Source organism: Arvicanthis niloticus, chromosome 2 (assembly GCF_011762505.2).
Source record: "Arvicanthis niloticus isolate mArvNil1 chromosome 2, mArvNil1.pat.X, whole genome shotgun sequence".
Taxonomy (NCBI): domain Eukaryota; kingdom Metazoa; phylum Chordata; class Mammalia; order Rodentia; family Muridae; genus Arvicanthis; species Arvicanthis niloticus.
The window spans coordinates 11,827,319-11,933,418 of NC_047659.1; the positions used below are offsets into that span (position 1 = coordinate 11,827,319).

Genomic DNA, 106,100 nt, shown 5'->3' on the forward strand with positions numbered 1-106,100 from the left:
CCACAGATGTCGTGGCCTCCTAAGAACTGCTGGTACCCATGCGCCATCTGAGGCAGGGACATCACTGACTGGAGTGTGGCGGTTTGAATAGATGTCTCCCATCAACATATTCTTGGGCATTTGGCTACATGGTCCCCAGCTGGTGGCATTGTTTGCATAGGATTGGGGATGAGCCTTGCTGAAGGAAGTATGTCAAGGGGTGGGGGGTGGGGAGTGGGGGGTGGGGGTGGGATTCCCAGTTTGTGCTCTCTGCTTCTTGCTTGTAGTTTATGAGGTGAGCTCTCAGCTGCTGCTCCAGCTGACCCACCCCATGGTGAGGGACTCTTATCCTTCTAGGACTGGAAGCCCAAATAAACCCTTCCTTCTGTAGGTTGCTTTGGCGGTGGTGTTTTATCATAGCAAGAGAAATGACCAAGACACAGAGGTTTCTAGAAGAAAGTTTTATATCACTCTGCCAAGCAAGGTCTCAGTACCAGCTGGGAGTTCAGGGAGGAAGAATACAGTGTAGGAAAGGACAGGAGGACATGGCACCACTACTCACTGCCAGCTGCCCCAGGAACCAGGGAAGCAACTAGGTTTCCTGCCTTCACCCTTCCTTCCTGGCGTCACCCTCACCCACTCTCTTACCCTTTAAGGTCAGATGGGGACTGGAGAGATGGCTCAGTGGTTCAGAGCTCCAGCTGCTCTTCCAGAGGACTCAGGTTCAATTTCCAGCTCCCACAAGGCAGCTCACAACTGACTGTGACTCCAGTTCCAGGGGACCTGGCATTCTCTTCTGGCCTCTCAGGGCACCAGGCACTCAGTGCACTTTCATTCACACAGTGGAGCTTTCAGACACCAAGCCCAGGTACCATCCCACAGCTCCAGCCTTAGCTCCCACCCACAGACTCCTGCTTCAGGCTGTTATAGAATCCTCACAGGGCACAAAGGAAGTTTGAGTCCCAGCACTGCACTGGGGCATCTGCCTGGATGTAGAGGCAGGAAGGTCCAACAGCACATGGGGAGTTTGGGCTAGCCTGGGCTAGACTCTGAGTCAAGTAAATACAGTGATAGCCTGTCCCAAAAGACAAACAAACTATATTAATTTAAATATATGCATATATGCATAAATATATATATACATATATTACAATTACATATATACAAATATACACAAATAACAAAAACATGCTCACTTTTATTAATCAAGCAAGGGAGGAGTGTGAAGCCATGGTGGTAACCAAGATAACCACAAAGCAAACCCATTTCAGTGCCAGAGCTGACCAACCCAAGCCTGAATGATGTTACAGAAGGGTATGCATTTTCAGACATCGGCACTGGCCACTTCAGTGGACAGCTGGCCACTGTCCGGCTCAAGAAGAGGGCTTGTGTAGCCTTCAACTGAGAATTAGAGGCACAGGCGTGAGCTGAAGTCACAGGAAAAGTTGTGCTCGAGTTACAATTCTGATGACTGGTAGGAATTCAGAAACTGTGGGAGTCAGAATGTTGCAGATCCAGAGCGAGTTATCTTGGGCTGTCTTGAGAACTCCAGCCTCCATTGTCCACCTCTGTGAAAGACTCATATCCTTGTGACTGCCAGGAAAATCTTTCTGGAATATGCTAAGAGACTACTGGCTTCTGACAATTCAAAAGCCAAGCATGTCGTGAGGTAACGCGACACCTGTGATAGAGATATCCCTGCTTGTAGGGACACTTTCACTTGATGTTTCTGGCCAACTATCGGAAGAGTGTCTAGATTCAAGCTTCTCCTTATTCTATTACTATAAACTATTATGTTGGAGTGTGACTTGGGGCGGCCTGAATCTGTGCTCCCGGGCCATGGTCACTCATTTGGCTGCAGAGTAAATTGTCTTTTATTCCCTTTAAGGGAGGGATCTGTGTTTTTGCATCAACATAAAGACATAGGGAAGAAGAAGCTACTGTCGAGTGAGAACGACTCAGTGGTTAAGATCACTGGCTGCTCTTACAGAGGACCAGGGTTCGGTTCCCAGCGCCCATGTGGCAGCCTCAGCCTTTCCTGGTTTCTGTGGCCACCAGGTATGAATGTGATGAGCGCACGTCCTGACAAAGCATTCATACACATGAATAAAATAGAAAAGACTACACCAGGTTGAGATCATCCTGTACGAGATATGGAGTTTGGGGCAGGCTAGGCTCTAGGACACCATGTCTCAAAAATAAAGCACACAAAAATTATAACATAATATATTTTTAAATATTTATTTATTTATTTATTTATTTATGAGACAGGGTTTGTCTATGTCATCCTGGCTGACCTGGAACTCCCTATGTAGACCAGGCTGGCCCTGAATTGGTAGAGATCCACCTGGGTGTGCCTCTTGAGTGTTGAGGTTATAGGTGTGCACCACCATGCCTGGCTGAAGAAAAAAAAGTACAAGCTAGGTATGTTGACTCATACCCATAATCCTAGCACTAGGGAAGCTGAGGCAGGAGGATTGCCATGAGTTTGAGGCCAATCTGAGCTACCATAGAAAATGGGCTGGATGGAGCCATCATGTCCCATCCACACACAGTTAGGCCCAGGTGTCAACACTGGAGAACCCTGTCTGTAAGCTCTGCCAGGCACAGTCAGCTTTGTATAATACAGTCTTCGTGGTGTGGTAGCTTTTCTTTAGGGGAGAGGGTTGTTTTGGTTTTGTTGTTTGGTTGTTGTGTGTTGTTTGTTTGTTTGTTTGTTTGAGTCAGAGTCTCACCGTGTAGCCTTAACTGGCTTGGAGCTCACAATATAGCCTCAGCTAGCCTCAAATTCACCCTCTTCCTCCCAAGTGCTGAGATCAAAGCCTGCGGCACCATGCCCAGCCTTGTCTTGTGTTTTAAGTACATGGATGTATTTTGGAAGGTGTGTTGAGAGACTCACCCTAATGCCTGCACATGGCTTTATGGGTTGACATCATCAAAGTAAGATGAACCCAATTTGATTGGAGCTTATGGACAGGGGACAAACAGGGAAGATGACCCTTGTGATACACAGTCGGAGACAGGAGTGGTACGAGCCAAGGGTCCCAGAGTGACAGACAGATCCACCAGGACCTAAGAAGAGTAGAGGAAGGGTGACCACGTTGGCAGCTTCATTTGCACCTCGGCCCCCACAGCTGTGAAAGGACATTGCTGTATTAAGTCATCCATAATTTTGGTTTAGGACCTGCACTGGTCACCTCTTACCACAGCCTCCCTGCCCAGCGTGATCCTATCCTGCCCTGTGGAAGTGGGCAGCTTCTAGCCTTTCACCTGGGGTCCAATCTCAGGACACCAGAGGTCAGAAATGTCTCTACCCACTCTTTCTCTAAGCTACACATACCTATTGTGACAACTACCAAGCTTCTGGATGCCCCCAAACCTTTGCAGACTTTGAAAATGCTCTCAGAGGCTGGGGAGATGGCTCAGTGCTTAAGAGCACTGGCTGCTCTTCTAGAGGTCTTGAGTTCAAATCCCAGCACCCACATGGTGGCTCACAACCATCTATAAAGGGATTTGATGTCCTCTTGTGGCATGCAGGTGTAATGCAACAGAGCACCCAAATACAATAAAGAAATAAAATAAACAAACAAACAAAAAAACAAGTTAAAAATCTAAAAATACCTTTAAAATAATAATAAATAAAAATGCTCTCAGGCTCAAAGTGGTTCCTGTGAGCTGGAGGGCCAGGAGAGCCATGATGAAGGCTGGGCCTGCGTCTCCCTCATGCTAAGCTACCCCACTCCAGGATGTCCTGGCCACAGGTTCCTTCAAAGCTTGTGTGCCCTGAGTCTGATGGGGGTGGCACTCTTGGTCACAGGATCACTTCAGTGGAACCCCAAAAGATAGAGGAACTCCCAAATGTGTAGTCAAACATTCCTAGAGCCCAGCAATGCCCTGGTTCGATCTGCCTTTGCCCGGTTCCCTCACGTTCGCACAGGCTCCTCCATCAAAGAGGCCAACAAGGAACGTTCTAGAAGGCCAAGCAGTCAGAGAGCAGATAGAGCAGGAAATGAAGAGGCCGAGCTCCCTCATTGAAGTAGGGGTCCTGTGTGCCTGTGTCACAGGCACATGGGAGCCTGTGTCCCTGGACTTGTTGCAAGGAGGCTCTCCCGATCTGAAAGACCCAGCCCATGAAGCTCACTTCTGCAAGCACCCTTCTGGGTCCAGTCACCAGTAACCACAAGGATCCTAGTCTCTGCTCCTCCAATGGGAAGGATGGCTCCAGCCAGGCCCTCGGCGGTGGCTTGTGAACAACTTCCAGGTAGAGAGGAAGGATTAAATGGAAGAGCAATACGATGAAACAATTAGAACCTCTGCCTCATTATCATGGTAATCTTATCAGCCGGATAATGAGGTATTAATGGAGACTTAATGTGCATCTCATAACAGAATCCCTTGGAGAAAACACACAGGGAAATCGCTGCAAACCCACTTAATGATGGAGAAGTCCCCAAACACCATATTCCAAAGGATGAAAAATGCAGGATGTAAATGAGAAGGAACCAAGGTCAATAATGCCGTGGGGACGGCCCTAATGGCAGATTTGGAGATATATGTAATAAAAATTGCATGTTGCTTTTAGATCTCACCCTCTGTTGTTTTCAAATGTGCATCCCTGGTAATGAGACACACAACACACAAGCGCAGACAGAGTGATTTGTATGTTTTAGAAGCCATGGGGGGGATGGCAACATGTCTAGAAACCCATCAGGACCCCACAGGGAGCCCTGGGAAATGGGGTGTTTAACAGAGAGGCCTCGAAGATGGGGGGGGGTCCCCCTGGTCGGGGGTAGAGAGGGAAAGTAGGTCCAAGGTCAGGGTCATTTGGGAGACAAGAGCGGGGCAGAGGAAGGGAGACAGGAACCTTACCACTCAGCTGAGAAGGCAACAGTAGAGGCTTGAACCTGGGCACAAGCTCTCATTGAGAGACACCAGCTAGGATGCAGGCTCTGTAGCAATATCCAATCAGGATGATCTGGCTGGATTCCACCCCAGAAATGGGAGCATACCTCCAGATGCCTACCGTGGTGCACACCTGAATCCCAGCATCTGGGAGACAGAGACAGGAGGAACAGGAGTTCAAAGCTAGCCTTGGCTAGGTAGCACATTCAGGGCCAAACAGGGCAATGTAGTGAATTCAAGGCTATCCTGGGCTACAGAAGGAGACCCTTCCTCATAAAAACAAAGGGGTAAAAAAAGAGGCAGGACTGGACTCTAGTGTCTTCTCCTCATCTGAGAACTTGACACCACTTACAGTCACTTGAAAAGAAAGTCTCAATTGAAGACCTGTCCAGACCAGACTGGGCCTGTGGGCATGTCCATGGGTGATTGTCTTAATTACTAATTGACTAGAGGGGCCCAGACCACTGTGGGTGGACCCTGGCAGACGGTCCTGAGCTATGACAAAAAGTTTGCTAAGCCAGGAGGCAATGTTCCCCCATGGTTTCTGTCTCAAGTCTCTGCTTGAGTCCCTTCCCTGGCTTCTCTCCGTAATAGACTGTGACCAGGAGAGTAAAACAAACCATTTCCTAGAGTACCTTATCACAGCAACAGAATGAAATTTGAATACAGGGATATAACTCAGATATAATAGAGGGTCAGCCTCACATGAGAATGGAGCCCATCACTAGAACCACATAGTCCAGGTATGGTGGCTCGTGCCTATAATCCCAGCACTTGGAAGGCAGAGGTAGGAAGATCAGAAGTTCAAGGCCATCGTCTACTTTGTGACAAACTTGAGGTTAGCCTGGGCTACCTGAGACCTGTGGTGGTAATGCTATGATAACAACAACACTAATAATGGGCTGGAGAGATGGCTCTGTGGAGACGGGGGTAAAGGGCTTGTGGCCAAAGCTGAAGGCGTGGATTCCATCTCTGGGACCTACATGGTGGAAACGGGGGAACTGGCTCCCTCAAGTTATCCTGTGACCGACACACATGCTCCCCCAACACTAATAATAATAATAAAATAATAGAAGAAGGTAGAGCCACAGAACACAAAGACTGCCAGCCCTCAGAATCACAGAGAACAAATGAGCAGAAGCCTGCACCCTCCTGCGGCCCTCACATGGGTAGTAGGGTTAAATTAGGGAAGTCCATGATACCCATCTGTAAACCAAGTCAGATAAATGCCTCTTTGGTGGTTATTTTAGGAGGCTTTAGGTAAGGAGAATGTCCTAGGACACAAGAACACTGAGGCCAACTACCCTGACTTGCCTGGGACAGGTCCTGAACAATGTCACATCTACAGAAACCCCCAGTCCTGGGCAAACAGGACAGTTGATCATACTGTCAGAGAGCAGACACCTGGGCTGTTCCAGGGTAGGAAGCTTCAGCTGTAGCCAGCCCTAAACAAGACCTCCATTGTGTCTGGCTTGGTGTTGAGTCTGGGAATCAGGGAGACAGACCCTGGGCCTTCTACCTCCATGAAGGCCACTCCTGTAAAAGGTCAGAGGGTGCCAGAGAAAATATCATGTCACCACACAGTAAACGGGACCACACAGGACAGACCTCCTTCCCTTCAGCCTCTTGGCACCTCATGCACCCACTTTACAGATGAGGACACTGGGATGCGGCCTGCTGAAAGGACTCACCTGATGTCACTAGGCTGAACCACAGAAGAGGAAAGACAAGGCCCCGTTTGAGGTCAGACACAACCCCTAAAGAAAGGGTCACCTGATCCTGAGAAGAGGCGGGAACAGAGCAGACAGCCCGTGCCTTACAGCTGTGTTCCGTTTAATCACAGACTGCAAATTGAATGAAGAGAAGACAGTGCTGCCTCTTTGAATTTCCCCTAGGCCCTGTTTAATGAATAAATAGGCATGATTTGCAATTAGCTTCTCCATTGTGCGAAGCTTCTAGCGCACCTGAAGTGAGTTAAGCATGCCCCCTGCAATCTCGCAGACAGTATTAACTGGTATGGCGGCAGACTTTCCTTCCTCAGTGCATGTGACCAGAATGATCAGCGCTCTCTCCTCCCTCCCTCTCTTTCCCTCCCTCTCCTCCCTCTCCCTCTCCTCCCTCTCCCTCTCCCTCCCCCTCCCCCTCCCCCTGTCCCTCCCCCCTCTCCCTTCCCCCCCCTCTCTCTCTGCTATGGACATATTGAGAAAAAGTGGGATTGGTGGCGGTGGGGTGGGGGAAGGCGTCCTCAGCAGCCGTGCCTCTCAGTGTGAAATCTGGACTCTGTGAGCCCCGTTAATTTTCCTCAACAACACAAAAAACACTACTCCATCTCTCCCTCATCCAGCCATTAGGCCCCCACGACCACTGCTGAAGGAAGGGTTCTGGTCATTCAGGCCACTTCACTGAGGGGTTCAGGCTGGGCCAGAGGGTTTTCACCCATCTGGGCCACCGTGCTTTGGAGCAAGCTGTCATCTGTTGGCTCGTTCTTGCCAAGCTTGCTGGCATCCTGTATCATTTATCCTCTAATCAAGGCTGCTGGTCTGTTGTTGCCGAGTTTCTGTGCTAACCATGTGGTAGGGCTGCAATTTCCGATCCTAATGTTTCCCTGCTCCGGGCTAGTGGGAGGGACCCTGGGCACAGGTAGCTAGCTGGCTTGATTGCTAACCAAAAGGATTCCATTCATCTTCATCATAGACTCAATCTGTGCAGGAGAGGAGGCCGCCGCCGCCCAGTGGGGCGATCCACCCAGCCACCTGGAGGCTTCCTTCGTCTCTCCCTCCCCTTCACAGAATTCTACCATCCTGCTGCTTTCCCACGCCCTCCACCTCCACCCACAGGCCCCCAGCCCCCGAGACCTACCAGGAATTCTAGTGCCAGCCAGCTGCAGCAAAGAGGAGGTGAAAGTCACCGGCTTGCTTACTTTTGCTATGTCATTGACACCGATGATGTACCTGGGCCATGAACAGGAACATGGCTCTTCCCTTCTACGGAGACTAAAATCCAGTCTGACTTGTGGACTCCTGCTAGATGCCAAACCATGGCACTGAGACACTGAGAGTGTCCATCCCTGTGCCAAGGGACTCATACAGAAGGAGATGACATCCATGGAGATCATAAGATACTGCCATTGGAACACCCTGCTACAGCTTGCATTGCTCCCCCTGCGCCCTGGCTCCCATAATCCTCCACGGTCCTGGGAGGCTGGCTTTGCAGAAAGCAGACAGGGTCAGATCTCTAGGAAGCTAAAAATACCCAGCCTATGCCTGGGAACAAAAGCGTGGGCCACCACCGACCAGCTATTGTTTGTTAAGGCAGGGTCTTACTATGTAGCCTTGGCCTAGAACTCACTACAGAGACCAGGCAGGCCTCAAACTCACAGATCCACCTGCCTCTTCCACCAGAGGGACTAAAAGTCATCTGTCACCAAGCTCAGGATCTCAGGGAGCCCAGGCTGGCTAGCCAGGAACTCACTGGGTAGCTGAACTGCCTGCTTCCACTTCCCAAGTGCTGGGGCTACAGACATGCACCACACACTCTCTCTCTCTCTCTCTCTCTCTCTCTCTCTCTCTCTCTCTCTCTCTCTCTCTCTCTCTCTCCCCCCTCACGCTCACTAGCCCTCTTTTAAAAATAGTCACCAGAGCAGGGAATGGTGGTGCACATTTTTAATCCCAGCACCTAGGAAGCAGAGGAAGGTGGATCTCTGTGAGCAGGAGGGCCATCCTGGACTACATACTCCAGGACAGCCAGGGCTACACAGAGAAACCCTGTCTCAAAAACCAACAACAAAGCCACGAGCAGGGCTGGAGAGATGGCTCAGAGGCTCAGAGCACCGGCTGCTCTGCCAGAGGATGAGTTCGATTTCCAGCGCCCGCGTGGTGGCTCACAACCATCCGTACCTCTAGCTCCAGGAGATCCAACCCCCCCTCCTTGCCTCCATGAGTCCTGCACACACATGATGCACCGACATGTATGCACTCAGGCACACATATACACGTAAATAAAAAAACCAAAAACCAAAAACTGAGTGTTTTCAAATAGTCATCAATAGGGAAATAAATTATATCCATAATATTAGGTCGTATGCAACCATTTAAAACTGAGGGTAGAACTATAGAAGAATTGTTTCATGGTGAACCATTCACTTGAGGACGCCTCCCAAACAGATTCTGTTCTGGTGAGCTACAGTCTATGCCCTGTTTTCTGTACAGCTTTGATAAGCCACCTCTCATTTCTAGTGTCCGAGGGTGTGATGGTTTTAATTGTCGACACAATGTACAGACACCTGGAGAGATCTAGGTGAGGAGTTGTCTAAATCAGGTTGGACTTGGCTCCGTTTGTGTGTGTGGCAGGGTGTTCGTAATTGGGTTATTTGCTGGAAATAACCCAATTACGTGGAAACTTTGATGGAAACACCCACCTTGAATGTGCATAGTATTATTTCAAGGGCTGAGCCCCAGACAAGAGCTAGAAAACTTGCATTAAGCGGCATGGCTCGTATTCATTCTCTCTGCTGTTTCAAGTTCTTGCCTTGAGTAGTCCCCACGATAGGCTATCATCTGGAGTTGTAAGCCACATAAAGCCCTTTCCTTTTAAACTTGCTTTTGTCAGGGTATTTTATCCCAGCAACGACAGGGAAACCAGGACCGTGAGGCCCACGGCGATGCCCATGCTGTAGGAGGGACATGCGGGCACTACTCTTGGCAGATGAAAATGGTCTCGGAGTGCGTGGTGACGCTGTGACTAAAGACACAGCAGTCTCCAGCACCATCCCCTGCAGAATGGGATGTGAAGGCTCCCCGATGTTGGGACTGTCACCTTTCACCTTGAGCGATGGACATCGATGTCGATGGCACGACAGTAACTTTGATACGGAATTGGCATACAGAAGCTTCATACGCTGGGAATGATGACCATTTCACAAGACTCGGGTGGACAAGGAGGCGCCGGCTGTATTTGCGTGTGTAACCTGGGGTCTGTCTAGTGCTGTCCTGGTACAGGGCTCCTTTAATGCTCTGAAAGCTGGGACTGCTGAGCCCAGACCCACAGAGCCGCCCCTCAGCCAATGCTTTGTACCTGTCCTTGGCCACAAGATGTCACCCAAGGAGCGGCAAAGCGGGGGAGGCGGGGGTTGGAAGAAAGCTGCCAGACAGGAATCAAGCAGGGGACAAGGGCAAGATCCCGGCAGAACCATCAGCAGATGCCACCTAACCTGACCAAGTAGGGCTACAACTGCGTTCTTCAAGGGCAGATGCATCGATGCGCTGGACACGACCGCGAACGCTCGCGCAGGAGGAGCGGGCATTCGGGATGTCCCGCGTGGGCTGCACATGATACAGAGGGAGCCGGGCATGGACAGTCTGGGTTCCACGGCTTCCCATTTGCTTTTCCAGCAGGTCCACTTTATGTGGCAGTCACTGGCTTCAGGATCCGGCACCGGAGCAGAGGAAGGGTCGGCCAGCGCATGCGCAGCCTGTAACCCCCACCCTGGAGAGTTTATATCCAGTCGCGGTTGTCCCAACCAGGCCTCCTGGGCTCGGACAAGGGATGTGGTGTGTCGCTGCAGGCCCTCTGGGTTTTACCACGTGAGTAAAACTGCCGAGATGCAAACGTACCCACAGCTCACCTGCAGACCGACTGCAGCCTACTTGTACACACCTGCACCCATCTGCAGCTCACTAGAGCCAGGAGAGGCTATGGGCATAATCTTCCCAAAAAGTGGGTACTGTGGAGCCAAAGACCACTGAGTGACAGACAAGCCTTCCCAGAATTTGGAAAGAAAAGATAGTTTCTACCATCCACTCCCAGCAGCAAGCATCTGGGGACATTTGCTTGTGACTGTACAGGCAAACAGGAGGAGCACTGGAGTGGCAAGGCCTTACTGGAGAGGAAAGGAAGGAGTCACCGGTCCTCCAAGGATACTTACAGGAGACAAAGGTAACACCTGAGAGGCTGGAGGAGCTATAGGGAAGACAGGCCTCACTTGTAAAGGTAGACAAAGCGGAACAGAAAAAGTTTCCCAGCAGCCGCAGACTTGGCTGGATTACTTTTGTTAAGACTGGCTTGGACTGAAGAGATGGCTTAGCGGTTAAGAGCACTGACTGCTCTTCCAGAGGTCCTGAGTTCAATTCCCAGCAACCACACGGTGGCTCACAACCATCTGTAATGGGGTCTGATGCCCTCTCCTGGTGGGTCTGAGAACAGTTGCAGTGTACTCATATTAAAAAAAAAAAAAAAAAAAAAAAAAGGTTAAAAACTGCTTTCTAATCCCAGCACTCTAGAGACAGAGGCAGAAGTAGTATCTTTGTGAGTTTGAGGCCAGCCTGGACTACATAGAGTTCCAGGCCAGTCAGGGATACATAGAAAAACCCGGTCTTTAAAAAAAAAAAAAATCCAGTTTCTGGAGTCCACCCCCCAAAATGATAATTGATAGTGGTAGGTTACATCATCTCCTTTGAATGGGCTAGTCAAGAGCCAACTGAGGAAACCTCTCTGTCCTAAGTCACAGAAATCTTGTCACAACTCTGAATTACAGGAGAGCTAAGGAAGCCAAAGTGAAAACTCTCTTTGGACATTCTGGTGAGTGGCATAAAATCCCATGTGTTAGCAGTACGTGGGATTCCCAGACAACAGAAATAAGATCCCTGCACTTCAAGTTTGTTGTCTATAGGCCAAAAAACTTACACTCAAATTTAAAAAAAAATTTTTTTTTTATTTTTTGGATCTTTTTGGATTGCCCAGCATGATCACGTGATAAACATTTCTAAGTTTGTCACGACCTACTCAATATTCCATCTTTAGGTGGGCAGCATGTGTACACCTGAAATTGGTTTCAGACCAGGCTCCACTCCAGGGATCTCAGTAGTGCAGGCAGACTCGAGAGGTCGGGGCAGCATGAACAGGAATACAAGAGATGCATACACTTAGCAAGAGATGATGGATTCTCTCAATTCTAGGAAAGTCAGAGTCCCGTTTTAACTGTGACCATTGTGAAGGAAAAGTGAGCTTTCAGCTGCTTCCTTCCTTCCACATCAGAAGCATGTCTTTCTGGGAAAGCACCTTCCTACCAGGTAAGCCAGCCTCTAGAGGACGTCTTCCTTGTAGATAGGGCCCGTCTCTCAACAGCTTGCCTCCACCCAGGCTAACAGGGATGTTCTGCAACATCTCTGTTGCTGGAGTGCACCAAAGAGAGCCAGCTGATGAATACCTAGTATGGCCAGGCAGGAAGTGTCCTAAGACAAGAGCTGTTCAGATCAAGGACTGCTGGATCTTTCTAGTTCCTTCTAGCACCATATAAACAAAATTTTTGTTGAGATGGTCTTGTTATATAGCCCAGGCTGGCCTCAAATTTGTAATCTTCCGTATGGATAAGTATCTATAGCTATTTCCTAAGTATAAATAAACTCATGGAGAACATTGGTAATATTCAAGTGAAGCCTGCTTTCAGCAATGCTTCTGAATACAGAATATAGAAACACAGCAGTGACACACTGTCCCTGGTAATCGGGTTCACAGACTGACACCATACAGAGAAACGGGACTGGGGGACGAAGCTCACCATCCAGGCTGACACAAGGCCAGGCTCGCTGGAGGAAAGCCAGCACAAAGCTTTTCGGGTACAGCAGACAACACAGGTGTCATCTCAGCAGAAAAGAGCCCTGCCATCCGGCCCAGAGCTCACATGGAAACCTTCCTCACCTGAACCTGCCTCTGCTTAGCTCTCCCCCACCACAGCAGACTGTACCTTCTCTTGTCTAAGTGTTCTCCCCAGTAAAAAGTTACACCCAGCCTGCTCCTGGAGCCCACCAACACCCACCTGGCAAAGCTCTCAAGCACTTTTATTATTGACTTGAGATGGGCTCTTGCTCCACAGTCCAGGCTGACAGCCCCCGCTCTCCAGGCTCCATAGGCTGGGCTCACAGGCCTGAGACACAGCTTTCAAACCCTTGGCAATCAGAGTTCCAACAGTCTACCACGGAAATGTGCTAGCTTCAAGGAAATGGTCACATACACACACACACACACACACACACACACACACACACACACACACACACACCCCAGTAGCAGCAAACACAGAATCAACTTGCTAGACCCCAAAGAACTAAGAAGAGTGCAGACTTTCCTTAAGGAAACAGACAGAGCAGCAGAGGGAAGAGGCTATCCTGCTAATGCCACACTGCGTGGATTGCTGTTTTTGTCACCTCCATCTGGCCTGTGCCTCCCTTCTCTCTTCATACCCAGTCACCAAAAGGAAGGCCACGCAGATGAAGTTCCTAGTCAGCCTTTACTTTAGCAGACAAGCCCACCATCAGCAGTGTGAGATGGCGCCCGGCTCAGCTTGCAGGTGAAAGCAGGCTTCTAGGCAAGACCACAGCCCTGCTTTAAGGTCTTTGCTCACACACTTCAGGAACATATATCCATGAAATCCAGTTCCAATAAATACATTCAAGACACACAAGAAGAGGATACCCATGTATCCTACCCACTTTCAATGCTCTGAAAGCCCAAGAGCCTTTCAACAGCAATGGTCGATTTAAAAGCTCTGAGCAGCATTTTTCACAAATGAGCACACCAAACAAAAGAAGCGACTATTATGATGGCCAAGATTTTACCTAAGGCAAGGAGGAAAAACAAACAAACAAAAATGCTTCCTAGTTTAAAAAAAGTTTAAGGGCTGTAATGGCAGTTCAGCAGGTAAGAGCCCTAGCTGCCCTTCCAAAGGGCCTGGGTTCAATTCCCAGCACCCATATGACAGTTCACAACTGTAACTCCAGTTCCAGGATCTGACTCCCTCACATAGACATATAGGCAGGAAAACACCAATGCACTGAGAAAATAAATTAAAAATAAAAAGTATATATGGAAAGATGGTCTGCAATCTATTACATCCAAAAACAGGATATTAACTGAAAATATAAATGCATTTTTCTTTTCTTTAATTCTATAGATCTTTCATGAGCTGAGCCACTGACTCCCCATTTACTATCCATTAATTTTGTAAATTCTCTGTAATTCTAGGTGTCTGAGCACTTCCCCAGGTGACTCCCCATGATTACCCCCTTTCCAGGAAAACACACAAATCAAGTTACTTCCAGTGGCATGCTACCACTGTCAGGAAGTAGATGCTTGCTAATTGAGACGCCAACCCTGCAAGAATTCCATTATGGGGCTGGAGTGACGGCACAGCAGTTCAGAACACTGGCTGCTATTCCAGGGGACCCAGGTTCAAGTCCTGGCAACCACATGGCAGTTTGCAGCCATCTGTTTTCCAGTTCCAGCGATCTAATGCCCTCTTCTGGACTCCATGTGCATACACAACTGCACAGACAGGCATATAGGTAAAATACCTATATATATAAAATAAATATGGGGGAAAAGAATCATGACCTGAATGTGAATGCAAAGCATTGGTGGCTGCTGGAGTCTGCCCCTGGCCAGTGCTGGCTTCTAGCCCACGTCAGAGGTGCCAGGCTGTACCTTACCACTTGCTGAGGTACTGAAGCCCTACACCTCACACCATGACCTTCATTCCACAGAAAAGAGCCCTGCAGCAACGTCCACATCTTCATATTTATTTCCACAGTGATAACATGGAATATATTTAGCTACCGTTACAGAGAGAGAAAGAGAAAGAGAGAGAGAGAGAGAGAGAGAGAGAGATCTCATTGATTTACAAGTTAAGTCCCATAACAATGAATTCCAACTATTCAAAATCTTCTGTGGACTTAACATTTATTGAATCAGTGCTGAAGTAGATGTTAGACTCCCTTCTAGCTGCAGAACTGTGTCAGTTTGGCTTGCAGTGTACTCAGGAAGGGATGTGACTTCTAACCCCAAGGCAAGGTGGACAACAACAGCCCATGAAGACAGAGATTTCCTGATCCAACATCTGAACGGGTATTTGTGATATTAGTTTAGTTTTGATCTCTCCCTAAAAGGCAGAAACCACACCTCACACTCCTACGTAAATTCCTGTCTTGAGATCTGGAAGGGAAGGAAGCTGTGAAAATATGACGAAAACCCAGCTTCTTTTGGCACGGTGTGGCCGAGTTCTCAGAGGGAGCAGACGCTGTTACCCGTCTGCTCATGGCTGGTTGTCACAGGTCCCTTAGAAGATGCCTGTATTGCTGTCACCATAAGGGACTTGGAAGTATGGGATTGCAGCATTTGTCAAAAAAGCTAAACAGGTTTAGGAAACATACAAGGTGAAACCCGTCAGTGATGGCCTATGTACAAGACTTGTGCTTGAAGCTCTGGTGTGCCTCCTGGGCCAGCTTCTCAGGCACCAAAGCCCATTCCTGATTAATTACTGATGTACAACGCAAACCAAACTACAGAGACACTTTTTCTTTTTTCGGAAGAGGGCAATAAAGGCACAGAAACTGCCAAAATAGATTTTTCCATAAGAACAGTGTGGTTGATCAAAATAGTTTAACACTAGTAAAACCTGGATCAGTAGAGCAGAGCATACAAATTAGTTTAAAAAAATGACATTCACTGAACTCCTGGTCTGTGCACTCAATGTGAACAGATGACAGCTGAGACTCAGTAAGGAGCCCTCCGTGGCTTCCACTATGTGCGCAGGTGCGAAGAAAGGGCGCGCGTGCACGCCTGCCACGACACGTACTGCTCATCCATGTAACGCAGGGTGGAGTCTGCCCCAGTGCGCAGGCTCAACACATGTCCACGGTGGTACACGCCTACATGACTTCCCCATCAGACTCCACACATGGAGAGTGATAAACTGTATTCCACACTAATAAATATTTCCACTTTTGCTTTTAAGCTCAGCTTAAATTTTGTCAAGGAAACCATTTCACAAGAGGGAATGTCACAGCCTACTCTCAGCAACTGTCCTTGTTTATTAGAGTCTGAAGATGCCCAGAGTACATCAAATATAAATATATATTAGATTTACATTTCCTTCTTAGCTCTTCCTTAGGAGAGTGTATGTAGGGAGGCCGCAGCGATCTCCTGAGACCCTCAGGGCAGGTGCCTCACGACTAATGCTCACATAGCGACTTGGAAGAGGCACACTGTTTTTCTAAAAATTAAAAGGACAAACAGGGAATTCATGAACAAAGATCTAGACGTTTCCTAAAAGATTCTGTTCTGGTTTAAAAATTTAAAACACCTGAAAAACATGGTCCCTTTTGCAGTACTACTCTCTATTTGGGGACAGGAAATAAAATATGCAACTCAGAAAGGCCGAAAGGAGCGAGGACCTGCATGTTAGCTTGTTAATCTGCTTAGGACGAGCCATGTGGAAACGTCTGGAAGCTGTACAGTATTAGACAAAACAATATTCAGCTTTCAAGGAAGCTGCTACACGTTCTTAGAGATCTGTTTCCTGGCTACAGTCTGCTGCCTTGGTGGTCCTGGTCTTGGTCACTTTCTGTCATCGATGGTTTTAATAAACTCCACAGCTGCTGTGAACTGCATCCACCAATAGGACTCCTCTCCAGACAGACAGTTGGCGTAGAAGCTGCTGATGTACTGCACAGTGGACAGCAGGCAGGGTGGGTTTGCCTAGACAGATGGGAAATAAGAAAGAGGCCATTACTCGGTGTTGTGCTCTGCCAGGGCCATCTTAGCATCTGTTCTTCCATGATCTGTGGGAGCTGCCATGTCAGGCCTCTGGACAACTGATGATCTGTAGACTGTTTTGGAATTAAGCAACTTCACGTCTTAGAAGAAGCTCAGGATTCAAATCCATTACCTCTGTGCCACCCTGCTCATGAGGCCACATCAACTATCAGACAATACTAAGAGACTCACTTTTATCAACACAAACACCAACACAGGAACAAAGTCATCTGCCCCGGGGACAGAGTCCTCATTGGCCAGGCTTAGGAGGTTCATGATGGTGGAGCACATTCTCAGGATACACTGTACTTTGTCCCGGGGGGTTTTGTAAGCACTTATTGTCCTGATTTCTGACTGTGCAGATGGCCACGGTGCCTCACGAAGATAAACCTAAGCAAGATGGCAGACAACATACAGATCATGAATCCACAGCAATCTGCACAGCAGCCATGGTCCCTGCCTCAGCAAGCTGACAAGGGACCATTTCCTTCCCGACCACCCAAGATAAAACCCATTTCAAAACAACAGCCTAGCCATTGGGCAGAGGTGGTGGTATACTGCAGAGCCCGGAGCTCATAGCCTCCCTGTGAGTTTCTTACAAAGCTAGGATGAGACTTTCCATTTAGCTGATTTCAACAGCACAGAGAAGCAGCAGCAAGAAGGCAATGTAGACATCACTAAGGCTCCTTGTTGCAGTGCTTCTACAAAAACAAAATCAAAGCCCAGGATGGTGGCGGAAGCTTGGGATCACAGCACTCAGGGGATCAATGCAGGAGGGTCAGGAGGTGAAGGCCAGCCTCAGCAACATACCAAGCCTGAGGTTAGCGAGGACTATGAAAGCCTCTGTCTCTACTCTTAAGATAGAGGCAGGAGGATCGCTGTGAATTCAAGGCCAGCTTGGTCTACATAGGGAGTTTCAGGACAGTAAGAGCTACAGAGAGAGACCTTGCGTGTGTGTTCCGGGCAGGGGAGGTCTATCTTAAACAAACACACAAACACCAAGCAAGAAAAAAAATCAATACCAAAGAAAATCTAAAACTCTGCAGTACTCAACGTTTCATCATAAGGAATGTTAAACAGACAGAAACCCCTAAGAGCTGCACCGTGCCATTTTAGAAAGCACTTGTCCTGAGGCCATGCAGACTGATCATTTCTTCTGGAACAGTTCTTGTCCACATCAGAACAGGATCCCTTTGCAAAGCCCAGGCTGAAGGTGGGCAGGGGCAGGCCACTGCCCAGGAAGGCAGAGCTGGGGCAGAGCTACTCTAAGGGGTATACTACTACGGGCTCTCCCCCCCTCCACTGAGGTCCTTTTCTACACAGAGGAAGTTACACTTCAGAAGCTCCCTGGGGACAGTGACAATGAAAGGAGAGATCACCTGGGGAAATGACTTGGGGCACCCGGGGCCTTGCTGAAGTGTTATCTCTCCAAGTACACCAGCACCCACGCTACACACAAGCCCACATTACCTCAGGGATCTGCAGGGCTCTGTGGTTTGCAGTCACTACTTTAGATAATCTCTGGATATGTTCATGCAGAACCCTGAAAACCACCCAAAATTCATATGTAAATGCACATTTCTGAAAGTAAAGTATACAAATAGTCACAACTGTATTTTATCAAAGCAAAGCATTTTAGACTCACTTCTAGGTATAGATTACATTATGGCTACATTATTATTGTTTTATGACTATTACTATGACTACTACATTGTGACTCTCTTAGTCATAGGTACAGTTCATGTAGAAAGGCTTATCTTAGCTCGGCATGGTAAGTTAGAGACTAGCCTAAACTACGTAAAAGCAGGAAGAACAGAGGAGGTCATGGGGAAGTCCAAGCATGGCCGAGGATGTCTGTAATTCCAGCAGAGGTTACGGAAGGGGGATCGGGATGTCAGGGCCAGCACTAGCTTGGACTATATAACAAGACCATCTCTTACACATTCACTTAGAAATGCTGCAGGGCTGGAGAGGCAGCTCAGCTGTGATGTGCTGCTGAGTTCTGCTCTCAGCACCCAGGTTAGGCAGCTCACACGGCCTCCAACTCAAGGGCACTGACCCTTACACACACATGCATACAATTACATAAAAATACACACATAAATAAAAAGAAATCTTTTTTTAAAAAAAGAAATAAACACTGCTGAGTGAGCCAAGAGGCCACAGGAGTGTGGAGGTCCGGAGCTTGAACGCACTGTGCAGTGAAAGAGAGGGCAGTGGGGAGACAAGTGACAAGCAGGACGGTCACAGGCCAGAAAGCAAAGACCACAGCTCTCAGATGAAGACAAGACTTGACTACCTGTCCAGCCCTTCCTTTGATGACCGTAATTAGGATTTTAAAAGTTAAGGCTCTACCTCAGTAGCAGGGACTAAATCCAGTCTCCTGGCTCCCGATCCTTTCTAGAGACAAGTCTGCTCTCTACACTCTGTAAAACCTGCAGAAATGGATGAAGCCGTGGGAGGGATAAACCTCTCTGTGGTACCTATAGATTTAGCATCCCAACTCCATAGCCCATGCCTCTCCTCTGGAAAGGAAATGGGGCAGCATCAGCAAGCAGCCTGAGACCAAGACCACTTAGCGGGGAGGCTGGAACAACCCAAAGGCCTACTTCACTTCACAGGAAGTGACAGAGCACACATGAAACCCTGGGTCCTACCCACAGCATGTGTACCAATGCACACACAAAATCTGTAAAAAGCAAAAAACACTAACATTAGGCCTTCCTTGAGACCCTACCACACAGACTGCTGAGGAGCCCTGGGCACCAAACTCATTGCCGTTTGCTAGAAATCATGATGACAATGTCAGTATGCTTGGGGGTAGAATCAGGACCACGTAGTAGCACTCAAGAAAACAGAAAAGAAAAACACAAAAGCCAAATTCTCTACATTCCTCTATTCTATCCCACCTCACCCCCAACAGGGTTGATTTTTTTTTTTTTTTTCGAGAAGGTTTCACCATGGACTTGGACCCTGTAAATGTCTGCCTCAGTCTTCCCAAAAGGCTAGTGCCACTTTGCCTGGCTCAGGATTCTTTTTTACTTATGGTACTGGGATCAAACCCAGGGTCCTTTGTAGCCTACCACAGAGCTATATCTCTAGCCTGTAAGATAACTTTAAAAAAACAGCTTGCTTTCTCTCTCTCTCTCTCTCTCTCTCTCTCTCTCTCTCTCTCTTGTTCTCTTTTTTCTTTCTTAAGTAAAGATTTATTTATTTTATGTATGTGAGTACACTGCTGTCTTCAGATACACCAGAAGAGGGCATCAGATCCCATTACAGATGGTTGTGAGCCACCATGTGATTACTGGGAATTGAACTCAGGACCTCAAGAACAGTCGGTGCTCTTAACTGCTGAGCCATCTCTCCAGTCCCTAAAAACAGCTTCATTGAGATAGATGTCATATACCATACAATTATAGATGCTTGCTGATATCCAGATACACAGCTATTACTTCTCAATAAATATACAGTGAGCACATTTCCGAAGCCAAGCTTTGTCCCTGATGCTCTGTCACAATGGTGGATAAAAGTGGCTTGTTTTTACAGGGAACAGGGTCTCACGTTATAGCCTGTGCAGACCTTAATTTGAGGTGAGCCTCTTGCCTAAGCTGCCCAAGTGCTGGCCTTAGTGGTATAGGATACAACACCTGGTTTAAAAGCATTATTTCCTGCTCTCATGATAGGCACAGCCCTAGGGAAGACAGACAGCATGTGACCCTGAGACAGTCATGGAGTATGGGAGGCTTGGGGAGGCGGCCTGACTTGCAAAGTGAGAAGGAAGGCCTGGGTCGGAACTCTAGCCTTTGTGCACGCCTATCCGTCCAGCGCTGCAAGGGCAGCAACAGCAGGCTCCCTGGGGCTTGGTGGACAGCTGGGTTAGCTGAATTCTCGAGCCCTACATTCAACAGACACCTTATCTTAAGAAACAGGTGAGGAGCAATTTAAGACACGTGTTGTTGCCCCCTCACCTCCCCCCCCCAAAGAGTGCTTGCCCGCCATGCCCAAGACCTTAAAGTTCAAGCCCTAATAGGGGAGAGGTGTAAAGAGGGACTGTCTAGCAGTGTCTAGAGTCAGTTGCCATGACTGGTTGGGCCATGAGTGTTGTTCAACACCCACCACACCCAGATCAGGCTCTCAGATCACATAACTACCAGGCTCCAAATTTCAGGGCCATTGGGTTAACAAGCCATGACTTGAGTCTGGAAAGGCTTAGGGTACTCAGCTATGAGTACTGGCTACCCTTAGGATACTCAGCTATGAGTACTGGCTACTCTTAGGGTACTCAGCTATGAGTACTGGCTACCCTTAGGGTACTCAGCTATGGTACTGGCTACTCTTAGAGTACTCAGCTATGAGTACTGGCTACCCTTAGGGTACTCAGCTGTAAGTACTGGCTACTCTTAGGATACTCAGCTATGAGTACTGGCTACCCTTAGGGTACTCAGCTGTGAGTACTGGCTACCCTTAGGGTACTCAGCTATGAGTACTGGCTACCCTTAGGATACTCAGCTATGAGTACTGGCTACTCTTAGGGTACTCAGCTATGAGTACTGGCTACTCTTAGGGTACTCAGCTATGAGTACTGGCTACTCTTAGGGTACTCAGCTATGAGTACTGGCTACTCTTAGGATACTCAGCTATGAGTACTGGCTACTCTTAGGGTACTCAGCTATGAGTACTGGCTACTCTTAGGGTACTCAGCTATGAGTACTGTCTACTCTTAGGGTACTCAGCTATGAGTACTGGCTACCCTTAGGATACTCAGCTATGAGTACTGGCTACCCTTAGGGTACTCAGCTATGAGTACTGGCTACCCTTAGGATACTCAGCTATGAGTACTGGCTACCCTTAGGATACTCAGCTATGAGTACTGGCTACCCTTAGGATACTCAGCTATGAGTACTGGCTACCCTTAGGATACTCAGCTATGAGTACTGGCTACTCTTAGGGTACTCAGCTATGAGTACTGGCTACCCTTAGCGTACTCAGCTATGAGTACTGGCTACCCTTAGGGTACTCAGCTATGAGTACTGGCTACCCTTAGGATACTCAGCTATGAGTACTGGCTACTCTTAGGGTACTCAGCTATGAGTACTGGCTACCCTTAGGATACTCAGCTATGAGTACTGGCTACCCTTAGGATACTCAGCTATGAGTACTGGCTACCCTTAGGGTACTCAGCTATGAGTACTGGCTACTCTTAGGGTACTCAGCTATGAGTACTGGCTACTCTTAGGGTACTCAGCTGTGAGTACTGGCTACTCTTGAAGGGAACTTCATTTGGTTCCCACAACCTACACGGCAGCTCACAACCATCTGAAACTCCAGTTCCAAAGGATCTGATGCCTTCTCTGACCTATGACTGCACCAGATATGCACATGGTGCATATGCAGGCCAAACACTAATACATATAAGATAAACAAACCTTTAAACAAAAGAAGAAATCATGACTCAAACAAATGGCAAATGACAACCATGAAACAAATGTGTAATTTAAGCTAGACAGGAAACAGGTTCCTCAGAAAGTGATGCTGGGTCAGGATCCACACAGAGCAGACAGAAGTCGGTGTGAGGCAGGCACACAGCAGAGCCTCTCAGAAAGGCTAGCCATACTAGTTAGTCTCTTCCTACTGTGCACATCCCCTCAAGCTACATATCAGCATCCATTCTGACTGCACAACTCTGATGAGTGCAAATGGTAACAGATACATTTTCTTTACTAAGACATCTCTGTAGCCCAGCACAGCCATTCACACAGAAGCACGCACTGGTCACGAAGGATGTCCCCGTCCTGGTTAGGGTAGAAAGCAAGCTTGAAGATCCGATTCATCACACTCCGCTCGATGGCCAGCTGGGCATCCTGCAGCTGCTCCTCACTGGCATTCTGCCATATGACATCCTGAGCCATCGCACCGTACAGGAACTGTAGAAAATCCTCCACTTGAGCCGTTTTATCATCAGCAGCAGTAAGTTTCTGAAAGTCTCCAAGAAAAACAGTATTCTTTAAAATATGCCACAGAAGTAACCCTAAAGGAGAAGTACAGTAGACCCTGCATCTTCAGTTTTGTTTTGTTTCCACTATTCTTATCTAAAAGTATTAAATAGAAAAGTTCTAGAAATACACATTTGTACATTTAATCTTATCTCTCTTTACATTTACTTCCTTGTCAGGGGTATGTACCTCCAGAGCATGCACGTGGAGGTCGGAGGTCAATTGCATGAGTTGGTTTTCTCTACCATATGAACCCCAGCAATCAAACTCAGGTCATCAGGCTTGGTGGCATGCCTTTATCACTGAGCCATCTTCCCAGGCTGTTCCTACTGTTTAAACTGCACACTGTTCTGCATGAAGAAGTCTAGAAACCCCCATTCTAGCCACTGCAGGACAGGACAGCCACACTGTGTGCATGGCCTACCCAGTCACCTCCCTTAGAGCTCAGTTATCCATTCAATATGCAGGGTTCAGTACTAGACACAGTTTAAGTCTCTACTATGTAGGGGTAGCCTTAGAGCATGACTCTCATGGAAAAGTAGGGGGCAGTGGAGGGGGGGTGTACAGAAATCATTCTAATTAACAAATGATACTACACCATAATCTTAAAGCCAAATATCAAAAGCAGAGAAAATTAAGAAATATGTGAACATTTAAATATAAAATACACACAATTTTTAAAAACCATATGAGTGTAACTTAGTCATGGTGAAAATGCCTAAATTCTCATCATTTGGAAGGCTGAGGTAGGAGGGTCACAAGCTGGAGGCTAGCTGGTACACACTGAAACTCTGTCTCAAAAAGCCACAAAAATCAATGCTGGGCATCACAACACACACCTTTAACACCAACACTTGGAAGTAAGAGGGAGGAAAATCTATATAATCATGGCTAGCCATGACTACATAGTGGGTTTGAGCTAGCCTGGCCTATATGAGACTCTGAATTAAAAATAATAAAAATTAAAAATAAAAAGGAGATCCAAAATTTTAACATCTCCAATCTTCTTTTAAATGCGTATGGGTTCATGTGTGCCTGATGCCTGCAGAGGCCAGAGGCTGTCTGATGTCTAACTAGAGTCAGAGAGCTGCCATGTGGGTGCTGGGAATTGATTCCAATGTTCTCTGGAAGACCAGCAAGTGTTCCTAACTGCTGAGCCATCTCTGCAGCTCCTGTTCCATTTTTAATATAGAGATGCTCAACCTCAGACAAAAATAATACAACTTAGACACTTGATATCAGTCCCTCATACTTGTAATTTTTCTTTCTACAGTACTGGGGATTGAATCTAGGGCTTCACATACAGAATACAGCTGACGCTGAACTTAGGACCTCAGTCTGCTTTAGACACCCCCATCCCCCCAATCAGGGGCTCGCTGTGTAGCTCTGGCTATTCTGGAACTGCCATTGTAGAGCAGGATGGCCTTGAACTCACAGAGATATGCCTGCCTCTGCCTCCCAAATGCAGAGATTCAAGGTGTGTGTCATTACTGATTGACATGCTTTTGCTTTTAATATTGAAACGGGGGTGTGGTGGGGGGGCTGTCTCATTAAATTGTGCAAGGTAACCTTGAATTCCTAATCCTCCCTGGTCTCAAACTCACTCAACAGCCCAGGAAGACCTTAAACTTCTGATCTTTCCTCAGCCCCCTGAGCAGCTTGGATTACAGAATTTACCACCATGTTTATGTTTTTTCCTTTGACACAAAGTCTCTTTGTGGCCAAGGCTGACATAAATTCAGCCTCCTGAATCCTAAGGTTTAAGTTGCATGTTATCATGCCCTGCTTTTAATAATCTTTAAAGTCTCACACCTATAATCTAGCATTGGGAGGCTGAGGGAGGAGGATTTTCTCAAAGGATGGCTGTTCATCCAAGTTTCTCCCTGTTTTTTTTTTCAGAGAACCAATCCCAAAGTCATTCCAAGGGCACAAAAAACTTAGGCCTGGGAGACAGCTCAGTGGTAAGGATGACCGCTGGCAAATCTAAAGACCCAAGTCAGATCCTGTGGTGGTGATTCTTAGCTGTCAATTTGACCACTAAAACCCAAGTGACTAAACACACCTGTGAGGAATTTTATTTTTATTTTTATATTTTTTATTTTTATTTTTTTAATTAATTAAATCATTTGAAGTGGAAAGACTCACTTTTAATATGGATCTTTTGAGGTGGGAAGATCCGCCTTTAATCTAGGCCCCATCATCTGCTGGCAACCCATATAAAAGACATAAAAGCAGCAAGTTTTCATTGCTTGCCTGCTTGCCCTGGTCTGACTGCTAAGTCCTTTCCTTCCCTGGCATTAGAATCTACTTCAGGATTCTGGATTCTACTGAAGACCAGTTGAGATGCCTAGCATTGTGGATGGCAGCCATTGTTGGACTACCCGGACCACAAGTCTGTAAGCCATTCCAGTAAGTTCTACATACATATTTTATCAGTTATGTTCCTCTAGAGAACCCTATCAGAGATGTGACATGCCCTAACCCTGCAAGACTATAAAGACAAGTAATGAAAAATATTTTTAAAAGAAGGTAGAAAGACAGCTTTGCAATTAGAAGCAGCTTGTACCCTTCCAGAGGATAGAAGTTTGGTTCCCAGCACCCAAGCTGGGAGGCTTACAACAGCTTGTAACTTGAGTACCAGGAGATATGATTCCTCTTCTGGCTTACACCCCCAATCCCATACATACACACAAATACTAAAAATCTTCTCTTTTATTATTGTTGTTGTGATTATTGTTACTGTGCATGGGTGTTTTACCTGTTTATGTCCATGGCTGGTGCCTGCACAGGCTAGAAGAGAGCAAATCCCCTGGGGCTGTTGCTATAGGGACTGGGACTTGAACCCTAGTCCTCAGGAAGAGAAGCCAGTACTTATAACTCCTATCTCACCAGCCTCAAAATCTTAAAGGAAGGCAGGAAGGGAGGAAGGGAGGGAGGAAGGGAGGGAGGCAGGCAGGCAGGAAGCAGGTAATTTAAGGAACTGTTGTAAGGCATGCTAGCATGTCCATAAATGTACAAAGCAGAACAATTCTCCCCATGTCACATGCTGAGGAGATGTCTGTCTGAATGCATTTAGTTACCTTGAATGAACTCCCTGATCTTCTTTTCTTTGCTCTCAAGCAGTAACCGCACACAGACAGTGGTAAAGTACCTATTGGCCACCTCTTTGTCCCGCAAAACTCTTTGCAAGAGCCTTTCCAAGTGAGCCTGTGTGGTCTGCAGTCCTTGTCGACAGCGAGTGAGATAAGCAATATACGGAGCTCTTTTTCTGAAAGAAAGAAAGAAAGAAAGAGAGAAAGAGAGAGAGAAAGAGAGAGAGAAAGAGAGAGAGAGAGGGGGGGGGAGAGGGGAGAGGGAGAGAGGGGGAGAGGGGGAGGGGGAGGGGGAGGGGGAGGGGGAGGGGGAGGGGGAGGGGGAGGGGGAGGGGGAGGGGGAGGGGGAGGGGGAGGGGGAGGGGGAGGGGAGAGGGAGAGGGAGAGGGAGAGGGAGAGGGAGAGGGAGAGGGAGAGGGAGAGGGAGAGGGAGAGGGAGAGGGAGAGGGAGAGGGAGAGGGAGAGGGAGAGGGAGAGAAGTGCTACTGAAATCAGATGTATAGCAGTGCATACTTTCTTGAGCAACTAAGAGTCTTAATTTTTTAAAACAATTGCTTCACAGACTGGTTTTTACAAGTTGGCATGAGAGGCTGTAGACAAGCGTCTTGGGAACTATCCACGCTGCCAACTCACAAGAGCAAGCCCTTGTGCATGTTTCTGTCCCACATTGTCATCATCACCTAACTTACTATATGTCTCCAAGGCCCTCTGCAGGCTCATTTTCTTTATTACAGAGCAAGGTCTCCATGCTTGGAGGACCCCACACTTACCAGGAAGTTGGCTGCTGTAACAAAATACAAATTGTATACATTAGATCATTCAATAACCACACCACATATTTACTTATAGTGTTAGTGTGACAAAAGAGCCCTTAAGGCTGGGAGCCTGCACTCTGCCTAAGAACAATACTCATACTGCCCGACACTGGCAAGGGCTTGGTGGAAAACACAGCAGCAACTCCTAAGATCATCTCTGCTTCTCTAGCCGTCTATAGTCTTTCTTAACACATGTTAAAAAAAAAAAAAAAATACAAGTCATAGCCTAGATATCCTGGCCTCACAGTGAAAGAGAACCTATTTATCTGCCTTTAAAATATTATTTACTGCCGGGTGCTAGTGCACACCTTTAATCCCAGCAGTTGGGAGGCAGAGGCAGGTGAATCTCTCTGAGTTTGAGGGCAGCCTGGTCTACAGAGAGAGTTCAAGGACAGGCAGGGCTCTGTTACATAGAGAAGCCATGTCTTGAAAACCAAAAACTATATATATATTTGTATATGTGTGATTGTGGCTGCAGTTGTGCCACAACATGCATGGAGAGGCCACAGGACAATGTTTGTAAACTCAGTTCTCTCCTTCTTCTTGTGAATTCTAGGTTTCTACCTTAGGCTGTCAGGCTTCCCACAGCATGTGTCTTTATCCAGTGACATCTTGTAGCCCCGTCTCCCTTTTTCTTTTGAGACAGGATCTCTCACTGAACTTGGAACCTGCAGTTTTAGCTAGTCAGCAAGTCCCCAGGACCCATATGTACCTACTTGTCCCAGATGGAGTTGAGATACATACCACTATGCCCACCTTTTGCCTGGGTGCCAGAGAACCACACTTGGGTCCTATGTTTGTGCTTTACTCATTGAGCCGTTTCCCAACCTAATTTACCTTTATGAAAAGCTGAAGTAAATTACACTTTTTTATTAGCAAGAACTGTCAGTTAGCATTTCTAAACTGTGTTTCTTAAAATCTCTATCCAAGTAAACACAACCCTGTACTAGATTCATCTCTTCAATAAAGACCAACCAAAACAAACAAACAAACAAAACATTGTTCTCCAGTCAGCTCTATAAAGCAGTCAGGTTGGAACAGTACCTGTAGTCTTCAGCAATGGATGCCAGCAACTTCCTACAAGTCCTGTTGTCAAAGCGGCTCACACAGCGCATTGTTTCTTGAAGTTGGGCCATTAAGCTCTTATCTTGTAAATTAATTGCCTCAGCTATTTGAACTTTTAAGAAGCATACAATTTCATTGTCTAAAAACAAACAAAAACCAAGAATTCTGTTAGGATGCTTAACCTCTCAGTAATTGGGAAGCCAATTCTTCTGTACCACAAACCATGAGAACCAAGCACTACTGCCACTCTAGTTTGTGAAATCAACAATCAGAAATCCAAGTACCAGGAGCTGAAGAGTTATGTGCTGCTTTTCTAGGGGACCTGAGCCCACCCAGCACCCACTCCAGGCAGCTCACATCTGTCTGAATTCCAGCTCTAGGAGCTCTGCAGCCCCTTTCTGGTCTCTGTGGGTACCCAAATACAAATGGCAGATACACAAAAGGTACTCTTAAATGACTTAGAAAACTATATAAAATTAGACCACAGGTGAAGGGTTGCAGCCTCTGTTGTTCAAGCCATACACATTGGAGAGTAAGGAAGCACTTGCCTTCTGGGTCTGTATGGTCTGGCAATCCATTCCTTGTTGAATGAGTTAGCACTGGGAAGGCCACAGAGTCTGCAGAGCAAAGTGCGAGCCTCAGCTTCTTTTTTACATCTCTGAGGAAAAAGTACAGGGCACATTAGTTTACTTACAGAGATAATCATAGCCTTTTGTGGTAGCTGGAGCTGGGACCCAGGACTTCCAACTAAGCACATCCTCAACCAGATATGCTCATACTTTACAAATCTATATGGGTAAGTTAACGTGTTAGCTCTGAACTCAAATGCTTCAAATGATTCTTTAAGAAAAGGGCTATACAGAGAAACCCTGTCTCGAAAAAATGAAAAACAAACAAGAAAAGATCAGTTTCAAAGGACTGGCACCTCAAGGAAAAGCACAGCCTGTAGTTACTGGTTGAGGGAGGGTTAGAATGCTCTGAGCAGGCTCGAGAGGTCCCAAACGTCAGCCACAGCCATCTTCTGATCTCCTGAAGCACCCGGAGTGCTGAGAGTAGTGAGAGGGTCTGCCACAGCGCAGATGCTGACGGCCCAATCTGAATGCTTCCTAACCAGTCTCTCTGCAAATGTTGGTCCTGCTTCAGACAAACTCGTCCCTTAACCAAACCAAACTAAACAACAAAACAAACAAACAAACCACTTGCTGTGTTCTACGGCTTGGAAGTTTTGTTGTGAGATTAGGTTCTATGACTTTCAACTGGTGACCCAGCTGCCATGTGGTAGAGCCTACAATACGATAAAAAGTTACAAATGGAGAAATGGGGGCTGGACGGATGGCTCAGTAGTTAAGAGCACTGGCTGCTCTTCCAGAAGACCCAGGTTCAGTTCCCAATACCCACATGGCAGCTTAGACTGTCTATAATTCCAGTTCCAGAGAATCCAACATCCTCACACAGACATACATATAGGTAAAACATCAATACACACAAAGTAAAAAGAAATAAATATTAAAAAATAATTTTAAAAACTGGAGACATGGAGACAGAAACTAATACACGCAAACTGGGTGGGGTGCTTTAAGGTGTTCTCCTTGTCTGAGGAAGCAGCAACTCCTCAAACAAGCACAAAATGTCAGAATCCCAAAGTCACTTTCTCAAGTCCTGTTGGGAAGAGGCTGTGGGAAAAGGAGACAATGCCAAGACTGAACTGAAGTACCAGTGAGCTGATGTAGAACTTGTCCTGACTCCCTGGGTCCCCCCTGTGCAGCACACAGGCTGGTGATTCTGCACAGACAATGGCATGGTAACTTGTTTAAGCTACTTGTGTGCTCCTGGAGGCACAATGTTTTAAATTCCTGAATTAATGCTCTGGATATCTGATATCCACAATTAGAGTCTTTTCTTAAAAAAAAAAAAAAAAAAAAAAGATTCACCTGGCTCTGCCTCCTGACCACTGGACTAAAGATGTGTGCCACCTGGTCCAAAAAGTAAGTTTCTTAGTAAATATTTATCTATTCTTCTCTTTAGTTTCTCTCTCTCTCTCTCTCTCTCTCTCTCTCTCTCTCTCTCTCTCTTTCTCTCTGTCTACATATATTTCAGGTGTGCATCTGTGGACAGACCACAGGACAACTTCAATGACATTCCCCAGGAGAGGCCATCAACCTTGTTAATTTGAGAACCTTGTTATCTAGCTTAGAGACAGACTAAGGTAGGGACCGACTGGGATTACAAGTGCACACCGTCATGCTTGGCTTTTTCAGGCAGGCACTGAGGATTGAACTTAGGACGACCTCTTACATGTGCACCAAGCACTTCAAGGTCATCACCCAGTTCTTTATACTTAACAATCAGTTGACGTCAAATGATTACAATGGTGATAAGAACATTCAAAACCAAATATGAAAGATTGGAAGGAGGAAAGGGAATGGGGAAAAAAATGTAATTGTATCTTGATTAAGAAAAAAATACTTAAAAACAAAAGAGCCAGATGATGGTAGTACAATCCTTTAATCCCAGCACTTGGGAGGCAGAGGCAGGCGGATTTCTGAGTTCAAGGCCAGCCTGGTCTACAGAGTGAGTTCCAGGACAGCCAGGACTACACAGAGAAACCCTGTCTCGAAAACCAAAACCAGGGCTGGAGAGATGGCTCAGCAGATAAGAGCACAGACTGCTCTTCCAGGGATCCTGAGTTCAATTCCCAGCAACCACATGGTGGCTCACAACCATCTGCAATGGGATCTGATACCCTCTTCTGGTGTGTCTGAAGACAGCTACAGTGTATTCACATGCATAATATAAATAATTCTTATTAAAAAAAAAAAAAAAACCAACACCAACAACAACAACAAAAAAAAACCAAAAAAAAACAAGACAGTGCAATCCACAAAGTTCCAACCCCTAGGAAAATTACCTGTAGGAGAAAGCAGAATCCTGAGGGTGGGCTGCTTGGCTGGCAGAGTCTGGGAGATCGTCAGCTGAGATGTTCTGCAGTGCTTCCTCCCGAGGAGAATCATGAGCACTTTCACCATCACCCATAACCTCTAAACAAAACCGGTCCCCAAGAAAAGGACAGCCCAATTAATGTGGAAATTTCAGGTACTAGCGAGTATCAGAGAAATTTAATCAAAAGTCAGTTTGTCTTGTAATAGGAGTTCTTGGAAAAAGAAAACAAATCTCAGACATATAACGAGGTTATTAACACCCACAGGGCAATACAGCAAGACAGCAGATATTAGAGCAGAGAGTAGCTGTGCTTCTTACCACAGCATCAAATTTGGAATAACTTAATCAAGTTCATATTCAGGTAATAAATTTCAGAATCCCTGAACCATAGAACTAAGAGCCTCAAAAGCATGTTAACACTACCTTCACTTTAAGAGACGTAGACTCCTGCCAAACGTTGGAACAGATGCTCACTCCTGTCTCCTGACCCTCCTCAACAAAGCCCTTCCACACTTAAGACTTAGCCAGGGACTAACTCGCTCACAAACACATCAAGGCCAGGTCTGTGGTTTCCACGTCTGTTATGTTTTTAATTAGTCAGTAAATACAAGACAATATATACAGATACAAAGTCAAGGAGCATGGGAATCCGTCAGCAGAGTGCTTGGGTTCCAGTCTCAGCACCAAATAACTCAGATGTGGTGATGCCTCCCTAGGAGTTGAAGTGGAGACAGGAAGATCAAGAGTTCAAGGTCAGGGCTGGAAACATGGCCCAGATGTTAAGAGCACTGGTTTCTCTTCCAAAGGACCAAGGATTGGTTCAGAGTACCCACACGGTGCCTAGTAACTGTGTGTAACACCAGTTCCAGAGATCTAACACCCTTTTCTGGCCTCCACAATCATCACACACCTGTACTTCACAGACATCACATGTAGGCAGAAAGATACATACACATAAAATAAAATTAATCTTAAAAAAAAATCAAGTAAATAACTTTTACAGTTAGTTTGATACAAGCCTGGACTACATGAGACTTTTGTCTCAAAAAAAAAAGAAAGAAAAAAAAAAAAAAAAACACTTTTAAATCAAAAGGAATAAAATGTTCCTAAATACTGTAAAGGAAATTATGACAGAATGTTGGTAATATGGCACTTGGGAGGCAGGCAGGAGGATTCTGAGTTTCAGGAGCAGCCTGCCCTCCAGGGTAGAGTCTATTTACCACCCTAACCCTGAGAAAGAAAACCAGAGGGGTAGAATCCCTCCCTGCCCTCAGTTCCTCTTCAGCTTTAGGTGCCCTCCTCAGAACAGCTCAAGTTACTGATCAATACACAGGCATAGACAGACTTAGCAAACTGCCTATGCTTTTTCATGCTTTTGCTTTCCCTAAATATATCTTGAGGACTCGTATTCTTATGACAGGTAGGCAGGATTCCACTATGGAGAGATGGAGAGAGGGGAGGGAGGGAGGAAGAGAAAGAAAGAAAGAGAGAGAGAGAGAGAGAGAGAGAGAGAGAGAGAGAAACTGTAGAAAAGAAGTATCAAGCAACAAGGGTTGCCTGAGTTAGCCACCACAGCCCTGCTAAAAGCCCACAACTACATCAAATCTTACTTCTCTAAACAATTAAAAAGTGGGGAGGGGAGGTTCCCTCTCACTAAAACCTGCATCAAGGTCCTCTGGGCTGTCACCCAAGCCCCATTACATGACCCTAAACCATCTGAACATCTGGGGTGCCCAGGTTTAGTGGGAAGCACCTGACATGCTTACAAAAGCTATGACTTTCAAATACTGTGGCTCCTTTGGATAGCCTGCTCTAAAGGCTACATTAGTTTGAGCTATCTCATCTCTAAGATAACTATCACTGTTCAGATCTATTGTGATTATCACCTGCACTCTCATCATTTGCCATTGCTCCTTCACTGGGGCTGGTCCGTTTAATGGCATTCCGGTATTTGTCCAGAATATCTTCAGCAACCTGAGCTTGAGCACTGAGCCTAGGGCTGGGCTCGTCTGCAGGGGAAAAGAGAGAGAGAATTAGTTCCTTGGGTTTATCCCAACTCTGCTGTTAGTATAACACCAGCAGCAGCATCCCAAGGCAGGTTAGGAGGTCAGACTAAAGAAGGGCGCATATCTCAGTGTTATGAGGCACCATGCAGCTGCCTACTTAACCCCGCTGCTAGGTCTAAGAGCTTCCCAAAGCAGGACACCAGGAAGAGTCACTCTACCTGAGCACTATTGGAATTCTGCATGACTGTGTCAAAGTTCAGTGCAGAAAGAATTCTAAAGTACTTGCTACTTTGCTCGAGTCAAAGTAACTATCAATTCATGTTAACACAACTTCTGCCAATGGTTTCTTTTGACAGGAGTGGGGGACAAATAGAAAAAGTCTTGCTATATAACCTAGGCTGACCTTCAATTCATTAAGTAGCCCAAGGCTTAGCTTTGAGTTTGTTGTGATTTTTTAAAATACACACAACTTAATCAGACACCTCCATGCTTAAGGAGAAAATAATTATTCAAATTAGACCCAAATCCTTTAGTTTTGATAAATAGCTTTCTCTACTCTTTCTTTGCGAATTCCTCTTTACATCATATTTGAAAGCTACAGAACACCCTATTTTATCACACCACCTCTCTCCATGACAGTGCAGCTGCCAGGACATGGTATTTTTATCCATACAATGGTCCCTGGCATTCTAGGGGTCTAGGATGGCCCATGGGCTGCACAGAAAGCAAATTGTTTCACTGATGGGACTGTTACTCTGACAACCAAATCAGTTATCAAAACTGTTGAACTAGCTTGCTATTGTGGCACATGCTTGTAATTCCAGCACCTGGGAAGTAGAAGTAAGAGAATTGTGAATTCAAGGCCAGCCTGAACAACAGTAACACTCGATCTCAAAATGTCAAGCTAGGGCTATAGCTCAGTGGTAAAGACTTGCTTAGCATTTACAAGACCCTGAGTTGGATGCTCAGCACCACACACACAAGTTAGCCCATAGTCTCAACCAGTAGCCATTCATGGACTGCTATGGATCTTCAATACAAAATTAAGTTCCATAGTGAAATGCAAACTCCTAGGCCAACAGGTAACCCAGCTGTCTACATTCTGGTAGAATTCCATTTGCAAACATTTCTAAAATAGCATCAAAATGTCTATGTGTGTATGCGGGTATATATGACAACAGCAGCTAATAGTTACTGCCTTCGTACTATGTGCCAGTGAACTTGTTGTAAGCACCTTATGTGGACACTTACTCATGAAACAACTGCACACAGAAGCGCCGGCTTCAGTCTACCATAGCAGAGTAAAGCATGGGGATGGAGACCGAGCAGCCTGCTCACAGGCCTTTCCTCTCCACAAAACAAGTATCTGCTGTTCATGTTTCTATAAAATATCTCAAGTTATATAGATGATTCACAAAATTGTACTTTGCATATTTTTATTTTTTGGAACAGGTCTCTCTGTAGCCTACACTGGCCTTGAACTTGTAGCAAACCTCCTGCCTCAGACTCATTTGGGGATTATAGTTGTGAGCACACCTGACTTCCAAATACATTTAAATGTCTGCTATAATAGTATAGTTGTGACAAGAGATTCATAATTAATGGTGGACTTTTTGAAAATATAAATGCAACCACTGTAGAATCCTTTTAAGGAGTAATACTTTTGGTTATAGCTTTTAAAATACCCACCCTCCCTCCCTCCCTCCTTCTTTCTCTCCCTCCCTCCCTCCCTCCCTCCCTCCCTTCCTTCCTTCCTTCCTTCCTTCCTTCCTTATTTAATTATTTAGTAGTTTTTGAGTATCTCATGAATGCAAATGTAGCACACGTGTTCCTGGTGCCTGAGGAGGGCAGAAGAGTCTCTGGACCTGAAGTTACGGGTAGCTGTGAACCAGCATGTCGGTGCTGAGAACTCAACCCAGGTTCTCTGTAAGGGCAACAAGTGCTCCAAACTGCTGAGTGTCCCTCCAGCCCTACTGGTTCTCTTTTGAGAGTTCACAAGGACTATGAAAAGGGACAAATATAAACTGGCTAAACTTAGTCAATTAAACCACAATACTGCTTATTACCTTTTACTTTAATAACATACTCTCAACAATGTTACCCTAGGAAAACAATGAGGGTAAAAGCTGCTGTACAAAGCTGGGGCTATAGTTAGTGCAGAGTGCCTGACTGGTGTATACAAGCCTGGCTCAATCTCATCTATACAACACAACACAACAACAACAAAAAGCAAAAAAACCTATGGGCATATTAAGTACTTTCAGAGAAAAACAATAGGAAACAACTTAAATATTTCAATAAGAAAAGAACAGTTACACTGCAGTGTAGTAGAATCAAATTACTTTACAGCTAATAAAAAGTATCCAAAAGGCAACTGGGATATGTATGAAGCCTGGTAAAGGTAAATACAAAGTTATACATATCCTATTCAATGACAGAAAAGCCACCATATACAAACCCTGAGAAAGATTGGGAGAGATCATAAAAAACAAAACAAAACAAAACAAAACAACAAAACCATTTGTTAGAGAGGCAAGATTACAGCCAGGCTAATAATATATATAATAACATTTCAAACTGATTTTACAGTAACTTCCAAGTAATCATTAGTTAGGATTGGGTAGAATTTCTCCAATAAAAAAGCTAAGCTTCTTCAATCAGACTCAAAGAAAATGAACTATTTGTGGGGTAAGGTGAGGGTGGGGTGGGGTGGGGGACATGGATGGATGGATGATTTTACTTAGCTTCCAATCTCAGCATCAAAAAATAAAATAAATAAATAAATAAATAAATAAATAAATAAATAGCAAAGAAAAAAATCATTGACTAAAACCCCTGACTACTTACAATTTCTTCAAAGTCATTAAACAATTTGCATACAAAGCTAATCCACCCAGTGTAATTCCACTTATAGGGACTGCAGGACTCTCCTCTGTCCTTTTTTAAGACAGGGCCTCACCAAGGCTGGCCTGGAACTCACTATGTAGACCAAGCTGGCCTTGAACTCCTGCATCTGCCTCCTGAGTGCTGGGATTAAAAGAAGGCGGCAGCATCCTCAATGACGTGTGTGTATTCTTCTAACAGCAGGAATGAAGCACACGGGAAAATACACAAAGACATTGCCCAAAAGACAGCATCTTTTCAACTCTTCCCAAATACACTGGAAAGTCCCAACAAGCACAGGTCATATGTAATTTGATTTGATACCCACAGTATCTACTATGGTGCCTGGCATGAGTCAGATGATCAGTAGATATTTGCTGACTGAATAGGACAGGCTGGGCTGCTCTCAGCAGAGAACTATGGCCTTTCTGCTCGTATCCTTTATTGTGTGAAGGTTACTATAGCTAATGAAGAAGAGCTATACAGTCTAAACTACGGAGGGACACCTAACACGCATCAGAATGGGATGCTGCATGGATTATGCTGGTCACTTCTGAGATCATGTTCTAAAGACTTTTTCCACTTTTACATTTAAAAGCTTATTCTAACTTAGTAGGATGGGAAGATAACACACCTTAAAATAAGGAAAAAGAAATGAGAGGTAAACTCTCCTCTAGATGGTCTATAGCATTTAAGCATCAATGCACAACTATCAGATTCAATTATAGTCACTCATGCTAACCCATGGATGCTTTTAAGGTACCAAAGAAGCTGCAGAAATGCAGGTATTGAATAAGGAAGGTCCCCAAAGCTCTGCCATGGGTCAGACAGCAGTTATAATGGTTCAAGCTGTAAAAAAAATTAGTGAAGTCTTTAACTTTTACACTACAATGGTTGGCATTTGTAATACTGTTGAACAAATACTTTAACCATTAAAAAAATAAAATGATTAGATAAAATGGCACTTCATTGTGATCCTGAATAAGCTACAGCAAAATACAGATGAAAATAAATTTAGTGTCCTACGATCAGTGTTTCAGAGACAGAGCATGCAGAGCACTGGAGGAGGACCCCACACTCCAGCAGTCAGGTGGCAAGGTCCCTGGGTGCTGAGCTGTCAGGCAGGCTTTGTCAGAAACAGGCTATGGTAATGGATGGTGATGGCGGTGGTGGTCTGTAGGAAGAGCACACTGAGACCCACTGAGGCCTCTAGGGGGAACCACAGAGCCATGAAGAACATACTCCCGACCGTACGCACACAAACACACTGTTCTAAAAAGGCAACGCTTACGGCACCCAAGAAAAAGTGTTATGAAATATGTGCTCTGGGAATGAAGGAGCCAGGAAGCCCATGGGTCTACAAACCTGTGAGTGTTGAGAATCTGTCAGGCCCCAGATCATCTTTGTCTTTTTCTTGTTTTTCTTTCTTTCTAAATGGTATAGGAGCTGGAAATTAAATAAAGTCAGTACTGTGACATATGACATACTACACTCCTCGGAAGTTAGCTGGCGTGACATATGACATACTACACTCCTCGGAGGTTAGCTGGCGTGACATATGACATACTACACTCCTCAGAAGTTAGCTGGCATGCCAGCATTTCTAATTGCAAGGAGGTTGAAACTTTAAAAGCTAAGAAATCCCAAGTGTCAATTGATAATCATTCTTAAAATAGCACCAAAGGTTCTTAAAGAAGCTTTCAGAATCTACCGTGGAGCCACTTGCCATAGAAAGAATGATTTAATGAGGATCCACTGCCTCTTAGCTTTGCTAAAAGATCAGAGCTCCTGCCTCACTTACTCCTCTCCATTAAGTGGGCCAGAGCACGGGCAGATGCCGGTCTCCTCAGCTCTTAAGCACCACAGCCTGGGAAAAGGCCTATGGAAGAGGACTCCAACTTTTGGGTGCTAACTTTTTCCAGGGGGAGAAATTTTGCTAACTCAAAGGATGTCAGGCTATTCAAGAAAAATAAATGTATACAACTCCTTCCACAATAGACACTATCTACATCTGTAGGGCGTTCACGCTTTCAATGCACATAGACATGAAAAGCTTAGATTTACTCCGAGTGTCAAATGGCAATTCAACATTAAGTTAGTAGCGGCATGCCGAGAGTCCTCCATGTTTAATGACAGTGACCGGCATGATCTCCATCGAGGACACCACAGCCACTTCCCACAAAGAACAGGGCCTTTTAAAGCGCTGCCAGGGCATTCGTCTCACTGACAGCAGTTCTATACTTCCACACAGCTAGAATCAGCCCGCAGCATCACAGAGGCATGGCCACACTGCTCTCAAAGAGACTTGAGGCTTTGTTCTTACAGATATCACTCTGAAGTTTTGTGAAATTACCTTTAGGCATAGCTGAAACAAAGCGCTTTCTCCACCAAGGCCTGCTCCTGTCTGACCTCTCATCGTCACTGTCCTTGCGCTCGTCAGTCTGGAGAGAGAGTTGGATGTGTTATTTGCAGTTGAGTAGCAGAATAAATTGCTATGAAAAGGATTTCAGTAAGTCTGTAAGTCAGTCCTGTTTGCCATAAAACAAAACTGTTCTTTTGGGTGCTAGGAGGGGAAGAAGACAGAGCCAGGGATGGAACCAGGGCCCCCTACCTCTGAGCCACAGCACAGACAACTGCTGCTATTGCCTCCAGGCACTCTGGAATAGGGATGGATGCCCTTCAGGACAGCTTGAGGCGTTTGAGGGTAGGTGCTCTCTCTACACTGCTAGCAAACCAAAGGCCTAACAGAGTGAGTTATGGTGGGTACCACAGAACACCTATGAAGGAAGGGACTGGAGTAGAGCTCATTGGAAGAGCAAGTGATTAGCAGGCACAGGCTCTGGGTTCAATCCTCGAAAAAGCAAAAGAAACAAAATCGGAAGCCCCAAGTAAATGCAGTGCAGTGAATTTCAATAGGGGTGAAGACAGTGGGGTGGGGCAATGGTGACCAGGGTGTCAGAACTGAGTCTGCGAATAATCCTCTCAGCTGCCTGACAAAATGGTTCCTGTTATTAAAAGTTGTTAGTTTTTGTTTTGAGACAGGGTCTCAATCTGTAGCCCAGGCTGGCCTCAAATGCACTATTCAGACCAGGTTAACTAACCTCTTTCTCATCAACTATCTCAGCCTCCCAATTACTAGAATTATAGGCACAAGCAACCATGCTCAACCCATAAGTCCTTTTTTTTTAATGAAAACAAGATTTCTATGTGTGGCCCTGGCTGTCCTAGAACTCACTCTGTAGACCAGGCTGGCCTCAAAACTCACAGAGATCTAACTGCCTCTGTCTCCCATGTGCTGGGATTAAAGGTGTGCACCACCATGCCTGGTCAAAAGTCCTTTTTATAAATGAAGAACATGAAGCTAAATGAGGTGATCTTCCTCAAGGTACATAGCTTTCACGTGACACAGCTGACCATCAAACCTAGGCCTGCCTACCCTCTCTCTGCTTACCAATTATACAGTTACCATTAACTCTGTTCACATGGAAGGGCAGAACTGATAGTCATTACTAGCCTATAATGTGACCTCAGAAAATCTCAGAATTTCCTTTTTTTTTTTTTCATTTATACAATTATGACTATACATTCTTGGCTACTGGAGCAGGGGCCTTTTCTTTCTGCCCACCAATCCATTGTTATTCTCAGAGAGCTTTCTTCTTTGTAATTAACTGTATCTATTTCTACTTAGGAGGAAATATTTCTTAAAGGGTTTCATGTGAAGGGAGAAGAGGAAATTGCTACTAATAATTATCAAAAGATAATTTCTCCAAGCAGAGAGATGAGGGCTGATGTGGAAACTTTTCCTCAGAAAAGTTTCTGAGGATACAAAGTTTATCTACAGGCTAACTCCTTGGGAATACACATGAAGAACAATGAAAACAGGTTTCTCACCATCCAGGAGCTAAAGCACAAGAAAGGCAGGAAAACAAAATAAAATCGTTATTTCTAGACTGAAACTAAATCCTCAGTGTCCACTCATTGGTATCTCTATGCCAAGAAAGACAGATAGAAATGAACACAGGGGTAACTGTATATACACACCTACACATACACACAGCCTCTGTCTCTGTCTTTCTGTCTCTCTCTAGCTCTGTTCTCTGAGATGCTCTGAGAGCAGCAACACACCACAGCAATGAGTTCTGACTCATGTCAATTTCTGAAAAATAGGTTTGACCAAAAGGACCTTGAGACCCTTGAAGAAATAGCTAACTCCAGGACAAGACAGAAAATGCAATGAGGCAGCTCAGCACTGGCTGCTCTTCCACAGGACAGAGGTGTGATTTCCAGAACTCACATGGTGGCTCACAGCCTTCTGTCACTCTAGTCCCAAGAGACCCAATGTCCTTTTCTGGCTTCTGTAGGTGCTATTTGTACATGGTACACAGACATACATTTGGGCAAACATGTAAATACATTGTACACAGAAAATAAAAATAATCTTAGGGGAGGAGGAATGGGAAAATATACTCAGAATGTATGAGAGAAGAATAAAAATAAAAAATAAAAAATAGCCAGGCAGGGCAGTAGTGGTACACACCTTTAATCCCAGCACTTGGGAGGCAGAGGCAAGCTGATCTCTGAGTTCGAGGCCAGCCTGGTCTACAGAGTGAGTTCCAGGACAGCCAGGGCTACACAGAGAAACCCTGTCTCAAAAACCAAAACAAAAATAAATAAATACGTAATCTCAAGAAAACTGGCCAAGGCAGAACTAAACTAGCAGCAGAGAAGTGGAGTGAAAAAGGCGATAGGCAGCACGTGCACTGCTGTGTCCTGCTGCAATAAACCATGGACTAGGCAGAGCCATTCTCCATGTGAACTCAGCACTCAGAAAGCACACACATGGATTATCACAAGTTCAAGACCAGCCTGGTCTATGTAGTGAGTTCCCAGTCAGCTTAGGCTACATAATGAGATCTTGTCTCAAAAAAACAAGGACAACAACAAAAACTAAATGAAAAAAACTTGTGCTGGTGACTGGGGAGACATGATGGAGCAAGCATGTCAGAGTGCTGATGAGTGGAGGAACTGCCTGCAGAATAATGTGGCATTTGCAGAAAACTTACTAACTCATCAAAAAGGGAAAGAGGACCTGGGTTGGAAACTTAGTTTTAAGTGAGGAGGAAATGTTTGTCTTCCCAACTTTAGGACTTTCCAATCACAATGACATACCTCATTGAGCCATCTCAAAAGCATCCCCAGTGTGACTAGACACAGAACTGCATGGAGACAAGACCTGAGTGCTATCAAAGGCAAGATTCTTGCAAAGCAAACTCTAACTAGACAGATTTGTCTGTTTTGCTTTTTCTTTTTTTTTTTTCTTTTTTTTTTTTTTTTGAGACATGGTTTCTCTGTGTAACCCTGACCATTCTGGAACTTGCTTTGTAGACAAGGCTAGTCTCAAACTCACCTGTCTCTGCCTCCCCAGTGCTGGGATTAAAGGCATGTGCCACACCTTCTGGCATGACAGATCATCTTTAATCACGACCACAGTCACCCTTAATCTTGAATTCAGAGTCCATATTCACTTCAGACATCATGAGACCCCACCAGACAGAACACTGACATGACCATAACTTGCAACTTGTACATGGCTGTGTCCCATACCTCTCCTCTTGAAGAGTCCTTACTCGGAGACGAAGAGGAAGAATGAGGTGCAGCCACCAAACAAGTAGCACCAGTGGCTGCTGCAGCTGGAGGAAGTTCTTCATTCCCTGGACGTCGGTTCCAGCTGGGGTCACTCATGGGCCGCCGCACAGAAGATACTATATCAGAGCTTCTGCTTCGAACCAGTCTCTCAGGGTAAGAGTGCCTCTGCTTGAATGCCTCCATTTCAGCTGCAGTTAAAACGTGAGAAGCAAAGTTGGGCAACCTGGCTTCATTTCCTCCCACTGCACCTTCCAGGATTGGAGGATCCGGAGGTGGATGTGAGGGCCGAGCATAGTGAACCTTCGGCCTTACCACAGCAGAGGCCCCTGTAACACAAAAAAGAAGCTTTGCAGAAGACAGAACTAGTCAACAAAAGTCTACATCTCTTGCTTCTGTTTATGACAGAGTCCAAAAGTTCATACCATAAGCTTACCTTCATGTGAGGACAGTGGATCAAACATGGCAAGCAGAGTCTCTGACTGAGAGGGAGGGGAGGTCAGCTGGTGAGCGCCTACAACAAGAAGGCACACCATGAGATCAAGCCAGATGCAGACAGCATTCCAGATAATGAAGAAAGCACTGAGACTCTTCCACAGTTTTCTCTCTTAATCAATTAAAACTTGAGAAGCATACTAGTAATAAATATCAGATTCTGATTACCCCATCTTGCGTGTAGGGATTTTACTCCGTTTAGAGGGAGCAGCATCCAGATGCTTATTACCCAATGGACAGATACTATTATGGTTACTGAGAAGAAGGCTACCAGGAGACCTCACTCATGTCTTAAGTAATGACTCAGCTTCTCTAAGACTCACTTCTCCCACCATAAAAACAAGCAATACTATCTAAAGAAGAGGTGAAGAACTGTAGAATTTGAAAGTCTAATATTGCTTTCAGCAAATGTCTTGATTTTAAAAAGAATCCATGAGTGAAATGAATATATAATGTCATTAAATTAACTCTAATTTCTAAATGTACTATTTTAGACTACAGAACTCCCACTCTCAAAGATACCCCTAAGCATGTCTTAACACAACTAGAAATATTAAAATAGGTTAAGTATACAGTGACTAAAACTTTCTCCATTCGTGAATTTCCTTATGACAGATTTCTAGAAGTAGTTCTAACTGAACCAAATTTAGAATATGAACATTTAAATCCCCAAGTACACACTAACAAGTTATGCCTAAGAGCTATACTAATGGATCAAACACCAGCAGTAATGACCTTCATTATTCTTGCTTTGTGGCTATGTTTTTATATTACTTACTTTTATTTTGTGTTTATGTGTTTCACCTACATGTATATCTATCTGTGTACCATATGCATGTATATCTGTGTACCATATGCATGCAGTACCCATGGAGGCCAGAGGAGGACGTTGGGTCCTCTCAGAACTGGAGCCAGAGACAGTTGTGAGCTGCCATGTGGGTGCTGACCGTCTAATCTAGTTCCTCTGGAAGAGCAGACTGAACCATTTCCCCAGCCCCACTTTGTTATATAGAATTTTGTTTTTGTTGTTTCGGGTTTTTTTTCCCCTCTTTTTTCTTTCTTTTTTGTTTTTTTGGATAAGGACTCACTATGTATCCCTGACTGACCTGGAACTATGTAGACCAAGCAAATCTCAAACTCATAGATATTCCCCTGCCTCCACCTCCTGAGTGCTGATATGATACAATCACCTTAAAAAGCCATCCTCACTCCCACAACTTACCATGGGCTATATCATCCATATCTGGACTAGTTACAGAATCTTTACCCCCAAAATCAGAGCTGCACTCAGATCTCAGGTCTTCAATCTTATTGGGAATATCCTCTGATGTAGCACTTATACCTTTGAAAAATACAGCAAAAATATGTAAGTAAATAAATAAACTGCAAGAAGAACAAAGTAGTTACACAAAATTCCATGAATGTTGGAGAAATTCCTTTTCAAACTATCTACACATGTGAGATGCTGAGTGCTGTCAAGTTACCAATATTGTTCAAATACACTTATCTTGCTTTATACAATATCATCAGAATTATGTGCTAAACCTAAATATTGTACCAAAAGCTACCAAAAATATCAAGAGCTGAAAGAGGAACAATTTGTCAATTATTTCAACAGGCTGTAAAAGCCACACATTAAGTTCTCAAAGATTATGGAGGCATAAAATTAATTTTGTTCCCTGGGGACTACTGAGAACTTAAATAACATATCTCGTGGGGATGGAGATACAGCTCAGATAGAGCACATGACTAACATGTCCCGAGTTCTGTACCATACCATAAAACAGCAACAAAACCCAGCATCTCTTTGGTAACACTTTATAAACAAAAAAGGGGATGCCTTCAAATTCCTAGTCCTTAAAACAAGACAGACATACCGGACACAACACTGAGGCCTGGTGTGCTGGGGCGGGAACTGACCTCCCTGACATCCGTATCATCAGACGTACTGCCCAGTCCAGAACAGCTCTCCAGCTCTTGGAGGCGCTCTTCCTGCTTTAAATCTGGAGCCTCTGAACAGAAAACAGAAGAGTCACCTAGCAAGTCTGTGAACATGCAAAATTTCAGCCTTTGTGACTTAGATATATAAGCTATTGGGAAATAAAGAGATTTATAAGTCTAAGCTACTTAGCAAAGCTAGTTAGATCACAGTTTAAAGAAGGCAAAGTTATGATTTCCTCCTGATATACATACTAGTTTGTAATATACAGATGACAACTATTTCTAGACTACTCTTAAAACAAAAGCACATTCTTGGTTAACACATAAACTAAACAACAGGAGCACAGAATAGTATATAACACTGTATCAACTCTCTAAATCTCAATATTTTCAAAAGCACTTAAAATGGACATGATGGCAGGGAAATTTCAGCACTCAACAGGCAGAGGCAGGTGGATCTCTGTAAGTTTGAGGCCAGAATGAAATACACTGGCAGTTCTAGGAACAGCCTGAGCTACATGATGAGATCCTGTCTCAAACCATCCCCAAAAAGAAAGAAAGGAAAATAATTTCTTTTCTTAATAATTTATCTACTAACTGTTTGAGATGAGGATCTTACTGTATAGCACTAGCTAATATTACATGTATGTGCCATCAAATTAATTCTCTTTTAAGAGACTGGAGAGATGGCTCACTGGTTAAGAATACTTGGTGTTTTTACAGAAGACCTGGGTTCAGTTCAAAGCACCCACATGGTAGCTCACAAATGACTGTAACTCCAGTCCTAGGAGATCTGATGCTCTCTCCTGGCCTCTGCAGACACTGCACACATGCTATGCGCATATATACATAAACACAAACACTCAAACAGAAAATAAAAATTATAAATTAGTGCAGGAGAGATAGCTCAACGGTAAAGAGTGTCTGCTGGTCCTCAGAGGATGGGGTTCAGTTCCCAGCACCCACATCAGGTGGCTCACAATTGCCCTTAACCAGACTTCACCCCCATGAGACTCACTAACTTCTTCTGCAGTCCATGTGCACCTGCCTTTACATAAGCACACACCCATATAAGCATACAATTTAAAAAGAAAATTGTTTTTATCTCAAAAAGATTAATATAATAAACAATCAAACTTTCAGACATCTCTTAAAATGGAAAAGTTATTCCCAGGGAAAATTTTACATTTATTGTGTCTGTGTGTGCATGTTTCTCTCCTTCTGAAGATTAAACTCAAGTCCTCAGCTTGGCTGTAAGCACCTTTATTCACTAGGCTATCTCACTGGCCTGGCCATCCAGGGATAACATCCAGGGATGTTGACTAGGAACTCAAATGTGTAGTCTAAGCTGGGCTGCTACTCTCATTCTGGGATAATATGGTAAAAGATATTGAACACATCATAAACACAAAACTCAGTTTCAAACAATTACTTCAAATATAATTTAACACAGACTCAGAAAACATTTGCTATGTTGTTATTGTCATCATTAGTTTTGTTCTTTCTTTTTTCCTCCTTTCCTTCCTTTCCCTTCCTTCCTTCCCTTTTTCCTTCCTTCTTTCTTTCCTTTTTTCCCTCCCTCCCTCCCTTCCTCCCTCCCTCCTCCCTTCCTTCCTTCCTTCCATCCTTCTTTTTGAAACAGGGTTCCTTTGTGCAGCCCCGGCTGTCCAGAAACTCTGTGGACCTCTAACTCCAAGATCTGCCTGGCTCTTCCTCGTGGAAGTGCTAGGATTTAAGACCTGCGCCATCACCCAACAGCACTTGCTTTTAATCAATGCTGACAAACAATACATTTTCCTTGATAGATAGAAACTGTTATAATTTTCTACTTGAAATTTTTAACAGTATGATTGCCTGATATTTGCCATATCTATATTGAGTCATCAGGTGCTGTGGTAAATGTCTGAGAGTCTAGTACTTAGAGACTGAGGTAGAAGGATTTTAAGTTCAAAGTCAGCCAGGGCCAGACCCTGTCTCAAAAAACAAAACAGAAAAACATAAATGTATATCATTTGGCAAAATATACCTACTATCAAAATTAAGACACCTTGCATGTTAAAGTTCTATCCAAAGGACAAAGCAAACCACGACAGCATACTAACCTGAGTCACTTGGCAATACCTCTACGCTCCAAGCTTCACTTGTGGTCTCCGATATGGTAGAGCCAGTGCAAGGGTCAAGGAGAACTGACCCTGAACCTGGAAGGCACAGCAAACTGCCCAACACGTTCTCTGCTGCTGCCCCTGTACAGCCAGTGAGAGAATAGTGTTAGAAAGAAAGCAAAGAAGAGAGAGCCTTTTAACACTGAGAAAGTGACAGAGGTAGGGATCACTTCATTTAAGCACAAAACTAAAAACACAAAGTTGCCAGTTGGAGACACTGGCACAACCTCTTCTTCTTTCATTATTTTGTTTTAAATATTTAGTTTATATGTGTGCCTGAGGTATGTGCACTATGTACATGTAGGAGCTGGAGCAGATCAGAAGAGGCATCAAATACCCTGGAACTAGAGTTACAGACAGCTGTAAGTCACCATGTAGGTCCTAGGAACTGAACTTGGATTCTCTCCTCTGCAAGAGCAGTAAGTGTAGTTAGTTAGTGCTCACATCTGTAAGCCATCTCTACAGTTCCACAACCTCCTTTTCATTAAGTTCCTCCTGCTTAACTCTATGTCTCCACAGGGAAAACACATCTTTAGGTCCACGTCAACTTGGTGTTTTTAAAGATTTGTTTACTTATGAGTGCTCTATCTGCATGTACATCCGCACACCAGAAGAGGGCATCCGATCACATTATGCATGGTTGTGAGCCACCATGTGGTTGCTAGGAATTAAACTCAGGACCTCTGGAAGACCAGACAGTGTTCTTAACTGCTAAGCCATCTCTTCAGGCCCTCATGCCAATTTATTTTCACCAAGGTTTCTCAGCAAATCTTATCTATGTCCTTGATATCTTTTTTTTTTTTTTACCTTTATAAAATTTATAGTCCTACAGGGACTATAAAACTCCAGAAAATATAACCACAGAAAGTTATACTAGGCAAATATGTTTTCTTCCAGTGTAATAGCCACAAATTCAAAGCATTAAATACATTTGTAAGAGACTACATGGTTCCTTCATAGCACTCAGCCAACTGCAAATACTGCTTGTGGCCAAGAACAATACTGCTTTGGCAAGTGGAAAAAAGTAGTGGAAAACCAACTGAAAAATCTCTATGCACTACTAAAAAACACATGGAATGAAATATTATTATATACCTGTGTTTAACAGAGTCAAGATGAAAAGAGACGGCTCAGCAGTTAAAAACTGGCTCCTTTTCCAGAGACCTGGGTTTAACTCTCAGCAATTACATAACAGTCACAAGTAGCTATAACTCCAGTGCCAGAGGCTCCAACACTCTCTTCTGGCCTCTGCAGCTACTGCATACAAGTGGTGCACAGACACATATGCTGGCAAGCATCCAAACACATAACAAATAAAGACAAAGAAAAATACTCCAGATGGGAATTCTATACTACATTTGATTCAACCTAATGAAAGAGTAAGTCCAGCCGGGTGGTGGTGGCGCACGCCTTTAATCCCAGCACTTGGGAGGCAGAGGCAGGTGGATTTCTGAGTTCGAGGCCAGCCTGGTCTACAGAGTGAGTTCCAGGACAGCCAGGGCTACACAGAGAAACCCTGTCTCGAAAAACCTAAAAAAAAAAAAAAAAGAAAAAGAAAAAGAAAGAGTAAGTCCATTTCAGGTCATGAAAAAGTTTGAAGAATAGTTACAAGTAAAAACTACCTTTTACAGATATAATATTAAACAAACTGCAAATAAGGGCTAGAGAGATGGTACTTATTTCACTTGCAGAGAACCTGGGTTCAGTTACAGCACCCACATGGTGACTCACAAATGTCTGTGATGCTAATTTCAGGGATCCAATGCCCTCTTTTGACTTCTGCAGATACCAGGTACATATGTGGTGCACATATACTAATGCAATCAAGCATACACATGGAATAGAAATAAAACCTGAAAAGTAAGAAGAATATCTGGAACTGGTCTAAGCATGAAGGGGACAGCAGAAGAATAAGAAAACAAAACTGGCCATGTGTGCCTAGCTGCTAAAACTTAGGGCCAGGTAGAATGAGTTCCTACTATTCCCTGTTGTCTTTGGTTGATATTTTCCATAAAAAGAAAATGGAGATGGTAATTATATGGGTGTATGAAATATTCTATAAATGGTGAATTCTGAATGTCATAGCACAATAAACCGACATTTAATAAAAGGAAAACCAAGCCGGGCAGTGGTGGCGCATGCCTTTAATCCCAGCACTTGGGAGGCAGAGGCAGGCGGATTTCTGAGTTCAGGGCCAGCCTGGTCTACAGAGTGAGTTCCAGGACAGCCAGGACTACACAGAAAAACCCTGTCTCGAAAACAAACAAACAAAAAACCAAACAAACAAAAAAGGAAAACCTGGTTATCCTTTGTGACTGAGTTAAGACTTGCAGAGATGAATTCATTCCGCTGTTTCCTATGGTTCTCTGGTGCTGGAGGACTCTTAGAGCATTGTACATGCACGGCTAGTGCTCTACCAATAGCTACACCTTACATCTCTAGCTCTCAATTTAAAGATCTTTAGTATTCTACTAGTCCATGTTTTTTTTTTTTTTAAGATTTATTTATTTATTTTATGTATATGAGTACACTGTAGCTATCTTTGAATACATCAGAAGAGGGCATCAGATCCCATTACAGATGGTTGTGAGCCACCATGTGGTTGCTGGGAATTGAACTCAGGACCTCTGGAAGAGCAGTCAGTGCTCTTAACCACTGAGCCATTTCTCCAGCCCCTAGTCCATGTTTTATGGCTACAATCTGTGAAGCCATTTCATTTTAAGGTATGGTTTTTAGCCTCAAGAAGAAAATGAGCTCCCTACAAACTGAGAACATATACTATGCTCCAAAGAGAAGACTTGACAGTAAACTAACTCAAGACTCATCTGTCTTTTCTTCTTGTTTTGTTTTGTTTTGTTTTGTGAGACATGGTTTCTTTGTGCAGCCCTGGCTGTCCTGGAACTCTCTCTGTAGACCAGGCTGGCTGTGAACTCACAGAGTCCCTGTCTCTTCCCACCAAGGGCTGGATTAATCTGGCCTTCTTTTATTTGGCTGTTTGGTTTTTGTCTGTTTTTGTTTTTAACAGTGTGTGTATGTGCATGTGCATACCATGGCACACATGGTGGTCAGAGGACAACTTATGGAGGACAGCTCTCCTTCCCTGTAGAGATCCTAGCTAGCAAAGTTAGGTCATGAGACTCAGCAACCAGTGCCTTTGCCAGCTCAGCCATCTGAACAACCTTAGTTTTTCTCCTTTTTAAAGAAGGTAGAAAGTGAGGAGACTAACACAGAAGATAACACATAACTATTTAGGTCAAGTACTCAAATGTCCTGTTCCATATGGACACCAGCTTCCTAGGCTAGAGCCACCCCCACACCCCCATGAAGAATGAACAGATGTAACAACTAAACAGCTATTCCCGCCTACAGGCCTTCAACACCAGTTACCTGCAATCTCTTGCAGACGATCCTCATCAACATTCGGGTCAAAGTCACTTCCCAGGACATCGGTGCTCCAGGTCTCACTCACCGTCTCAGATATGTCCCTGTCATCTGTTAGTCCCATCATGTCACGAATCTCAAACTTCCGCAGTTTATCATCAAGATTATCTTGTGTTGTAGCTATCAAAAACAAATTTAAGCACTTTACAAATAGTGGCACAGCTGCAACTTACGGTTAACCTGACAAAATTCAGTCTTTAAACTTCAGGTTATTTTATCATTAATAAGCACATAGTTCCAGCCTGCTCCCCACTGATTAATTAACCCCAGTTAAGATTAGGAAGAGACTCTCCCCAACCTACACCTAACCACTGCTGAAAGGAGACAGAGGTACCCAGTCTAAATGAGAAAAATTAACCCAGACAGGAAGGTGAAGGTAAATGTCTGGGGTACCTTACTGGATCTCATCATCGTGTTAACAATTAGGTGGTAAACCCATATGTAAACTATTTCACTTGGCAATAGCTCGAGTGTGCATTCTAGAGTTTTCTTTCTTTCCTAGACCAACTTTCTACAACTTGCTTTGTGTATATGATGTGCACACAGACACAGAAGGCAGAAGCAAACTTCAAGGATTGTCCTGTCTCTGGCCCAGTGCTGAGGTTATAGGTACACATGGCCATGCCTGGCTTTGACACCATGCTAGACATGCAAACCAAAGCACTCATGCTTGCAGAGCAAGCACTCTTACCCACTGAGCTTCAACCCAGCCCCATAATTCATTCTTGTCAATTTCCTTTTTGTAAAATTTTGATTTGGTTTTTGGTGTTGGTGTTTTCGTTTATAAGACAAGGCCTTAAAATAGCATAGGATCCTCCCACTTCACCTCCCATCTCAATGATAGGATTACAAGCTTAGGTCCATATCTAGCTCTCAATTCGCTTGCTTTTTTCTCTTCCTCCCTCTCCCTCTCCCCCTCCCCCTGTCTCTGACTCTGTCTCTGACTCTGTCTCTGACTCTGTCTCTGTCTCTGTCTCTGTCTCTGTCTCTCTCTTTTTAAAGATAAGGTCTCTATATAGTCCAAGCTAGCTGAGTGCTAGGATGAAAGGTATGCACCACCATGCCCAGGCTTCAATTCACCCTCTTTTTAGATTTAATTATTTCATTATTTTATCTATATAAATGCCTTGCCTGCATGTATATGTATGTATACCACATGCATGTCTGGTGTCTACAGAGCCTATATAAGCTGTCATGAGGGTGCTGGGATTGAACCAGGGTACTGTACAAGAGCAGTAAGTCCTCTTGATAGTAAGATTTAACCATTTTCCATTAGATTGAAACATTCTATTCTGCAGGAAATCTCTAAACAGGAGGTAACTCAAAATAGCTTTAGGAAGTTCCTGAGACTGATCAGATTCACTGGACCCCTCCCTCCATGCCAGAGTAAACAGTAAACATGCAGGTCCTCTCAGATGAATGGAGCTAAGAAAAGCCAAGCTGCAAAGAAGAATCTGGGACCAAACCAGCTGCCTGGCAGCAGCACAAACCAGCTGAGCTGCCTGGGAGAGTTTTACACCAAGTCACTTGGAAAGGACACTCTGTAACCTGTTGAGCAGCACACAGTGTGCTCCAGGCTCCCAGCTTTGTGAATTGTCAACCATGCTAGAGTAGGCTTTATGTAGCTGTCTTTGTGTCATTTGTGCTCCTGTAAGTAACCGCAATAAAAGTCATGGTTTACCATGGACTTTGGTCTATGGTAGGCTCCCTGTGTGGGATGAATAGATGATTGTAGTGTCTTTGTGGGAAAAGTTTTGTCACAACAAAAGACTGAGAGCCAACTTCCAGCCTATGATTCACTTAACTAAACAGTTCACATGTGAAGGCTGTCAACTCCTACACTGGAATCACCCAGAACACCTGTCAAAGATGTGATTTTCACTCAACCTTGGTTGTATGCTAATTTCAGGTTTCTCTGTTATGTGCAATAAATTTAATATTAATTGATAAGCTGAAAATGGAGCCAATAAGGCAATAATTCTATACAAACTACACATTCCAGTAGCAACACTTTTTCTTTTCAATAATATATATCTAAGATGGCTTGGAAAATAGATTGTTTTCAAGCTTCCTAGGTAATTTTCATATACACTAAAGTCTATGAATCAAACTTAGCTGTGTACGTGTGCCCTAACTAGAAGTTTTTGTTTGTTAGGGTTTATGTACAGTGTTCATGTGTGTGTAAGCAAGAGGTCAGAGAGCTCCAGGGATCCACCTGTCTTTGCCTCTTCATCTCTCCATGTTTCCATTCCTCCCATCCCATCACCCATCAGTCAGCTAAGTTTAAAGGTGTGCACATGTCCAGCTTCTTATGTAATTGTTGTGGATCCAAACTTGGGCCCTCATACTTTGTGGCAATTTACATGTGTGCGTGCATGCATGCATGTATACATGTATACACTGGTGCCATGGTGCATGTGTCGAGCTCAGGGGACAACATATAGGAGTTGGCTCTCTTCTTCTATTAGGTGGTTCCAAGGATCAAACTCAGATCATCAGACTTGGGGGCTTTTAACCATTTGCATATTGTTCTTTCCATAAACTAAGTTCTTGAGCCCTTAGTAGTTATTATTGTACCTCATAAAAAAATATTACAGAATTTAAAATAACTCATACTGCTGTGTGTAATTTCAGCCCAAATAATACATTTACCAACTAAACACCCTTTAAAAACTGAAGGAGCTATGAATAAATGCAACTTTAATGGTCATTAATCAACTTAATTACTTTCCCAAACATAGTCCACTGACAAGCAGACAGACGACTTTCCTGGAGTCGGGCACATTCTTTTCTTCCTGTACAGCTGTGTTCACCACCACTTTACCTTGCTCGTGTTCCAACAGCTGCAGTGCTTCAACTCCATTACTCCCAGAAGGGCCTGCCCCAAGTTCAGATACAGACTCTCCTTCCAGGTCGAGAGAAGACACTGAATTGGAACGATTGGAAGGACCTAGAGAAATGTTTATCCTGTCAGCAATCTTCTTTAAAAATTCATTAGTTACCATGTAATATTTCATACCATGAAAATAGTGTTTATTTCTCTTCTGGTTTTGTTCTGTTCTGTTTTGAAACAAGGTCTCACTATATAGCCCAGACTAATCTTACACTCTCAAGTCTTCTACCTCAGCATTCTGAATCCTGCAATTACAGATATGTGCCATCATGCGTGATTTAAGCTGCTTTTAATATTGTATTCCTTTAAAATATAAATGCCTCTGAACCAACAGCTCTGCCTCTAAAAATTTATCTTTAAAAAACTAATAAGAAAAATAACCTAAAGTTGCTTGTTGAAGAACTACTATAATACTTTAAAAGTACAGTACTTTGTGTGCTCATGTGCAGTAAAGAGTGACAGGCAAGGCCTGGACATGCAGAACAATGCCAGCAGGTTCATGGACCTGTATGTTCCCTGGAAATGTCCTGCAAATGACCAACTCATTAGTGCCAAGGGCCATATGTCCATCCAGATGAATGCAGCCAAGGTTAGGTTTAATGGCCAGTTTAAAACCTATGCCATCTGCGTGCCATTGGCAGAACAAGCAAGTCAGACAATTCTTTTGTTTCTTTGTCATGTTTTTTTTTGAGACAGCTTCTCTGTGTAACCTTGTCTGTCTTGGAACTCAATTCTGTAGACAAGCTGGCCTGCAACTCAGAGATGCACCTGCCTCTGTTGCTCAGGTAACAAAATTGCTATGGTCACCACACCTATAATCTTAGCACTTGGGAAACAGAGATAGGAGAATCTCTGTTAAGTGCAAGTCCAGTCTGGTCTACTTAGTGAATTCTGGGCCAGCCAGAGCTGCACAGTAACACCTTGTCTCAAAATAAACAAAAAAATACATAAAAATAAAAGCATGTTATTTAAAAACACAAAATATAAAGGGAATGTTAATGACACAACATAAAGAGGTTACAAACATCATAAACTTGACTTTGCTATAAATAATCAAATATTAACTGTTAAAAGAATAGTGAAATTACAGGTGAGCTTATTTCTTTTCCACATTTTCTAGATTGAACATATATTATTCAGGATTTTCTGAAAGGTTAAAGAGAATATTTATGTCTTTTTTTAAAAGTTAGTAAACTTGAACTTTTTTCATAAAACAAATTGCCCTAATATATGGAATGACAAACTCTTAACTTCACAATCTGGTTTAAGAGTTTCCTTTTTTAAAATTTTTCCCACCACTACTGAAGATTAAGTGTAGGGATGCCAGGCAAACACTGTACCAACTGCATCCCACCATCCTGTGCCTTTTTTATCCTAGTGTCCTGATTCATAAAGGCATGTGTGAGTGTGTGGACAATGGAACACATTACAGTAAGAACATATACACAACATCCTGAAACGCCAGTAGACCATTCTCCCCAATTACACATGCATGCCATCCTTCTAAAGGAGCTCTATAAGCTTGTACAGGTCCCAAGACTGAGACACACTACTTGCTGCTACTCAGTTAACACTGAATGAAGACATGTCTTGTCATTTTATAGGGCAAACAGCCTCTTGCAATCTTAATTTTATTCAGGAAACAGTCTTACAGCCACATTAAAGCTCATTATGGGAAATTTCATTATTCTCCTTAGTGAGAGACAGGGGTGGCTTAACTATAATTTATAAGGCTCCTTTAAAGAACACAGAACAACTTCAATCACACACTCCCTGAATGAAGTAACCCTTCACCTTCAGATATGCCTTCCAGATTATCACTGCAGAGGGAAAAGCGCAAGGTTTTATCAGGTTTACCGTGGAGTTTGTTTTCATCAACAGGGACATCTCCTTGTCCTCCATCCGAAAGCTGCATGTTTAGAACCTGAAAAAATTAAAATAAAAATCTGACATAGTCCAAATGAAAGACTACTGAGAGTAAAATAAATTACAAAAGTGCTAGTTTAAGTTCTTCTTTGTTATTTTTAATGAAAATCCATCTGTATGGTCTACCAAGCTTTCAAATAAACTCAGAACAAAGTCTATGTTTGAAGCTAACTCAAACGATGCCTTTCCAGTCTCCCCCCCAGGGCCAGCAGCAGCTAGCACCACACGGGGAGGCAGGAGGCAGGACAAAGCCATAAGAAGACTGGTGTTTCTGTTGGGTCAGTACAGCTGCCCCAGTCTGTTCTCTCAGGCTGAGTTACAGTGTTAAGAATCTGACAGAATCCTTTTGTTTGTTCAGCCCAGGCTAGCCCTGAATTCTTGATCCCTGCCTCCATCTCCTAGTGCTAGGGTTACAGGTGTAAGCCACCACATACAACAGTTATAAACTGTGACTTCTTTTCAAGCTAGCAATGAACTTAAAAAAATAATAATAATAACCCATCAGTCACTGAATGTAAGTTGTTTCTAAGGCACCAAGGTGGTTCAACGCATAAGAAAGACACTTGCCTCTAAGCTAAATGACCTAAGATCAATTCCCAATAACAAAAATGTGCGGAGCATGTACACATGTACACGTACACACACACACACACACACACACACACACACACACACACACACGACCCATAAGTCATTCTCTACAATCAAAGAGTCAAGATTTCTTCTCATGATAGCTCTAACCTTATACTCTTAACAAATTCTTAAAAATGATTTTGCCTCCAACTCTCAGCCCCCATGCATACACCTTCTCTCTCTTTCTCTCTTTTATTCTATTTTTGAGGCACAGTCTCATTGCCCAAGCTGCCTTAGAAACCTATGCAGATCAAGTTGACCCTGAGCATGCACTCTCCCTGCCTCTCCCTCCCAAGTACTAGGATTAAAGGTGTGTACCACTATGGCCAGCTTTACAGTCTCTCTTATTTTTCCCTTTGAAGTTTAAAAAAATTAATAAATTAGGTGTATATGGTGGTGGCAGGGTACACAGGTGTGCATGCAGATGTCTAGAAAATCCAGAAGAGGGTGCTAGATCCCCTGGAGCTATTAGCAGATGAGCCATCTGATGTGGGTGATCAGAACAGTCCTCTATACAAACAGTACGTGTATCCCCAACCCTCCAGCCCCGAGACAGGTTTTCTTTCTGTAGCCTTGGCTATCCTAAAACTTGATCTATAGACCAAGCTGTTCTTGAAAATAACAAAAATCTAGCTGATTCTGCCTCCTGAGCGCTGGAATTAAAGGTATAAGCTGCCACCAACAATATGCTGTCATAGTCCCCTGACCTCATTCTTTAAAAAAAAAAAAAAAAAAAAAAAACCTGGGCTAGAGAAAGCTCAGTTAGAAGCACTTGTTGCTCTTTCAGAGAACATGAGTTTGATTCCCAACACCTGTATGATGGCTTACAACCATCTGTAACTCCAGGTTCAGGGGACCCAACGGACCCCCTAGTCACCAAGCAATCATGTGGTGCATATAGAAACACAGGCAAAACACTCATATACATAAAATAATCTTTTAAAAAATTTTAAAAGCTGGAGGAATGGGTTAGTGGCTAAAAGCACTAATTCCTCTTCCAGAAGACTCAGGTTCAATTCCAAGCTTACAACTGTTTGTAACTCCAGTTCCAGGGAATCCAACACCCTCACACAGACATAACCACAGACAAAACACCAATACACATATAATTAATTAACTAATCAATAATTAAAGTTTGCTTTCCTAATTTTTCATTTATCTCTTCCATTTCCCCCGAAACATACAACATAAAGTATACATTAGAAAATTTTGACTCTAAACAGGAATACTACTACTCTACCACCAGATGAAAATAAACAAAACATTTCTACAGTTGCTAGAGAAGTCTTACCAATTTCTATGCCACAATGCCAATACCTATCTCCTATTGCTACTAGAACAATTGCACGTTGTTCTACCAACTTCAGTATAGCTGTAAGTATTAAAGTGAAGGCCCGCCTCCATAACTGATCACAGAGACTTAACATTTGATGGTTTATTGAATAGACTTATGGAAAATTGTGGGACAGGAAACAACTCACTGTTAGAGTGTTTGCTAAGCACGTGAAAATCTCGGTTTAATTGCCAGCACCAATGACCAATGTATCTTAGCACTCAGGTGGACTCAGAAGGAGCAAAAGCTCATGGTTTATATATATATATATTTTACATATATATATGTGTAAAATTTCAGTCCAGCTTCAGACACCTAAGAGCCTATTAGAGAGGAAGGAAAGGGAAAGGAGGGAGAGAAATAAAGAAAAATGAATTGGTATAACCTGAGTGTGTGAGCTCTGCAAAGGTACATGTGGTCAAATGCTAACCCACAAAGTGATAGCATAGATGGGATTAGTGCCCTCACATCAGCCCATGCACCTTCTCCACATCACAAGAGCGCCATAAGAGGGTGACTCTATGACCCAGGAATCAAACCCTAGCGAGACACCAAACATGCCTTCATCTTGGACTTCTCAGCCCCCAGAACAATCAGAAATAAATTTCTGTTACTTATAAATCACTAGTATATTTTTAATATTATTATAAGCCTCTATGTTGGGTGTAGTGGCATATACTTACAACCCCAGTACTTGGGAGTTAGAGGCAGAAGACCAGAGTTCAAGGCAAGCCATGGCTACAAGACTCAGTATCAAAACACAAAATAAAACAAAGCAACACGATTAAGCAAACAAACAAGACTCCTCCAAAATAAAAGATAAACCTCTAGGATTTTGTTATATTGACCTTACCAGACTGAGCTATGGACAGTGACTGAAAGCACGTGGTTTCTAGCTAGGTAGTTAGCTAGCATCTCTCCTTTACCTTTTCCAGAAATAGGGTGATACTATGTAGACCATGCTGGCCTAAAACTAGCTATGCTGCCACACTCTTCTCACCTCAGCCTCCCTCCCACATGTTGAGCTCACAGGTATGAACTATCACTCTGGACTTAACTGGACTTATCAATCTGGACTTATCACTTCTTCACAATGATAGGTGCAAGTCAAATGTAGCAATACAAGTCGGATTTGGTGGTACCTGCCTTTACTCTCAACTCTTAGGAGACGGAGAAAAGTGGATCTTTGTGAGTTCAAGGCCAGTCTGGCCTACAGAGTAAGTTCCAGGACAGCCAGGGCTATGTAGTGAGACCTTGTCTCAAAATAAAAAACTAAAAGTTAAAAACATGTACTATTAGACACATACCTCATTTTCTGACATCATCCCTGGAGTAAGCTGAGGACCTGTCCCTAAGGAAATGACCAGCACCTCTTCTGGCTGTACCTCCTGGATGGTTTCTTGAGATGACCCTTCATGGTCCATATGTAGGTCCATTAGCATATTACTTCGGCTTCTGCTCCGAGTTGCTAACAAATAAAATAAGAGAAAAAGTCACAATGAAAAAAACAGCACACTGAATACAAAAATGTGTTTTCTGTTAATGATGAACATTGTGCATGCATAAAAGACAATGGTGAAAATACAGCAAAAAAATTCAGACAAAACAAACACTAGGTCTCCCTAGTCACTTTCCTGAAGACAATACAGTCTCTCCTTCAAAACTGACCAGTAAAGGGCTAGTGAATTGGCTCAGCAGTTAAGAGCCCTTGCTGCTCTTGCAGAGGACCTGAGTTCAATTCTCATCAAGCACATACTAGCTTATAGCTGTATTTAACTCCAGTCCCAGGGAATCTGACACCCTCTTCTGCCCACAACAGGCACCAGGCATACATATGATGCACAGATGTATATGCAGGCAAAACACTCATACACATAGTGCTCTACTTTCACTAGAAAGGAAGGCTACACCTGACCACAGCTGTGATGCAAGAAACATTCTAGCCAATCACAAGTTCAGGGACAACAAAAGCACTACCTCGTTTCTCAAGGTTTCGATAAGACACTTAAACTTCCTATAGAAGTTTTATCTGCCAGAAGTCTCCTATTCTAATAAACAAACTTGTAAGTGTAAAAACTGTCACGTGGAAGGAAACCTAGTAAACAATGACATGGCGTGCTTGTCTTATTTCTGTATGATAGTGTTGTACTGTGTAGCACAGAGAAGCCTGGATCCACTACCCTGCCTCCCCTTCTGGATACTGAGATGACAGACTTCCACCATCACACCTAGCAAAGTAATTACAGAATTTCTGGCAAAACCAAGGAGTTTCTGAAAGCATATTTCTTCCTTCTGAAAATTAGTAACCCTTTCCAGAGACACAGGGACATTGCTTTATGTTAAAGTGAGATACTCTCTGCCTTACTAAAATACGGAGTCAGACTGATGTCTCAGCAGTAAATGCACTTGCTGCCATGCCTGGTGGCCTGAGTTCATTTCCCAGAACCTACTTGGTAGAAAAGAAAACTGACCCCAAAATATTGTCATCTGACCTTGACCTGTGCTTGTTGGCGCAAGCGTACACAAAATATTTTTTAAAAACTCACCTATCTTTTCCCCTACCATGAATACATATTTTTCCTTTTTCTATTTCTTTAGCATGTGGGTACACCATAGCATGCCTGTGTACATAGAGCATGGCTTGTGGGAGTCAGTTCTCTTCTTCTACCATGTGAACTCCAGGGATCAAACTCAAATTGGCAGATTTGGCATCAAGTTCTTTACCCTCTGAGCCATCTTTCCAGCCCTACAATATTCATTTTTTCAACTAATTTATTATATACATTTAAAAATTATCTCTCTGTATGTAAATCTGGCCATCCATCCGTCTCCCTGTGGCTCTGGGGAATGCTCCAGGGCCTGCTCACATGGCCACTCTACCACTGAGCTATCTCAGCTGCATCCTATATACATCTTTTCATAAATTTTGAATAATGAAATTTACAATTTTGGGGGAACAAAGTGTTTTAGTGTTCTGGGAGAAGCTTCCCCTTTCTCTCACAGAGCAATCAAATTCAGTACAACTGTATACTAAGTAGAAATTCTCTGATGGTACAATACAGTCAAAAGTGAAGACATAAAACAAAACATTCAGCATTGACAGAAGCGACCTGCATGCTGGACAAGCTGACTTCTGTGAAGACAAATGCAGAGATATAAACGTCTTCATTTACAAAGCTGTAGATATGTACATTATCACTTTTAGTCTACAGTCACATCATCACACAATTCCCAAAAACCTGAGGCAGGCCCAGGCCATCTTTATGCTTCCCTTCCCATCTTCTACTGCAACTCACGGCCAACCTCAAAAGCAGCTCTGTGCACTTCGAAAACTTGAAAGTTATAATTTACAAAAATGCAAGTGATCAAATTTCACATAGCAACTTAGAGAAAGCAAAAGCAGCATGCAGAGAGAGCACACCTGTGAATATTTCTAGCGCACAATACGGAGGAAAAGGAGAATGGCCTACTACCCACCAAATGGGGTTACTAGAGGAATATGAGCAGTAAGATTGGCGGCTGAAGAATCCCAGGCAGTGATGGCCGCTAACTGTTGTCCTGGGTTGCAAAAATATTAAATAGAAAGAAAATCAACCCTCTGAACATTGGAAACATTGTTTAAATCATGAAATTAAATGCAATCACATGACCATACAAAACACTGGACAGACATTTGAAATTTCTCCCCATTACACCCATCTCTAATATTCAAGTGACAGAAAAAAAGAAAAAAAAAAAAAACCTAATGTACAACAGTGAAGGGGGGGTGATCTGTCAAAAATAGTGGGTTTTCATGTTAACAAATTATAACTAGTCTACAATATTAAAAAAAAAATCACTAAACATAAAACATCATTTTTTAATCAAAAGAAGTTTGGTTTTGGGGGGGTGGGTTTTTTTTTTTTTTGCAATACGGTATTTTATTTTATTTTATTTTATTTGCTTGTTGGTTGGTTGGTTTTCCATGCAAGGTTTCTCTGTACGGCCCTGGCTGTCCTGGAACTCAATCTGCAAACCAGGCTGGCCTAACTCAGAGATTTGACTGCCTCTGCCTCTGTAGAATGCCGGGATCTACCACCCAGCCCTATTTTGAATTATAAATCTGACATTTTGGGATAGTGAAGAAAGCTAAAGACCTGATGATATCATATTCCTGTTGCTATAAATCCATATTATGCTAAATGGAAAACACTGATTTCAAGAAACTATGTTTGTAAAAAAAAAAAAAAATCAGTTAACTGAAATTAAAATGAAATCCTCTTCCTTAAAATGTGTAAAGTTGAGCAGCAGTGTGACTCAATGGCAGAGTACTTTATATCTGAAACTGCCTAGGAGTAACTAACCTGAGAACATTAAGGCTTGTATTACTGTTCTTTGCATCCCCAGCATCTAACATAAGTACAAAACAATGATCATACCACGTTGGATGTTTGTGTGGATTAAATGAGACATTTGTAAAAAAGGTTTAATTAGTGCCTAGTACAGGCTACATGATCAATCTTCGCATGCAGGTAGATAGGTTACAAATACTCAGTGAGTAAAGCTTAATTAAATAAAATTATTTCTTTTAAAAAGCAGGGTCTAATATAACCCAAGCTAGCCAAGAACTACCCAAGGCTGACCTTAAACTCTGATCACCCACCTCCACTGTCTGGATGCTGGTATTACAGTCCTGTGCCATAACACTTGGTCTACGCAGTGCTGGAAGCTGAGCCCAGGGCTTCATACATACTAGACAAATACTCTACCTATGGATTACACCCCTATCTTTGAAGACACAGTATTTAAAAGCTCCAGTAGGGAAGCTTTTTCCATTACCTATAGGTAGCCGGTTCTTTTTGTTGGCTGGAGTGGTTGCTGGAGACATCTGAGGAGTGCTGTAGGGAGTCATGTCTAAGCTGCTGCTCTTCCCTGGCTTAGCCTGGGGCAGGTTTGCCAACAAATTGTCAAGAGCCAATCTATCTTCTTTCAGTTGATCTCCAGACATTACACTCTTCATAAAATTTACCTGGTAAAAGGAAAAGACATTATCTAGTAAAATCAATTTTTCAAAAATAATAAGTATTTCTTACGGGATGTATTCAGCTGTGACCTGCCAACACATGGCTAAAAGAATAAAATCCAAAAACTTCAGTTAAAGAATGATGCCATTACCAGAGTAATAAGCTGACTATAGCTTATATACACCACAGTTCTGCTCAAGCCTTCCAGAAGATTAACAGAGGACATTGGCGGAGTCTCCACTGCACGGCCTCCAATTACAACATCAAGGAAAGCAGCAACACAGCCCTGTTGAAACAGGAAGAGATCAAAGTGAAATTCTCCCCTCAAAAGAATGGAAAATTTTCTGACCAAGGTAGACAAGCATAAAAAAAAAATTAGCTTCATGAAAACTATTTTAAATCTTATACTTTAAAAACTTCAACTCTTTATACAGTCATACAGAATAAGCTCAAGAAAAACAACCTACAGTACTGAAAAGACAGGGAGGGTGTGGACTGGGAGACCTACCAGGAGTGTGCTGATACATGAAGACCTCCAGAAAAGACTTATGTCATCATCTAGAACTTTCTAGAGAGGATGGGGGTGACAGGTGACAAGCATGGGGGAAACGGATGGCACACAACACACATTTTTATTTTAATTTTTTCTTTGGTTTGTCCTTTCAATGTTCTCATGTATTTGAGTGTAGGGTGGGCTGGATGACTGAGTGTTCATGAGGATGCACACATGGAGATGAGACGACAGCCTGAGGGAGTCAGCTCTCTCCTCCTCTATGCAGGTTCTGAGAACCAAACTCGGGTCATCAGGTTTGATGTCAGAAGCACCTTTACCCACTAAGTCATTGCTAACCCTGTTTCTTGTTTCTTGGGGGATTTGTTGTTGTTGTTTTGAAACAAAATCGTACTCTCTGGCTTTGGCTGGCCTACTACTCACAATGGTGTCCAAGCAGGCACCAGAGTGATTTTCCTACATCCACTCCTCAGGATTACAATATGTACTGCTATGCTCAGAATGGTATTCGAGGTTTTTATATTTATTTATTCATTTGCTTTTAAGATTAATTCTTATTTATGTGTATACACACACACATATTTATACATATATGAACATGTATGCACTGGTGACTGCAAAGGTAAATGAGGGTTCAGGATCCCCTGAGGGCTAAAATTACAAGTGGTTGTAAGCCAGACAAGCTGGGTGCTGAGAATTAAACTCCTCTGAAAGAACAGCAAGCACTCTTACCTTCTGAGCAATCTCTCCTTTCTGACATCTGAGTTTTAAACTAAGTTGAATTAGTAGTCTACTCAAAATCTAATGAAATATTTGTTACTCAACTAACTGAAAAAATGCCATTAAAACATTTAAAGTTATTTAATTATTGCTGATTGTTATATTAGTAATAAATTAGTTAAGAAACTTTTAAAAAATAATATAATAGGTCTTGATTCTCATTACTTTAATAACACTTTAATATTTATAAGACAGTTTAATTATAATCATTAGAGAAATCTTCCTAATTTTAACTGCTGTGGATACAATACTGTTAACTAATTTAAAAACAAATTAATGACTGAATTATTTAAATTTCATACCACCTAAAGACAAGAGTTAATAAAAAGAATACTTTGCCAGAATTTTTTATTTTGTATTATTTTACTTCATACTGTTTGTTCTTGACATAGAATCTTTATAAATAACCCTGGATGGTCTGGAACTTCTGTGTGGACCAGGCTGAGTCTGGAAATCACAGTGAGTGCAAGGATTAAAGTTGTGTACCAAGTAAGTGTATTTTGTTTGTTTGTAATGAGGACTCACTGTTCCCTAGGCTAGCCTTGGACTCAAGGCAATCCTCCCACCTCAACTGAGATTACAGGTGTGGGCTAGCACTCCTGGACATCGTAGAGTCTACAAACAGTATTTCACAGGACACAACATTCATTCCTACTTTGTCAAATTTTCCAAGGCTATTTTTGGTCCGGGGATCCCCTTCTTCAGTGCCAGTCATTGCTAACTGTTGCAAAAGGCGGCCAACCTGCAAACAAAAGCAGTGATAAGCAGATGTAGGCTGTGCACACCAACACTGGCCTATGAAAGCACATCCATCCCAGTCTAAGAATCTAGTTTCACAATAATATTCATCTCATCAGGCAAACAAAATAATGTTCCCAATAAAATGTGTATCTGTCTGTCAGCTTTTGCTATTTTCAGATTAAGAATTAGAGGAAGTAGAAAATGTTGCTGTAACGTCATGTAGCACATGACAGCAACATGAGGAAACTGAAAGCATAATGTATTTGTTTCTGGTATTGTATCTTTGTGTGCTTAAATTTTTTTTTTTTTTTTTTTTTTTTTTTTTTTTTGGTTTTTCGAGACAGGGTTTCTCTGTGTAGCCCTGGCTGTCCTGGAACTCACTCTGTAGACCAGGCTGGCCTCGAACTCAGAAATCCGCCTGCCTCTGCCTCCCAAGTGCTGGGATTAAAGGCGTGCGCCACCACCACCCGGCAAAATTTTTTACACTTTATTATTACTATATGTGTGTGCATGCATGTCACAGTGCACATGTGGAGGTCAGAAGTCAATTTTGGGAGCTGGCTCCCTCCTTTTATCATAGGCTCCGAATATGACATTCAAATTGTCAAGCTTACATAGCATTTTTACCCCCAAACTACCTTTGACCCAAGAAAAATGTTAAATTATCTGCAAAGGCTAACTCATACAATAGATGACTTCAAGTATAACACAAAGTACAGGGAAAAACATTCTCTTTGTAGTTTTCAGTTGCTTTTTTAGACAGGCTCTGTGTAGCCCTGGTTGCCCTGAAACTTGCTATGTAGACTATGCTGGCCTCCAAGACACAGGGATCTGCCTGCCTCTGCCCCACCAGTGTTGGAATTAAAAGTGTGTACCACCATGCAGGTAAGAAACAATGGTTTTTTGTTTGTTTGTTTGTTTGTTTGTTTAGGTTTCTTTAAGTGTGTATACCTGCTCTTGAGAGATAGAAGAAGTTGAATCCCCTGAAACTGGAGTTACAAGTAGTGACTATCTGACATAGGTACTGGGAACTGAACTCAGTTCTTCTAAAAGAGTAACAATCACTTCTAACCAGAGAACCATCTCTCTGCCCCCAATCACCATTTTCTTTTGTTGTTGTTTTAAATGCTTATCACTTTTATTTGATTGGGAGTTGGGAAGAGGTGGTTTGGTTTGGTTTGGTTTGGTTTGGTGTTTGGTTTGGAAGACAAGGCTATGTATATGTAGCCTTGGCTGACCTGAAACTCTGTGTAGACCAGTCTGGCTTTGAATGCATAGAAATTCACTGCCTACAATATGCTGAGATTAATGCCATACAAGGCTTATCAAGACAGGGTTTCTCTGTGTAGCTCTGGCTGTCCTGAAACTATACAGAGAAACCATGTCTCAATACCCCCTACCCACCAAAAAGAAAGAGAATTTTGACTTTGTAAGATTTGTTTAATTTTATCCACATGAATGGTTTGCCTACATATATGCATATGTACCATCTGCATGCCTGGAGCCTGTGGAGATCAGAAGGTATCAGATTCCCTAAAACTGGGGCTATAGATGGTTGTGAGCTACCATGTGGGTGCTAAGAACCAAACCCAGATCCTCTAAAAAAACAAAAAGTACCCTTAACCACTGAACCATCTCAGCAGCCACGAAAAAAAAAAAAAAAGGCTTTTGTTTTTTAATTTTAAAAAAAGACTAGGCAGGGAAACTAGTAAGATTGCTCTATAGTTATGATCACTGGTTACTCCTCCAGAGGACTTGAATTCAATTATCAGCCCCTGCTTGGCAGACTAACAGCTGTCTTTAACTCCAATTCCAGGGGATCCAATGCTGTCTTCCAAACACTGTACAAGTATACATACAGGCAAAACACCCCCCTACACACAATAAATTATAAAAATAATTAATTGAAATAAATAGTAAGAGTTTGGGTAAAACATCCACACACATAAAATAAATAAGACTGTGAGTGTAACTTAACAGTAGAACATGTGCTTAGCACATGTGAGGCTCTGGGTTCCTCTATGGCATGTATGTGGAGGTCAGGGGACAACTTTGAGTAGCTGGTTCTCTTCTACTAAGATGGGTTCCAGGGACTGAACACAAGTTATCAGATTCCTCAAGCAAGGACTTTTACCCAGTGAGCCATCTTCTTTGCCCAGAACTCCAATTTTTTAAGAGGATAACTTACTATACATATGTAAAATCTTCACAGGGTAGTGTCTAATTTCAAAAACATAAACATTTCTGCAAAAAGCCTAAGAGTTCACTAGCACTCCAAGGAATACTAACTGTAAGTAGCCTCTTGTTCAGCTTCAGAGGTTTGGGGGTTGTGTTTTGTTTTATTTTGTTTTATATGCATGGGTGTTTAGGCTGCATGTATGTCCATGTGAAGGTGTGGGTCCCCTGGAACTGGAGTTACAGTTGTGAGCTTCATGTGGTTGCTGGGATTTGAAGCCAGTCCTCTGGAAGATCAGTTAGTGCTCTTAACCACTGAGCCATTTCTCCAGCACCCTCTAATACTGATTTTTTGTTTTGTTTTGTTTTGTTTTGTTTTGTTTTGTTTTGTTTCCAGACAGGGTTTCTCTGGCTGTCCTGGAAATGCTCTGTAGAACAGGCTGGCCTCACAGAAATCCATCTGCCCCCTGCCCCCTGCCCCCTGCCCCCTGCCCCCTGCCCCCTGCCCCCTGCCCCCTGCCCCCTGGCCCCCTGGCCCCCTGCCCCCTGCCCCCTGCCCCCTGCCCCCTGCCCCCTAGATTAAAGGCATGTACCATCACTGCCTAGCTTCAACTTCAGTTTTAAAGTACAAAGGACACTCAATTTTCAATCAATCTGGACTCTGAAATTATAGAACAGGGATGATGAGCTTGTTCTAGAAAACCTAGCCAATTCTATGTCCAAGAGTTCAAGGCTTTCATTTGAAAACCAATGCAAAAATGTTTATGACTATAATCTCAAAATCCTAATATAATTGCTTGTTTCATGAAAAGCATTTAAGAAAAGAAATGGTAACAGTATATGTATGTTGTCATTATTTTTGTTACTACTCTATTACATAAAGACCAGCTGATCTTAAACTAAATGCTACATTAATAACAGCTAAAACAGGCTAGAGAGATGGTTCAGTGTTTAAGTGCACTGGCTGTTCTTCCAGAAGACCTGAGTTCAATTCCCAGCAACCACATGGTGGCCCACAACCATCTGTAATGGGATCTGGTGTCCTCTTCTGTCATCCAGGCATACATGTAAATACAGCAATCATATATATAAATAAATCAATCTTAAAATAGTAATAATAGCAAAAACATACCTGCATCAGGTTAAATCTTGCCACCTCATTAATAGGAGCATCAGATATTATTCCATACTGCTCTGGATTGACAACTGCGGGACAAATGAAGCAAGCCAACAGAAGATCGGTACACATTGCTCTGACCTCCCCAACCTCCAATCTGTCTACACAAGAAAGAGTTTTGTACATCTGTGACACAATCCACCTCAAACTATGTGGAAAGCAGTACGTATTCTGTTTAAGATAACCAATAAATTTGTTCACCAAAGCCACTAGTTTAGCCTCATTGGAATCTACCATTTCTTGAACCTTTTGCCTAAATCTATCTGAGCCTTTCTCTCCAAAGAGTTTCTCCTGCTGAGCTGGAGAGAATCTCTCAATGAGCTTGTTTGGATCTGTTTCCAGGTGGTCTTCATCTTCTACAAGGAGCTGCATGATTGGCTCATGTAAAGTAGCCGTAAGGAAAAGTTTGGCAGAAAACAGTCCTTCAGAAAAAAGTTTAAATAAGATGCTGAAGGCACAAGTTCCTCTCCTCAAAAGGCGCCTGGGGTTGTCACTTTCTTTAAGTTCAAATTCAATCAAGTATCGTAAAACCTGAAGGAGGTAGCTTTCATCTTCTTGCATAATACAGTTGCCATACAAGGAGGTAAAGACAGTGTAGATAACACTTTGTGTGTTCTCCTGATTGAGTTTTTCTCCAGCAACCAAAGAGGAGGCAATAAGACGTGGATTTTCTCTTAACCGACTCAGGAATTCTCCATAAGCTGTTTCCTGAAATCCCAGTTGCTTATATCCATCAACAAACTGTGTATCTTCCAAAATTTTGGCATGCTGGCAACACTCAGCAGGGGAAGCTTCAGCACTGGAAAATATTAATACATAGGCAAAATAGTATTAAAAACAATTATACAACACAGGCACTATACTGAAATTAATAAATCTGAGTTCATTACTGTGCCAACAATGACATCTCCTTGAATTGCTAAACTCTGAAAACAACAACATGGGAATGAGTAAAGACAGTCACACCTCAAAATAAAGCAGAAGCCACCTTTTTCATATTCAATGTGCTATCGTCTATGAATTAAATTTAAAATTTTGCTATAGCATAAAAACTGCTTATCTACTGATACAAGAACCTTCACAAATATTCAAGTACTGAAATAATCAAAACAGGAGGTAGGGAGGTAGCTCAGTTGGAAGAACACTTGCTGTTAAGCACACAGCCCTGGGTTTGATTTACAACACAGAATGCTTTTGTACATACATGGCCTTTCAGTCAATACCTCCCTGCCAAGCACAAAAAAGAGCTGTGATCTGAATGACATCATCAAAGGTCTATCCTGCTCCTCCAGATTTTTATAAATACAATCATACAGTATATATTCTTTTTTAATCTGACTACTTTTAACATTATACTAATATTGTTACAGTTAAAAGCTGCTTCTTGGAACAATGGAATGAACGCCAGGCACACAGGAGCACACAGATCTACAGGTGGGCAAAACACCCATACACATAAAATAAAAATTTTAAATCTAAAAAAGCTTTTCTTCTTTAAAAAGATACACAATTCCACTGGGCAATGGTGGCACATGCCTTTCGCCCAGAGCGTGGGAGGCAGAGGCAGGTGAGCTCTCTATGGGCTAGAGGCCAGCCTGGACTACAGAGTGAGCTCCAGGACAACCAGGGCTACACAGAGAAACCCTGTCTTGAAAAACAAACAAAAGGATATAATTCTAAAACATGGAAATGCATATAAATATCACAAAACGTAGTCTCTATAATAAAATGTTATGTATGCAAAGACATAAAACATTAATTCTTAAGTTATACTTATCTGTCTTACTGTTTAAGCTAACTCATAAACAAGTAAGCTCCATACATTTTATAAGCAAAGACTCACCTAATATTGATTCAAAACCATGCACTTAAGAAATTCATTTAGTTAGCAGTATATAGACTTAAATGTCCAAATAATGCATGACCTAAAAATTGTGTCTTTACCTGGTTATAATAAGACGATCCAAATTAATCCTCTGCTGCTTTGCAATCCACGCTGTTCGATACAGCTTTTCAGCTGTCTTCAGTACATCTGCGTTTAGCCTCTGAATGAGCTGCTTCTCAGAGCTCACATATAAGCGCTCCTGCTTGAGGTGATGGGCCAACGTCTGAATATCTAACTTCACCATCTTTGAATTGGGAAAAGGTACAAAGGTTGATCACTAAGAACAAAAAAAAGACAAAATTCAAGTTTATGTCACATAAATTATTTTCTAAAATCAAAAAGAATAAAATACTTTTTTCTTTCTTTTTTTTGGGGGGGGGGTGGTTCTAAAACAGGGTTTCTCTGTGTGTAGTCCTAGCTGTCCTGGAATTCACTCTGTAGACCAGGCTAGCCTTGAACTCAGAGATCCACCTGCCTCTAATTCCTGAGTACTGGGGTTAAAGGTATGCATCACCACTGCTCAGTAAGAAACACAAATTTTTAAAATATTACATTTTATTTGGGGGGGGGTGGTGTCACAACATGAGTGTGGAAGTCAGAGGGCAAATTGTGGGAGCTTAGCTCTCTCCTTCCAGCATGTGGGTCTCAAGGATTGAACAAGCCCTCAGGCAGATGCATTTACTACCTGGGCCATTTCACTAGACCTCAATTGTTTAAAAAGTGTGCGTGTGTGCCCATGTGTTTAAGGCTGTATGCATATATACATGTACGCCACACATGGCATAGGATGTGCTTTATCACTATTTCTTTAAGGCAGGTTATCTCCCAGAACCTGAAGCTTGTGTTATGTCTCGGCTGAAAGCCAGCAAGCTCCAGCGATCCTCCTGTCTTTGGCCCACATAGAGCTGTGGTTACAGACATGCACCAGATCCCTGGCTTCTTAAATGGATGCTGGGATCTGAATTCCTGTTCTGATGGTTGCTGAACAAGCACTCTAACCACTGAGCTGTCTGCCCAGATCTTACATATATTATCTTTTGGCAATACAGTTTCACATAGGCCAGACTAGCTTTGAATCCTTTATCTACCTAAGGACGATCCTGAGGTCTCAAGCCTTTACCTGTTCATCCTGTTTCTACCTCCCAAGTTCTAGAATTACAGAGATGGGCTATCATCATGCCCAGTATACACGGTACTGGTGATTGAAATCTCGGTTTGTCCAGGCTAGACAAGCACTCTGCATCCTCAGCCCTTTTGCTGGTTTTCTGAGACAGTCTCATAGTCTAGGCTTGCCTCAAATTCACCATATGGCTGAGAATAACCTTGATCTCCTGATCCTCCTATCTTAGTCTCCCAAAACCAGAAATTATAGGCACGCACCCACACACCCAGCATATTATTTCTAAACTAGAATTAACAGCATCAAATACAATCTAAACCTATTTAGGGAGGTGCCTCTGCTTATTAACCATGGAGTCATCCTTGACTGCTTTCATATAACAAACAATACACCTTGTTCATTCTATCTGCGAAATAATCTAAGTGGTTGGCGGGGGAAACACACCTTTAATCCCAGCACTGGAGAGGCAAAGGCAGGTGAGTTCAAGGCTAGCCTTGTCTACAGAGTTCTAGGATAGCCAGGGCTACATAGAGAAATCCAGCCTCAAAAAACAAGACAAGACAGACAAGACAAAAGAAACAAAGAAACAAAGAAAAATGAATCTATCTGGTTATTTTTCCTGTTTCCACTGGGAGTCTACTATGACCTCCTGGGAAGCCTATGACTAGTTGATTTCCTTGTTCCCTGTTTTGAATTTCCAAAGTCTTCTCTCCCCATAATAGTATATCTGATGGTCACATTTTATTCCTTGACTAGAAACCATCTCAAGACTTTATCTTATACTTAGAAAGAAATCCAAAGTCCTACATGGTCTTCCCTAGCTACATCTTTGGCCCTCCAAGCCTACCTAAATTTACTACAGACAGCTACTTGCTTGTTAACCGTCCTTATTGGGCAGCTTGTACCTCTTACATTGTGCTACCATGGCCAGGACTTGTCTGTTTGGTTCACTGCCCTGGTCTGGGGCCTGGGTGAGGGCCTAGTGCACAGTAGCAACTGAATAAACATGTGCCAAAGGTATTGATGAAATCAAATGACCTTTATTTATCTAATATATAAACAAATACCCACTGTACACATCCTTTAAAGCATTATTATCTACACCATACCCTTGAACTGTCAGACCACGAATGTCTTGCATTAACAACAGAAATACCTATACTTAAGATAACAAAAGTATGTTAGCAGAGAGCAACTATCAACTTAAAAAAGAAATCTCATTGAGAACTGAGAGACGGCTCAACAGTTAAGAGCATCTACTACTCTTGCAGAGGAGCCTGGCTAGGTTTCCAGTACCTACACCAGGTAGCTCATAACCTCCTCTAACTCTAGATCCAGGGGATCTGACACCCTACTCTCACCTCTGTAGGTACCTGCACTCACACTCACACACTCACACACAAACATATATAGTTAAAAATATGGCTAGGTGTGGTGATACGTCTACAACCCCAGCACTCAGGAGGCAGAGGCAAGTAGATTTCTCCGAGTTCAAGGCTACTCTAGTCTACATAGTGAGATCCCTGAGAGTACACAGTAAAGACTCCTTGTCAAAAAATAAAATAGGAATGGGGTGGTCACATCAAAATCAAGTCCTTAAAAAAATAATAAATATATATATATATATATATATATATATATATATATATATATATACACACACACACACACATATATATATCACCAAATTTTTTAATTGAGTATTATGAGGCTGGGGGTAAAACTTAGTGGTCAAGCCTAGCACACATGAGGCCCTGGATTCATAAAAATAAAAATTAAAAAAACACAAACAATTAAATATGAGACCCAGTTCAGTAACAAATATCTTCTTGAGTTTTGCTGGAACTCAGCCCAATTCCCCTAATCTCAAAGAACCCATAATCTTATAACCAAAATACTGTTCAAGTTACTGAGTAAACATGTTTTCAATGACACAGCAAAATAAAAATGAATTTATGCAATTCAGAAGTTAAAAATCTTCAAATATAACTTCAAAGTAGGCACGGTCCATACCTTTAACCCCAGCAATTATAAACTGGAGAGATAACTCAGCAGTTAGGAGTATTTGCTGCTTTTCTAGAGTGCCTGGATTTGGTTCCCAGAACCCATATGGTGGTTTATGCCTGTTCATTACACTAATTCTAGGGGATCTGATGCCCTCTCTTGACCTCCAATAGCACCAGGCACACATGTAGTATACATATATACATGCAGGCAAAACACTGGTACACAAAAACTAAAATAAGTAACATACAATAATAATAATAGTAATAATTTTAAGCAAAATTAAAAGGTTAACACTTAAAATAATATTCCATCCAATCTAACCAAGAACTGGCCTCCTAAATCACCCATTAGTTCCAATTTTTTTGTAAGTTTCCTTGTGTGTGTGTGTGTGTGTGTGTGTGTGTGTGTGTGTGTATGTAAGACCATATGCACCTATGTCATGCCATGAATGCAGAGGTCATGAGACAATTTATAATTCTGGTAACCTAGTGGGGCAGGTAGCTATGTCCTCTGTGCCATCTCGAGGACCTCCATAAGCATTTGTCAGAGACCTTTTCCACAAGACAAACTTTCTAAGTGTCTTTTTAACCAGGTTCTAAAATTATAAAGCTTTCCTTTTTATGTTTCTATATTTGTTGTCTGAATGCCAAAAAAAAAAAAAACACTGGCAACAGCTCACCCTGCAAAACAAAATTTTAAGAACAATTATTGTGAACTAAGTAACTGGGTTCAGCAGTAGAGAACTAACTACCTAGCATGCTTGAGCCACTGGCTTTAATCCTTAACACCGAATACAAAATATGACAATTAAGGAAAAAGTGAAAACTGTTCTGGTCTTCTAAGACAACACTTACAACAAATTACCAGCCATCAGCTCAGAAACAGGTCAGGTCAAATCTGGACATGACAGGCACAATGGCACATGGCTTCAGAGTGCTCCTGGGTCAAGGCAGACCTCTATAAACTCCAAGTCAGCCAGGGCTACACAGTGAGGCCCTCTCCACATCAAAATAAAATACAATTTTAGCATAACTAAGTATAAGTAGGAAACGTTTTACCATAAGAAAACAAAGAAAGTATAGATACTAGAAAATGTATGGCACCAGCTGGCAGTACTGCATGCCTTGAACCTTAGCACTCGGGAGGCAGAGGAGGGTGGATATGTGAGTTTGAGGCCAGCCTGGTCTAGAGAAAGTTACAGGCCAGATAGGACTACACAGAGAAACCGTATCTCAAAAAATCAAAAGTAAAAAAAGAAATTATATATATTTTTTTTCCTGAAAAGAAATAACAATCCAAACTAGCAATAAAATATTAATATCAAACCAATATTTATTTAAACTTTTTTTTTTTAAGACAAGGTTTCTTTCCATAGCCCTGACTGTCCTGGAACTCTATATGTATACCAGGCTAGCCTCAGACTCACAAAGATCCACCTGCCTCTGCTGGGATTAAAGGTGTGAGCCACCCAAGAATTATCCTAGTTTCTCCTCAAGCCACCCTCATAAGCATGTGACAGGTATGCTCTCCCAGCCTGGTTTGACAGTTCAGGAAAGTGCTGAACTATGCAACATACAATTTAGTTCTGTCTGACTCTAAAGAAACTCTTGTTCTCGCCGGGCAGTGGTGGCGCATGCCTTTAATCCCAGCACTTGGGAGGCAGAGGCAGGTGGATTTCTGAGTTCGAGGCCAGCCTTGTCTACCAAGTGAGTTCCAGGACAGCCAAGGCTACACAGAGAAACCCTGTCTCGGAAAAAAAAAAAAAAAAACACACACAAAAAAAAAAAAAAAGAAAGAAAGAAAGAAAAAGAAACTCTTGCTCTCAACCAACTAATGTAAATGTCTTGCAAGTCAGTCATTTTGATTTCTAATTATGGTAGGGAGTTTGTTAATTGGCTGATTTTACAGAATATTATTTGCCTTCTAGCAGCATCTACAGAACTTAAATTCACACTGAAATACCACATAAACTGGGAAGACTGTAGAGAAAAGGATACCTTCGTATCCTGTAGGTGGAATGTAATTTTGTATCATCACTACAGACTGCAGGATAATTCTCCAAACTGTACACACAGACTACCACGTGACCCAGCAGTCCTACTATTTTCAAGTCCCTGCAGCATTATTCACAACAGCCAACATCTGGGATCAACCTAGGCATCTCATCAACAGGTGAGTGTCAAAATTATATATACAAAAGAATACAGAACTGGTTCTCTCTCTATGGGATCCAGGTCCCCAACTCAAGCCACCAGGCCTGGCAGCAGGCAGCTTTACCCTCCGAGCCATCTTGTTAACCCTAAAGACATGGTTTTAGAGATCACTTTAATAAACTGAGGCCACAAGACAAACTTGCTAAGCATTTTACATTAAACAGGTTCAAGAATTTTAAGCTTCCTTCCTATAGCAAAGAAGTTAGAATGCCAGAAAAAAAAAATTAACCATGTCTTACGCTGTAAAACAAAATTTTAAGAACTATTATTGGAACTAAGGAGTACTGCTTAGTGTGTGTGTGGGGGGGATATTATTTGGCACATATAGTATATAAAAATACATAAATGGAATATTATTTGGCCATAAAAAGAAGGGAGGAAAAGAAATTGCAATATGGATGGAGCTAAAAACCATTATGTTAAATGAATAAACCAGGCCTAGAAAAAGCAAGTATTCCATAAGGTCACCCAAATGTAGACTCAGGAAAGGTTGACCTCTCATAACAGAATAGTGCTTTCCTGAGTCTGAGATAGTAGGGACAGGAGGAATTAGAAAACATTACAGTTATGAGAAATCAATGTGTCTATTTTATAGTCATAGTGACTACAGTTAATGACAATAGGTTGAATATATTGATTGTATTCTTCCTCCCCTCATACAATCCCTTTCTGAGATAAGGTTTCCTATTGCCCAGGCTGTCTAAATGTAGCCTCATTAGGTAGGTAAAAATAATCACCACACTCAATGACACCACACACACACACACAGAGGGAAGGGGATAGAGGGAAGGGGATGGAGGGAGGGAGGGAAGGAGGGAAGGAGGCATAGTATTAAAGATGTTCACATTTATTAATTAATCTTGATTTCTTAAAGCATATTTCTAAGCCCCTTAACTTAAAATTCAAAATCAGTCTTACCTCAGCACATCAAATCAATACTATTTTACACTATTACATTATTTTTTTACTTACTAGTGCATATGTATATGTGTGTGTGCACAGTGTGTGCATACACCATGGTGCACATGTGCAAGGAAGAGGACAACTTTCAGCACCAGGTTCTCTCTTTCACTATAGAATCCAGAGACTGATCAATCTCAGGTTTGCACTGTGAGCACTTTTACAAAAACAAAGAGCACTTAACACTATTTCCTCAGGTTACCTGTTCTATTCAAATTGACCTTCTCATTTCTACTGTCCTGTGTTTTCATAGCTTCTTACCTACATGCTTTAATTTCCATAGCCTGGCCCAATGAACCTTTGCAATCATATACATTGCCTATTGATAAATCTCAACTCTGAGCTAAAGAACTAATTATATCACTGACTTGGAACTGTGTGGTTGCTTTTGCTGTATCTTCTTTTTCTTTTTGGTTTTTCAAGACAAGGTTTCTCTGCACAGCCCTAGCTGTCCTGGAACTCACTTTGTAAAAGACCAGGCTGGCCTCAAATTCACACAGATTCGTCTGCCCCAGCCTCCTGAGCACCAGGATTAAAGGAGTATACTGTATTTTCATCTTTTGCCATCTACCTCCTGTGTTTCCAGCCAAACAAAGTCCTTCAAAATCTGAGAGCATCTGATAGACCCATATATGCCCAGTTCCAGATACCAGAGAAAAGACAAAACGTTTTCAAATCATCTTTGCTAGTATTCACTTCCCCACAAATCACTGTGAAGAAGAGCACAAGAGTCATTAAAGCTCCGGCATCAACTGGACATGGTAACGTGTGGCTATAACGCTAGCACTAGAGTCATAAGCAGGACCACTGCAAGTTCTAGGCCAGCCTGGATTACTAGTGAGCTTTAGGCCAGCCACGGCTACAAAAACAGACCCTGTCTCAAACCATAGTAACGACAGTATTATAGTAATCAGGGTTCCGCCAGAATAAACCATAGCAAATACATATTTTTCCTAAAGTTTGCATGCATTTTCTATATTAGCTAATTTCAAAAACTACTCTCTGACCCCTTAAATTCAACAAGCACTTATCACATTTTCATATTAAATCAAACTGAGGAATAATTTAAGCTTTTCAACCCATAAAACATCTTTTAGGAAGTCAGGTGGTGATGGCACACATCTTTAATCCCAGCACTTGGAAGGCTGAGGCAGGTGGATCTCTGTGAATTCCAGGCCAGCCTGGTCTACAGAATGAATTCCAGGGCTACATAGAGAAACCCTGTCTTGAAAAACAAAAACAAACAAACAAACAAACAAAAAACAAGCCCTGAAAACAAACCATCATTTAGGCTAGCTAGAAATGAGCAGGCTGTTTCAGCATCATTCCTCATAAAGGTTGGTTTGGGTTTGTTTTTGAGATTTTTTTAATTAAATAAGTTTGTTCTTTGATAATTTCATACATGTAGATAACACAATAATCACTCTTCCCTGCCCCTATTATCCTCAATCCCATGAACAACCCTTTCCTTCCCACCACTCCCTTTCCCAGATTCATGACTTGTGATTTTATGACCCATTTAATTTAACTTAAAATTCATTTATGCCTAGCACGGTGGCACATACCTTTGATCCCAGCACTCAGGAGGCAGAGGCAAGCAAGTGCAAGGCCTGCTTGGTCTGCATAGAGCATTTCAGGTCTGTTAAGTAGGGCAACATATCTCAAAAAAAAATTTATTATAATTGTGTATTGGTGGAGGGACACATGTCACAGCGTCCATAAATGTCAGAGGACAAATCTGTAACCAGTTTTCATCTTTCATCAAATTCAAATTGTCAGATTTGCAAGGCCAGTACCTTTACCTGCTGAGCCATTTCCCCAGCCCCAGACTTTGTGCATGAGCATGGGTGCAGTGCCCACAGAGACAAGATTAGGGCAGTAGATCCCCTGCAGCTAGAGTCACGGGTGCTGGGAATCAAACACAGATCTGCAAGAGCAGCACATGCTCTTATCCACTGAGCCACCTCTACATCTCCTTAATAAGATTTTATGGAACATAGCTATGCCATCTAGTAATGTTGTCTATAACTGTTTTCATGTTATGACGGCAGGGAAAAATAATAACCAGTCTTCTACAGTCCATTTGGCCTCTACAGAAAGTTTGCCAACCTCTAATAAGTAAGTTTATCTCCCCTAAGGAAGAGCATGGAGAGGAAGCACAAAACCTGATAAGGTGTAATTCTTGAGCTACACTAGAAGTTCCAAGGAGAATACATCTAGTACAAGCGTCAACAGTTAACAGGACACATTGACACACAACTATAATCCTAGCACAGGGAAGGTAAAGGCAGGAAGATCAAAGGTTCAAGGTCGAATACAATGCAAATTTGAGGGCAGTGTGGGCTATAAGACTCAAAAAAAATATAAATTATTCCAAAATAACATTTTGGGATAGAATAACATTTCACATTTCACGAGAATCTCTTGTTAAAAGCATCCCAATGTATAATGACGTATAGGCAGCATTTAGAGTTCAAGTAGAGAGCCTACTATCTAGTTTACTCTTAGGCTCTCTCTTTTTGTATCTCCCTCCCAGGCTTTCTTCTCTCCCTCTCTCTGAGGAACCAACATTCTGTGACACACAATACTATTTTTTCTTTTAGTTTGCTGAAATTAGAAAAACAAAATACAAAAAATATTATACAAATTTGCACCAGTTTCATATGTGTAGCAAGGTTAATATATTTCCTTAGCAGAACTGTTTAAGAAACACCAGGGTTTTGTTGGTTGGTTAGTTGGTTGGTTTCGGTTTTTTGGGTCTTGCAGAGCAGGAACTTGAATCCACGACCTCCCTCTCACATGACAAACAAACACTACACCTCAGCAATGCATCAGCCATGAAAAGCCAGCTTTTATGTTAACTATCACCCACAGCAAACCTTATCTTAAGCTACCAGAAGTTATGGCTGACCCAAAACATGGTGGTACAAACTAGCAATTCCAGCATTCAGGAGGCTGAAGCAGATGAATTCTGAGTTTGAAAATAGCCTAAGATATATAAACCCTATTTGAAATAACCAGGGTCTTAGGTAGGGATGACTTTAGTAGTAGAATGATTATCTGGGTTCAGTCCCCAGCAATGGACATATATAAAGCCAGGTCTGCACAGGTAACACAGCAGTTAAGAGCAGTAGTTACTCTGGCAGGTGACCTTGGTTCAAGTCCTAGCCACCACAAGGTGGTATACAACCAGGTAACCCCAGTTCCAGGGGATCCAACTCCCTTTTCTGATCTCCACAGTCACCAGGCATGTGTGGGTCTCATCCATACATGCAGCAAAACATCCACAAATATAAAATAAGAAAAAAAAAAAAAGAGAGAGGGAGAAAAAGCATTAGTTTATATATGTAATACCACCACTGGGGGGCAGGGGTTTGATATAAAAGAGTTGCTACAAGTTCAAGGCCAGCCTAAGCTATACAGTAAGCTAGACCAAACTGGGCTACAATGACAATGTGTCTACCTGGAGAGTGACAGAAATAGAAACAATGCAGAATGGTTGTAGATGAATAGTTTCAACTGACTAGAGGTAGTAAGTACATAGGTGTTAGGAAATAGTAGTAACCACCACATTTAAAGCTTGCACTCTGCATCACCTGAGCGCCTAAATACTCCAGTTTCATCCATGAAACACTGATGTTTTGTCTTCCTTTAGTTTGACGCTGGAAGCTGAACCTATGCCCATATGCATGCTAAGCATGTGCCCCACCAACACTTCCAGTCCTGAAGGTAAGAGTTTCCTTCTCCTTAGTTTGTTATTCATGGATTTACTTGGGGGGGGGGGGGGGTAAGGTCTCACAGAGCATGTGGAAGTCAAACATCTGAGAATAGCTAGTTCTCTCCCTCTACCCTAGGATGGCACTCAGGCTCTCAACATTGATGGCAAACCCCTCTACCCACAGAGCCACCTAAAGTTTTTTGGGATTTTGTTTATTTGTTTTGCTTTTGTGGGTTGTTGTTGTTATTGTTGTTGTTTTGATACGGAGTCTTGAAGCTCACTGGGGAGGCAGAGGCAGAGGTAGAGGGATCTCTGTGAGTTCAAGGCCAGCCTGGTCTATAAAACAAGTTCCAGGGCACCCAGAGCTTCACAGAGAAATCCTGTCTCAAAAAAACAAGGTGGAGGGGTTCACTGGCTCTACCTCCCAACTGCTGGAATTAAAGGTGCATACCACTACACCTGATGATATATAAGTAGTTTTGATTACAACACAGAGCTACACAGCTGAGGAAAGTAAAAACAATTTAATTTCCCTAGGTCAAATTAGTAACATGTGAAGTTGAAATGAGAATTTAGTTATGTCTAGTTTTGGGATTTGGTTTTCCCTAGTAACACACATACAATCTCAATCTTTCTCCTCCCCTCCTCTGTGTGTGTGTGTGTGTGTGTGTGTGTGTGTGTGTGTCTGTCTGTCTGTCTGTCTGTCTGTCTGTCTGTCTGTCTACTATGCCATTCATCTGTCTCCCAGCTATGAGAGCCTTATTATAGTCAAGGTTACTGCTGATAGTTGCCTCACTCAGTAGAATTAGAACTGGAACTTGTTGGGAAAAGAAGGATGGAAGAAGTAAGAGAGAATGAGAGAGGAGTATGGCCAAAATATAAACGTGTTTGAAACTGAATAAATTAATTAAATGTAAGTAAATAACTCCTTCAACTCTTAGAACAAGTACTTATATGTAAGTCAGAGTGCGACAACACCCAGCCTTCTTGAAAAGCTTCCAACTGTCTGGCAATGTAAGTTTTAGTTGGACTTTAGGACTAAATAATCTCAACTTCCTCGAATTCTAAGAAGGAAGTAATATATAAAAATTTAGAAAAAATTGCTAGGAATTAACCCAGAATATTAGCAAAAAAGCCAGGCATGGTGGTACATGCTTGCTGTGCTTGTTGTTCTCTTGGAAGAACGTAAGATGGCTTACAACTGCCTATTAACTCCAATCCTAGGATGGTCTGATGTCCTCTGCCAGTCTACACACACACAATTTTAAAAGTAAATAAGGAACCGGAGAGATGGCTCAGTGGCTAAGACCAATGGCTGCTCATCCAGAGGACCCAAGTTCAATTCCTTGCACCCAAATGGAAACTGACTATAACTCCAGTCCCAGGGAATCTGACACCTTCTTCTGGCCTCCTCAGACACAACAAATACATGTTGCACAGACATACATGTAGGCAAAACACCCATACACATAAAATAATAATGAATCTTTTTTAAAAAGAAAAACAAGTAGTACCTACAAGGTGCAATTTATCACATTTACCACATTTTGTATCTTTGTTGATACTGTTTTTAAGGCAGTTCATGCAGCCCGAACTGGCTTCAAATTCACCTGTGTAGTCAAGGATGCCCTTGAGTTTCTCACTCCACCTTCAGAGCACTGGGATTACAAGTGTGCACTACAACGCCCGGACAATTTGTAAAGGGCTTCACTGATGGTGCACAAGCACTCTAACAACTGAGGTACAGCTCCAAGCTGGAATGTTGATGTTACAATAATCCTAAGCACTCATTAAACTTCAATCAGCATTACTATGATTGTCTGTGTTTCTACCCAAAAGAAAACTCCTGCCTAAAACATGTTATTATGGTGTGTGGGTGTGGGGTGACAGAGCATGCAAGACACAGAAGGAACATAGAGGTCAGAGGGCAACTTTCCCCAGTCAGTTCTTTCCTTCCACTTTCACACCAGTGCTAGGAATGGAACTCAGGTCAACAGACTTTCACAGCAAATACTTTTTCCTACTGAGTCATCTCCTTGGCCTGAAAATAGCTGTTCAATATAAACCAACCACTAAAATGCCCTCATTAAGAAAAACAAAATCTCCTCATTGGGTCTAGAGAAATGGCTCAGAGGTAGGAGTGCTCACTGCTCCTGCAGTTCCCAGCACCCCATGGTGGCTCAAACTGCCTCTAAGTCCAGTTCCAGGGAATCAGATGTCCTCCTCTGATCTCCTAAAGCACTTGGTACTTATGAGGTACACAGATGGACACACAGGCAAAAGACTCATACATATAAAGTAAAAAATTAATCCTTAAAAATAAATTAAAATATCCTTGTAGAATGGAATTCATAATTTCTACTACTTTATATAATGTCAAAAAAAAAAAAAAAAAAAAAAACAACCTCAATAAGTGTTAGCTCTTGGGCTGGAGAGAGATGGCTCAGCAGTAAAGAGCACTGACTGCTCTTCCAGAAGACCTGAGTTCAATTCCCAGCAACCACATGGTGGCTCATAACCATCTGTAATGGAATCTGATGCCCTCTTCTGGTGTATCTGAAGACAGCTACAGTATACTAATATAAATAAAATAAATCTTTTTTTAAAAAAGTGTTAGCTCTTACTGTCACTGCAAATTCTTATATGTTTTAAAACGATGAAACAAAAGTTCAGGGCTAGAAAGATGGCTCAGCACCAGCTGTTACTCAGTTCTAGAAACTCTGATGCTTCTTCAGGGATCTAAGAAATCCACACTAGAGATGAGCACCCCTCACAAAACGATCTTATAAATACCACATTTAACTGTAAACATTTACTCACATCTGTTTCCCTCACAAGACTAGTTTTGGGGACTGGAGAGATGGCTCAGCAGTTAAGAGCACCTGCTGTTCATCTACAGGACCTGTATTTGCCTATAATTCCAGTTCCAGGGGATCCCATACCCTCTTCCTGGCTCCCATAGGCTCCTGCACACATGTGGTCCACATACATAGACTCAAGACACAAACATACACATAAAATAAAATTAATTTTTTTATAAAAGGAGCTAGAGAGATGTTTCAGTTAAAAGAGCACTTGTTGGTGTTAGAGAGATGGCTCAGTGGTTAAGAGCACTGACTGCTCTCCCAGAGGTCCTGAGTTCAATTCTCAGCAACCACATGGTGGCTCATAACCATTTAAATGGACACCCTCTTCTGGTGTGTCTGAAGACAGTCACAGTGTACTCATAAAATAAATAAATCTTTAAAAAATAAAAATAAACTTGTTTGGACTGGAGAGATGGAAAAAATCATAAAACTGTTTCTTTCTTACTTTTCTCTGGTATAGAAAGCCCTTGATCAGATGTGCGCAGCTCATGCCTAATCATTCCAGCACTTCAAAGACTGAAGCAGAAGGAATACTAGAAGTTCAAGGCTAGACTGGGCTGCACAGTGGTACTCTATCTCCAGAAGAAAAAAAAAAAGCAATATTTTTATTTATAAGCATCTCGAAATCTGTCTGAGGTACTACACCCTTTAAACATAATATATATTCAGAATGGGTTAAAAATAGATCAGTTTAATCTAAGTTTTAAATTTTTAAATTTTATTTGGCTATGTGTTCCTTGCCTGGCTAGATGCATGTGTACCACATGTGTGCCTTATGCCCATGGAGGTCAAAAGAGGGCGTCAGCTCCCTGGAAATGAACTGCAGACAGCTGTGAGCTGCCTCGTGGGTGCTGGGATCTGAAGCCAGGATCTCTGCAAGAGCAGTAAGTGTTCCTAACTGCTGAGCTACCCTACAAATTTCTAAAATTTTAAAACCATAAACATTTAAAATGAGAATGTAGCTCAATGGGAGAGTGCTTGCCTAACATGTGCAGGGCACGGGTTTGAGCTAAAGCACCACAAAGTTTTAAGAAAATATTTAGTCCAAATAACTGCTTTGGAGGGTGCTACTTGGCTCTGATCATGAGGTAAACGAAAAGAGCTACTAGCTGTTGGCCATTTTTTAATATTTTTACTTCTCCAATTGAAAGCCACTACTCAGTTCTTCAAGAATCATAGAAAATAATAAAATATCCATTAGTAAACAACAGAAGAAAAAGGAGAACTGAACATGTTTGACACATGTTTTCTTCTAGTCTCTGTGTGGGTGTATCAGAATTACATAGAAGCAAGACCAAGCAAGCACCTTTCTGGAAAGACAGCCTAGATAATGAGCAGACATCTTGTCTGCTTTATAGTTACAAAAGTATGTGTACAGCCTTGTCTTAAGAAAATCACTTACTAAGAAAGGTGTATAAACACATTCACAGGCCTAGGCAAAACTGTGGCCTAGATGTCTCTTGCATGCATGAGGTCCTGGGTTTGAACCACAGCACACATGCACATAAAACATGCACAAAACAACACAACACAGTGTTTTGTTGTTGGTGTTTTGGATGGGGATTTTTGTGTCTGTTTTTGAGACAGTATCTCAAAGAGCTCTAAAACTCACTCGACAGCCAAGGCTAGCCTTTAACTCTTGTTCTTCTTGCCTCCAGAACTGAATGGCTCAGATTCCAAGTATATATGCCACATGTTAGACATGGTTGTGCACACCTTTGATTTCAGCACTTGGGAGGCAGAGGCAGGCTGATCACTGTGAGTCTGAAACCAGCCTAGTCTACAGAGTGAGTTCTAGGACAGCTAGAGCTATGGAAAAAACCTGTCTCGAAAAACTAACAAAAGAAAAAAGCACAAATATACACCACCACAACTGACTGTAAATTATGTAAATTATGTAAATACTTCTTTCAGGTAGAAATACTTAGCAGATATCAGATTCATCTTCACACTCAAAAAGATATAGGGTAGCTATATAAGAGACAGCTCAGCAGTTAAGAACACTGACTTCTCTTCCAGAGAAACCAGGTTAAATTCATACCACCAACTGTAATTCCAATTCCAGGAGATATGACATCCTCTTTTGGTATCCACAGGTAGTGTATGTGTGTGTTACACAGACACATATGCAGGCAAAATAGCCATACATATAAATCTCAAAACAATTATTATTACTATTTATTATATTATAAAGACTCCTAAAAAGTCTGTTTCTAGATGTTACTCTTTCATTACTATTATATGCGCATGTGTGATGTGTGTAGTGGTGCATATAGAAGTTAGAGGACGACCATGTGGACTTGATTCTCTCCTACCTTTACATGTCCCAGGGATGGAACTGAAGCTGTCACACTTACAAAGCAAGCAACTTTACCACCCACTGGGCTATCTTGCTATCCCTGTTAATACATTTTCTAAATAAACCTTTCCTAACTCATTCATTTACACACAAAAACCCTGAGAAATTGAGGTATCAATTTATATTGAATACTTCCTCTGGGCACTCCACTGAAGAGTCCAGAACTCGGTCCCACCCTAGGAACAAAACAGAACTGGACTATTGGAAATGTTTTTATAAAGTCGTAAGGATGATGGTACTCATTTTTAATCCTAGCACTCAGGAGGCAGAGGTGGGAGGATCTCTTCTAAGTTCTAAGTTCAAGGCCAGCCTGAGCTAAAGAGCAAGTTCCACAACAGCCAAGGATACATAGTGAGACCCTGTCTCAAATAATAACAATAATAATAGTTATTATTTAGTAATAGTAATAAATACTAATATACTATTATTTAAGCAATTTCCAAAATGTATTATTTCATAAAGAAATTACTAGTTCCAATGCTTTTACAATGAAAACATCTTGAAAGCAATTACTTCAGAAGTTAAGAATCATAAGAAATTCTATATAAACACTAGTTTGTGTAGTTTATATGCCACAAATACTTAACTAAAAACATTTCCAGCTGAGCAATAGTGGTACATGCCTTTAATCCCAGCACTCAAGAGGCAGAGGCAGGCGGATCTCTGAGTTTGAGGCAGCTTGGTCTACAGAGCAAGTCCCAGGTCGGCCAGGGCTACACAGAGAAACCCTGTCTCTGGGAAAAAAAAGTATATGTGAGTAAAAAACACTATTCTTCCAGAGGGATTGGATTCTATTTGCACAAGCTTAAAAAGACAAAAATTATAATTTACCCTTAAGATTCCTAGAATATGCAAACAATTCTCCCCAATATACATCTTCCCTTGAAATAATTCTAGAAAGAAATGGAAATCATGGTGCCTACCTGTAATCCCAACACTGAGGCATGATCTCAAGTTTGAGGCCAGCTTAGACTACATTTTAAAACTGTGTCTCAAAGAAAGAAAAATAGAAGCCAGGAGAGATGGCTCAGTGGTTAAGAGCACTGACTGCTTTTCTAGAGGTCCTGAGTTCAATTCCCAGCACCCACATGGTGGCTCACAACCAACTATAATTCTGATGTCCTCTTCTGGTGTGTCTAAGGACAGGTACAGTGTAATCATATATATTAAATAATTCTTTTTAAAAAAAGGAAAGAAAAATAGAAAAGATCAAAGAATAAAGTAAATGCCTTAGTAGCAAGATGTACCTGCTTCTTCTCTTAAACTTTTCTGTAAACATGAAGGGTAGTTTTTTAAATACTTATTTAGTATTTTATGCAGTTTATTTAACTATAGTTCATTACATTTAAAAAGTAACAAATTTCACAGTTAGCTACACCAACAAAAAGTTAGACTATACCTGTACAGTCTCCAAAATCCTATTGTCAGACGGTAGTTCCTTGTACAGTTGTTGTAGGTGCTGTGTGCACCAAAGGAGAGTAGCTCAGCATGCTCAGTAGAACCAGCTAGTGGACAAAGAAACGGCTGCACTGGGACAGGATCCAAGAAGGCACCAAGAGAGAAGAGCTCACTTCTTAAATCTAGAATCTAGGCCAGGCATGATGGTACCAGAACTTGAGAGGTATGGACAAGAGGATCAGGAGTTCAAAGTCACACATGCAACCCTTTTCAAACAAACAGGGGACACACAAATACAATCCCAGTACCCTTTAGAAGTTTACACATACAGTGAAATCATAAATCAGAGATGTTGGCTCCTGCTTGTAAACCCATTGTTTAAGAAGATAAGGTCTGGCCAGCCTGGTCTACAGAGTGAGTTCCAGGACAGCCAGGGCTACACAGAGAAACCCTGTCTCAAAAAACCAAAAAAAAAAAAAAGAAGAAGAAGATAAGGTCTCCCAAACTGCCATTCCAAGTCTGAGGCTCATCTGGGCTACAAAGTGAGATCCTACCTCAAAAAAATGGGGGGGACAAGGAGGACAGAAGTCCTAGAGAGATGTCTCCGTGGATAAAATGCTTGTCATGCAAGCATGAGGTCCTAAATTCTATCCCATTACCTACATAAAAAGTCTGCTGTGATGACACATGCTTGTAATCCCAGAACTAGGAAAGCAGAGACAGGAGGATCCCAGAGGCTTGTTGCCAGCCTGTCTATCCAATCAGTGAGCTCCAGGTTAAATGAGCAAACTTATCTTGAAGCATAAAATAGAAGCTGGGTGATGGTGTACACCTTTAATCCCAGCATTCGGGAGGCAGGAGCCAGTGAGTGGAATGAGTGAGTTTGAAGCCAGCTTGGTCTACAGAGAGTTCCAACACAGTGAGAACTACACAAAGAAACCCCATCTCTGGAAAAACAGAAAGAAAGAAGGTGGAAAGCAGTAAAGGAAGACACCCATCATCACTTTCTGGTTTATACATATACGGATCCCCTCACTGAAAGATGACTTTGAGAAAGCAGAAAAGATTATTATTCCATAGATTATTTATTTAAAAAGAAAAAAGAATACCTTTACAAGAAAAATCTTGTGAGACTCCTTAATCAAAAATATCTCATTAGTGAAACTGGCATCAGTGGGTGTTTCTTATGGTGCACAATGAGAGAAACTTAAAATCAGTTTAGCATGCCAGCTAAAAATGTTTGTTTAATATGAATCTGACTTAAAAGAACTCTGGGACAAATCCAACTAGAGTGGCACTCTGAGGATCAGATATAACTCAGTGGGAGAAGCCCTGGGTTCAACTCCCAGCACCTCATAGAAAATCATAAGGAAAATACAAAAGAAGAAAATGGCATTTGACAACCAAATGATGGATCTGTCATTGCACTGTAAATGTGACTGATGCTGGGTCCAGCTACATAGTAAAGCCAAGTGCCCCACATGCTATGGCTAGAGTCGGATCACGCACACTGCAAAATAAACAAGGAAAGAAAAACAGGAAACAAAACAAGGAAATGTTTTTTACTTTTTGCTGTGGGTTGGTTTTTTTGTTTGTTTGTTTGTTTTGTTTTGTTTTTTTGAGAGTCTCACTATATAGTTCTGGCTAGCCTAGGCCTCATCATGAAGATCAGACTGGCCTTAAACTCAAAAAGATCCACCAGTCTCTGCCTCCTAAGTGCTGAAACTACATCCATCGGAGGTGTGTGTGTATGTGTGATGATGATGATGGGGGGGGTGACGGTGGGGGGGGTGATTTAAGTTACAGATTTTAAAGGTCCCATCCATCAGCAGGCAATGGGGAAGAGAAAAGCTGTAGAACAACGTAACACTTGTACTCAGCTCTCCAGAACTGTTAACACCACTGCAGTCCTTCCTCATGCACATGTGCCTGCATGTTATTAGGATTACAGTGCAAGCTTCACACATGTAGGCTACTGCTCTACCATCAAGCTACATGAGCAGTCTTGCTTTAGTCTTTAGGAAAAGAAAAGATGCTGTGCAGTGGTGCTACACACCTTTGACCCCAGTACTCAGGAGGCAGAGTCAGGCATGAGCTCCAGGACAGCCAGGGCTACACAAAGAAACCCTGTATCAAAAACCAAAATCAAACAAATGTGAAGGAAGTGAAAGGAGGGGAATTCACATATACCATCACTGTTGTCACCACCTCCTATCTTTATTCCCTTACAAACATTTCAACTTCAATAAGAATTACCATAGGAAGAACTACAAATACAATCTCCAATGGCAACTGTAACAACTTATACTCTATATGTTGTTTCTAAAATTATCATTTCTGCTACATAGTCACCAGTTATTGTCAGATTAAAACTTCTTTTAATCAGCTGAGTGTAGTGGCTCATGCCTTTAATCCCAGCATGAGGGAGGCAGAAGCAAGTGGATCTGTGTAAATTGCAAGCCAACCTGGTCTGCATAGGAAGCTCCAGGCATGCCAGGGCTTCTCTATGAGACTCTCTCTCTCTCTCTCTCTCTCTCTCTCTCTCTCTCTCTCTCTCTCTCCCTCCCTCCCTCCCTCCCTCCCTCCCTCCCTCCCTCCCTCCCCCTCCCCCTCCCCCTCCCCCTCTCTCTCTCCTCTCCACACACACACACATTACCTCCATGGAAGATGTGGCACCCATTTATTTATTTCAATTTGCATTCCCTAATTTAATAATAAAACTATTATCAATATACTGTCTAGAACTTCTTTTCTTCTTTTTTGACAAAAACAATTTATATCCCTCAGCATAAAAGAGAGTAATTAAGAAAAAACAGTCCAGCTGGTGAGACTGAGACAAGTTCCAAGAAAGCCTGGATACATGGCAAGACCCTGCCTTCAAAAACAAGCAAAGGAAACCTCAGCAGAACCAAAAAGAACTTGACCTCCAGACCTCTTGCCTTTCATTTCCTGATGATGGGAAAGTTAGTACAGCCAAATCCTACATGGCATCATGTGCTAATAAGGGCTAATGCAATGCCCACATGAAAACACATGCCACAGAAGTAGTGCACGGCGTTTGTGAAGTAACTTCCTAGATAAGCCAGGCATGGTGGCACACTTATAATCCCAACTCGGAAGGCTGAGGAAGGACAGGAAGTTCAAAGTCAGCTCGGTTACATGTGAGTTCCAGGCTAGCCAGGGCTACATAGCGAGACATCTGTCTTTAAAAAAAAAAATCATCCTTGGCTACATATCAAGTTGGAAACCAGAAGGAGCTAGAGGGGGGTTGGGGGGGGGGGGGAAGGAAGGAGGGAGGGAGGGAAAGAGACAGAGACAGAGAGACAGAGAAAGACTGACTGACTCCTTTATCCATGGACCATTTACTGAGCACCTACTATGCAGCAGCCCTTATTCTAGCACAGAAATGAAGACAAGAAATGAAGACAATGTTGTCATGAAGATGGCAAGGAAGGAAGGAAGAAAAAAATTATAATATTCAATAAATATATAAATAACATAACAGCAGATGGATAGATACATGGCACAAAGAAAACAAAGGATCAGAGGACAAAGATTTGCCACTTTGAGGGCCGTCTGGATTACACAGAGAGTTCCAGACTACCCTTGGCAACTTTGTGAGACCCTGTCTCAAAATGAAAAAACCTAGAGAACTGTGTGACTTTTCACACAGCTCAGTAATAGAACACCTGTCCAGAATGCCTGTGGCCCTGAGCAGGTTGCACCCGGAAAGTACCAGAACCAGAAGAACTTGAAAGAGAATTTTAAGAAAACAATTTACCAGCTTCCCGACTCTGTATAACTGTATTATTTTTCATATATGAAAAAATAACAACTGAAGACATATTATAGTTGGGCCTGCTACTTTTCACTTAGAAAAAAATAAGGATCTCTTCCTATTTAAAACCTTCATCACCTTGATGATTTTAAGAAAACCACAATGGTGTTGGCTGTAGTGTTCTTGCAAAGCATGTGCAGAGTCATAGGTTCCAAAGGAGGGCTGGGAACGGCTCAGGTGCTGGAGTGCTTCCCACACAAACCTGAGGACCTGAGTTCAGATGCCCAGCCCCTGTGTAAAAACCCACTACAGTAACCAGGGCCTGTAATTCCTGGACGGGGAACCAAAGATGGTGGAACCTTGAGGCTTGCTGGCAAGCCAGTAGAAGATCTTATCTCAAAAACTAAGGTGGAGAGACAGGAAGACATTCAGCATGAAACTCTGGCTTCCAAAAACACATGCACACACATGTAAACACATGAACATTTACATTTGCATACAACACACAAACACAAGAAGGTAAAAGGAAAATTAGTAAACTCTAAATTTCTTTTCACAAGCTTCAGGGGTTTGAAACTGTGCCGATGCCTCAGCACAAAAATCAAAAGGCCAAAACATTCACTTCCTCTTCTTCTGTACAACATTTTGCTGATTCCCCAGTACACTAGATGAAATATCTACAGTCTTGTCTATCTTTCAAAGCTACACTGGCACCATTCATATATATATATAATTTTCTAAGTGCAGGAGTGGTGGCTTATACTACATCCCCAGCACCTGGAAGACTGAGGTAGAAGGACCACACAGCGAGTTTGAAGCCAGTTTGTGTACATAACCAGTTTTAGGTGAACAGGGCTATTCAATCCTTGATTATAAAATTCTTTTGCGTGAATATAGTCTCATTTTGTCTGGCTTTCTTTTCCTTTTTCTTTTTTTATCTTTTTCCCCCTCTCTTCTTTCTTACTGAATGATAAAATCTGGTAACTGTTAAGTCCCCTCCAAAGCTTATCTTTATTTCAGGAATTCTTAATCATTTTGTGCACAGATCTACCTCTTTGATAGTCTGGGCAAGTTTAAGGTTCCCTTCTTAAATTGCTTTTAAAACCAAACTCCTATGAGTACAAAAGAAAATTATTATACTGACATATTATGAAATGAGAAACTGACATGTATAGCAGTATCTTATTACATAAGATATAACAGAAACTAACTCAAAGAAATCCATCAATAAACAGATATTTTCAGAAGGCTCCAACTGTAAACATGACACAAAAATATCTGTAATTTCTATTGGTAGCAAACTCACAGGGATTGCTAATACTATTGTGGTTTGGTGCCTGCTTTTATAACTAAAGGCAACAGTCAGTTTCAATTACTGATTTGTAAATAAAGGTGTCATTTTACCCTCATTCTCCCTAAAGGACCAGTTACATTCTAGCTACATTCAATCCACCAAGCAACCCCGAGTTGGGAACTCTAGTTCCAAGCCCTCATCTTTTTTGCTCAAACTCAAAATTTTCATTTTATTAAGCGTAATTTAATTGAATTTTAACGTTAAAAAAAAAAAAAAAAAAACAGAGTCCTTCTCATCCCTGCCGTTCATCTGACACCTCATCTCTATTTAGAATTATCCACTGAATCCCGTTCGTTTCTGAGGTCTGCCCAGCTAGCACCCGTGACAATTCTGTCCCTCAATAAAAAGGCGACACTGAAAGAAGAGAAATGGACAGACAGACACTTCTAGACCACCACCAGCAAGTGCACGGACGCCAAGCCCGGCGCGCGTTTGCGGGTGCACGGCGTCCCCAACTCGGAGCGTCCGGCGCGTCCCTGGCGGCGCTCCCAAGCCTCCGGGGCTCGGCTGCCCACCTGCCTCGGACGTCCACAGAGGCGACCCGCGCTACTGCGCCCCTTCCCGCCGCGTCGCGCTCCCGCCCCATCCCCCATGCGCTCTGTGTCCCCGCCGCCTCAGGCGGGCCGCCGAGGCCCGCACGCCGCCACCCCTCTCGCAGGGCCCGGCCCCGCGGCTTCCCACCCGAGCGTCGCCGAGCGCGGGGCAGGCCCGGGGCCCGGGGATCCGGGCGGGGCGGCCGTCAGGCGCGGGCTACGGTGCTAGGCCAGACGGCAGGGCACGCGGCGCGGGCCGGCCGGGAACGCGCACTCACCGGTGAGGTCATGCGGAGGACGGCGCCCCGGTCCTCGCCGGACGGCCACTCGGCCTCGGAGCCGTCGCCCTCGCTGCGAACTGCCACCCAGCCGCCCAGCCGCCGCCACAGATCGCCAGTCGGTTTCCCTGCCTCCTGCGGCGGCGCTGCCCCCTCACTAGTGCGCGTGCGCGGCGCCGCGGGGGCCCCTGGGATCGGTGGTCCGGACTGCGGCCGCCCTTCCGCTCCGGGTGGCGAACCGCCCTACCCGGACCTGTCCGCCGATCCCCCGCCCTCACGTCTCCGTGTACCTGGTGCTGGAGAAGACGTGTGGGAAAAAAATGACTCCTCACTTGCTCGGAACACCATCCAATGATCTCTCTCTCTCTCTCCCTTTCACTTAAAAGCTATGCCAATTGGACGCGGTATCTTCATTTTTAGCTAATAAATCTAATTGCCCACTACTCGTTTTGTCGATTTCTATTGTAAACCATACAGTTACATTAAATAGGTTTAGGTCGATTTTGTTTTGTTTTTTAAACAAAAATGACACATGACGCGTCAAGTTAACAGAAGTGAGCAGTCATAGAAACCTTAGTTAGAACATACCTTAAAGGTCATCGGTGCAGTTCCCACCCAGGCAGGAATATCCTCCTGCACGTTCAGCCAGATGGCCTCCCCCTCTCACTTCTATTTCGGTTGTTCCCGTATCAGGCAGCTCACTACCTCTAAGAAGTGCAGTCTGCTCCTCTCTGTTGGACAGCTCTAAATGTTAGAAAGTTCCGCCTCCTGCTGAGCTGAAATCTGCTTCCCTTGTCTTCCCTCCCTTTGCTACTAGTTATACTGCCTGGAATCAAGGACAATTGGTTCCCACTTGACAGCACTTTAAAACATTGAAGACAATGAATATAGCCTCCAACACTAAAAGTCTCCTGCCCCACCCGCAATGGGGGAGGGAGGTGAAAACTCATCTTCCCAACTATTTCAAACATAAATCAGATCCCAGACAGCTTTCCACCTGTCTTCCATGCAATTTCTTTAAAAATCATCAGAATTTAACTGGCATGGTAGCTCTCACCTGTAGTCTAAACCGTTGGGAGGCTGAGACAAAAATCTCAGAATTAGACAAAAGTTTAAACTAGCCTGAGCTACTGAGGATGTCTAGACCAGCTGGAGCTATCCTTTAAGACAGTGCCTCAAAAAGGAAATATTTTTGTCAGAATTTGGTTTCTATTTGCTACGTTGTTGCAATAGCATTGTGATTAGCTAGTAAAATGTCTTTGGCACCATGTTGCCATTCAATAGAGTCTGAAAGTGAGTTCAATTAAAGATTATCAGTCTGGTCTGTTACATCGTACAAAGAACCAACCAGATGAAAAAGCAAGTGGATACAATTTACAATCTAAAGTGGAAAGTAACTCCCATAGATTGAAGATTGCAACAATAAACTAAATTACAAAGTGCTATGAAGAATTACAAAGTGTTATGAGATTGCCCAGAAAGAGACCATATTGAATTAAGAAATCAAGACCTAGTCTGAGTTTGGTGGCCCATGACTTTAATCCTAGCAGGTGGAAGACAAAATCAGACCAATCTCTGAGTTCCAGGATAACCAGGGTTATACAGAGAGACCCTGTTACAAATGACCTAAGAAAAAAAAGAAAGAAGAAAGAAAAGAAAAAGAGATTTGGCTGCAACTGGATTTCAAGATAGGAGATGAGTCAAGACCCCAGCACTCAAAAGGCAGAGGCAGGTGGATCTCTGAGTTCAAGGGTGGCCTAGTCTACAGAGAGAGATCCAGGACAGTGCTACACAGAGAAACCTTGTCTAAAAAAAGAAAAAAGAAAAAGAAAAAAATCTAGAGAGAGAGAGAGAGAGAGAGAGAGAGAGAGAGAGAGAGAGAGAGAGAGAGAGAGAGAGAGATTTGTAGGTTGCATAAGGGAAAACCCCAGCTTGTACAGAAGATTGTGTCCAAAGGCTCTAAAGCACAAAAGTAGAAGGTAGAAGAAAGGTTTTCAAAGACACAAAAGGAAACCTTCAGGTAAAGGCATTTGCCACCAAACTTAACTGCAACAGTTTGACCACAAACACCCCACATAGCGGAGGAAGGAAAAATGACTCGTGCAATGTCTTCTGACCACCACTGTGACAAAACTTTGCCCCCCATAAACAAATAAATTGTGTGAATGTGTGTAATTACAAAATGGAATATACATAAATAAAAGGAAAGAGAAAGGTTCTAAAGGATCTAAGAGTTCTGAAGGAGGTAGACTGCGCTTTGTAAGTACAAAGAGGACAGGAATGTTCAGTTCACGGGCCTGAGCCCTGTTCTGTCACCTACAAATGGAGTGTCTGAGCTACACAGACACCTTTTTATCTTCCCATTCAGCACTCCCAAAGAATGTAACATTCTTACCAGAACCCTGGATCACAACAACAGTGATTCTTGTTACAGTAGTCTGTGGAGTGCACACTTTACATGTGGGAGGGCAAACTCTGATCAAAATTAATAAATTTGGAAAAATGATCAGAATTTAATAAATAGTGCTGCTCTATAGGAACAGCAACTGTGCTCTTTCTAGAATTTGTCATAGTGATTTTTTTTTTTTTTTTTTTTTTTTTTTTTTTTTTTTTTTTTTTTTTTTTTTTTGCTGTTGTCTGGGTGTGGTGGTTTACACCTGGAATGGCAGCATTTGGGACACGGAAATGGGAAAACGGAGAGTTTGAAGCCAGCATGGGATATCTGAGACTCTGTTTCAAGAATAAAGAAATAAAATCAATGAATTCTATCCAAAGACATTCTTTTGATACACAACTCAGCCAACCATGATGTACAAGCATGTACAATTATTTGGCACAGTCACCAATTCTTGTTGAATCATGCTAGACATGGTGGTACATACAGGTAATGTCAGTGCTTAGGAGGCTGCGACAGGAGAATCACAATTTGACATCTGCATAGCCTGGAGAGCAAGACCTTGTCTCAACTGACCGCAGCAGTGCCAGTTCATACTGGATCTTCATGAAAGTTCAGCTATGCTGACTTCCCGATTCTGTGCTGCCCATTAACGTTCTCTGCCTCAGAAGCACACAGCAGTGACAAACTCAGACTTCAAACTTTTGAAATGATTGCTTTCTTTTCTTGTGTACCTAACCAGTCTTAGAGAAAAAGATAATACAAAACAAACAAAAACCGGGTGATCTGCCAAACTTCATTATTAATTAGATGTGTTAAATTACAAAAAAATTTAAAGCAGTGACTTTATAAATTTAAGGCCAGTCTAGTCTACATAACAAGTTCCAGGCCAGCCAGGGATATATAATGAGACTTTTTAGCAAGAAGAAGAGGAGGAGGAGGAGGAGGAGGAGGAGGAGGAGGAGGAGGAGGAAGAGGAAGAAGAAGAAGAAGAAGAAGAAGAAGAAGAAGAAGAAGAAGAAGAAGAAGAAGAAGAAGAAGAAGAAGAAGAAGAAAAGGAGGAAGACAAGGAAGAGAGGAGGACTGGAGTGATGATTCATCAGTTAAGAGGACTGGCTGCTCTTCCAGGGTTCCTGAGTTCATTTCCCAGCAACCACACGGTGACTCACAACCATCTGTAATGGGATCTGATGCCCTCTTCTGATGTGTCTGAAGACAGCTGTAGTGTACTAATATACATAAAATAAATAAATAAATCTAAAAGGAGGAGGAGGGAGGAGATGATGATGAAGCAGCAATTGAAGCCAACTAGCTTGGTGGCACATGCCTTTAATCCCAGCACTCCAGATGCAGAGGCAGGAGGATCTCTGTGAGTTTGAAGCCAACCTGATCTACATAGTAAGTTCCAGGACAGCCAGAGTTTCATAATAGAACTTCCCTCAAAAAGATTTTTTAAAGATGTATTTATTTATTTTATCTATATTAGTACACTACAGCTGTCTTCAGACACACCAGAAGAGGGCATCAGATTCCATTACAGATGGTTGTGAGCCACCATGTGGTTGTTGGGAATTGAACTCAGGACCTCTGGAAGAGCAATCAGTGCTCTTAACTGCTGAGCCATCTCTCCAGCCCTCAAAAAGAATTTTTTTTAATGCATTTTAAACTTACTTATCTATCTATCTATCTATCTATCTATCTATCTATTGTTACTTACAGATGTCAGAGGACAACCTGTAGAAATTTGTTTTCCCCTTCTATAAGGTAGAACCTGGGATTAGAATTAGATGATCGGACTTGTCAGCAAACACATTGACCTTCTGAGTCATCTCTCTCTGACACCACCACCACCACATGTCCATTTTACTGTTGACTTGTTTATTTGCAGTGTTGGAAATTGTACCCAGAGAAACAACAGGGGGCCTCACACATGCTATGCAAGTGCTCTATCTACTGCTAAGTCATACACTCAACTTGTTTAAAATCACTAATTAGTCCCTGAAGTAAGAGAACCCCATATCATAAACACTTGTTTACCTAGAACCTGATTGGAGACCTAGAAATAAATAAGGGTTTGGCTTTTTATTTTGCTTTTGTTTGTCTATTTGTTTGTTTCTGTTTTTCTTTTAGAAACAGGGTTTCTCTGTGTGTAGCCCTGACTGTCCTAGAATTCATATGTAGACCAGGCTGGACTCAAACTCAGAGATTCCCCTGCCTCTACCTCCTGAGTGTTGGTATTAAAGGCATGAGCCACTACCACCGAACTGTTTGGGTTTGGAAAAAAACTATTTTTATTATTTTTAATTGTGTGTGTGCATGTGGGTCTGTGCACATGAGTACAGGCTATCAAGGAGGTCAGAGGTATTGATTGGAACCCCTAGAACTGAAGTAATAGGTGGCTGGAAGCCACCCAACCCGATGTTAGAAACCAAAATGGGTGCTGTGGAAGAGCAAGATTCCCTCAAGCCATCTCTCCAGCCCCGTGTTGGCTTTTTGTTTTCTTTTTTTATTTATATTTGTTTTTATAAATAAATAAATTTATTTTTATAAATAAATAAAATTTTATAAATATTTATTTTTATTTATATTTGCATTTTTATATTTATGTATTTGGTATGTGTGTGTGTGTGTGTAAATGGGAAGAAATGAATGTGTGTGTCTCTGTGTGAGTGTGTGTGTGTGTGTGTGTGTGTGTGTGTGTGTGTGCAGGTCAGGGGACAACTAGTATAAGTCAGTTCTCTCCTTCCACTATAGGGTTTCTGGGGATCAAAATCAGGTCATAGGGCTTGGAGGCAAGACCCTTTATGTTTCAAGCCACCTCCATGACCATATGTTAGAGCCTGTATATCAGAGACTACCAAGTCCCTACGGAAAATTATCCTAGGGAGAAAAACAAGGCCCTATCTAGAAAGAAAGAAAGATTTTTTAAAAAATCAGAGTGGTGGTGACACACACCTTTAGTCCCAGCATTCTGAGGGAGAAGCAGGTGGTTCTCTGAGTTCTACAGAGCAAGTTACAGGACAGCCAGGGCTACAGAGAGAAATTCTGTTTCAAAAGCAATAAGAAAGAAAAGAAATAAAGACTATGAAGTGAAGGATGCCAGATCAAACAATAAGAGATTTACCTAAGACATCCTTTTAGGTATTTTAACCATAAGACAGGGATGGCGAGGACTCTATTCCATCTGATAGTTATGAAGATAAAGCCAAAGGAGAAAAAAATATCTCCCTCATTTCATTTCTTCCTAGTTCTACAGAGAAAGCAACCCTTCTCAGTCTGGATGTAAATGTGTGTATGTGTGTATCCAGTACAACAGATAAGAGCATATTTTACCTTCTTTTTTTAAAAAATCATTTATTTGCTTATTTTATGTGAATACACCAGAAGAGGGCATCAGACCCCATTACAGATGACTGTGAGCCACCACGTGGTTGCTGGGAATTGAACTCAGGACCCCTGGAAGAGCAGTCAGTGCTCTTAACCACTGAGCCATCTTCCCAGCCTCCCACATTTTACATTCTATTCTATGTTCTACAACTCTTTTTATTGAACACTATATCTTGGGCATCTTTCCTTATTGGTACTTAAAGAATGACCTCACTGGCAGGATATAGTGGCTCTTTCATTTACTCTCTGCACTCAAGAGGCAGAGGTTTGAGGCCATCCTGGTCTACACAGCCAGTGCCATGCCGGCCAGAGGTACTTAGTAAGACATAAGTAAGAAAATGGCTGGAGATATAGAGCAGTGGTACACTGCAGGGACTGAATTTAAACCCTGGTGCTGAGAGAACAACAAAAAGTAATGGGAATGTTAACTGACAATGGTCACTATGGAAACCAGGGTAGTGAGTCCTCAAGATTCTAAAACTAGAACATGTCTATGATCCAGACAATAGACTTCTGACTGTATATCCAAAGGAACCCAAGAGACCTACAGAGCTACCTGCTCATCCATATTTATTGCAGTACTATTTACAATAGCCAAGATGCCTACCAACAGATAGAGAAAATGTGGGCCAGATATGATAGCCCACACCCTCAATTCCAGCACATGAGAGACAGGTGGCTCTCAGTAAATCTGAGATCAGCCTGGTCTACATATGAGTTTTAAAATAGAACCACCAGAACTACATAATGAGACCCTGTCTCAAAGGAGGAAGAAAGAAATCAAGAAAAGAAAGAAAGAGGAAGAAAGAAAGAAAGAAAGAAAGAAAAAGAGAGAGAAAGAGAGAGAAAGAGAAAGAGAAAGAAAGAAAGAAAGAAAGAAAGAAAGAAAGAAAGAAAGAAAGAAAGAAAGGGAGGGAGGAAGAGGAAGAGGAGGAGGAAGAAGAGGAAAAGGAGGAAGGGGGAGCAAGGTGGTTCACAGAATAAAGGCAATTGCCACCAAACTTGACAGTTTGATTTCTGGAACCCCCTAGTGTAAGGACAGAACTGACTAACTCCCAAAAACTTTCCTCTGAGATTCACACATATACCCCCACACAGGCACACAAAACATAAATGTTTAAAAAAAAATACATGGAGATGAATTATATGCTAATGTGAATTTTCAGGTTTTGTATCAGAGGATATTGAGAAGAGACACAGGGCTTTATAATTTTTCCAATATTGTAAGTCTGTAATGATCTCAAAATCTAAAGGTTTTTAAAAAAAATACCAGTAAGGAAGCCTAGGGATGTACCTCAGTTGGGAGAGAACTTGCCTAGCATGGAGAACCCCTGAATTTCATCCTATCAGGTTATAAAACTGAGAGTGGCACATCTGAAACCCCAGCTAGCATTTAGACAGCAGAGGCAGGGGGATCAAAAGTTCGAAGTAGGCCTCAGCCACACCAGTGACTTTAAGACCAGCCTGGACTACATGAACCCTGATCTCAAAATAAAAGGTAAGGGGGTAAAAACATACACCAGAGTTACTGACAGTATGTATAACAAAATGACTAATATTTACAATATAAATCAAGAATGAGAAAGCCAGTGGGAAAAATGGCATGGGCATGAAGTGGAAACTTAAGGATTCTTTGGAAAGTCAGTTGTGTTAGTGTTTGCTGGGGCAAACACATGAAGGAGTGTTTTCCTGTAGTGGACACAGGTGAAAGACTAAGGCAGACTTGTGAAGGAAGGTTTCACTGAAGCAGACACAGGAGAGAGGATGTTTTGCTAAAGCAAGCACATGAAAGGACACATGATGAAGGATTCTTTGCTAAGAACATGCATGTATTGGTCCACCTTACATTGCTTGGTTGAGCTCCATTTGTCAGGATGCCATAGAGAGAAACCCGGCTTTTTTGCCATTTCCAAGGACTCAGGCTGATTGGCAGAGTGATGTCAACTGAGACAGGTGCTCGTGCTGAGGGGAGACCTGTGGAGGACATGTGATGTTTGGAGGGTATAAATAGAACTCAAAGGACAGTGACGGAAGCTGAGTTTGACTTGCTTATAGAGCAAGCTGTGTAACACTTGTGGGTCTCATGTCTTTACTGATCTTTGATCCACTGAAAGAGGCACAGCCAAGAACTCCTGGCATCCCTCTTGGTCTCTCCAGTTGACTTGTGCCCAGGCTGAGGCCTGGCTGTCTGCTGGGTTGTGTCACCACTGTTGCTAACCTGATTCTGCTGAACTGGCCTACTGGTGTATCCATGAAGTATTTATGAGTAGATCGAGCTGCCTTTGCTGACCTGTGAACTGAACTGCCAATTTCCAGACAACACAGACGGGAGTTGCTCCAAAGAACCTTTCTAAACAGGTTCACTTCCCTTGTATACTTTCTTTTCCACTATCTCTGGTGAGTGATTGGCTACATGGAGGTTAAAATGTTTAAAAACCTGGCTGGAGAGATGGCTCAGCAGTTAAGAGCACCGACTGTTCTTCCAGAGGGTCCTGAGTTCAATTCCTAGCAACCACATGGTGGCTCACAGCCATCTGTAATGGGATCCGATGCCACCTTCTGGTATTTCTGAAGACAGTGACAGTATACCCATATACATAAAATAAATAAATTAAAAAAAAATGCTTAAAAACCATCATTAAAAGTAAGGTTTGAAAAAAATTTAAGTTACATGGGCAACTTCAGAAAAATAATAGAAATCACATAGTGAATACAAACATATGTTTGGGGTTGCAGATGTAGCTGAGAGGTAAAGTGCCTGGCATTTGCAAAGCCCTGAGTTCAATCCCTAACAATGAACACAAAGAGATAGATGGTAAGATGGTTCAATAGGTAAAGGTGGGTGCTTGCCAAACCTGACAATTGGCGCTTGATTCCTGGAATTCATGTGGAAGTCAAGAACCGACTCCCTCTGACTTGTATATGAATACTATACTATGTGCATGCCCACATACATACAACCTCTTACCACCCCCCACCCCTTATGCGTCAAATAAATGTAATTTAAAACCAAATGGATTATATATATATATATATATATATAATTTTATATTTATAAATATATATTATGAATGGATATATAAAATTTGTTTTTCAGACAGGATATCAAGATATCACTGTGTAGCCTTGCTAGCTCAATATATAGACCAGGCTGGCCTCAAACTCACAGAGATTCACCTGCCTTAGCCTCCCCACACCTGGCTCTCAATAGATAAATAAATACATAATCTCATTAATAATGAAGAAAACCTTAGAAGATGCCAGTACACATCCCCCAAATTATGGAAAGAAAACATTTCTATCAAGAATGTATAATAGCCTGGCAGTGGTGGTACAGGCCTTTGATCCCAGCACATGGGAGGCAGAGGCAGGCAGATCTCTGAGTTGGAGGCCAGTCTGGTTTACAGAATAAGTTCCAGGACAACCAGAGCTACACAGAGAAACCCTGTCTCAGAAAACAAAACAAAACAAAACAAAACAAAACAAAACAAAACAAAACAAAAAACAAAAAACAAGGGGCTGGTAAGATGGCTCAGCAGAGCACTGAGTGCTCTTCCAATTTCCAGAAACCACGTGGTGGCTCACAAACATCTGTAATTGGACCTGATGCCCTCTTCTGGTGTGTCTGAAGACAACTACAGTATACTCAGATATATACAATAACAAACAAAACAACAAAAACTCAAGAACAACAACAAACAAACAAACAAAAAACCACCATCACCAACAAAAGAATCTACAGTAATGGAGCCAGCTAGATAGCTCGGCAGCCCAAAACTGGTTGCACAAGCTTGACTCAGAATTTGATCCCATAAAATACATGTAAAAGTCAGCTGGAGTGCCTTGTACCGATGATCCTAGCACGCCTGCAGTGAAATATGTGTTGGAGATAGAAGCATCACCTGAGAGCTTGTCAACCAGCTAGCCTTGAGTATGTATGCAGATACAGAAACTGGAGAATCTTATCTCAAGGTCCCAGGAAAGGATCATCTGCCTTGCCTCCAAATGCACACAGCATTCCACATTCCTCTGTGGTAATACAAAGAATCCCAAGCTGTCAGTGATGGGGGCAGGTGGCTTTCATGCTTTGAAACCTCACTGTTTTCTTTGTTTCTTTCAGATTGAGCAAGGTCTCATTCATTAGCTCAGGGCTGCCCTGTGTCACTATGTAACCCACACTGACCTGACTTTGTGGTGATTCTTCTGCTTCAAGCTCCTGCAATTGTAGCAATAGTTACCATGCCTGGCTTATATGTCTCACATTTTCTATGAGGTCTAGGCTGGCCCTGACCTCATTATCTATGATGGTTTGGATATGTTTGGCCCAGGGAGTGGCACTATTTGCAGGTGTGGCCTTGTTGGAGTAGGTACTGCCTTGTTGGAGGAAGTGTATCACTGTGGGCATGGGCTCTAAGACACCTGCTTTAAGGAAGCCTGTCTTCTGATTGCCTTCTGAACAAGCTTTTCCTGCACCATGCCTGCCTGGATGTCACCATGCTCCAGCCTTGATGATAACAAACTGAACCTCTGAACCTGTAAGCCAGCCCAATTAAATGTTGTTCTTATAAGTTGCCTTGGTCATGGTGTCTGTTCACAGCAATAACTAAGACATTATCCTCCTCCCTCAATCTCCTGAGTGTTGGGATTACATGCTGTCTTTCTTTCTAAACAGAAAGAATTAAGATCAACAGGGCAAGAAGAAAAAGGGAAAACCTTGTCTAGTTAAGATGTTGAGTGCGCGTCTTTGGAAAGAAATGAAGCTTAGTCTCAGGGTCTTCACTGTTTAATGTTGGATTTCTGCTTTGCTGTCCTGCCAGGATGACATGAGTGAATGTGTGTGGAAGTATTCTGAGAGGTGGAGTGGAGGGTTAATGCCCCTCACATAGACAGACTGTGAGAAGACATTTTAAAGTAGTTAAAGATTTTATTTAAGTGTCATGAGTATTTTGCTTGCATGTATGTATGTATGTATGTATGTATGCATGCATGCATGTGTAACATGAGCATGACTGATTCCCACAGAGGCACTGGATTCCCTGGAACAGGAGTTTGGATGGCTATTAGCCATCATTTGGGTACTAGGAACTGAACCTTGATCCTCTGCAAGGGCAGAAAGTGATCTTAACCATCGATCCTTTGTTCCAGCCCTGAGAAGACATATTCAAGTTTTTTTTTTTTTTAAAGATTTATTTATTTATTTATTTATTTATTTATTTATTTATTTATTTAATGGATGTAAGTACATTCTTACTCTCTTCAGACACACCAGAAGAGGGCATCAGACCCCATTACAGATGGTTGTGAGCCACCATGTGGTTCCTGGAATTGAACTCAGGATCTCTGGAAGAGAGCCAGTGCTCTTAACTGCTAAGCCATCTCTTCAGCCTTGAGAAGACATATTTATTAATCAAACTTCTATTAATGAACTGTAGGAGACTCAGTTTTATTTAGTGGGTTTGTGTGTGTGTGTGTGCTGTGTATTTATATATATATGCATTTGTGTATATGCATGCTTATGCATGCACGTGCTCGTGCACATGCACATGTGTCTCCAGACCCCTCATTATTTCTTTTACATTAAAATACCTCATGGGCTGGTTAGATGACTCAGTGGCTAAGAGCATTGGCTGCTCCTGAGTTCAGAGGTCCTGAGTTCAGTTCCCAGCGACCACATGGTGGCTCACAACCATTTATAGAAGGATCTGATGCCCTCATCAGGCAGGTGGATGTATATACAACAGAGTACTCATCCATTGTTAAATAAAATTAAAAAAAAAAAACTCACATAATTTCATCTTCTATTTAAATACAAAATTAAGTGGACTTTTAATCCTTCAGTATGTTTCTTCAAACATAATTTGTAGTTTTGTCTTTTTCATTTTTTAAGTCGTCGTTCTGGTTTTGAAATGGGACTCCCCATGTAGTCCAAGCTGGTCTTGAACTCATTATCTTCCTTGGCCTTTCAGGTGTTGGGTGAGATTGCAAGAATGTACCACTAAATCCAGCTTGCCTTTTGTTTTTGTTTGATTTGGTTTTTCAGTACAGGGTTTCTCTGTGTAGCCCTGGCTATCCTGGATTAGCTTTGTAGAGCAGGCTAGCCTCAAACTCACAGAGATCCACCTGCCTCTGCCTCCTGAGTTCTGGAATTAAAGGCCACACAAACACCATACCCCGTGCCCAGCTTGTCTTTCAACACACACACACACACACACACACACACACACACACACACACACTATAGGCCTGGTGCATTTATTTGAGACAAGTGGTCTACCACAGCCCCATCCTTGCCTGTTTTTTATTTTTAAAATTTTTTCTTTAGATTTTATTTTCTGTATATGAATGTTTTTCCCTCATGTGTGTATGTGCACTGGGTATGTGCCTAGTGTCTTCAGAGGCCAGAGAGGGTATTGATCCCCTGGAAATGGAGTTATGGATAGTTGCGAGCCACTATGTGAATGCTGGAAACTGAACCCAGATCCTCTGCAAGAGCAGCAAGTGCTATAGACTACCAAGCCATCTCTCCAGCCCCGTCTTGCCTATCTTTTAGCATGAGGTACATATACACTATGTGTTTCTTATCCTTAGTTGTGTGTAGCTCTAATGGACTTTCATTTCTGTCTAGTGTTTGAATAGACAAGCCAGGCATGGTAGTTCTTGTTGCAATCCCAGTAATTGAAGGCAGAAGGACTGCCATAGATTTAGGTCAGTGTGAGTTACACAGTGAGTTCCAGAACACCCTGAAGTAAAGAATGGCACCTTATTTGTCTTAACAAAGGAAGGCAGGCACGGACGGAGGATGCAAGCAGCTGGCTAGTGTGATGGCTGTGTGTAAAGCTGCTTGCCTACCACCTAGATTTTATCCTTGATGCACATATGCTGAAGGAGAGAACTGACTCCCACGAATCGTCCTCTTCCTGTCACAGGTAAGAAAACAACTGGGCTGGGGAGATCACTCAGTGCAGAAAAGCACCTGCTGTGCAAGCATGAGGACCAGAGTTTGGGTCTCCAAAACAAACAGCAAATGCAAGACTGTAGCATGCTTCTACTATTCCAGCTTTCCAGCCATGAGATGGACAGCAGAGACCAGAGAATCCCCCAAAAGACTGATGAACCCAGTGGCAAACAGCCCCTCAAGCCACAAATCCATAGATTAAACTAGGACCTAAATGATATCAAACCTAATGTCCTACCCCTAGCTTAGCTTTGTTACCAAGTGAAATGTCTTTCCTTCCTCACAGAAGCACAGATGAAATGAGCTGCTTTAAATGACTAGATAAAAGCCTGTACTTCTTTATCAAAATATTTATAAAATATTGTCTTAGTTAGGGTTTTACTGTTGTGAACAGACACCATGACTAATGCAAGTCTTATAAAGGATAACATTTAATTGGGGTTGGCTTACAGGTTCAGAGGTTCAGTCTAGTATCATCAAGGTGGGAACATGGCAACATCCAGGCAGGCATGGTACAGGAGGAGCTGAGAGTTCTGCATCTTCATCTGAAGGCTGCTAATTGAATACTCACTTCCAGGCAGCTAGGATGAGGGTCTTACAGCCCACATTTACAGTGACACACCTATTTCGACAGGGCCACACCTCCTAATAGTGCCTCTCCCTGGGCCAAACACACACAAACCATCACAAATATGCAGCTGTTTTCTGTTCGCTGAGCCTTAAGTTAAAGATAATAACCTACACCTCCCAGATCAGATCTCAAACTTTCCAGGGCTACAGAGATGGCTCACTGGTTAGGGGTATGTGCTACTCTGGAAGAAGTTCTCATTTTAAGTATTCACATGGCAGCTTACAGTGGTCTGATGCTGTCTTCTGGCTGCCAAGGGTACATGTGGTGCACAAGTATACAAGCAGGCAAAGCATCCTATGCATAAAATAACAATAAACCTTTTAAAAAATCAAACTTTTCGCACCTCCTAAGCAGCAATTTAGGAGGTGCATGCAGAAAGGTCAGGAGTATAAGTTCATCCTCAGTCAGCCAGGACCACAGAGAGCCCCCATCTCAAAAAGCAAATGGGCTGGAGAGATGGCTCAGTGGGGATGATTATCTACATCATTCCTCCAGAGAACCTGAGTTCTAGTCCTATGTTAGGTGGTCCACAACTGCCTGTGATCCAGGTCCAGGAGATTTAATACCCTCTTCTGGCCTCCAAGGGTACTTATACTCATGTGCACATACACATACACAGATACACAATTTATGGTTAATAAAACTAAGCCAAACAATGACAACAAAATCAAATTTCCATGGCTCAAACCATGAGTTCACCACTTCTCAGGTGTGATCCCTTGCACAAACTTCAGTATTTCCTGGCCTTTTGATTCAGATAGAGACATAGAGACATCGAAATAGATATATATTCTGCCTGCATGTATGTTTGAGTAAGGGTATCAAATCCTCTGGAACTGAAATTATAGACAGTTGTGAACTGCCATGTGAGTCCTGGGGATTGAACCAGGATCCTTTGGTTAAGAACAACTAGTGCTCTTAACCACTGAGCCATTTCTCCAGCCCCAGTTCCTAAGTTTTAAAACATGGTGGGAAAATGCTTCTATATGAAAAGAAAGCTGAGCATGGTGACGAACACCTTCAATCTCAGCACTCAGGACAAAGGCAGAGGCAGGAGGATTCTGTGGGTTTGAAGCCAGATTGGTCTACATAAGGAGCTCCAGAACAGTTAGGGCTACATAGATCCTGTCTCAAAAAACAAAACAGCAGCTGGATGGTGGTGGCACACACCTTTAGTTTCAGCACTTAGAAGGCAGAAGCAGGTGGATCTCTGAGTTCAAGGCCAGCCTGGTCTACAGAGTAAGTTCCAGGACAGCTAGAGATACAGGGAGAAATTCTGTCTGCAAAAAACCAAAACAAAGCCAAGTGTGGTGGTGCAGGACTATAATCCCAGTACTCAGGAGGCAGAGGTAGACCAATGTCTGTCAGTTCAAGGCCACCTTGGTCTACAAAGAGAATTCCAGGACAGCCAGCAATGCATTGAGAAACCTATCTTTAAAAAACAAGACAAAACAAACAAACAAAAAACAACCAAGAGGCTGGAGAGATGGCTCAGTGGCTAAGAGCACAGATTGTTCTTCCAGAGGTCCTGAGTTCGATTCCCAGCAACCACATGGTGGCTCACAACCATCTGTAATGGGATCTGAATGCCTTCTTCTGGTGTGTCTGAAGACAGTGGCAGTGTACTCACATACATAAATCTTTAAAACAAAACAAGACGGTGAAGAAAGAGTGTACACCTATCCTCGTGGCTAACTTTTATAATGCCTTTAACATTCAACAAATAACTTCTGCCTGTGTACTTACCTATTTAACGTCATAATGACTGTGCCTTACAATATGCCATAATATATACTACAGACTATATAAAATACTGAATTTTATTTCTTTATTTTGAAATTGGATCTCACTATGTAGTCTGGCTAGCCTGGAAGTCAATCTAAAAAGACCAAGCTAGCCTTGTTCTTACAGAGAGACAGAGGGACAGAGAGATAGAGAGGCAGAGATGGAGACTGGGGATTGAGAATAGAGCTTCTAGCATGCTAGGCAAGTGCTTTAATACAGGCCTGTATTTCCAGCTTGCTTTTACTTTTTGAGCAGGGTTTTCACTAAATTTCCCGGGCTGACAGTGAACTCACTCTGTAGACCAGGTACACATTGAAATTGTGATTCTCTTGCCTCAGCCTCTTGAATAACTGGAGTTACAG

At 42.6% G+C, this 106,100-nt stretch overlaps 1 protein-coding gene across 9 annotated transcripts; it reads right to left on the minus strand.

The window, feature by feature from the left end:
- Window positions 1-14,437: 14,437 nt before the first annotated feature.
- On the minus strand, window positions 14,438-91,191 carry Gapvd1 (GTPase activating protein and VPS9 domains 1). Of its 9 annotated transcripts, none has more exons than XM_076928566.1 (27): window positions 91,174-91,191; window positions 68,060-68,277; window positions 66,071-66,914; window positions 62,678-62,764; window positions 60,883-61,017; window positions 60,547-60,736; window positions 59,206-59,286; window positions 57,036-57,196; window positions 53,631-53,760; window positions 51,768-51,893; window positions 48,890-49,063; window positions 45,443-45,583; window positions 43,277-43,411; window positions 42,622-42,741; window positions 41,341-41,418; window positions 40,866-41,233; window positions 37,615-37,702; window positions 36,627-36,707; window positions 32,259-32,381; window positions 30,341-30,470; window positions 27,981-28,090; window positions 27,412-27,571; window positions 25,541-25,728; window positions 22,237-22,450; window positions 17,938-18,010; window positions 16,660-16,857; window positions 14,438-16,410 (listed from the first exon to the last, which is right to left on the minus strand). In XM_076928566.1, exons 2-27 carry the CDS (start codon window positions 68,242-68,244, stop codon window positions 16,270-16,272), a joined length of 4,461 nt encoding a protein of 1,486 aa, XP_076784681.1. In that variant the 5' UTR covers window positions 68,245-68,277; window positions 91,174-91,191; the 3' UTR covers window positions 14,438-16,269. The 9 variants fall into 9 exon arrangements, with proteins under 9 accessions (XP_076784681.1, XP_034349864.1, XP_034349862.1 ...); XM_034493973.2 differs by lacking the exon at window positions 91,174-91,191 and adding an exon at window positions 90,586-90,749 and having other exon boundaries at window positions 53,694-53,760; XM_034493971.2 differs by lacking the exon at window positions 91,174-91,191 and adding an exon at window positions 90,586-90,747.
- Window positions 91,192-106,100: the final 14,909 nt, after the last annotated feature.

Bases quoted from the DNA above. Each gene is read 5' to 3' on its own strand.
- Gapvd1 (XM_076928566.1), bottom strand. From the start codon at position 68,244: ATGGTGAAGTTAGATATTCAGACGTTGGCCCATCACCTCAAGCAGGAG. The intron at 30,471-32,258 runs GTGATAATCACA...GGTTTTGTTTAG, and splicing joins GGCAAATGATGAGAGTGCAG to AGGTTATGGGTGATGGTGAA. The intron at 16,411-16,659 runs GTGAGTCTCTTA...CCATCTGTCTAG, and splicing joins TGGTGTTTGTGTTGATAAAA to GCAAACCCACCCTGCCTGCT.